General features: G+C 40.8%; 2 protein-coding genes across 5 annotated transcripts; one reads left to right on the forward strand and one right to left on the reverse strand.

Moving 5' to 3' along the window:
• Positions 1–5,131: 5,131 nt before the first annotated feature.
• On the reverse strand, positions 5,132–20,998 carry ANGEL2 (angel homolog 2). Of its 3 annotated transcripts, none has more exons than XM_075204235.1 (9): positions 20,925–20,998; positions 13,243–13,692; positions 11,750–11,964; positions 11,257–11,326; positions 10,097–10,515; positions 9,013–9,133; positions 6,831–6,891; positions 6,580–6,743; positions 5,132–5,567 (listed from the first exon to the last, which is right to left on the reverse strand). In XM_075204235.1, exons 1-9 carry the CDS (start codon positions 20,944–20,946, stop codon positions 5,425–5,427), a joined length of 1,665 nt encoding a protein of 554 aa, XP_075060336.1. In that variant the 5' UTR covers positions 20,947–20,998; the 3' UTR covers positions 5,132–5,424. The 3 variants fall into 3 exon arrangements, with proteins under 3 accessions (XP_075060336.1, XP_075060337.1, XP_075060335.1); XM_075204236.1 differs by lacking the exon at positions 20,925–20,998 and adding an exon at positions 15,746–15,854; XM_075204234.1 differs by lacking the exon at positions 20,925–20,998 and adding an exon at positions 15,671–15,740.
• A 1,670-nt stretch (positions 20,999–22,668) lies between these two features.
• On the forward strand, positions 22,669–117,053 carry RPS6KC1 (ribosomal protein S6 kinase C1). Of its 2 annotated transcripts, XM_075204237.1 has the most exons (16): positions 22,670–23,322; positions 30,578–30,613; positions 31,766–31,886; positions 41,303–41,418; positions 47,069–47,159; positions 55,316–55,375; positions 55,851–56,213; positions 65,518–65,630; positions 68,991–69,083; positions 82,649–82,696; positions 85,357–85,489; positions 93,854–95,374; positions 95,648–95,737; positions 107,928–108,010; positions 111,448–111,543; positions 116,457–117,053. In XM_075204237.1, the coding sequence occupies exons 1-16, from the start codon at positions 23,221–23,223 to the stop codon at positions 116,565–116,567; spliced, it is 3,177 nt and encodes a 1,058-aa protein (XP_075060338.1). In that variant the 5' UTR covers positions 22,670–23,220; the 3' UTR covers positions 116,568–117,053. The 2 variants fall into 2 exon arrangements, with proteins under 2 accessions (XP_075060339.1, XP_075060338.1); XM_075204238.1 differs by lacking the exons at positions 55,316–55,375; positions 55,851–56,213 and having other exon boundaries at positions 22,669–23,322.
• Positions 117,054–144,179: the final 27,126 nt, after the last annotated feature.

The raw sequence follows: 144,179 nt of genomic DNA on the forward strand, positions 1-144,179 counted from the left end.
TGGAAGATTAGGTGTACTACTGCCATCTGGCAGCTGAAACTGTAACCACAGCGTAGACTTTATTAACCTGTTAATAGGATATCTTAATCCTTATGTGAGTCACGAAATCTACCACATGTCGACTTTCTACATTCCCCTGCTGTGTGGAAGAGTGTAGTGATCTACTGCCACCTAGTGACGGAGACAGAAACCTCAACACCGACATTATCTTTCTATTTCTAAGACAACACTGTCTCCAAGCAATTACAGTCAATATGTAATCACTTAAAGTCTGTAGTGTGGCCGTCTGACACCACATGGCTGCCTAAGCACTTATTTGGGGGAATGTGACCAGTGGCAAAGCTCGTTTATGTGACCACATATATGTAACTTGGAGACAGACTCTCATCCTTTCTACTCTACTTGTTTACATGCAGCCCAATGGGTAAAGGTTGGATAGCTTCAAAGAGGGACCCAGGAGGACTAGGGGAGACCTCTCAGTGCTCTGACCCGCGACAATTTCTTAAGATCTCGACTGCCTCTTCCACAGGTGAAGACACTCCAGTATCTTCACCCTCCCATATGTCATCCTCCAGTAGGCTCTCAACTGTCTAATCCCACCTCTCGAGAGAATCAAGATATTGGCCCTGTTCGGCAACTTCTTAAGTCTCTTCAAACCTGAATTACCGACAAGATAGGACTTTGAAAGGTTAGAAGTAAAAATACAAAAAACTGTACAGAAAGAGGTAGGAAGCCTACAAGCAGATTTTGCTAAACTTGTCTCCTGGAAGAGCACAAGGAAGAATCCAAGGAACATCACCTACTTATGAAATCCTCTTTGATGACAACACGCGAGGGAACTAGTTTTTGCGAACCAGAGACAATGATTCAGCTAACGGGTCTCAGGAACAATCTGCGCGTTAGAGACATTCCGGAGGATATTCCCACAAAAGGGCTCATCAATTTTGTTTTTAAAATAGTCAGTGAGATTCTTGACCAATACCCCAATGAACTCATAACCATCGGGAGCCCTACAACCCCAGGGCCTCTCAACCGACAGCCCCAGGGATGTGATCTGTCGCTTACATTATTACTACATACAGAAAGAGGAGATTCTTAAAAATACGAGACGCCTGGACAGCATTGACTTTGTTGGCAACAGAATTCAAATATACCAATACCTTTATTGGCACACTCTACTACAGCGTAGGATGCTTAGACCACTTATGGAGATTCTCCGTAAAAGCAACATCAAATATTGTTGGGGCTTCCGTTTCAATCTCTAGGTCACCCAAAACAGGGAATCAATTACCCTAAATATGCTTTTGGACGTGGATGGATTCTGTTCTAACCTAAATATCCAGAAGGTAGACCTTCCTGAATGGCAGGAATATCCCGTCTGGTCTGCCCCAAGATGATGGAGCTTGGCAAACAGCTAGATCTTCCAAAAATCCAATGAAGAAATGACAATACTCTTCAGCAGAGATATTTGACAGTCATTCTAGACGCACAATCATTTATTTATTTACGCGTACAAGTTCCTCCATCAGCTCTTGTGCTGATCTACAGATTCTTCTTAGACTGCTGATTGCATTGTTGCATTTTTGTGCCTTCTCCCCCCACCGCCCCATTTTTTTCTTCTATACCTATGGAGTCTGCGGGTTTAAAATCATCAATGAGACTTCATAATGTTATTTAGAGAAATATGTCAGGAAAGTCTGTCTTTCCCTTTTGTAAAGTGGCCCTTTAGCTTCTTCACCCAAGAATTTTTGGCCATTATTGATTTGTCACTACCCAAGTGTTCCTAGTGTACTACGCAGACATTTATAGTTGTCATAGCTCCTAAATACACCTTGTTTTGACCATATTAATCATATATACATTTTATGCTTTAAGGCTTACTACATAGCCCAATCCCCTCTTTATGGTTAGGTTTATCACCTGGTCTGTCACAATGTAGTTTGTTCTCCAAGTATCCTTGAATTATGATTGTTCTATTTCTCACAATTACTCTCTGGTTTTATTTTCTACTGTGGTTGACGTGTTTTGCAGAAGTTTTCGTTTACTCCACTAGACATCGCTGTCACTGATCACAGTAACCCCCTCACCACTTACTTTTTTTTATTCTGCGACTGGGTTTGATAGATTTCTTCCATTTTCAGGTGCGGTTTTCTTGATAATTAACTGTTCACATTCTAGTTAAGCATTTGTTGTATTGTTATCTACTCTCTTCCAGCCTTCTGCCCGGTCTCTTTCCAGCCTTCATCTTCACTACCATTCCCATCACCCTCAGATCCAGGTGTCACCCCAGCTATTGGGTGGCTTCAATTTGATACTTCTAACAAAGCATCGCACCAATGACCCACCATGACCACCAAACTTAGTTCTCTCAGTTGGCGGTTCCTCACCCCTCCTGTACCGCTAGAATGGTTCACTAGGATAGAGAACTATCGAAGTATAGATGCCATTATCCTCTCCTCAGGCAATAAATTGTAAACATATTGTGTTTCATGGTGCAGCTGGCTAGAATTTACTGACTCAGCTATGTATAAGCCCATACAATCCACCTCATCCTGAATCACTTGACATTGGTCCATGTCCACCAAGGCAAAGTCCCTTGATCGGTTGGCTTGATGAGACCCTGGATCCCAAATTTCCCCTCCTTCCTCGTTGTTTTTATCCCGGTTTGTGTATGTCCGTTTTCTGTCCTCATTATTAGCCATACCGTGACCGATTTCAATGTACATTTGTACCTGATTGCTTAGGCTGTCTCCAATAGTTTTAAGATGTCATGGTGTTGAGGACAAGTAACCCACTTCAACCTTAAGCCTAATATATACTGTAGAATGCCGCCAATGTATTCTGTATCTCTGAAACTAAGTGTTACGTGTACGGCTCTCAGTAAAAAATTATTTTTCAAAATAAAAATATGACATATATTACGTGTATCCTCCCCCACTCTTCCTTTTGAAATGTTGTAATCCAAGGACAAACTACTTTAGAGCGCTACCCCTTGTTTAACCCCCCAATCTAATCAATCATTATATATTCTAAAACCTTTTTCAGAAGATTTGGGAATGGTTACAACAAAGCCCAAACCAGCTGCATGGTAAACCTTGCCCTAATAAATGGGCAACATCGCAACCTATAGGCTCCAAATACCCAGCATTTCTGATCATATATTTTCAGCACAAAATTAAATGAAAACACTTTAAAGAGGAGCCGTCCCTATACACAGGGGGTGCTGCCATTAGTGGGCTAAATCAATATTCAGCTTATGAGTTACTAGAAGTAAGAGCCAGCATGAAGTAAAATCACAATGACCTATGTAATATTATGGCAGCGCCAAGCAGATGGTGTTTCACCCAACGGGCGCTGGCAGTCGCAGCCCGGTGAGTGTAATCGCTACATGCCGGAAGTATTTCCTTGTACTACACAGGTCATTGGGCTATGCGACCAAGCAGCCTGCATGGTCAAGTACTAATGAGCGGATGGTTAAGAGGTCGGGTGTGATCGTATGTTTCTATGCACCTTGTTTTACTATAGAAACGATATCAAGGGGTGAGACATTTCCCCTGAACCTTTAGGGCTGCACATAAGTTTTGGCATCAGATATTCGGCTACAACAGTGTTTCTCAACTCCAGTCCTCAGGACCTCCTAGCAGTACATGTTTTCCATATCTCCTTGCTGGAGCACAGGTGTATTCATTACTGACTGACACAGTGTAGCAGGTGGTATAATTATTTCACTGGTCATCTGGCAATCCTGCACTGTTAGTGGGTCCCGAGGACTGGAGTTGAGAACCACTGGGCTAGAAGGACTGAATGTAGGTGATTTTATAATCCATCCAGGACATGCGGAGTGCGCCAGCATAAGGATTTCATATCACCTGATGCTGCAGCCGTGAGAACAGACAGCTGTCAACATTTCATCGCTGTACAGAGAACTCACATCAGTTCCTGCCCCATTGGAGCTTACAGTCTAAATTCCCTAACACACACACAGACACACAGAGACTAAGGTCAGTTTAATTAAACACGGGGAGAACATACAAACTTCACACACAAAGTCCTTATAGCTCATTGGTGGTGTAGGAGAATGGCGATGAATGTGGTCATTCGGTGCCGTCCTGTACAAGTACACGCTCTTTGAAAGGACATTAACAAAATACACTGACACCACAAATACAGCTACAAGCATTATTTTATATAACCACTCCCACCTAAAATAATATTTTACACAAGGGAATGCCTCTCTTTAAATGCTTACACATTTCAAGAGAGGAACATTGATTGACAGTACTTGTAGTGCCCTACGGAACACCAACAGAACACCTCACAAGTATACACGTACAAGTATCTAGACAGCAGTGAGGAATTTACTGTGCAGTTTAGCTATATTTCTCCGGTTTATGAAAAATGCATTTCAATAGGTCACTACTACTATAAAACAGGAAGTCTGCACACATGGAAGTTCCCCCATCATAGAAATTTTATCTAAAATAATATTTTTTTTCTGAATGTTAACTATAGTGGTCATACAGGAAATCATATAGTAATATAAGGGGCCCTAAGCCATTAATCCTATACAAAATTACACCCCCACCCCCTGTACTAGAGCTACACTATCATCTAGTAAGAGGTGCTAAGTGCAGGGACTCCCCTCATGTAGCAGGAAACCCAGCTCCTAACGGCAACAGTTGTTACCGGGGCTCCACAATATAGAACTAGGAAATTAATTTAGCTAAACATCTTTAAATGGCAGTGGGAGGAGGAAGGGGTGGGCGACAAGCAGGAGAACCAATCACAAGCGTAATCCCTTGGTTGCAGCTCGTGATTGGTTCTCTTGCGTGCTCCTTTCTGATGCAACCACTCATGAAAACTGTACAAGGTGTAAGTGAAACAGAGGAGCTCTGAGGGGAGTGAAGCCCCTGCACTATAAAGTGCGCCCCCCCCCCCAGGCACCATATAGCAATTGCAATTTCTTTTCTTTTTTTTCTTTAAAGAAAAAAACAAGTCTCCTATCCTGTCTAGGTTAGACAGTGTACATCAGGTTTCCAATGTCCCAGCTTGGACAAATGTTATTAATATATGCAATTTGTAGGTAGTCCAGAAGAGTTTGTGAAACGGATTTTAACTTGAGCGACACGAGTTTGCAAGAAATTTATTTTTATTTGGATTTTATTGTTTTTCTTTAGAAAATAATTTACTTATTCTGCCCTGCCATTGGGCACTTTACAAATGGCACAAACCTTAATACAAAGATACAATATTTTTTTAAACCAGTAAAAAATAAAAAATATAAAAGGCAATCATAAAAACTGTAATAAATAAAACAGCTGTAGTCTTGACTCCTGGCTTTATTCTATTCAGATGTCGAAGTAAAAATAAGAGTAAAAGAAAAAAAAACACGTCAATAACGAAAGCCGAGGGACGTGGAGGGGGTCATACCTCCAGCCTGAACCTGGCTAGTAATGATAGGTGATCGGAGGAGTTGGTCTCGTTGGGGAGGCCGTTGGCGCTCCATAGGTCTTGCTCGGTGAGAAGTAACAGCCTCCCGAGAAGTTGCAGCCCACTGCACGGAGCACCTGGGAAGAGAAGAGACGAGACAGAGTCTGAGAGGTTGGTCAGTCACGTTTGGCTTCACCACAAGGGCTCTGTTGAGAGTGGGTTCTGCTCTAGGCTTTGTGAGTCACTATGTTGTGAATTAGTAATTGCCCTTCCCACAATATTATATCCCTCTTTCCAAAATAATTAGCGGCTGGCGAGAACCAAGCGGGGTATGGGAGATAAATGCAAAAAAAAACCAACCAAAAAACACCAGAGTATTCACTAGAAAGCCGTAGGTGCCTATCCAGTACGGCTCCCCCTCCTGCAGTTACAATATAGTCCTTGGGCCGCTTTGGGGTCCCCTGGGCTGGGTATGGCGCGCTGTTGGTGAGTAATACCTGTCTGTTATTTAATTGCTTATTTAATAGTTTGGTTTAGTTCTTTCTAGCCATGTTCCATGTATACTTATTAGCAATATCGTTAATAGTATTTGTGCCTTTCTACCACCCTCCCACCCCTTCCCCTCCCCCTTTACCCCATTGATATAATGTATAAAACATAGAGACACCTTATATATTAATACTTTTATGTTCAATATGTTGTTTGTTTTTTCCCCCAGTTATTTCCGCTTTAAATAAAGAGTTTAAAAAAAATAAAAAAAAACACCAGAGAGCAAAAACAATTTCTGCCCTAGACACACCCATGGTTTTCTTATAATACAGCACTGACCACAGGCATGGAATAACAAGCAAGACTTAACATGTCTGATCTCATCATAGCAATAACTAAAAGGTTTCAAGTCATTAGTTTCAGCATTAAAAAAAGTTGTATAGTTTTATATTAGTTTCGTTAGGGACATGATTTTTCTTTTTTATGTTGCAGCCGATAGAACGTTTCTTCCCACACTCCAAAGACATACCGGTAAGTTAAGACTAACGTGTGTGCGTTTGTGTGGTAAGCAATATAGATTGTAAGCTCCGCTGGGGCAGTGACCGGTGTGAATGATTACACATTCTCTAGTAAGCGCTAGAAAGAATAGTGAATAAACACCTGGTTGAGTGAATACGCCATTCCTTGCTGCGGAGTAGAAGATATAGTCCACAGTGACGGCAGACTTGGAGTGGCAGGTGGTGATCTCTGGCAAACCAGTGTCAGGGAAGAAGTGGGAATACACAGAGGACAGGTTGAAGTGGTGCTGTAAGCTGGAGCCCATCCTGTACGGGGATTGAGAGATATAAACATTAAAGACACAGCTGCAAACTAGGAGTTAGATTTACCAATATGTAAAAATGAAAACCAACCTTTTACCGGATTCCTCCGTCTTCTCAGCGTTCGGAACGGTTTCTTCTTTTAAACTCTCTTCTGAAAGATGGAATAAGCCTTTCATGTGTCATTGTACATATCCAGCTATTTATACCAACGGTTATGTCAACAGTTTACAGTTTTAGATGGAATATAGTGAATTCTAGAATATAAAAAAAACCAATTACAGACTCTCCAATGTTACAGTCAGTCAGGTGGAGAGGACAATGGAGATGAAGTTCAAGAATATTAGGAAAGTTACAAGAAAAATATAAAGGCCATTGTCTGAACAAGTCCATACTGTGCGGCCGACCTGTTGTGCAGCTCAGACAGACTCTACACTTAGCGCTACACCAGTGCTGGGCAACAAGCGGCCCCCTTCAAGCTTTCACCAGCTCCTTCCGGCTTTGTCGGTGGTTTTTTTTGTTATAGCTTGTAACACTTATATAAAATGCCTGCTGATCGGTTATTACAAATAGGTGTCTCTTTAATTAGATGTAGTGGTTTAACTGATTACTGAGTCTGTTTATTTTATTAATGTCTATATATTAGAATGCATATGACAGACATAGTTTTGGAGTTATGTATTTGTGCAGGCTGTGTGAAAAATTGGGGGAACTGCCCCCGCCCCATGTACTTGCCCTCTATACATCATCATCATCATCAATTTATATATATAGCGCCACTGATTCCGCAGCGCTGTACAGAGAACTCATTCACATTAGTCCCTGCCCCATTGGAGCTTACAGTCTAAATTCCCTAATATACACACAGACAAAGACACAGACAGACTAAGGTCAATTTTTAATAGCAGCCAATTAACCTATTAGTATGTTTTTGTATGGGAGGAAACCTGAGCACCCGGAGGAAACCCACGCAAACACGGGGAGAACATACAAACTCCTCACAGATAAGGCCATGGTCGGTAAAATGAACTCATGACCCCCGCGCTGTCAGGCAGAAGTGCTAACCACTTAGTCACCGTGCGTGCTACTTGGAGTCATCAAGCTACTGTATAACCGTAAGACTATATACAGACATTTAAAATATAGAGTTATAAAGTGCCTTTACAGGCCATTGTTTACTGTAAAAATAACTAATACATATTGGAAAAAGGTTAATTAACTGAAGAAAGTAAATAGTTTTAGTTATTACAGTATGGTCACAAATAAAGATACTAGGTGTAATACATCTCAGTAGGTGTTTAAATCAAACTAATACTGGAAGTTAATTTTAAGTACAAGCTATTTAAAGCCACAATAAGGGGGGGGGGTCCGGTCCTACTTCAGAAAGGCAGATAGAGGGCAGCTCAGTATGCCAAGACCACACTGTACAGTACTCTATACCTCCCCGCCATCCACTTGGTCCAGGCCATTCTCAATATTGTACTCTGATGTAGAGCTAGGGGCAATGGTGGCTGTAATTAGCATATTAGCCGGGTATGTTCAGCATACTAAACAGCATACCTATTGCCCAAGCTATGGAGCCTATGTCCAGCATCAAATCCTGTAGTTAACAAAAGTGATCCATTCAGAGGCGACAGGTCCTTTTTAAAAACACAGATCTTAAACAAGGGACATTTTCAGATTAGCTGATGGATCAGCAACAGTCTAAGATTTATATATAATAATAAAAAAAAAAAAAAAAGACTAAACAGAGCAGGCTAAATAGAAAGATTCTGGTCTTTAGTGAAAAGTTGAAACGTTGCAGTGTTCAAGCTAGTTGCTAAATGTTCTATTGCCACGTAAAAATTTGGCACAATTTTAGGGATTTAACCAGGGCCGTCACTAGGGCTGTGCGACAGGGGTGACCGCCCAGGGCGCAATGCTGAAAGGGGGTGCAATTTAGGAATATATGTCAATATAGTCACATGACCGCCTCATCACATGATCTCCACTGCGCAGTGCAGGGAAGTCATGCAGCATATCCGAAGGAGCGAGTTCACGGTGCAGCCCCTTTGAAAGCTGGAGGGAAGAACATTCGACTCTACACCCATTGTTGTCCATCACCGATATAAATGTTTTAGAGAAACATACAGGAGGACAGTAATATAAAGTAATGTATTAACCAACAGTTGCAGAGTGGTCTGAAAATGCAGGAATTTATTTTTTTCAACCCTCATTTAACAAACTGTACCCTAGAAAATATATTAGAGCAAAGTTCTTTAAGGCAATGTCGTACCTGTCTTATCTCCATCCTTAGGGGCGTTATACACACATTTCTGGTTGATGCCCAATGTTTCAGGCCAAATTGGAATAGATAAAATCCTTTGCCCTCTGGGGTACCATTCTTGGCCCGAGACCTGCAGAAACCCATCCAGGCATTAGGAGTGTTAAGATATTATAAAAAATTCTTACTAGATAATTGTCACTTTTCTGCCTTTTGTGCGATTCAGACATTAGATTCAATGCAAACTACCCAATATTGACCTATTCAAGATGGGCCTCCGTAACCCTGACCTACATTTAAAGAGACAGCCTCACAAATACAATTCATACTTTGGACTATCCTCAAAATACCTGTATTCTTGTTTTAGATATTTGGCTTCATACATGAATATTTTGATTTTCCTTAGATGCAGTGTCTTCAGATTTTTATAATAATTAAGTGCAATAGGATGCCAGACACTTATTATATTGACCTCTTCCAGGTTTTATATTATCCTACAATTCCCAAGAAGAGGACGATCACCAAAATATGATCAAGTCGGATACCTGGGCAGCTGCTGTAACATCAGATTTGCCAAGACAGTAGAATCCACATTAACGCATTGCTGTTCTTTTTCTATAAAGCTAAATTCAGCTTAAACAAGAAGGCAAAATTATATCTATACAACAGTAGAAATTATTTTTGACTAGAGCTCAGCTTTCACTTAATATACTCAATTGAAAAGGATATATCGATCTACAGAAAGTCATAGCTATGGCTACAAAAAAAAACAGGGTTCCTTCAATACAGAAAGTCTAGACACTGAAGCATTGCATAAAAATAATGCGTCTCTTGCTTCTGTGAGGTGTACCAATATGTCCCCCACAAATGTGGGGTGCTCTAGATGCTGTATTACCGTTTGTGGTTAATAGGTTACAGTATAGAGACAATCAGCATTAGACACTTGTACAGAGTTGTAAGCTATTTTGGGACAATTTTAGATATAAACTGAATTTACTAGTTTTGCTATTCCGAGTTGTAACATGAGCCTCTTTGTCTGAGACGTTATTAGGGTGTGCGTTTCCCTGCCTTAATGCCACATAAAACGGATCAGTACCTTCCCAATGGTCAAGCCCTTATAATCGAGGGCTCCTTCCTTAATAAACCGGTGCAGGGGTGACCCAGGTACGGAGTTAAAATCCCCACATAGGACAATGGGGCAGAAGGTCCCATCCTGCATCCGGGCGACCTCTGTGATCTCCGCCAGGAGAATGGCCAGCTGGGTGAGCTTTATATCCCCGCGTCGGGGATTGTACAGCAGGTGGGTATTTGCCACGCAGACCGCCGGAGCGGCTCCTCCCGTGCTGGGCTGCAGCATCAGTACCAGGCCGATGTTGTCCCGGTCTAGTAGAGCTATGTTGTGTCTGAAGTATTCCACCGGTTTCACCAACAGCAAATTGAATTTATCAGATTTGAAGCAGATGGCGCAGCCGTCGGGTTTACTTCCGGTACGAGCTTTGTACTCGCAGCAGTACCCTGAAACACAGACAAACAACCTTCAGCCAGCGTCGGTCTGTTAGAGTTATACAGGAGACAAAGGTGAGTTAGTGCTTTCAACTGTGTATGCTCATATACTTTGATAGCTGGATACTGCAGCATAGAGTCATGGGTTATGTATATGGACGCAAGATATATTCAATTGCCAAACATTTAACATGCATTCATGTATTGCTGCTAATGGAATAAAAATTAAATACTAATTATTTTAAAAAGAGTTGACTTTTATGGTTATACTTTATTATCTGGGTTTGTGAATATTATATTATGTGGTTTTATAGAGGTATTTTAGTGAAGTCCTAACCACCCCAATCACAGCTGGGATTTAATGGATTAAAGTACGTGGGGAAGTGTTGGGATCCAGAACACTATTTAATGGATGACAGAGGTCGTTCTAGCTTTGTAAACAAAACGAGTCAGCAGTTGAAATAGACCGCATGCAGCACGATGGCTCAGTGGGTTTCCTCCGGGTGCTCCGGTTTCCTCCCACACTCCAAAAACATACTGATAGGTTAATTGGCTGCTATCAAAATTGACCTTAGTCTGTGTATATTAGGGAATTTAGACTGTAAGCCCCAATGGAGCAGGGACTGATGTGAGCGAGTTCTCTGTACAGCGCTGCGGAATTAGTGGCGCTATATAAATAGATAGTGATGATGAAATACATAATAAAATAAAAACATGAAACTTGGGGCGATTTAATCAGAACACGCTGCATACCTAAGGCTTCCAAATTGGGTTTGATCTGTTCTCTGTAGTGATTTTCTTGTACTTCTTGTAAACAAAGAATCTGCAACAATAGTAAGATCTTTACAAACACATGGAAAAGCTCAAGATTTCCACCATCTTTTAAAATGCCACCCTTGTTATGACACCAATTTTGATAATATGATGTCAAAGGTCATAAGCACTACAAAAAAAAACCAAAAAAAAACATATTTGTGAAATATTAGAGACGAATATAGTTTAAATCCATTTTTTTTTTCTTCAAAGAAGGTTAATTAATAATTCTCAGGTATTCTATTATAGAACGATGCAATCCACAATAAATTAGGGTCATTCTATTTTGTTTCCTCAGATTTAGTTTCTAGCAAAGAGAATCTTTGACAATATATCTAGCCTGCAAGAGGCAAGAAAGCAGAATTTCAGAATAACCAAAGCTTAAACGGATTTTGGCTTGAGCGTTAAAAGGTGAAATACAGGTCAAACTCACGTCAGCATTCATTTCCTGCAGCTCATGTAAAATATTTGGGAGCCGGTAATTCCAGAACAGGTACGGCCTCCGACAATGGCTGTACAGACTACAGTTGTCCTCCAGCAGGTCCTGGGAAAGGATGTTATAGGACATCACGGTGAAGTCAAACTTTCTTTCTCTAGGTCTCTCACGGTAAAGGTGGCCGAAATCCTCCCACCTCCTCTTAGCTCCCGCTGTTGAGAAAGCAATTCAATTTATTTGTATCATTATGTATAGTGTACTTAAGTTATACAGTACATACAAAAATCAAGGCATTTTTCACATCATGACATCAAAATGGATTTATTCAGGAATTCTAACCGATAATCAAAGCAATCAGATTCTAGCTATCGTTTATCTTGTACATTCTTAAAAATAAAAAAAAATAACAAAAAGCTGGAATCTGATTGGCTGCTATGGGCAACACCTCCATTTTTTTTTATTTTTAGAAGGTTTGATAAATCTACCCCGGTAACTGCCAGCGTTTCCAAAGGTCTCTTGGTGACCTCCCTCTAACGTGTTTTTCTCACACAGATGCTCAGGCGGAGAATGGTATGTTCTAGACAAAGTACAGTTATTCTCTTCATATCTAGATAATGACTTTGTAGTAACCTGGGGAGGGTTAGAATGTGTTTCAAAACTTCCAATATCCTCCCCCTGACTAATGAAAACTGCCATCTTTTTCTTGGATTTGGTTTGAATGTTCTTTAACCTTCCTGACCAAAGACTCCCAGGTGTAATTGCAGCTACAGTTACTTCTACAGGTGGAAAAAATAAAAACTTTCAAACTTTTTTTTTATTATTTGTAATTAAGAAAATGCTTTAGTTTTTATATGTATTTTGTATTGATCACTAGTAAATATTCCCCAATAAATCCATTTGGATACCATAATGCAAGGATTTAAAATTAGCAAAATGCCAGACAGGGAATAAGTTTTATTGTTACCACTGATCAGTATAATTTGGCCACTGATGGCAGATATCCGTTACATTTAATCACTGCTGAGAATGGCATTGTGGCTCACACTTATGTTAACGAGCGTGAATTAGGGGAAGAGTTTATCCAATGTTTTTCTGGACATTTTTAGAAACAGGAATCTGTACTTGATAAGCACCAGTCTCTGACGCACAATGGAGACAGTTTGTGATCTCAACAAATTTTCAGGAGAATGCAGCGAATAAATATATTAGGGATCAGTGAGGTACTTTATAATCTGTATACATTTGACGCATAGTGTACTAGACTGCATTCTATTGAATGTTGGTTCAGTAAACAAAGGCGAGTTCCTCGGTGATGTCACGGTTCCCTACTGCAGTCCCTTATGTATTTGTGCAGCCCACAAAGTGTGTGAAGACAACATATGCTATTCAAGCAGGTTTTATTTTCTCTACCACCACAGGGTTAAACACAAGTAACAGGCTCGCACCCTTGCCGAGACCCACCTAGTGAGCTCTGAAGCTACGGTCCTTACCTTTGACTTCCGTTTGTGGGCTGGACACCTCCGATGTCCCATGCATCGGTGGAACTCTTAAATCACTGGCCGGAGGATAGGGTCGTTTTGGCCACGGTCTATGTCCCTGTTCTTCGTCCTCTGCACTTTTCCTACGTTTTCGAACGGATTCATCGTCTTTGGAGCTCATATTGCAATAAGGAATCTGAAGCCACGGTGACCGAGGGGGAAACCAGGAAAAGTGATGGGCTGCTTGGAAGGCAGTTCTTTGAGGGACTAACACGTTGTAGGGTCTTAAATGTTGATAAGGATGATGGCTGATCACGGATGGGTAAGGAGGCCGGGGATGATGTCCAGTCCACCATGGGCATCGAAACCAGCTTCCACTCATAAATGGAGACCGTGGGGGACTAACACGGCCAACACATCTACTGCCCACGCTCTGCAGATGATGAGGGAACATCGGACACCCTGAAAAGAAAAGGCCCATTAAGCAAAAAATGTTAGGACAAAGTATTAAACATTATAACATACACACAAACCAAGTTCATCTTATGGACAATGGACCCGCGGGGCGTGAAGACCATTCAAGCCACTGTCGGAGATCAGTCAGCTTAAATGGAGGAGGGGTGATATTCAAGAGGAACCATTCCCAAAAATCTTAACCACAATAGGAAATTAAAGTTCACTGGATGCACTTTCCCCATTTGACAACGGTTAGAAAATGTTCAACAATGGACCAGCTTTCTGTTTAGTTTGACAAACACTAAAATTATGTCACAATAAGTATTTTCTATGAACCAATAGTACAGTCAGTGACTAAAGCGAGGCTTCTGGTAACTAAAGTATTCTAGATCTAGTGACCCATCACACAGAAGAATCTTTGTTACTATAGATAGGAATGTTTAGTGACAACTGCAGTGTGTTTGTGATTGAGAAAAACAAAGCAAACTATCAAAATGTGAGCCAAAGTATTAAAGAACAATTAAAGCTTCTATCTGCCATTGAATCACATGCATGAAAATAACTAAACTAGTTACACACAAATAAATCTATCCACCATGGTCCCTCTCACTCCCCTGCAGCACAGTGTCACATTAAGAGGGAGGGGATTTTGACTGACAACTAGGCACGCTTGCTTTACAGAAATACAGTCTGAGTTGGTTGATTAATACAGTGACAGGCCCAGTATATAGTCACAGCAACTTAGTCTTTTGAGCTGAATCAGATCCCATCAGGACACTGTGCTAGGGATGTGGAAAGAGGGTCAATAATGGAGTGGAAAGGTAAAGCTTTTTAAACAGAGATACAGGTTAAAGTTAAACAATGGAATTTACCATCATTTAAGTTTTGTGGCCCTTTAAATGTGACTGTCACACCATTTAACTGCACATAGCATGCAACATAAAATAAGATCCTGGAATGCTAGTTTCAAGATGCTCGTTACATGATTCAGGCAACATTTGTGGAGTTTACTAGCATGTAGGGGACTGGACAATTGTGGTGAGGAAAAGCAGCATTGTCAGACACACAGCAGAGGGCGACCACTGTTACCCTCCATCTTTTATTCACACGGAGTAAAAGTGTTCTTTTTATTGAAAGCCCTCGCACGATGCTTTTGTGGTGAAAATTTCAGTCCTTCTCCAAGGAGAAAGGGCCCCCCTAAAACCCAAACAGGTAAATTAGGGGGCAAGGGTTTTCAGACCTCCTTTTTCGCAAGGTTAGGGGGGGGCACTTTAACCTGGGATCCATCGGAGCTTCACCCAGGGTTCAAAACTCTCCCAGCCCCAGAAGGGAGAGCATCGGAGGGGTTCAGGGAAGTTGGAACCTCAGGGCCATGCCAACCCCTCCTAGATCTTCCAGGCTACGGCGCCCATAAGACCGTACCCACACCCCAAAGAACCAGTGAAACGAAAAACATAAAAGTGACAGACAGAAGGTGAAATAAATACGTGCCGAGTGGTTGCGGCCCCAGCCTAATGGCTGGGCTATTATAAGGAAGCTATTAAAAGGAAGTTGTGTGTAAATGAGAGGTATAAATGTGCTAGGTGCCAATGACATCACATGCCAAGGTGCAGCACGATTTATGGCACCCCCAGGACTCCACTCCAGGGGCACATTTAGTGCAGGGCTTTCAATGTTACCTCCCGGACCAATCATAGTGCTGCACTCGATCAAAGTCAAAATGACAGTAGGAGTTATCCTAATAAAGATAGATAGAGATTATTATATATATATATATATATATATATATATATATATATATATATATATATATATATATATATATATATATATACACATATATATATATACATACATACACACACACACACACACTTTCAGGGAAACATTATTCTTGGTAGAGACCTTCTTATATTGCTGAATCTCCAGCATTTACAGCAGTAAACAACCAGCAGAGTTATTGCTCTGTTCCCTGACTACATACCCTGCCCATTCCACATATCAGCTTTAGCAGCGTCCTGAAGCTCCAGGTGGTAAATAGGACTCATGTGATACTGACCTGACCGTCACTGTCCTCCGGCTGCTACAAGAGCTGGGAACCAGTCACCATTACCCGGCTCCATGACCGTGCAAGGCATGATGGGAGCAGAATGGAACACTGTACTAGATTGGTCTGCCGGCTCCGGCCGCTGATTGGCCAGAGCGCTGTGAACTGATACATTGTAACAGTCTGCTGATCACATGACGAGTAACACGCTGGAAAGCAGTAGAATAATGTAACACTGCCTTTAAAGATAAAACAATAATGGACGTGTATAACCTGTTTATACTGGGTTTTAGAGAAATATGTGGTACATTAAGGTTTTTGTAATATCTTGACAAATACAATGAAGGATGATGGTTACAATGCAGGTCAATTAATTTTAATTACTTTCTCTCCTCCAGCTTTGTACTAAATACTGAAGCATGTGTGTGTTTAACAAAGCCTTTATATTATCTAGACCCTTGGAAAACTGCTCTGTAGATACAACTTTTTTTTTTATAAAGAGGATTTAAGCAACAAGGATCTTTGTAATGCATGCATTTACATAATTAATGGCAAGAAACAACCAGAGCTGGATTAAGGCTTCGGGGGGCCCGGGGCACTTAAGACAGGGGGGCCCCTAAAATCTAAAATTAAGGGCATAGTGACACATCCTGCATTACATCACCTACAGCCCACAGTATGACACTTACAGCTCTCCCAGAGGGCTCGCTTAGGTTGTCTGCATAAGAAAAATCATTGCTTCCACAAACTAAAATACTGTACATTAAAACAATCATCAAAACACCACATTAAAATGGGTATTGACACCACACATTAAAACTAGCAATGATATCACACATTAAAAATAAAATTTATAATGCACATTAAAACTAGCAATGATACCGCCACCCTCCTACAGACAAAAAAACGGCATTGTTGTGTACACCATTGGACAGTCACGAAAAATTGGGATTGTCCCACTAGAATCACAAAATTTCATAGACTTTGCTGCTCTCTCCTACCTGTTCTTCTCACTTTCACCACCTGTGCTGCAGGTTTCTTTAGTTGCGGCTTGTCTGGATCCTGGAATGTTAGGGGCCCTATTTGGGGAAAAAAAATGGATACATTTAGAAAATTACAGCCACCCCCGGCGTTAAATCAGTACCACCCATGATTAATAATTAGGCCTTTCGCCAGCCCCAACATTAAAATAATAGTATTCACATTTAATAAATAAACCTATTTCCCTCCCTACAAACAGCCCCAGCAATAAATTAATAGTATTTACATTTCAGAAATATACCTATTTCCCGCAACCGTCACTGCCATTAAATAATTCATAGGCACATTTAATAAAGGGACCTCATTCTCCCCAAACCACCCCATCTTAAATTAATTGTCCCCGCTATTGTGTCTCTCCCCCCCCCTTTTTCCTCATGCTGTGCCTCTCACCCTTTTTTCCTATACTGTGCCTTTCTCCCCCCTTTTTTCGCATGCTGTGCCTCTCCCCCTTTTTCCTTACTGTGCCTCTCTTCTCCCCCTTTTTCCTCCATACTGTGCCTCTCTTCTCCCCCTTTTACCTCCATACTGTGCCTCTCTTCTCCCCCTTTTACCTCCATACTGTGCCTCTCTTCTCCCCCTTTTACCTCCATACTGTGCCTCTCTTCTCCCCCTTTTACCTCCATACTGTCCCTCTCTTCTCCCCCTTTTTCCTCCATACTGTCCCTCTCTTCTCCCCCTTTTTCCTCCATACTGTCCCTCTCTTGTCCCCCTTTTTCCTCCATACTGTGCCTCTCTTCTCCCCCTTTTTCCTCCATACTGTCCCTCTCTTCTCCCCGTTTCCTCCATACTGTGCCTCTCTTCTCCCCCTTTTTTCTCCATACTGTCCCTCTCTTCTCCCCCTGTTTCCTCCATACTGTGCCTTTCTGCGTTATTCCCTTTTTTTTTTAACTTACCTTTCTTTTAGCTTCTTTCTTCTCTTCTGTCTTCTGGTTTCTTTCTTGGTCCTCTCCGCGCTGATACTCACTGAATGACAGGCGTGACTTGATGACGTCACGCCTGTCATTCAGTGTTGACAGTGCAGAGAGGAGGGAGGAGGAAGGACGCCAGCGCCGCGGTGAGGTAAGTAGTGTATCTTTTTTTTTTTTTTACTACCTGGCTCCCCCCACCAACGAAGGGAGCCCCCCGCCCCCCGCCGACGCCGACGCCGCCGCTGCCGGCACCATTAAAAAAAAAAAGAAGAAAAATAAAATCAGTAGAAGTTATGCGCGCGGCGGCGGGGGGCCCTCGGAGAGAGGGGGGCCCGGGGCACGTGCCCCCTGTGCCCCCCCCTTAATCCGGCTGTGGAAACAACAAATATAAAGATTTCACAATTTTCTCTTCATTGACAATGATTTCTGATCTTTAAAAGTGACTATGTACATTATTAAACATTATTTAAAGCAAAGCAGTTTTTTTTATTTTTGGCTTATTAAATAAAACCACAGTCTACAATTTGTACCCAATATTCTTCAAAGGCTCTACACCAATAGTACCAGATTTTCAATATTTGACCCTAAAAAATTTTGTGTCTATTTTTCAGCATTGAACAAATGCACAGTAAAATTCCTCTGCATTTTATATTAAAAAGTCTTACCATAGTTTCATTTTCTGGTCTTTGAAAGTTATACCTAAATAACGGTGACTTAGTGGTTAGCATTTCTTCTTCACAGCACTGGGATCATGAGTTCAATTCCTGACCAAGGCCTTATCAGTGTGGAGTTTGTATGTTCTCCCCGTGTTTGCATAGGTTTCTTCCCACACTCCAAAAAAAACATACTTGTAGGTTAATTGGTTGCTATTAAATTGACCTTAGTCTCTCTCTCTGTGGAGCAGGGACTGATGCGAGTTCTCTGTACAGCGCTGAAGAATTAGCAGCACTATATAAATAGCTGATGATGGCGTATTCAAAATTAAAATCTAAATTATAATAACATTTTGTAAACATGACATGTTGGGGATTGTAGTACAGTGCATGATGTGCTTAGAACCACCTGGTCAGCAGCAAAGTGAGCAGGGAAATTATTTTAAAATATTGACAATAGGTCACAGCACCCAGCAGGGTTACTGCTCAGTAAGTGGAATCACCAGTGCAGACAAAATATCATTCATTTGTTGCACATTGCATGGTCAGACTATAGCTTGGGCCGGAGACAAGTACATTTTTAGAGATCTTCACATGATCTGCTATGTTTCAGTGGTGTAACAGAGTATAGAGTGGAACAGGAGATTATCCAGTAATCATGTGTTTTGTGTACCTTTTGTTGCTATAAAAAAACAACAAAAAAAAACACACACACACACACACACACGACACCTGTTGGTGTGAGGCCTAATATTACCAGATCAATGGATTAATCAGGGCAGTGGCGCACGCAGGGGAGGTTTCTGGTTCTCCAGAAACCCCTCCCCTCCGCGAAGAACAGTGTCCCTACATAGCGGCACTGTACTATACAGCATCCGCGGCGCTGTCAAAGAAGCTTCCGCGGCGGTGCTTCTTTGACAGCGCCACGGCTGCTGTTCATTGCCGCCAAAATGGATCTGCTGCGCATGCGCGGCTGCATGCGCAGCAGCTCTCTCTATGTTTTTTTTTTTTGGGGGGGGGGTAACCCCCTCCTCAAAAATCCTGCGTGCGCCCCTGCAGGGCCACCTATACAATATGCCTGTAATTGCTAACTTACCAGAGCCAGAAAAAAAACATAGTGCCTGTAATCAGGGGGCCATCAGACATTGTGGGGCCCAGTACACATAAAAAGTCTGGGCCTCCATACCCCTTCACCTCAACCCTCCCCCCAGTTGGCCATAGAGGGGATGCAGTAGTTAACCATGGAGTCCAGAACATCCACATGCCCCTCAGACCACTATATACACATATCAGACCCCTCCACATGTCCCCTTAGAAATTTAGACTCCTCGAGACTCTTCGGCACTGTCACTGATGAGAATAAGATCTGATTCAATGCAGACGGAGATTGACTTTACCAATGTGGCCAGAGCACTCGTCGTCTTTCAGCAGTGGGAAGAGGAGTGTGACATCAATTCACACCATCACTTAACTGCAACTGTCACGCACTGTGGTGTGGACAGGCAACTGTCACTGGTGTGGGAGGAGCAGAGAAACTCACTGCCGCCTGATCATTGGTGGGCTTTGTGGGGATTACGGGCCTCTTACATTGGCACTCCGAGTACCACCCCCCCTGAAGGCAGCCCTGCCTGTAATTACCTTCCCAGAACCAGGAATTAGTGTGTGCATGTGATTACCAACTGTCTATAGCCAGAAACTAACAATGTACTTGCAATTAACAACTACCAGCAACTGATACTCTGCCTCTGATTATCAGCTGCCCGTTGCTAGGAACTAGCACAGTACCCATCTTCACCAACTGCCTGGAGCCAGGAACTAGCACAGGGACTGTATCCATGAATATCTATCTCCACCGTCACCCATCATTTTTATGATGTTACCTTACGTATAAAGTGTTTACCCCACCTCTTAGATTTTAAGCCGGTTTAGGCAGGGTCATAGTTACCTTTAGTTTAATTTCATATAGGTTTGTATCACAATTCCCTCAATGTAGAGGGCCAAGTACTATTTTGTGAGCTATATAAATAAAATATACTAAATATGCATCAGTTGCATTGATTGCAATCTCTTTTAAAATTACATGGTACATGTTTTTTTTTTTTTTTAATGTTTCCCCAATTAATCAGCTGATTTGGTAAGCTTTTTGCACAGCAGAAGACATGCATTGAGCCTTTTAAAATAAATGGTCACCTGACCATCAGTAACTAATACCTGTACAAATGAAGTTGGCATAAAAGGCTTTACAAACAGCCTTATTCCCCCTCTGCTATTTAGTCATCACAAGGTAAAGACTAAAAATGACAACAGGGGGTAAATATTATGTTCTTATCTCAACCTCAAATCTGTAACTAGCCATTGGAAAATATACAAATAAATTATATACAACTAGTTCCTTTCAGCATTAGCCAAAGAAAAATGGCTAATGTATTTTTCCTATTTTTAATTGAAAAGGTAAATGCAAACATAGAGTTACCATACCTGATCCCAGTTACTATACCTTTGAAGGAACAAAGCTACTGGGTATTCTTAAAAAGTAACAATCTCAACCATTACTTGTCAGTTAAAAAATAAATAAAAAAAAATCACTACCTCGTCTTTTGTTAGTCAGCATGTCCGTTTGTATTTCCACAAATAACCCCCCAAACAAGTTCACTGCTAACAACTTGGGGCAACTGCTTTATTCTCTGAACTAGGAAGTGTGCGATCAGATTAATCCTTTAAACCCACAACTAGGCCCTTTAAACATGATTCATTTCATCTGGTACAAAATACTTTGCTTCTGATTCCCCACTTATTTTCCTATAGTAGGAACCTGGGTTTAATGAATTAATGAATTAATTGAATGATGATTGTGAAAGGTGTTTTTTTTTTTTACATCAACTCAGACAATTACCATATGTAACGCACTGCAAGTAAAATATTGCAGTATATGTATGACTGATCCCAGATTATGCATGAATCAGCTGTGGAACAGCACAGACATGATTTTCCAGTGTGTTGGTGTGACCTCTGGTTACATGTGAACAGCAGACTGTGCAAGCACAGAGATCATTAAAGCAAAAAGAAAACAAGCACAACCTGCTAATGCAGCATTTCAAGCAGGGACGTTAACACTAAATTTTCAGGCCCCATAATGAAGTTTTGGGGTGTAGCGTGGTGATGTTGATTCATCCAAGTTTGGCTTCTGGAACTGAAAGCCAAAATGTGCCAGCCCTTATGTATGCTGAAAAGAACAGAACAGGGGCCTCAGTTGCTAATGGACCATCATTGTTGCAGCTGTGTCCCCACCCCTCTCTCCCACTGCCTGCATGTCTCATGTGTGCAGCAGGAAGACTCAAGACAGCAATAGATGAAGAGGGTAAGCCTGTGTTGGCTGACCTGTGACACTCCAGGTCTTGTGAAACTACAAATCCCAGCATACCCTTAGATTGTACGCGCCTTAGAGCAGGGTCATCTTTCCTCCTGTCTTCACCACTTTTAACTCTGCTCTCCAGCTACCTAGCCCTCCTCCTCGAGTACCCTCTCCCCCCTGGGGGTCTCCCTGTCATCCGCACCCTCCCTCTTTGGCTCCGTTGTATGCAGACCTTCCCCTCTCCCCTCCCCCACCCCTCTAGCTGTGCTTACGGTTTACTGTACTGTGCTGTCTCACCTCATATTGTAATTTCGTTTGTCCCTGTACGGCGCTACGGACACCTAGTGGCACCCTATAAATAAAAATTATTAATAATAATAATACCCTTCCAGCAATAAGCTACTAAGGAGTGTCACAGGTTAGCCAACACTGGGGTAAGCCAGGCAAAGTCTAAAATCATAGCCACACCCCACGCATGCTGTTCGCGCACACTGGCGGCGTGGCGTGGCGTGGCGTGGAAACCTATCTCTACAAATCCTGCGTTTGCCCCTGAGCCACAGTATTTCAGCCACTCTCAGTGTATACAGCACAGTACTGCCCGCTATGGGGCACCATCATGACAGAATCCAGCCAGCAAAGTGCCAGTGTAATCTAGTATATATTATACTTATTTATATGGCTCTTATGAAGAGCTACAAAGTATTCATTCTACAGGATGTTGTGATTGTTATCTCCTATAAAGCATAATAAACCTACTGTACCTAAATGAGACATGTTGTATAACAATACTCAGTCTCAGCCAATAAGAGCGCCTGACACAAACCATGTCTCTGAGATTATTGATGCTCAGTCACCACCAATCAGGAGAGAGAGATGTTTCAGCTAATCAGAGCGCCTGACACAAACCCTGTCTCCGAGATTATTGATGCTCAGTCCCCACCAATCAGGAGAGAGAGATGTTTCAGCTAATCAGAGCGCCTGACACAAACCCTGTCTACGAGGCGCGCGCTGCTCGCTGTCTGCGAGGTTATGTGGCTCGTCTACCCGCCAATCAGGAGAGAGGGATATCTCGGCCAATCGGAGCGGCCGACGCAAAGCCGGCGAGCGCCGCTCACTGTTGCGGAGGTTGAGGCTCCGTCACCTCTGAGCCGGAAGTTGTGATTGAGGCGTGGTGTCGTGACAGTGGGTGATAGTGACAGTGCTGTCTGTGTGTGTGACAGTGGGTGATAGTGATAGTGGCAGCGCTGTCTGTGTGTGTGACAGTGGGTGATAGTGACAGTGCTGTCTGTGACATCATGCCATTGTATTAGTGTGATATAGGGACCCCCATCCCCCTGTGTGTTCCCAGTAATGGGTGCATGGACATTGACATACTCAGGTGGTGATGTGTGTTGTGGTCATGGGGGTCATTAAGTGACTTTTCTGCTGATTTGGTTTAGTAGCTGGGTCTCCCTGCAGAGGGGAGAGGTGTAAATGGCAGCTCACAGGGGTGCTGGTCATCTGAAGAGCTCTCTCTGGCATTAACTGCACAGTATGATCTCCCAAAGAGACAGAGGGGATCTGGCCCGGTTCTACACAGTCACTGATCCCAGGAGACACCAGAAAGGTTTTACCATCTACAAAGTCACTGCCAGGGTAAGTGCTGAATTTTGACCTGCCATTGAGGGTCAAGAGTGAGAGAAGGATTGCAAAGGGTCTTATGTGGCAATAATGTTCATTTATTTCTGCATCATTTTTGTTTATGGTTTAAATCTGCACTGCCAGCTAGTAAAACAATTTACTGATGTGCTAACACCCCCAGTCAGAGCCCTAGGGGCTGCTCTGTGCAGCCTTTTGTCCTAGGGCTCTTCTGTTCCCCTTACTGTTGGCTAAAAATCTGGGGTAGTGATGGGAGGTAGGAGCAATAAGAATATTGTGGCTTCTGATTGGTTCTCCTGCTCTTAAGCCACCCCCCCCCCTCCATCGTCATTTAACGATGAGATCTATTGATTTTACGGTTTTGTGTTATAGAATCAATAGAGTCTGGGAAAACCGGTTGCATGTAATATCAACTGGGGCTTTGGGTAAAGCATAGGGGGCACATTAGTAAAATATTTTCCTAGGTGCTAGACTTAGTGAGGTATATGGGAATAGTGTTCTATAAAAGTCTACATTTGTGCAGTTTACTTGTTGGAATAAGTGCTCATTGTACACACTAACATTCAGTCGTTCAACTCAATTGCTGAACAGTCTCATTGTAAATGTCATTAGTTTGATTATACTGCCTGACGTGGCAAAAAAAATAAAAAAATGTACCCAAATAGCCCAATATTTTTTTTTATATTTTATTTTGCAAGAAAGTGAAACAAGAGGTTTTTTTTCCCCTCCCTAACTCAACCAATAAATACTTTGGGGTTCTTGGTTTGACATAAAAAACCTTTCCAAAAACGGCAGAAAGCAAGATTCAACACAGGTATTTATAATAAAATCTGCACTTGAAAATTATAATACATTTATTAGTTTGCACTGTCTTTAGTGAAATGTGTATAAATAATAAAGGTAGCCCATTTTTAAAAAGAGAGCCTACTGCATAAAATGAGGTTATTGCGCTTACTCGGGGAGATCAGGACATTATACCCCCTCCATCGCCGTACTCCTTATTGATTTCTGTAATGTAGGGAGTAATTGTCTGGTGACCACCAAACAACAGCTTCTCACAGGCCAAATTTTTGGAAAGATGAGACTCCCGTCTTTGAAACGAGGTTGCCCCTGAGTGTGTAGGTCAAGTAGATTGGACACTTTTTGCATAGTCCACCCCCCCTCATCCCTTGCATACAGTTTTTTTTGTTCTGTAGTGCTGCAGCTGAGCACCGTATGTGTGTTAAAGATGAGTGAGACTAGTTCTCACAAGCATAGTCTTCTAATTCAGAGAAAATAAGGCTTCCTTTTCTATAGTTAATGCCAGAGGATTTTTTTTTTTTTTTTTTTTTTTTTATAAAGGAACACAGCCCGTTGGTGATGAGAGCGCCATTCTAATATAGCCTCTGAAGATACACTATATGGACAAAAGTATTCGGACGGTTGACCATTACACCAACAGGGACTGTAATGAGATTGTATTCAAATACATATACTTTACTATGGAGTTGGTCCCCCTTTTGCAGCGATAACAGCTTTTTGTTTCTGTGGTAATTTGTGCCCATTCATTCTGTAGAGCATTTATGAGGTCAGACACTGATGTTGGAGGAGAAGGCCTGGCTCGCAATCTCCGTTCCAGTTCATCCCAAAGGTGTTCGATGGGGTTGAGGTCAGGGCTCTGTGCGGGTCAGTCAAGTTCTTCCACACCGAACTCATCAAACCATGTCTTTGTAGTTCTTGCTTTGTGTACTGGGGCACAGTCATGTTGGAATAGAAAATGGCCTTCCCCAAACTGTTGGCACAAAGTTGGAAGCATAGCATTGTCCTCATAAATCCCAATGCTTGCCAAAATATTTTTTCTTTCTCTCTTTTCATGGCATTATCTTTAGAACTATATCATCCCTCACCCATCCTTCAACACACACCTGTGTCCACACTGTTCCTTCATTACTTCACTCACTTCTAGTTAACACTCATAAACTCTTTTCCTATAAAAATTCAATAACTTTAACAGCCTCAGCCTGTCGCCAGAAACTAAAAGGACACACATCTTACAATCATCTTTCCTACCTTTCTTCCTCCCTGCTTCTATTTAGCTGGTGATATATGACCAAATCCAGGTCCTCTTCACTTCTCCCACACGCATATATCTGAACACTACAGAAATCCAGCAAACCTCAAACGCAGCACCTGTCTCCCCTATCTTCCAAAGTCCTTTAAATGTGCCCTTTGGAATGCACGCTCTGTTTGTAACAAACTTGCCTCTGTACACGATCTCTTCCTCTCAAACAATTTAAACCTTCTAGCAATAACAGAAACATGGCTCATGTAATCAGACACTGCCTCACCTGCAGCCCTTTCACATGGTGGTCTCCATTTCATCCACACCCCCAGACCAGGAGGCAGACAAGGAAGGGGGGGGGGGGGGTTGGACTAGTTCTCTCCCCACATTGCACATTCACAGTTCTCCCAAATGTCCCATCATGTTCACATCTTTTGAACTACATGCTGTTAGGATTTTTAACCCGTTCTCTATGCATGTTGCTGTCATCTATTGCCCCCCCCCCCTGGACCACACCAACAATTTCTTGAAGACTTCTCTGCGTGGCTCCCTCACTTCTTATCCTCTGACATCCCCACCATCATCATGGGTGATTTCAACATCCTTATTTCTAATCCACGTTCCAATGCTGCTTCCAAACTACTCTCTCTAACATCCTCACTTGACCTCTCTCAGTGGATTGAATCTGCTACCCATCAGGATGGCCACTGTCTTGATCTTGTTTTCTTTAGACTATGCTCAGTTTCTGATTTCCTTAACACTTTTCCCCCTCTAGGGTCATCACCTTATAAGCTACTCGCTCACCCCCAGTTCTTTACCCTCCCAGGTGTCAAACTCTTCCAAGCCTCCTCACAACCGCAGGAATATCAACTCTATTGATCTTCAACAGTTTGCTACCTTTCACCAACACTTTCTCGCCCCAATTTCTACATTGTCCTCTGATCGGACAGTACCCCATTTTCTCCAAACCCTAGCAAAGTTGATCAAGTGGCTCCAGCGACACTACATACTCCGCATAGACTTCGTTGCCATCTGTGGCACACTAAAGTAACACGAACTCTTCAAAAACTTTTTCGTAAAGCAGAACGTCACTGGTGTAAATCTTGTACCTCTAATGATTTCATCACATATACTGGTATCTACCACTCCTATAGAAATTCTTTGGACACTGCAAAACAAACATAATTCCAATCGCTCATCTATGCTCAGGCTTCTAACCCCAAATGCCTTTTTAACATATTTAAATCTCTTCTTAATCCTCCCACCCTAAATCATCAGACTACCATCAGTGCTCAGGATCTTGCTTCCTATTTCAAGGACAAAATAGATAAGATCAGACTTGAAATGGTATCCTCTCCCTCGCCAAGCAATCCGCTCAATTCCTTGCTAGCACCCTCTGACACTCTCTCTTCATTTGATCCCACAAATGAAGAGGAAGTTTCTGCTCTCTTCTCATCTTCCTACTCTACCTCCTGTCCTCTTGACCCCATTCCCTCACAAATTAGTAGGTCCTTGTCTCCTGTGCTCATTCCCCCTCTAACTAAAATCTGTAATCTATCTCTCTGTACTGGTATTTTCCATCACTATTCTAATCGCTCATTCAATGTTAATTTCTCTGGATCCACCTCTGCTCCACTTCCTTTATCAGTTGGAGTACCACAAGGCTCAGTCTTAGGTCCTCTACCATTCTCTATCTACACCAATTCTCTTGGAAAACTAATAAGCCCCTTTTGGATTTCAGTATTATCTCTATGCGGATGATACACAAATCTATCTATCCTCTCCTGATCTTTCACCATCTGTGTCTCGCGTTACTGACTGTCTTACTGCCATTTCATCTTTGATGTCTTCTCGCCAACTCAAACTCAATCTCTCAAAAACTGAATTAATAATATTCCCACCCAAAAACAGAAGCTTCCTGCCTGACATTTCTATTTCTGTTGATAACATGACCATAAAGCCCACCCCGCAAGCTCGCTGCCTAGCTGTAATCCTTGACTCACAACTGTCATTTATTCCCCACATCGACTGTATATCTAAATTATGTTACATACGTCTAAAGAACATTTCCAGAATGCGCACAACTTAATTCATGCACTTATCATCTCCCGCATCGACTATTGCAATTCCCTCCTTAATGGTCTTCCCAAAGTCAGACTTGAACCCCTACAATCTATTTTGCATACAGCGGCTAGATTGATTTTCCTTGCAAGCCCTTCTTCCTCTGCTGAGCCACTCTGTCAGTCTCTACATTGGCTGCCTGTAGTTTAACGAATCCAATATAAAATTCTTCTACTAACATACAAGGCCGTCAATAAAATTACACCGACATACATCTCCTCACTTGTCTCAAAATATCTCCCAACTCGACACCTCCGTTCTGCACAAGATCTGCGTCTCTCTTCCACTCTCATCACATGCTCCCATTCCCGATTACAGGACTTTTTTTGAGCTGCACCCACTTTGTGGCATTCCCTTCATTACACAGTAAGACTTTCCTCTAGTCTCCAAACCTTCAAGCGTTCACTGAAAACCCACCTCTTCAGACAAGCTTATGATATTCCTCAACCAGCATCTTAATTTTCCTAGGTTACCCTATTACCACCCTCTACACAAGTAACACAAGACAACAACCCTCTGACCAACATTGGTACACACACAGCCCACTCAGTACTTTTACCTTTGCATTCTAGCTGGTCCAATGTGCAATATGATGTAACACATGCCCTTGTGTTTCTAACTCCCATTGTCCCATAGATTGTAAGCTTGCGAGCAGGGTTCTCTTACCTCTCTGTCTGTATTACCCAGTATTGTTTGATGACTGTGTTTGTTCCTGCTTGTAAAGCGCTACAGAATTTGTTGGTGCTTTATGTATAAATATTAATAATGAAAAGACAGGTTTATTCTCTGTGTTCCTGCCGCTTACACACAGTGGAGTTGGCCATATTGTGGAATGAACCAAAGTGGCCTATGACTCAGAATATTCAGGATAATTCACTAGGAAGTAGTCACATCACTATCAGCCCGAAAGAGAACCGTCTCCCTTTTCTCCATTTTTGTCTACTCTGAGCTGCTCTGTTCTAGTCATACAATATACAGTGAATTGTTGGCTGTTACTTGATGCACCCACAATCCCTCTGCGTTGGTTCTGTCTTGTCTGTTTGGCTCTGTCCTGCTGTGTTGCCTCCGGAGGCTGCTTCCTTGCAGCAATCTAATAACCTCACTGGACGTGACACCCTGCTTGGGTTAAGCAGCCATTTCATGTGAATAGCAATGTAGAGTAGGTTGCCTGTGCGTGATAGAATAGGGAAGTACATGGTAAAGGGGCATATTTAAGAAAGCACGATAGTGCTTTTAACGGGTCATTAAGGTGCCTCCTGTCCTCCGCAAATTTATTAAGGGTGCATCGCAGCAGATATCATGGACATCTGCTGCTTTGCATTCCTCTTCGTTTTTGGGAGCAGTCACCATACAACAGAATGGTGACTGCTCCTGGCCGCAATCTAACAAGTACCGAAAAAACATTTTTTTCGGGAACTTGTCATGTTAATGTACGCTGCTGGAGCTGGCGTACATCATCGGAATGGAAGAAATCTAATGCTGTCAGCTCTGCTCCGGAGAGCAGAGCTGGACAGCGCATGTGTGGAGGGATCACATGATCCCTCCCTGTCACTCAGCGCGCTCTCTCTGCAACTATCGTTGCAGAGACAGAGAGGGGATCTGTGTGCGCATGTCCAGTGCTTGGAACTGGACATGCGCAATTGAAGAGTGAAGAGAAGACCCGGAGACAGCGCTTCCGAAGAGGGGGGTAAGTATGATTTTTTGCATCGCAGAAACAGCAGTTTTTCGGAACTGCTGTTTCTGTGCAGGGCTGTACATAAATGTGAGAAATAGTTCAATCCTTATTATTGCGATAAGGATTGAAAACTACTTTTCACTTTATGTGAATATTGATAAATGTGCCCCATAGATACTGTGGTAGGTGGAATAATGCTACTAGCAGGGATTCGTTATGTCTGAAGGTGTCTCCACATATTGCATCTTTTTCAAGCTCAAATAGCAATACAATTATTAGGTTTTAACAAACGTAAACAAGATCGTCTTATAATCAAAACATCTGTCAAGTACAATGTCCTTAGATACCGGTTGTGTTGTCTTTTGTTGAGTTATCTCTGAGGATCAGGCTTTAAAGACAAATGTTTTCTTTCATTCTGTAATGATGAATGTAGGTGTAAACCTATGTGATTAACCCCTTCAGTGTCAGCGGGTTTCAGTGTACATTGTTGCTCTGCATCTGTTTTATTGTTTTTATGTGAAATGATAATAAACACTAGCGAATATACCGTTTATTCAGCATTCATACTGTATATGATTTAAGATGACTTTCCTAAACACCAATAGTGATTTGTGACGTCTCCAGGCATGATACACATGTCTGTTTATTCACAAAATAGGTATTGGGTATTATTTATATAGTTTGTGCATATTACATTGTGCTTTCCAGAGAATATTGAATCTTTCACATCAGGCATCCGTAGTATTTATGTATGCCTAAATGCAGAAAAGGTGGTAAATCATAGCTTTATGCTCGGATGAGTAGAGTTTTTTTTCAGTCAACCAAATTGGCCATAAATTGCTGTACCTGCTGGTCCTTAATTAGGACAAATCCCCCCCCCCCCCCCTAACATCTGATCAGTGCTGGACTGACTTCCAATCTACCCATGAGCACAATTAGCTGGTGGTCATAGGTAGATTGCAGATATAATATTAGAAGGACTGCAAAATACGGTATCCTGGAGATGTGGATTGCCTAGTAAACAAGGCTACCTGATGCCTCCAGGGACTTGTTCATGTTTATCTCTTCATTCTGGTTCAGATCTAAAGCTCGGCTAGAAAGTGCTGTGTCTTTGTTTAGACATCTTAACCCCTAATGTTAGTCCGGATGTGTTTAATATGTGGCTTTGTCTTGCAGATGATATCCCTGCATTCCATTTCATGTCATTGAGGGTTATTTGCAACAATTGTTCAAATGTTTTAAAGCTACCAATCAGTAATGAGCATTTTTACCTTTCTTGGAGGTTTATGCTGAAGGTGGGGATCATGTAATACACAAAGAGGTTGTATAGTAAAACGAGGGATCGTGTCCTAAATAAACCAGGTTTTGCAGGTGTTCAGGTCATTGGAACTTTCTAACTGATGTTTCTCTTTCAGATTGTGTCCAGGAAGAACCCAGAGGATGTTCAGGAGGTAAATATGTGATCTGTTGCTTAATGGATTTGCTGTTTTTCTCCCCGGCATTTTCAGCTTTATGTCTTCTCTGTTTTAGCATTAGTGGCTCCCAGGCTAATGAGCTGTATTTGCCACTAAATACTTCCTGGCACACGAGCTTTGATGCGCTATGAATGCTGTTTTTCAACATTTCTAGTGTTCCAAAGGGTGGAGATTCATGGGTCATTTTATCACTTGTGTGTCATTAACGTTAGGGGGACAGGTAGTTCATGTATGGTAAATGTAGTTGGAGGTTTTCCATCTACGATAGCAGTGACAGTGATCCAGTCAGAACAGGGCGACTGTTAGCACTAATGGGCCCTCGTTTTATCGGGAAGGAATTCAGACGTTGCTCAGTGTTCCGAAAAGTTAGTGAACCAGTTGCTTGGTACTTGGGCCACTTTGCAAAGTCATCCTGTGTATGGCCAGCATTAAAGAAAGTCTGTACAAATGATGGTTCTGGAGGAGAGGGAGAGGCTTATTTTCAAGGAGCAGTGTGCTCCCCTGCACCTATTTCCCGGGTGCTCCACTCTTTTACTTGCCCTCTGTCTCTTGGAGCCCAACAGAGACATATTACAATATAATAAACCATATGTGAGCACTACAGCCAGGGTGATTTAGTCCCCGCCCCCTTTTTGACAGCTAAGACTGCCTACGGCTGCACACTATGTGCAGGTCTGTTCGGCAGGGAGTTTGCTGCCTGGCTGCTCTGATTGTTTTAATTAGAGCAGGCGGGCAGCACACTTCCTGCCTGTCTATGCTGAACGGACCTGCACATAGTATGGAGCCGCCGGCAGCAAGCCCCTGCTGGGTAGAGGTTTCCCCGATTTGCCCAACCCCCCCCCCCCCCCCCACCCCTGGATCCGCCACTGGATCCAGTGCCCGATTCAGTGTTGGGTATGTCTTCTGTAACACAACCCTGTCTACGTTACACTGCAGCAAGTAACCAACAAATGTTTTACCTGACCAGTAGTTTGTAGATAAGTGAGGGGGTGGGTGGCTACATCCCCCCCCCCCCCCCCCCCCACCAATAAACAATTGTTGAGATCATTATAAATAAACTGGTTCTGTGTTGGTTTGATGTAAGTGTAACACTCTTCTCCTTGTTTTTTTTTTCTCCTTTTCCCTTAGATAGTTACTTGGAAAAGATACAGCGACTTCAAGAAATTACACCGAGATCTTTGGCAGATACATAAAAACCTTTTCCGACAAACCGATCTGTTCCCACCGTTTGCAAAAGCCAAACTGTTCGGTAAGCGTCTTTCTGCCGTGACATGTTACTACTGGGAATATAGAGGCGTTCATAGCATGAGATTGGGAAATACACTCCTAAACCATCCAGGTCATAACACGTGTTCAGGGCGTCTGTCATGTTGTGCGTTGTAAAACAGATGATACACTCTCATGTCACAGCATGTTACAGTGTAGCTGAATAATATTGTTAATCACTTCAGTGTATTTATTGTTATTATGATGCGGAGTGTAAATCTGACCGGTATCCGTTTCCTGTTACTGCGGATAGAAGATCGGCCGCTAGCACAGGCTGATAATCTTCCATTTTGTGCTGATTGGCTGATATTGTACATGTGCCCTGCATTAGGCTAGCGAGTTCTCTGACATCTAGGCTGCATTTTGGGTAAAGTACATAAACACTTAAGGCGAGCGGTGTTGGGCCTAGTTTGCATTCTACCTCATCCTTTACACAATATACCGTACATTATGTACGAGCTATGTGCAGGTTACAGACAGGTAATATAATAATTAAGGATTATTAGATCTACCAACACAGGAAATACTATAAAGTAAAACATCTTTTCTTCATGATTAGAAATGGCATTGTTAAACTAATTCAATTAATAACAAAAAACGAACCCTGGTGGCACAAAACATGATTTTGATAAAAAAAAAAATCTGGGTAAATAACACTGCAGATAAACTTTGACTTCATAGAGTATTTGTTACCTGTATACAGGCTGAGTGTGTAGAATACATACATAGGAATGAGTAGAGTATCTCTACATTATGTACAGCCATGGTATCTCTTTTCTGGTATCCCATGATCCTGAAAAATACGGACACAATAGAAACTGAAATAAATATATATATATCAGTGGTTGAAGTGGGAATTTAGAAGTGCTGACATGAAAAATTGGGAGTTAATAGCTCCAAAGCAGCTGCTGGTGAGGACCACCACAAAGGAGGCTACAGGTGCTCTTAGGCCCAAGATATCTAAACCTCAAAATAACACCTTAAGACGCTATGATAAGAGTCCCGGAATGCATCAAAAGCACTTATAAAATAGCCTTTCAATTGACCATAGTTGATTGAAACAACTGATACATCATCAGCAGTAGTAGCAGCTATTTATATAGCACCACTAATTCCACAGCGCTGTACAGAGAACTCGCATCAGTCCCTGCCCCATTGGAGCTTACAGCCTAAGTTCCCTAACGCACACGCACACGCACACGCAGCCAGTTAACCTACCAGTATGTTTTTGGAGTGTGGAAGGAAACCGGAGCACCTGGAGGAAACCCATGCAAACACAGGGAGAACATACAAACTCCTCACAGATAAGGCCATTGTCAGGAATTGAACTCATGACCCCAGTGCTGTGAGGCAGAAGTGCTGATGCGTGAAATGTTTCACACTCCGAGAATATTACGTTGCTTCCACAAAAAGAGGATACTGGTACCCTACAACTCCGAAAGCATTCATATGTGAAGGAAGTACCCGAACTGTCAAGTATAATGAAATTTACATGTAAGACACCACTTAAAGGGACACATCTAATTTATTAAAATGATTCCATATATATAAAATATAATACATTCAACTTTATTGATATCAATCTTAAGGTCTTAAAAACAATGTACACAAACATCACTTGAATGAATCAGGAGACTTCATTAATTGTAAAAAAAACAGCAACCTAATCACAAGGCTGATTGCAGCCGGCTATGTTTCTAAGTATAATACTCAGTATAGTCGCACTGGTAGCTTTCACAGTTCAATTGTAGAAAGTGTCTATATTTTGTAACCCGAAAGTAGCAACAGTGTTGTAATGGCTAGTGATTTACTGAGCCTCTCATACAGCAGATGGTGAACTGTTCAAAAGTTTGATAAACTGACACAAAGTAGCAACAGAAGTAAACCGCCTCCATTCATAAATTACTGTCTTGCGTGTGCGGTCTCCTCCGAAGCAGACAGGCAGTGCTTGGTTCAGTGTCACAGTGCAGTCTGTATATTATCCTGTTCCTCCTCTGGCTGAGCCTTAGCAGACAGTTTCTGCACAAAACAAATCATAATCCCGGCCGTTCTTTTAGCAGACAACGTCTGCAAACACTAATGATATCCCAGCCTGTTCCACAATATTCCACAGCTGCCTGTCATGATGCGTGGACTTAAAACCACCAAAACAGTCTGACCGCTCTGGTAAATGTATCTATAGGGCACCAGTGGGGTAATGGTTCCTTTGGACTGTGGTGGTGGGCACTTAGGTCTAGAGCTCTTGAGAACCCTGTCATGTTCATTCATATTTACAGCAGACTTAGTTGTGAGCCAGGACCGCTATTTGAATCTATAGGTTTTACTGAATGACTATGGCACATACCGTCCTGTGTAGTGTGTGTGTGTTTCCGTCTACGGAGCATTCATTGCTCCTCTATAAGGAGACACCGTAATTACATACAGTGATAAGCAGGTTGGGATGTACCAGCTGAATAATCTGATCATGTGATTGACTTGCATCATAAACAGGTTTTGTGATATCACTGAGCTGTGATATAAAACTCACTGCTTGGTATAGAGCAGATAGTTATCAGTGTGAGCTTTATACACATATACACACATTTTATTGCGGGCACCGTGTCTACTGATATAACAGGATAAACTTATTGTAACCTAGATGTTATCTCAGAATAATGTTAAAATTAGTTTTGGTCCCAGATTTCTGACATATACGAACGTTTTTAGTTTGACACCTTCCTCCTAAATGGGAAAACTCACAAATCATTAGGCTCTAATAGCTGTGATTCTCCTTCACCATTAACAGTGCTCAGCGGCATTCCATGAAAGTGGCCAGAAATAATTTGTAAATTCCCTGCTGCTCAGACAGACATTGTACAGCACTTACTTGAGAACCAACAATAGGAGGAACCTCCATACCCTGATGTACATACACACGCAAACAATGGATGTTAAGTAGAAATTTAAAGCAAAATAATTTCTTTGTTATTACAATGTAAAGAATTGGTCACTGGCTAATTGTACTCCAGCAGCATTATTTTTGCACCTTTTTGATATTCAACAAATTGCAGGGGAAAATACTATATAGTGTGAAATCTGCAAATATTAAAATAAATTCCATTGTGTAAATCAGTTGATTTCATCAACCACTTATCAATATTTTTTAATATTACAACATTTTGGAGAAGGTGCAGTACTTCTATTCAATAAAGTGAGTAATTGTATCTATATTTTTCAAGAAAAATGCCCTTCGTAGTATCATTGGTGTTAAAGTGAGTCTTTAATCCACATTTCCAGATGAGAAGTCAGTCTTTGTAATGATACCATATGCTCGTATTACATCATCATCATCATCACCATTTATTTATATAGCGCCACTAATTCCGCAGCGCTGTACAGAGAACTCATTCACATCAGTCCCTGCCCCATTGGGGCTTACAGTCTAAATTTCCTAACATATACACACACAGACAGAGAGAGAGAGACTAGGGTCAATTTTGAAAGCAGCCAATTAACCTACCAGTATGTTTTTGGAATGTGGGAGGAAACCGGAGCACCCGGAGGAAACCCACGCAAACACGGGGAGAACATACAAACTCCACACAGATAAGGCCATAGTCAGGAATTGAACTCATGACCCCAGCGCTGTGAGGCAGAAGTGCTAACCACTAGGCCACCGTGCTGCCCATTACAGTCAGATGTTCCGGTACTCTCTTACTAGGGCAGAATTTTCCGACCAATGTGTTACCTATAACTATTTTACCAGCAACTGAAAAAAACAAATAAATTCCTGATCAGCATGCGTTCGAAGTGTTGATGATCAATGTGTCCTGCAATTCACACTAATTACACTGAACACGTTTTACGTCGGATCTGTGCTCTTCATCTGTCATAACCATCAAGCTGAAAAGATGGTGACTCTGCACCCTCCATAGAGATCTATAGACACCGCTGGTGCTGAGTACGTACACACTGCAGGATCGGAACGACATTGTTCTATTGATGAATGATCTTTTTAGTCCGGTTTAACAGTCAAATGAAATAATACGATGAGCTTTGGAACGGTAATCGTTATCATTGCAGCGTACACACAAATACGATATCGGGCCGGACGGTCGTTTATCGTGTGAGTGACCCAATAGTCAGCTGAAAAATCTGTAGAGTGTACCCAGCCTTATATACTGTGTTTAAGTAAGATTTAATGCAGTTGTTCATGTAAGCAAAAGGTTGATTACTTGTGGTATAGTTACACAGTATAGAGCACATTCCTGCAATGAGTGAGCACTCTAAAGACACACTAGCCCAATTTATAAGCAATCAATCCCATACGGTTTAGGGAATTTATTTTTATAAAGAACTACATTAATATAAACATTTATCATTTATGCAGCAAAGCACTCTGTACATTCTGCTACAAGTTCCGTTAAACAGCATATTTGAAGCTTCCACCCGTGTTCTTAAACAAATACAAAGTAAGATGCGCCCGGGGAACAAACCACAATAATAGTTGAATAATGTAAAAAATATTATGTGTGTGTGTGTATATATATATATATATATATATATATATATATATATATATATAAATATAATCATATTTATTTGTTTTATTCATAATAATATTTGTATAACTTTTTTTTTTAGTATTGGTCAAAATAAAGATTTTTTTTTTGTACGAGTTCCGCCATCTTTCTTTTATCTATATATTCAATTATTATTGTGGTTTGCTCCCCTGGTGCACCTTACTTTTTTGTATTTGTTATCTTTTCACAAGGGGTGGTGCCCTTGAGTAGGTTTGCGACAGGGATCATTTAGTTTATATTACACATATCTCCATTTGGGTTTTGAGCGCTCAGGATTGTTATTGAACTACCAGTGTTCTTGTTGTCTTCCCAGATGATACTCATTGAGTATTACTGTGCTGTGTTATTTTGAATGCTTCTTGTACCACCACAGTGCGTCTAATGCATGTCCACACAATTGAAAAATATAGTCCTCTCTAAATGCATAGCAAATGCTTAAACTGCATCGCATTTATGTACTTGGCTTGATAAGTGTTGTTTAATGTGCTTTAAGACATGCAGACCTTGTTTGTACAATGAAAGAAATAAAAATGCATTACAGACCACAGAAATACATAAATACAGTGATGACTTATAGCGTGCCATACATCCTGGTTGGTAAGACCTCACAATTTGGTGCCAGGAGTCCTGGTAGTTGGTGCTTTTGTCTGATGCAGCATCGTGAGCCCTCTAGTGGTGGAAGAAAATAATCTGTTTAATTCAGAACACCTTTGCAGACAAGCAGATTCAAACCTGTCACACATCATTTTTTATTTATTTTTTTCATTTTTTTTAAAAATCTTTTTTAAAACTATTCTGCATTAACCTATTAGACCAATTGTTAGTAATACTACTTTGTGTGCAGTTTCATAACATTTTATATTTAATTTTCAACAATAGTTTTTATTATGGGTTTTCAGATGTAGGGTACAGAACACAACATTTATATTTTAATTTTAAAAAATATATACTTAAAAGAAGCAGTAAAGCCACTATTTGATATAGATTATATAACAAGGGTGCAGTTTTATGCAGTTGAATAATGCTTGAAATAACTATAAAGTGTTTTTATACTTGAATAAATATGTCCACCAGCCTCTCCTGTGCAGCAGCTCTCTGTGTTTGGAGGGAGGTGCTTATAACTGAGCAGGCAGAGTTGTAGTAACCGCTTTGCAAACTTGTTGCTCAGAAATACTCTTGGTGGATTGGTGGATTCGTACATTTTGATGCGCTGAGCAGAGCCTGAATGGAGTCCTGCTGAAAATCTGAAAACTCCATGGACCCTGTGTTATGCCCAGTTCAAAATCGGAACATCCCAGGCTTCAACAACTTATGAATGAATGCAGGGACAGGCTGGACTTCATTTCTGGATGTTTTATCACCCATACCCCTGGCTTTCAGGTACAGCTGCTGGCTCCAGTTTTCCTGGCCATGCAGGTGACTGGGCTGCATGAGAATAAGCACCGATTCAAAAGTGTCAGCGCGTTCCATTAAACAACGTGCTGTAAATCAATAACAAAGTTTAATGACTAAGAATCACTCAGTCTTAGGGGGGGGGAGGGGTTCGGTTGCCGGCAACATGGCGCGCTGCACACATAGGCAGTAATTACAGTAGAGATCTCTGCTCTATGGGGTGCAAGGAAGAATGAGAGGTGGTTCCAGCTAGAACTTCAGCACGAGGTGTCTTCGTGGACATTTCGGGGACACCAGGCGCCTAATTGAATCTCCCCCCTAAAATTCAGGAAAAAAAACCAGGTGTTAAACAGTTGCTGTTTTTAATGCTGAGACGGACATTATATTTATGGTGTATAAATGCCTTTTAGATGTAGTATTCTGTTCCTTTTGGCATAAAGTATGATAAACAGACAGTATGATAAACTGGTCCCTGGTGTTACATCTCTGATGACTGCAGAACAGCGAGAGCTATGATCAGTTCAGTTCAAGGCACTCTTAGGGGTGAGACCCTAAGCCAAAATAATTACCAAGTAGTCCCCTGCCTTGCTTACCACTGGCCCTGGCTGAGGCACCCCAGGGAGCTGCCACTGCTATAGTCCTTCCTTTTACACATTCTTGCAGGTTCTATTAATCAGCCGCTGGACTATGTTTGTAGTGAGACCCCTTTTGCACCATCCCGGGGGGGTTCTATGCTGAAAAGGAGCCCTCAAAAGCAGGGTTTTTTTCTACTGTAATAAATACATTAGCAGCTCAAATATAACGTCCTGAGGCTGCAGTGACCAGTATTTTCTGAGACATGTGAAAACGATAAAATTAATTAAATGAGTGTTCCTAAAGGGAAGCAGGACTCTGAAGCTACGTTTGTTCCTTTAGAACGGATAATTCCAAATCTGTTCAAAAGTTATTGCGTGATAAAACAAAGCATGTATTCTGCAGTAATAATAGAAAAATCTATTTTCCACTGGAGGAATACTATGGCCGCTCCATTGATGAATGGAAACATTTTATATTCGTTCATAGGATTAGCCCTCAAATAAGGCCCTGCCTATATTTAGGAATATTTCTGGGCAGCATGCTGGCTTAGTGGTTAGCACATCTGCCTCTTGGCACTGGGGTCATGAGTTCAATTCCCGACCATGGCCTTATCTGTGAGGAGTTTGTATGTTCTCTCCGTGTTTGCGTGGGTTTCCTCCTGGTGCTCCGGTTTCCTCCCACACTCCAAAAACATACTAGTAGGTTAATTGGCTGCTATCAAATTGACCCTAGTCTGTGTTCCTGTCGTCTGTGTATGTATGTTAGGGAATTTAGATTGTAAGCTCCAATGGGGCAGGGACTGATGTTGGTGAGTTCTCTGTACAGCGCTGCGAAATTAGTGGCGCAATATAAATAAATGATGATCAAAATAACCTTTCTACTCGTAAATTATTTGTCTTGTTCTGTCATGCAGTTTGGTACAATCTAACATTATCACAACAGCCTAGTAAAAGTCTAATTGCAATGTAAAGTTGTGAACGCTCTTGCCAATTTTCATAAAAAATGTGTTCTGAAATTCTCCTCCCTCGGTCTCTTATACCACCATCAGGGGAGCATTTACATTTATCTGTAGGTGTGGGCTGTCCTGTGGGTAAAAGATATGTGATCAGAGCTCATGTGTCAGTACATGGGATGTCTGATATTTATATTTGCTAGAAGACTTCATCTAAACATAGGTGAATGATGAAGAACCTGTATCTGTCATACACTGTACATGCTTCTACATCACGTTTGTTTGCTTGTACATATCTATTTATGTGTCTCTGTAGGTGAATGGTCCACTTTAATCTCTGATCATGGGCCTTGATTATCCACCAGTGCGATGCAAAACTGGGATTTTCAAGGAGCTGTATAAATAGATGGGGTCCAGTCAGTGTCAGTCTTCTGGGATCTCCCACGTCGTTTGATTTCCCAGAGACACACATAGGAAGAAGCTCACAGCTACAAGGGACAGAATCCTCCACACGTATTGTCTGCTGAACCTCCCGGGTGTTTGCTTAATGTGTTCTGTTCTCACACTCTTTGAAAACATGAGGTCAGAGTATAAATGCAGATCAGTGTGATCAGATCCCAGTAAGGAGCCCCTTGGGAAAGTGTCCTGTTGTTATTCTTCCGTGGCCTGCAGGAAATAAACACAGGGCTCCTAGTTTGTGGAGTTGTGATAACCAATCCTTTCCCTCTTATCGGTTCCATTCAGTTCCAACCTGGTCTCTATGGCCAGTCACAGGGGAAAGATAACATCTGCTTGTTACGGTTATAAATCAAGCTTGAACACCTATGTAGTAACATGCACAATGTTGTTCTGTTTGCTTATCCATACTTGCAGTGTTCCCAGAGCAATTTATTTCCCAGAGAATCCCCTCTTATCTCATGTGTCACTGCAGGCCCAGCTTCCCAGTGTTCGCAGCCCAAATTGCTCTGAGTTGTCTACTTGCTGGGGGTGGAGAGGAAAGAAAAACAATGAGGATGATTATTTATGCACATCGCACAAAGGTGCAAATGTACACTACACAATAGCAACCAATCGGACCTTTGTTTTCATATTCTAGCTTGCATTGGAGTGTTAAAAACTAATTGCTGATTGGATGCTATAAATTCAGTGCAGTTTTGCACCATCGAGCAATGTTGGTAAACACAAGTCCAATCATAGGTATAATAGTGACAAATGGTATATTTACATCTACACTGAATCTTTTTAACAGGCGGTTGACCTAATGATGCCTCGCAAAGTTCATTGTACTGTGAGCACCCGCATTTCTATAATGCAGATCTTTTGCTCTGATTGTTGATACCTGTTGTCAATAAAGATTGCTTTATTTTCTATGATGATTTGCCCATTTGGGTTAGACTGCACTCAGTGGTAGATTCAAATATAGTAGGCCTGACCAATCTGTAGTTCTCCTGGTGTGAAACTACAAGTCCCAGCATACCTTGCCAGTTATTGGCTGGCTATCTGCTGGCAAAGCATGCTGGTGCTTGTAGTTTCACTACACCTGGAGAGCCACAGATTGTTCAGGGCTGTTCTATAAATGGGATGTGTATTAGTTGGAGAGAAAGTGGTCCTTTACAATTTGGTGCCATTTTAATATATACCTATTGTTATAACAGATCAAATGCCTGATGACTTCTTTAGTTAATCATTTTGGATACATAATCTATATTCCTGTTATGAAGAAATGTATTGTAACATTGGATCAAGCGTGATCTTTGTTTCATTTGATGAAGCTTCCATCACTCTGAAGGTGTTGCCACACGTCCCTGTGTGTCATCTGCTAAGTTACAATACTATGTGGCTAATGTTGTGAATGATGCAAGCTTTGTATCAGACTCGCTGCACCTTCTCTGCTTTCTAATGACTCCTGTATTCCAGGGAGGTTTGACGAGTGTGTGATAGAGGAGAGACGGCAGTGTGCGGAGGATTTGCTTCAGTTCTCGGCCAACATCCCAGCTCTCTATAACAGTGCACAATTGGAGGACTTTTTTAAGGTAAATCGCAGCTATCATGTTATCCTTTTAGTACCTAGGCTTGTTAAAGTTTATTTTGTATTTAATGCATACATAGTGTTAAAAAATAAAAAGTTTTGTGTCCTACCCTTTTAAATATAGGGTGTATAGGAAGTCCTTTTAGGTTAAAAAAAAAAAAAAAAGACTAGTTAATGCTTTTCTTTCTATAGTATTGGCTTGGAGTCACTATCCTTGCAGGTCTACTTGTGCCACTACAGGAGCCTTGTACAGCTGCTCTGGCTTTGGTGAAGTCTGTTAAACTGGAAATGAAGAACTGATTCTGTTGCTCTAGCTGAGTGGTCAGATAACCTGGGAGCCTGTAAGACATATTAGCAGATGACCGAGCACAGGCTGACCATGATCATCGGCCAGTTAGATTCCGCCTTTGCTCTCCTGTAGCGGTAACGCTGTGATGTTAGGACAATTTGGAGATATGGCAGCTTGTGTGGCCACCTGAAAGCGGCAAGATGGGATGTTAGTCAAAAATTAAAAGCAGATCTAAATCGTTATACTCTCAATAAAGCTAATTTAAGGATGGTTTCCTTTAAGCGGCCCCCAGTTCTAGAGAGCCCCTTTCATTTTTTTCTTTTACTTTCGTATATTTTTGCCCGTTGCTAACAAACTCCCTGTAATGGAATGTAAAGCTGGCCACACAGAGCAATCCTACCACTGGCCCTGTCCCTTTGGGATCGGCCTGTTCAGCGCTCAGGGTCAAGAGAGCGGATGACTTCTAGACCCCACTGGTCATGTGATCAGTAGATGATTGTACACGCAGGGGGCACACACACAACGCTCATCTCTCCACCGCATTATGGGCATGTCCCATAAGAACCCATAATAATCACCATTATGATAGCAATGTCTATTGTTTGTTATTTAATACTGGAGGGACGAGATAAACATGTTTAAAGTCATATTTTACCCTTTTGTTTTATTATGTTTAATATAATTAGCAGTTGATTGTGAGCTTGCGAGCAGGGCCCTCTTACCTCTCTGTATGTATTACCCAGTATTGTTTTATTACTGTTTGTTCCCAATTGTAAAGTATTACGGAATTTGCTGGCGCTATGTAAATAAATGTGGATGATTATAGCAGAACACTGAAGTTTGTTCAGACTATTGACTTTCAGTGTATTGAAATGTTACAAATTTTTGTTTGTCCTATATACCAAAATGAAATTGAGGGGTAGCAGTACAAAGAACTATTATATCACTTTAAGTCTAGATTTGCTTGCAGTTTCCTAGGTAACAAAACTGTTCTACACAGATCTCTGGATTGACATTTTTGGGGAATGCTTTCCATCTCTTTAGATGGTTAGTCACTGACTTTACGCACCTGCTTGCAATGTAGAAAGTGAAATGAATGTCTGTTTTGGTTTTTTTTTGTTTGTTATTTTATTTTGACTGTCCGCGTTGAGGCTCGTTTAGCATGCTTTAAGAACGCAAGTTAAGCTTCCGATGGTAACGTCTTTGTGTGTTAACACTCGGTCACAAATGCGTTGTGCAAAATGTTAGCGATATTAAATATCTGCAATAAAATTCCTTCATCAAAACCACACTGAGAAGGGTGAATTAATGAACTTGTTATAGTAAACAGAGTGCGGTGTCTCACTCTCAGAACGGAGATAAAACCTGATTTGAAGTGTGCGGCATTCATTGAAAACGTGAAGATTCCGATCTGTTACGTTAGATAACTGACTCCTGGAGGTTTCACTAACGCAGAGATAAGACACTGGCGCGTTACACTGCGCACATGCTCAAAGCGGTTTCACAATACCACAAATCCGAGAAACAAGAAATGGCAGAAGGCTGGAACTCTCGCCCAAAACAACACAATCTAAATTTACATAATGCATAAAAAAGTCTCTAAATAATCCTCTGGAGACGCTGTTTGGTTCCCTCTCCATTTATGGATATACTCATGGAAAGTGAGAAGATAACAGGCAGCTGATTCAAACGTCTTGAAATGGAAACATATTACTTTCCAATAAGGGAGATCGAGTAGAAGCTTTTCACATATATGGCAGCATCTGTTATATCCTCACCGAAGAAATGGAAGAGGGAGAAGCATAACTTGGTGTGACTGGTTGGGTACGAGATACCGAAGACCTAAATGCCAATAATAGTTTCAACGATATTGTAAAAGCGACAGATGTAAATTCCGACATGAGTAAACTTAGACGTTTTTTAAATAGTGACATACCAGAAGTCACGCAAACGGATATCCCAAGTTGGAGATGAACATCGCTTGTAAGGGCTGATGCTATTGAGGGACCAATGAGGACCTGGCGGCTGTATAATTTAGAACCTTTCCTAAAATGCATTATACAGCTGCCGTGTCCTCGCATTGCCCCCTTAATAGCAGCAGCCCTTAGAAGTGACGTCAATCTCACACTCGGGATGTCTGTCTGTCTAAATTCTGGTATGTCACTATTTAAAAACGTCTAATTTTACTCATGTCGGAAATCACATCTGTCGCTTTTAAAATATCGTTGAAACTGTTGTCGACATTTAGGTCTTCGGTCTAATGACCACCACCGGGTGTGACGCCGCTAATCGGAAAGTGTCAAATACAAACTAAAAACTTCAATGATTGTACTCATTAAATGAAAAAAATGCAGATCTAAAAGTGTATACATCCGAGAAATCATTTTATCACAATAAACCACCCTGCACGTGGTCTCAGTGTGGATATGGGATTCAAGCATAGTGGTGTATCAAATTTTCAGGATGGTGTGTGGTCATTGTTCCTCTTGGATTCGGAGCCTCCTTTCTATTTAGTTGCTACTATCACATGTATTATAACCGAATCTCGGACATTTCAACGCCAAAAAACAACCCTCATCTCCTAAGTCAGCAACGTTTGTGAGTCAATGAAGAAGAAAGGCTGTAGCATGACGTTTTATTAAGCACAGATATGTGTCCTACAATGACGCTTGCATACGAACATGAATAAAAACAACCGCGTGTAAGGTGGAATCAAAAGTGACCAATCTGACTTCTACCAGATGGTAGTGTTGAAGCCCTCGTACATAATGGAAAGTCGGTAGTCCTAGAGGTTCACAATACCACACCACGGTATATTCCACTCCCCTGTTACTCCACCAATGCGTCTCAACTCATAAGTCGTTTTCAAGGTGATTCCTGGAGGTTCCACGCTGGGTATGATCATACATGATTGTATGTTTTTGTAATGCAACGCTTGACTCCCTGTTGGTGCGATTTTGCTAAACAATAGCCCTAAAGAGTTTTTCTCACTTAAAGCATTAAAGAACATGTCCGCTTGATTTTTCTTTGTCTTATTTCAAATCCTCCAAGTGACATGTTTTGAAAATACCTTTTTTATTTATTTTTTGTGCATAAGAAATGTATAATGATGCAGCACCAAAGGCTTTGCAGAGAGCAGCATCAATGTGTCAGGAGTCCTGGCTACCTGACCAGTCTTCTATCAGTGAGTAGGGAAGGGAGGGGCTGTGCGAGCTCAGACTTCTGACAGCTCTGACTGTATTCATTCACGTCGGCTGAATTCTCCCACTCACAAGTAGAAACAGCTCTGCATATACGGTTATATCTCTACCAGTCGGCAGTAGAGCTGTTGATAGCAGTAATTGGCAAATCATCGTTTTATCATTTTAGGGCAGTGGTTCCCAAACTTTTTCAGTTCGCGGCACCCTTAGAATCTCCATAATTTTTTTAAGGCACCCCTCCAAAATAATTACTGAGCAGTCCCTTTTTATAAGTAGTTGGGTCAAAATGACGTAATAAGTATTTAGGGCAGGACAGAAATACTTTGTTGTTTAAATAACATACATACATACATACATACATACATACATACATACATACATACATACATACATACAATAATATACATACATACATACATACACACATACATACATACATACATACATACATACATACATACATACATACACACATACAATAATATACATAAAAAGAAAAGAATATTTTTATATATTTGTTTTCAATTTTATTTCTGTCAAAGAATAATTTACAGCTAATATTAAGAGGAATAAGATCAAATAAAATAACATGTACAAAATTCATCTCACTGTGCCCCTCCATCCACACACACTGTGCCCCTCCATCCACACACACTGTGCCCCTTCATCCACACACACTGTGCCCCTTCATCCACACACACTGTGCCCCTCCATCCACACACACTGTGCCCCTTCATCCACACACACTGTGCCCCTCCATCCACACACACTGTGCCCCTTCATCCACACACACTGTGCCCCTTCATCCATACACACTGTGCCCCTCCATCCACACACACTGTGCCCCTTCATCCACACACACTGTGCCCCTTCATCCACACACACTGTGCCCCTTCATCCACACACACTGTGCCCCTTCATCCACACACACTGTGCCCCTTCATCCACACACACTGTGCCCCTTCATCCACACACACTGTGCCCCTCCATCCACACACACTGTGCCCCTCCATCCACACACACTGTGCCCCTTCATCCACACACACTGTGCCCCTTCATCCACACACACTGTGCCCCTTCATCCACACACACTGTGCCCCTCGCCATCCACTCACGCTGTCTGCCCCTCGCCATCCACTCACGCTGTCTGCCCCTCTCCATCCTTTTACCCCATCATTGCTGTATCCTTTCCCTTCACCTCCGTTTCTTTACTTAACATATTTTGCTTTCTTCTATTTCTTCTGTTTTCTCTTCTATCTTCTTACCAATGCGGCGGCGCCAGGGACCCAGCATCCTCCTCTCTCCCGCCGCTTCTCACTGAATATGTCGGGCATGATGACGTCGCGCCTGATATTCAGTGAGAAGGGAGAAGGATGTTGGGTCCCTGGCGCCGCTGGATTGGTAATTTTTTTTTTTTTTTTTTTTTCTTTTGTCCCCTGGCCGTGACACTACTGCGCACACTTTGGGAACCGCTGATTTAGGGGCTTTGAATTTTCACAAAAATGGGCGGAAATGTTCCCTTTTATAATGTTTTTTCCATCTTGTGTAGGGAATACATTCCCTCTAGTAGTCTGCTGTCTGACATATAGAAACTTAAAAATCAAAGACAAGTCTCCTCCTTTAAAAGTCAAAACGTCTGATGGAAATATATTGGATTAGTTACGTTATGTTCCTTATTAGAAGCACATGGACCATAATAGTTTGTGTATCAAAGTCTTAAGCAGAGTACAGCAGGAATACAGAAGCAGTGATGACAAGTTGGTCTAAAGCTCTCGTCCAGGTACAGAACAGATGAAAAGATGTAAAAATGAACATATTCCACTTATGGGAGTTGTTATAAGTGGACGTTTAAAAACTGCTAATTATAAGGATCATTGCTACATTATAAAGGCCAATTCATAAGTTACAGCTGCATAAATAATACAAGATGACGCATTTTTAACAATTTCTTTTTGCTCAGAAAACCTCTGGAAGAAGCTAATCTACAGAGGAAAGTGGTCTGTCTTGAACTTAACAAGATATTCTACAAGGCCTCTGGTTGTATCAGCCATTGTAGGTCCATGATCTTCTATTCTCCATTCTAATGTCTGAGTGTAAATTGAAGGACTAAATTAAATCTGTGTATTCCGATCTCTGTAATACCGGACTGTACGTTCTTCTTGCAGGGTGGAGAAGTGCATGATGGGTCTGATCTGATTGGCCCAGCAGAACCATTTGGAGATTTTCCTGATAGTCTGTCTGACTGTAGCTCTGAAGGTGAGTTGTCTTTCAAATTCGCTCTATGGGTGCGGACGTTTTCCTCTCCTGCTTTTCACATGTATGTATAGTGGTAATGCCGTTTCATCCATACTGCAGAACATTCGTAAGTTGTTTTTTATTTTTTTTTTGTTCAGCTACTTCAGACTCTTTTTTTTTTTTTTAAGGATATTATTTGTAAGGGCAAATCTGGATTTTTTTTAAAATTTTTTTTATACCTGTTCCCGTTGTTTTTAATCAGAAAACAGAGGAGTTGGGCCTCACAGTGGCTTAGTGGTTAGCACTTTTGCCTCACAGCACTGGGGTCATGAGTTCAATTCCTGACCATGGCCTTATCTGTGAGGAGTCTGTATGTTCTCCCTGTGTTTGCGTGGGTCTCCTCCAGGTGCTCCGGTTTCCTACCACACTCTAAAAACATACTGGTAGGTTAATTGGTTGTTATCAAATTGACTTTAGTCTCTCTCTGTCTGTGTCTGTCTGTGTGTGTATATTAGGGAATTTAGACTGTAAGTGCCAATGGGGCAGGGACTGATGTGAGTGAGTTCTCTGTGGAATTAGTAGCCCTATATATATAGCTGATGATGCTGATCTCTGATAGTGCACACAGGGACATTAGAGGTGGATGTTCTACTTATGGGTTACCCCTGCTCTGTCAGTGGCCTTGTTATCTGCTGTGTGCGCTGTTCCTGCTTCTCTACATACAGATGTAAAATCTCTGTTCCTCTAGTCAGCTGCCGGAACAGAAGAGAACCAGAGTCCCTCTGTACGGACTGATATATATTTTTTTAATTTTTTTTTTTTTTAATGGTCTTAACAAATGTATGTATTACCTATAATATGTGTATAGAAATGGATAGACATATAGAGCCTGATTCAACTTCGCAATGTGTACGTAAAAATAATGAAAAGAAAAGAGAACGCATGTAACTTGTACTTTCTTGCGCATCTATTCAAATACAAGCGTATCTCCAGATATGTTTCCATTTGAATCCGGTTGTAAATATGCTCTGGCTGTATGTTGCTGGCTGTATGTAGACAGACAGAACACACTATATTGCAGAAATGTATGTGCGTATCTTACAATGTCCCATCAGAACGCATACAAAATAAAAAATATTTTCTAAAACAAATGAACAACTTTTAATACGATGATCATTCATTTTAATATGTTTAAAAAAATATATAATATAAGTGTGTGTGTCTGTGTGTGTGTATGTATGTATGTATGTGTATATATATATATATATATATATATATATATATATATATATATATATATATATATATATATGTGTGTATATATATATATATATATATATATATATATATATATATGAGAGAGATATAATGTTCTTGATGTGTACTGTACATAAAATGCAATGTTCTAGTTTCTCTTACTTGCTGCACATACATACATGTCAGACAGCGATCAGTCAGCGTTTACACCTGCCCGGTAACTGGTGCAAATGATCCGGCTATAAAACACCTACTTAGATCTATCCCGACCATGATTTGGCAGTATTTGCGTTAGCACGTCCTTACTGTACATTGCCTGCGTCCATTTGCCCCTTCACAAATCAAATCATAGGCAGTTGTGTCATTTTTGTTTTGACATGAATTGTATGCAATTGTTTTCATTAGTGTAAGGTCTGTTTCTGAGCAGAGCTATTTCACGCAAGATACGGCACACAAAGGGGGGAATTCAATTGGCCGCGTTACTTGAAAAAGTAAAGTGGCCTGCGCACTATTACCGTTATTATGGTGATAGTGCACGTAAATACTGGGTTAATATTACCGTAATAATGGTAATACGTTTTACACTGCGGTACTTTGTGTATTTTGAATTCCCCCCAAAACGGCTTACTTCCGAACATGATTCAAGCCCATAATGTGTGTATAGGGATGGATGGACGGACATATAGTGTGTGTGTATATAGAGATGGATGGACGGGTGGAAGGACAATATAACGTCCGCCCGTCATCTCTATGCGCACAATTTAACGTGCGCCTAGAGAGGGACAGGCGGACAATATAACGTGCGCATAGAGAAGGGCGAATGGACAATATAACTTGCGTTTAGAGAGGAACGGACAATATAACGTGCGTATAGAGAGCGATGGGTGGACGGACATATAATGTGTGTATGTTTAGAGAGGGGTGGATGCAATATATAATGTGTGTATGTTTCCACCAGTGACTGCTTCAGGTGGGTTCAGTAATGTTTTAAGGCCTGTTTTTCCGTCATGGTTTGGGTGCAGTTATTTCCTTAGTAGACAAGATCACGGTTAATCACTACTTAATGGTAATGTGTGATCATCTTCACCCAAAGTTGCTTGTATGGTTGTCCGATGATTTGATGGGCATGACACCGATGTTATCTAAAGGTCATAGTCTTGTCGGTCACCAGAACTGAGGCCAGTCCAGAATTTGTGTCATGTTTTAGTTTGGGTGACGTTATAGTGTATAGGGTGCTTCATCCCTCATGCACACGGCGTGTATGTGTGTAATGTAAGTTTGGCCTTATGTTTGGGATCATTGACCTTCTTTTGAAAGATGAACTTTTGCTCAAGCTTCAGTTATTTAGCAGACTGAAACAGACTCTATTACAGTATATTCCACTATCTTCCTTTAACAAGATACCCAGTCCCTGTTGGGAAACGCGTAATGCTGCCATCGCCATACGTCACATGATGGTTATTGAGCTGTGGGCAGTGTTAGATTTGCCCCACACACTCAGTTTTGACCGTTAACTAAAAAGCTGCATCTTGGTCTCCTCTGAGCACAAAATCTTTTCCCACTTGACAACTCCGGACGTGATTTTACATGGTTCTTCTATGCCACCCTCCCATACAGGCCAACCCTTCTCTATCCCACCATCCTGTCCTCTAACCTTCAAAGTTCTATGTTGTCCCTGAGTGTTCAGCTGTGCACAATACATCCCTGCAGTGCTTTATGTCTACGGCTAGGTACTCACTGAATTCTCTGAGCAACGTGTTATCTCAAACGATTGTACCTACGACTGAAGTTCTGATCAGTGGTGATTCATGCATACACACTGACACTATTTACCTTCAGATCTGTGCTCTTCATCTGGTCCTTTAGTTTTTGGAGAGTGAAAGAAACCAGTTGTATATCTGGCCCAGTCAATACTTCTAAATACTCCCCGGTCTAGAATATCTATACATATACATGTCCTTTGAAATTTCTCCCGGTAATTTGCCGTGAATACAGTGACTAGACAGACTGCATTTTAGGGGTCTCTGGAAGAGATCTGTTTTAAGTTGTGATATAAAGTGAAAATTCTATGTAATTATCACAATTGAGTTCCTAAATTTTTTATGGCTTTACCTTCTTGATCACAATCGTACATGTGTATTATTGATTTCCATCAGAAATCTGTAAGGCTGTGGAGCAATTACTCGGCTCGGACATTCTATTACTTGACCTCTTGGTGGCAGTGTTGCTATGTTTTGTCCTCTCTCAGATAGACATGGGGCCGCTCTGATCACAGGCTTAATACATAAATGTTTGGAATATAGTCTAGTGTCAGAATCTGGGAAACATCTGTGCTTGAGAGATGCAAATTTGAATTGTTAACCGTATTCAAACCGGCCTTCAAAACACTTGAAAATGAATATTTGGTTGTTTTTTTTGTTATTTTTCTGTTTCATTTTATTTATTTTTTTTCCTTAAGTGACAGTGCCAATTAAGTGTTGTGGCACTCAGCGACAAATGATTGCACATAATACAGCTGTCAGTGGCGACCCACAATAATCTGCAGGATCTGAATTAATCAACTGCTAATTTTGCAGGGCAAGTAAATGGCATTTTTATGACGGGTGTTAAGAACGCTGTTTAATGTTGTACATCTAGAAGACACACAAAACACATATATAGAGAGCTTTTTGCTGTCAACACAGACGCACACTTATTATTATTTTTTTTTATCACACTTATCTATTTAAATGTATCATTGTAATTATGGACTGATTAGATCATGTTTTACATTTATGTTGAGTCGAATTGTATAAATTAATTTTGTTACTTGAAAGGTTCTTTACATAAAGGTTAGAATCCTGTTCCAGACATAGACATACTACCGGAATCCTATTGCACACTACTGCAAACACTTTTGCATCCACAAGATTCCACCACGCTGCCTGATGCTTAGATACTGGATCACTACACCCTGTTCTACTCAATACTTCTAGAAGAAAAATTGTGTGAATACTAGGGTATATTCTCTTTAAAGTGGACGTGTTGTTCCCAACGACGGCTACATGCCGAAGCGAAACGCCCCCGTCTTGTCGCTGGTTCAAATAAAAGCCTGTCCCCCCTGTGCGTAAGGGAAGTTGCAAGTGTTAGACATTAACGAGGGATTTATTTAGTTGACTTTGACCGGTTTCAAAAATGTAGTAGAACGCCTGTTTAATTTGACCTCTCCTTGTCCTCGTCGGTGACATTAGGTGAAGAGGAGTTAAATTGGTAAAAACGCAAATAACATAAATGAAAGGGATTCAAACACACTGATAAATAATCCGCGTTGTCTTCACAAACTCACTATATATAAACGAGCATTCTTCCTTCTTGCTATAGAAAAGGCTGCTGGGCAAGAGGTTATTTTTTTTTTTTCATTTGGGTCAATGGTTCTCTTTGATATTATGTTTATTGCAACTTTTCTCTGGCTATCTTCAAGCATAAAATAAACATATTATTAATATTTTGGTAAAAGTATTTCATCCTTTTAATGTTTTCATTTTTTCTAATTAAAAATATGAATACGTTATTTTTCTAAATACTTAAAGTATATTGTAGTGCAGCACTGACAGCTTACAGACTTATGTGGCCGTATACTTGTTACAGAACGTCACAGTTCCTTCTTCTTAGAATATGCTTCAGTGTGATGATCACTGGGGCTGAGTAGAGGTGTGGGCAGCACCGTAGCAGAAGGAAGTGGGGTGTCACGCCCATCGCCTTGTGCTTCCTCCTGCAGTCACTGTATTAGCAGCATCAAGACAAGAAGAATCCTCTATTCCCTTCACCTTTCTACTCCCACCCTCAGATCTTACACTACTAGGCACCGGTGATTGGTGTCACACTACCAGTTCTCCTGCAGGAGAGCAGTGTCTGAGGGCAAACAGGAGCAGGCTGTGGTCCAGCGGGTGAGAAACTCCTCTCTTGTGCCTCCTGAGTGGAGGTCCTGGCCTCTTCTCATGGGATTATGGTCATATCCAGCTCTTAGTAAGACACTTCTTACACTCGTGGCTCTTTCTACTCAAGACTGTATTTTTTTTTTCCTAGTTCCTGGGCCAGAGACAGGGATGTCTCTGCACCTTTTGGCTGTAGTTATCCTTCACTTTCATAGAAGGTGCAGATAGTATAACTAACTTAGAAATGAAGAGAGGGCTGGTTACCAGGAGTGGAGATCACTTCCATTATTTGTTGTTGCAGCATTCCACATCCCCTGGAGGTTCATCTTACCTGGCCTCTTAGAATATGCTTTAGTGTGAAGATTCGATGTGCCAAGTATGTCAGGGAGACTGGGAGCTCCATGAGCTACTGTAATAGATAGCTATATGGTATACACATGGGCGGCTGTCCGTCTTTACGCACCAGGATGAGAACCGCACGGTCCCTATTGACTTCTGATGCTAGATGGGCCCTGGATGTAGTAGCTTAGTACCCGTGAGTGTTAACATTGCAGTATTGATACTTATCCAGTTGACCACTATTTTGAGGACCAGCGGTCTTCCCGGTGGACTGAAAGTATGGAGCACACTATGGCCACCTGAGATAGGGAGCCCTAAACTTGAGAGCCAGGACAGCCTGCCGTGGTCAGAGCTGGAACATAGTTGTGTAGTGGGAGGGTGAAGTGGTAAATGTATATCTTTTAGGCATTAAAGAAAACTTTTTAAACAAAGGTAATGTTTAAGGATGTAGTGACCCTTCACATCCTCTGTCTCTATATAAGAAACCTGCAAATCCAAATCCCCATCTTCGTACTTTGATGCCATGTGACGCTTATATTAGTAATGTTGATTAGACGATCAGATGACAGACAGGAGGGTATTCAATTGTCAGGGAGTTTTTTTTTTTGTTTTTTTTTACCGTATTAAAATGACTTGGCGCTGATTTTTATAATTTTCGAGAGGGTTAACTACTCGTGATTCAATTTCATTTTTAATGCTCATTTTTTTTTCATGAAACAGTCCTCTCGCGCTCCAGTGAAAGGCCTATTGAAAGTATAGGGTGTGCGAGAGGCAGCCGCGTTAAAAGCTGTTAAATTGTTTTTTTAACGCTGCGCGTTAAACAGGCAGATATGCTGTTTTATCTCGCACCTCTTTGGGGTGTGTTTTCTTGTGAAAAAATAATGAAATAAAATAAACCTAAAAAAAATAATTAAAAAATAAAATCACTTAATTATACTTATGTACGTTTTTGGTACAAATATGAATGTAGTAATGTGTTTTGACATGGTATAGATGATTCTATGGTAAAAATTTTAAAAATATGTTAAAGAAAGTAATGTAGGTATAATCAATGTGTAATGCAATCTAATGTATGAAAATGTATGCAAAACCTTTTGTTTGTGTTATAAATGACCGCGTTAAAACTCCCCTTCACTCCCCTAAAAACTCACAAACACAATGTTTAACGCGCGGGGGCAGCGGTCCCACTTTTTCAATTGAATTGCACGTGTTTTCACACTGCGCTAACAAAAAACGGTCACTATTGCAGTTAAAAATCCACGGGAGATTTTTTTTTTTTTTTTTTTTTTTTACGCTGCAGGAAAAGAAACAACTCGTGGACAATTGAATTCCCCCCACAGTTCTAATCGATAAAGACAAGTATAGCTTATAGTTCTTTTGAGTTGAAATGAATTTGGGTGCCTGATTAAGTGAAGATTACGTATATTTATTTCTACAAAATGTTTTCCATAGTTTAATTTTAAGTTCTTCACTTATCAGTTATTTTATTTTTGAGAGTTCCTGTTTAAACAGTTAAATAAAAGCAGCTTCCAGGACCTCCAGATTGTTGGGCTCAGCAGGAGGGGGTTGTGCAGTGGTTAAGATGTACCATTTACAATCTGTTTTTCTCATGGATGCGTCTCCGTTTCTCCCAGCGCCTTTTGCTTACTCACCTGTAACACAATAATAATTGTTAGCTTCTTCTGTGTCTGTGTTGGAAGCGGAGCAGGGGGAACGCGGTGCCAGGAACTGGCGCCAGGAATGTGCAGCACATCTGAAGGGTAGCTCTGCTGCACTCACCACGTGAGAAGGGTTTTCTATAATCATGTAAGATGCCCGCGACACAGTCTCTTCTTCTGACAGAGGTCGACAATGATGCATAGTCATATTTCCTGCGCCCGCATTCAAACCGCTTGACAAGCGTTTACAAGCGGAATGTCACATTCGTATTACGACACCTCGTCTCTTTACCCCTGGTATATGGATTTATTTTTTCATTCTAGAAAAACATGCAGCACATTTTTTTTTTTTTTTTTTCTTCTTATATATTTCTTGAAACGTGTTGATTTTGAACCCAAAGATTTAAATATGTCAAAAATGGGTCTTCGTATGCAAAACAAAACCTATTTAATAAAAAAATAACTACGTTTATAAACCAGCCTGTTTTTGTTAAGTGTTCGATAGAACATACAAGTATTATCCTGCACAAAGAATCGTATGTGTTTTGGATATTTGAGTTTGTTTTAACAAAGAACTTTTAAAGAAAAATATGGCCTTTGGGTCTTGGTGGACACTGTGATAATGTGAGTTAATCTGGCCCGTGGAAGCCAAATAATAAGTTACTATTGAGCGCAAGGTGATGCGATGCGTCTACGGAACGGTCTGCGGAGACTTGTCTGAGTTTTTACAGAGATTTGCACTCCTTTTCCCTCGTGTCCCATAGAGGTGCGCAGAAAAGTGAGCGGAGACTTCTTACCGTAACGGCCGGCAATATGCGCATATGAACATTGATACGATGTTCTGTGGCACCTCGCACCAAGTTGAATCTGCCACTATAAATGGTAGTTGTGCTAAAAAAATAAATGAATAAAAATGAACAATCTCAGATCCTGAATTAGAAATGTTAGAATGTAGTTGTGTGTGTACACTCTACATGTGTTAATGTGGACCCTGTGTGTGTTCTCCTAGTGAGGAAAGATTCCTGTGGCCTAGATGACGTGACATTCACCAGCCAGTCCGAATGTGGAGGTGAGTTACTACTCGATTAACTCAACAATTGTGAACCCTAATTTGTGGTCTCGTGTTTTGTCTGCTTGTCAGTATGCACCACTAAACAGGCCCCGCCCACTACTAAGTCAACATTCAGTTTCAATGTGATCTTTATTGGCGTTCATAAAATAGCCAGTGAGGGCAAAATATACCTCGATATGAGGATCGTTTTAAACCACGATGTTATTGTTTGTTATTAATCTTTTTATTTATTACACTTTGTAGAGCGAGTTCTCTCTCTGTTCATTTGTACATGGGGATGTTCTTTTCTTTTTAAAATGTATGTACTACACAGGGCTTGGTGCAAAAGACTCACCGGAAATTAACATTATCAAAACTGTAGTTTGTTTATACGTTTTTGTCACTGAACTTTGATGCTGCAACACTTACTACTATACATTTTTATAGGCAGTTACTATACTTTTGCATTTCGCTCTCTTCCACTTTTCTCCAGGACTCTCCAGTGACAGCGACCTGATCTCTTTGACCGTGGACGTAGACTCTCTGTCCGGAACAGATGATGGAATGGCATCTAACCAGATTTCACCAAGTAAACCATTCTGTGCGCCTCCGTCCCCTGGATCGGTAGCACAAAACTACTCGGCCTCCGGTTACGAAGGGGTTAAAGCCGAAGCGGAGACAGAGGGCCGCAGCCTGTTTGCTGCCAAACTAAAGCAGAAGCTTGGCAAAGCTGACTACCTGGCGAAGGCTGGCGAGCTAATCACCTTGGCCGTGAAGAAGGAGACAGAGCAGGACTACGAAGCGGCGTTCGGATTTTACAGGAAAGGCGTCGATCTCCTCTTGGAGGGTGTACAAGGTGACTTTCTCGGCAATATGTTCTTATACTTTTACTTTGTAAAGTTGCAGGTCTTTTGTTTTTACATTTCCGTTTCCTCTAAAATTGCTCACGGGAGCTGTTGCCACCTCTTGTGACTCTTTCCCATCCTGCGCACATCTCAGTTTACCATAATTCTTTCTAATTGCTCTAAAATGTTTCCCACTTATACTGTTTTGCCCGTTGTCTGTATCCTGACTCCTGAATTAAAAGGAAACTCTTTATATATATATATATATATATATATATATATATATATATATATATATATATAGGTTAGGGTCCCTTGAGAGGTTAGTGCACTTTATCCGTTCACTATATAGCATTATGCCTCTGTGATGTCACTAGCCCCTAATCTGATGTCACTTTATTCCTCAGTGATGTCACTGGCATCTAGTGAATATATTGACTGTGATATCATAAATGTCTGCATCTGACCACAGAACGGCTGGGACCATTGTGTGCAGGCAACACATAAGGAAAACATAATTTATTTTCTACATAGAGTTTATTTAACCACTTGACAACTACAACATTTTTGTATGTTGCCTATTAATGACAGTCACCACTGTCTGGTCTGTCTCTGACTAACGAAGAGTCTGGTGAAGAACTGAAAGATTCGGTCCCTACGTCCGGTGCACTGCCTTCCACACAAACGCGTGAGTAGCCTGTGGTGAGGGGCGCAGTAGCAATATGAGGGGGGATCCATATCTTTCCTGCCACAAAATCTATTAAACCCAATGCGACCTGGATCTAATTGCAGGTTTCATGAACACTGCTATTAGGGCCAGATAGCACCAGGTATAATAATTTTAGTGTTTAATGTATGAAAATACATTACTGAAAAGTTTGTCAAAACAGTATAAAAAGAACCCTCTCTTCTCCCACATCGTGCCTTTAGTGTGACACTTATGCCTTCAATGCGAGCGTTGTACACCTGCTGAAGAATGCATAAATGTTACTGCAAAACTCTCTAAATTACACCTGCCATCCAGATTAGCAATAATGCCCCTTGGTACATGGCATAGACGTATGATCGTAGCCTGTCACTTGGCAATAGAAAACTTAATAATAAGGTCTGAGATGTAACAGGTTTAAGAATCAAAGAAGTACGCATTTGTTTTAAGTACCATTTTTTGGTATTACTATACTTAAATGTTGGTGTAAATATGTGGGGGTTGCATTAACTAAGTGGTGAAGTGTTTAATTATTTTTATGCAATATTATGGCATTTAATTAGTCATTCATGCATTCATGCATTTTGTTTTAGGCAGTTCAGGGCAGGAAATGCTATTTTGATCTCTGTAATGTGATTTCAGCGATTAGCTGCATTGCTAATTAATTGCCTGAGATTAGTCTGGATGGAGATTAGTGTCCTCATTCACCACGCGTTTCGCTTACACTATAGAATACAACTTATAAACGTAGCCCCGTTTCCGGGAATATGCAGGGAGTATATTACACTACCTCAGATTCTGGCACTTACCCCTGCTGGCGCCTGGAGGGGTCTGGGGAGGTCAGGAACGTTCTAACGTTGACCAAGTACAGAAAAGGCATTATAATACAAATGACCTGTATATACACCCGTTAGGGGCCGTATCTTTAGCACCTACAGAATAAGTTACGTCAACCTTGCAGCCAACTCTGCATCAGCCCCTATTTCGGCAGCGGGAAGAATCGTATGACTAGTGTTCCAAACTTGTGCGCTCCTCTTATCAAAGGAGGGCTACAAGCTCCTGGTATACACTCCTGCTGTATTATGGCTCATATTATAAGGACTCCAATAAATTACACGTTTCATTGCTTTTTCCATACATCACTCCCATGTGTTTGTCCAACCTCTTACAAAATTGAACCCCGCTTGTTTCTTGCCCTGAAGCACTAAGTGTGGAATGTTCCCTCGCAGTTGATTGCCATTGCTCTATTCCTGTCTCACCCCAGTAACTCGCAGTCTGTATCCGAACATGGGACTCTTCTGATATTATGAATTCTTAATTAAATCCCAGAACAGACAACTCATTGACCCCTTTAACAACCCTCAAGCAGACTTTACTCCTTCCTACTGGAGCAGAGAGACAATCTAGCCACATTCAACACTTTGTTAGCAGCTTGAGGAGTAAACCTGCATTTTTCTGTCTTCTTACTTAATTTAATCTTTGATTTTTACATAAATCTGCTCCCTCTTGTGCCATTTCTCTTATATATTATTAGGAAATGAGGCTGGATAGATCCAACAAACACTTAGATATCGAAGTATTATTATATTAAGGGTACTTCGATAAACATCAAACATTATGTTGGCATTGTCCTGGGACAAGTTCCTTTTTGCATATATGGTGGTCTTGTTTCCCCTCATTCAGTCCTTTTAGACAGAGACCCCACTTTTCTTCCCATACTGAAGCATCTGCTCACATTCCTGTTTAGTGCTCCCCCTAAATATTGGTATACAGGGAGATTCTGGTTTACAAATGTAAAGCGTCTTTGTCTAATCAGCTAGTTGACCTCCACGTTCGCTGAGACCGCCCGCTTGTTTCGGAATCGTTAAATGTGTGTAACGTGATTTAGCGATCTATAGAAAACCACTTACTCCTTCCTCTCTCTGTCCTTACCTGTCTTATACTAGCAATACTCTTATTTTAGTTGTTTATGGCCTTTTGCATATCTATATGTTATTTTATTATTGTACATTTAGATTTTTGACATATACTTAACAGTATAGAACTGGAAGGAAAGAAAGAAGAGAACACTAGAACAGTAAGTAGCAATATGGATTGACTTTCCTCTGGGCAGGTTACAGTATTCACAGAAGCCCATGTCATGCTGTAAAACCCCAGTGGGTGAATCCTTAACCCACAGTGCCATATAAATGGTATTTCCCACACATGCCTTGTACATTTGGAAAGATGTATTTCTAATTAAGGTTACATTAAAACTTCTTAGTTTTATTAATGAAATTTCATGGATAGTGCGCGCATGTTTTTTTTTTTTTTTGTTTAGCTATTTTGCTGGCATATCGACCTGTTTTTTAATTTATTCTTTGTTGTTTCTTATTTTTAGTGGTAGCAGTCGTGTTAATCCATTCATAGACAGCTATTGACTTATTACAAAAAAACAAGTCTCTAAACAGGGTACAGTGCGTAGGATACCATTTGGACAAATGTTTAGTTCAAGAACCGCTCTAAAAGCCTTTTGTTTACAAAAGAATAAATTGCACATTAAAATGCCCTTTTCTTTCTAATTTCACAATAATGTAAGAAAAGATCATTATCCTCACCATTTATTTATATAGCGCCACTGATTCCGCAGCGCTGTACAGAGAACTCGCTCACATCAGTCCCTGCCCCATTGGAGCTTACAGTCTAAATTCCCTAACACACACACCAATTTTGATAGCAGCCAATTAACCTTACCAGTATGTTTTTGGAGTGTGGGAGGAAACCGGAGCACCCGGAGGAAACCCACACAAACACAGGGAGAACATACAATCTCCACACAGATAAGGCCATGGTCAGGAATTGAACTCATGATCTCAGCACTGTGAGGCAGAAGTGCTAATCACTAAGCCACCGTACTGGTGGCTAAATGGTTATAAGATGGTTATTAGATGTCTCCTTTTCTCATTGCGTTTAATAGTATAGGAATGCAATAGGTGCCCATTGTCACTTCAACGAATGGTCAGATATTGTCAGATTTTGCCACACAGTATCGTAGCCGAATCTGTCACCTAACTGTCAGTTTACCGATTATGCCAACTTTCCACAAGGACCTTCCTTGGTCTGGTTGGTCAGTGACATCATTTCGATAATTTTGACCATATACTTTACAGTGTCGCTCTAATTTTTGAATTTGAAATAAGACAACATTTACACCTCTATACCCACCTTCGATCCTTGAAACCCATCAGAGAATCCTCTCTTACCTTATCTTAGTTCTGAGCTAAAGCCCGATATTGCCGCTTGTTGGTATGGTATTCTACGGCCTACTTTGTCTCATTTAAATTATTTACTTAGTGTTAAAACTGTTATTTGCTTATGAATCGTTTGTATAGGTTGCAATGTGCACAATTAATGTGTGTCCTCAGGCAGAGAGGGGAGAAGCAGCAAGGCGTGTTATTGGTACGTCTCGCAGCAAAGGACCCATTTCTCGTCTGCCTGCAAATGTGCGTTAAGTTTTGTTTTACAGGTAATTAAGTAGCTTTTTGAGTTTATGTTCTGTTTGCACTACCAGTAACAAGGCATCCAAAATAAGCACTTGCACAGTGCAGCCGGCAACACCATCATTTGCTTAAAAAGAGTTATAATTACAGTTGACGAAGCATGGACACCATAAAAATGCATTAGTTAGGCTTGACATGTTAATTACCTGTTTTTGCAGATGTTTTTATGTATTGTTATGCGAACAGTTTACAAAATAATTGCAGGAAAGTCAAATGGAAAATAAACCGAGGGGGGAGGCAGGTTTTTTTTTTTTTTTTTCTAGCTGAAATATTTTCATTCATGCGGATCTGGATTAGACGCAGCTGCTGATCTCCCGGTGAAAACAGGGAATCTCGAAGGGTTTATATTGAGGGTCTTTATCTCCGTGCTGCATTATTATACAAACAGCTCATCAGCCATCGCTACCTGTACTAACATTATACTGTGACCTTTACAGATCGTAAAACGGGGGCTCTTTAAATTGGTAAAACTGAGGCAAAAAAAAAAGCCATCCTAACCAAGTTTCAATTCACTCCACGCTTTACAAAAATAGCTTATTTTAAAGGGTTTTCAAACCAAGTCCTCCCGAGGGCTCCAATGATGGAAGGGATTGTGTAAAACCCTTTCAATAGTGTGTAGGTGTCCAACTGTTAACCCCGTCCGCTCGGGGGGGCTCAGGTTTATGTTGTCCTCATCATCATTTATATATCGCCACTAATTCTGCAGCGCTGTACAGAGAACTCGCTCACGTCTGTCCCTGCCCCAATTGTGCTCACAGAGAGACTTAGGTCTATTTGATAGCAACCAATGAACCTATATGTTTTTGGAGTCTAGAAGGAAACCCACAGAAAAGGCCATGGTCGGGAATCGAACTCGTGACCCTAGGCAGAAGTGCTAACCCCTGAGCCACTGTGCTGTCCAATGGGGGGGGGGAGAGTTATTGGAACAGCGGTGGAACTGGGGATCAAACCTTCTGATTCTATTACAGGCTTCTGCAACAGTAAATAATTGGACATATACATATATACATGTATTTGTTTGCTACTCTATTATGTCATCTGGCAAAATTCCCAAGGTATGGAAAATGGTTAGAGCTGTTCCGATCTACTAAAGTGTTGATAGAAACTTTATTTCAAACCATAAACCACTTTTTTTTTTTTTTTTTTACTCCCTCCGTTATCCAAAGTCGTGGAAAAATATGTTCGTTCCTAAATCGGTAACTTTGAAAAAACAAAAACAAAAACCCAACAAATTTCCTAATTCAGTTTCCATCTGACTTTTGACCCAACCATTCAAAGGTATCGGCCCTATTAAAAATCTGTAATGGAATTGTGTGTGGAATGGGACATAGACAGTTGAGTGGTGCATTGTGTGTGTATAATGGATCATGTGTAAGTATACTCGGTGGAAACTTGACTGTCTGTATGGACATTGCGGCTGAAACTTCTCCCTTTATGAAGGGCAGTGCAGTTTTGTTTGCATAAGAAAACCGGTCATGGAAGCCAGCAACATATTTCAAACAGGATATGTAGTTATCCCTGATATCCTACAGGATAACTATATGTCTCTTTTGTGATCTATAACATCAGTAGTAGGGTGAGTCGTCCAGTGAATGAATTCTGTTGGTTAAGTGGATGGTGTATGTGGAAGATACAACATAAAAACTATTTTTAGGCATGTACCATCATTACTATGTCTACTTTTAAAATAATTTCATGGTATAAAGATTGAAGTAATAGATACAATTGTACAACCAGAAAACAGGAGAGATGCTGAAATTCCCAGTGTATGAACACACAAGTCCAGTGAATAAATAATGTGGCATCCTTTAATAAAATAAAGGCAACATTGTGGAGTAAGGTAAAGATGTGAGTACTGCGTCCAAAAGTGGACACCCCCTTTTACTCGTTGACCCTCTCATCTCTATGAAATACGAGGGAAAATGAACGTACAGTTTAGTAAAAACTCCCGACGTGATGTGTGTCACTTCCCCCTGTAGAGTACAAATGGAGAATAGACTTAGGGTGTCTTTAAAGTTCTATTTGCAAATGTCCAATTTTGCCACAAATCCTGACATTAAAATTTGTTTATGATCAAATACTTAATTATTTTTATGAACCACCTGTACGTATACAATATTTGCCTGACAAAGGAACATAAAAGCTCTTAAAGTTTGCACTTATTTTACAGGTCACCTTGAAAACAGTGATGTAAATGTTTTTCATTTTAAATATATATATATATATATATATATATATATATATATATATATATATATATATATATATATATATATATATATATATATATATATATATATATATATTTTATAACAGTTTTTTGCTTCCAATCCATTGGATAACACAGTACAGTGCATTTTTCATTTTCCTAATGTAAGAAGTTTGGTGCCGTCCGTCTCTCTGTTTTCCGCCGGCCTGTTAGAGGTAGAGAACCTTCCAATGTTAGTTGGAACTCTCTGTCCTGGCCGTGAACTGGTAAGTGATGGATGGATTCATGCACTGCTCGGTCAGCATCTGGTTATCAGATAGTTCCCAAAAGCTGCCATTATCCATCTGCCCTGTAAAGCTGCCTGCTGCCATGCTGCATCCAAGATCTTGGGAACTGCCGATTACACAGTCCATGTGCGCTTCTTGGACTCTGCGTTTGTGCGTCCCTTGTGAGAAGCCCACAGCCGAGACCTTCAAAATCTGTGTTCTGAGCCATAGTCTTCACTAAATCCTTCTTTTTTGTTTGGGGGGGGGGATTGTTGTTCACTTCAAAGACACATCTTCCCTTTCAGAAGTTTGAGAACCTAGCGAATCAGAGTGTTGGATTCCCTTCTTTTGTAAATATTTTAATAAGCAGTCTTTATTCCACTGTAGATACGTTGTCGCCATTATTTTTATCAATGCAACCTCTGTGTTTGAGTGTAGTGATGGTGGAACCTGATTGGAAAGGCGTCCTGTACACCAGTAAGACTTTACCTGCACCTCCAGATCCTGCATTACTGGGAGCTAATATATGTCGCCCGACTTAGTTCTACGCAGGGCTTGCTAGTGTGCGCTCTTTAGGACGGTAGAGGTCCAAATATAGTATTTTCTCACTACACTCACATTGTTGCAAACGAGCCATCTTTTGAGGGGACACACAGGTGCCAACGGAAATAACTCGAAATGCATTAGCCTTAGAACTATCTTTAAACTTCCCATAGAGAGAGAAATTAGATACAATTATAGTGAAGAGTTGTAATGGAATTATGAAGCTACATAGTAACTAAACATGGAAAGAGAACTGTACATATAACTTATTCTTTCATTCCTGTACCTGACATAAAAGCAAGGATTAACAGGACAACATAGTCTCCCTCGGCCGAGATCTCTGCTGCTGTATTAAAGTGATTTTTAGTCTATTGGAGGTTTCAGTAGTTTGTGCAGTGTAAGGTACAATTATAAGGACTGACGTGCGTTGGGTATGAGAAGTGCTTTTTGATGCGACCTAATTTTTCATTAGTCCATTTGCTTTTTCTAAGTGATTCATTGGCCATCAGAGGGCGCTGCTGCCGTAGCAAGTGTTACTTCTACAATGTTAAACTCTGCATTAATAATAATAATAATAATAATAATGATGTCTAAGTATAGTGAACAATACCTCACGACACCACAATAGCTTCCCCATGTGATGTCTCACTGATTTTGTTTTTAAAAAGGTAAAATATTGAACCACTTCTCGTACTCGCTCGTCACAATTGCCGGATGTTGGACTCTAATGATTCTTCTCACAGAAACTCCTTTCTCTGTGTATTTCCATCTATTTCCTGCTGTTCTGCCTCTGTGGCCAATGTACAGTCCTACAAGAGGCCAGCTACTAATCCATATGACCTCTCTTGGCCAAGGGAGTCCTGTTGTTTTATTCCCCAAGAAGGGAGTGTCGACCTTTTCCTTTTTCTGTAGTGTCTCTCTATCATTTGTTTGCATTTACCTTTCTGCTAATACTTGCTGTTCACATTTTGTGTGTTAAATGACCAGTTCCTGCTTAAATACAAATTAATGCGTTGTAAAGGCTGAAATGGTTAAAGGTTATTTAGCAAATTGTTACCAAACCTAAAATCCAAAATTATTTTATATATCACCACTATGTATATAACGAAAGCCAAGTATATAATTATTATCTTTATTAGGAGCCACAAGGTTTCTGCAGCGCGGTACATAGGGGGTGAGAACATGCAACCAAATTACATAGGTACATTCAGATAAGAGCAATGGGTAGAGATGAGCAGAATTATAAATACAGGGATGAAATTAACGGAACAAATCACATGGTATGCATGAACAATTCAGCATAAGACGGGGATGAGGATGGAGAGTGAGGGCACGAGACAGGGTATGGGCACCAGAGACAGCGGGTACAGGCACGAAACATAGGATACAGGTAAGAGACAGGGTACACTGCCTGTGAGAGTTACATTCTAAAGGGAGGGGACAATGAGAGATGAGGAGCAAATGAGAACAATAGGCATAGTGGGGTTTACTATAGTACAGTGGTCGGCCAGTTACGGAGGCCTAGATGGTACAGAGTCCATCTGGTTTATGTTACATCTTACACACAAAATTCTTGGTGGACTACAGAAAGGAGCAGCATCCAGCCTATGGCCAACCATTTAGACCGCTCTGTTTTATATAAAGGAGTTACTAATGTCACAAATATGATTGTAACCTTCCCAGAGCCTGAGATGATATGAAACATTATGTTTACATTCGCTGTGCAGCAGAGTTCAGTCCATTATTCTCTAACAACGGTATTCTCCAATAATCTTTCTGTTTACTTCATCAGAAATATCTTAATTTCTGAAGAGATCCAAAAAATAGGGAACATTGATCCCTATAGAGAATGTAAGGCTGATGCAGCGTGTTCTCTTTGATCCCCGTCCTGAGTATCTTGTCAACATGTGTGCGCTTGTACAGTACCGGTAATTGTTATTCCAGTTTGAGATTCGCAATCTGGACTTGTGTACTCAACAGTAAAATCATAAAATGACCACTATATATAAAATGACCATCTGTCCTAAGTGTTCTTTTGTTCCGTCATCACAGGCGAAGCTAGTCCAACACGGCGGGAAGCGGTGAAGAAGAAGACGGCGGAATATCTAATGCGCGCCGAAACCATTTCCAGTTTATATCTTAAACCCTCGTCAGAAGACAGCATGGTCAGTATTGGGACTTACGTCTGTGTTTCAATAGCGCATGCAGATTGGGAATGTAATAATTCATTGTGTGATAGCGGACCACAGACTTACATGGTTCTTTGGTTTAGGTTCACCGATCATTATTGACCTAGCGCTTGTTAGAGGTTGCTGATTCTGCACCATTCACGCAACGGAACTCACATAAACTATTTTATAGTGCAACCACTCATGTACTTGTGTCCCCAGAATGGAGCAGGTCTGGCCGCTCTGTGCTCAGGCTGAATCACTTTGGGCCCTGTCAGCAGGTGACCATACACAGTCGGATAATGGCCATCAGAAATGTAATGGTAAAGGGAATATTCTGTGTAATTTGAAATATGTGCTTACCGTTACTGCAGCAAAAAAAATATTTTAACATTTTAGAGTTTTATTACATCATATTTGTATAGCAATATTTTATGCAGCCAAAAAGAGGGTGACTTTGTCTTACGGTGGAACATCCTACAACTTCTGCTACTAGCATCCTTTCACATCGGCTATTATAATGATATGCTCAATGCAGTAGATGCGCCACCTGGTGGCCGCATCACCAAACACATAACACCAGTATAATTCTATGAAGAATTACAAACGTTTAGAAAGCAAACACAGTTATGAAACATTATTTTGTTCAAATATTAAATTTAGCTGGACCCCTGATTCTTTATTTATAAGTGTTTATACTCTGACTATGAACAGAACAAATAGCATCTTGTAAATAATCTTGACACATGGTGTGTAAGTGCTGTGCGGTTTCATGATGTTCCGTCAGCTGAAGACATGTTAAAGGGGGGTCACTTCTAATTGCAAGGGGGGGGGTCACTTCTAATTGCAAGGGGGAAGGGGTTGTAGCTGTCACTTGTTGTAGCAAGGAATGTTTTTCAGGCTCCAAATAAGCGTGTATACTGTATGGGTATCACATTTTGTTCCTTTACAGGGTGCTTGCAATCCACACTGCTCCTACATATATTAACAGGTACAACCCCCTCTTGTGCATTCTTTCACACCCATACACAATGGCTCACCTCACACTCCTGTACTTTATTGGAAATCACCTAATCCAAAAGGACAATTGACTACATTTCTTTGTGTTTGTGTCCTCACAAGCCCATGTGATATGCTACAAAATCAGTGTCTAGGACACTACCATGTAATTAATATTACCCAGAGGTCTCCCTTTTGGAGAAGCTTTTTTGCATATTATCATTAAGAGGTGTAGCCTCTAGCTCTTCTCATTGTTTTAGTGAAGCTACTTACTAATTCACTAGATATATATCGTTTGACCTGTTTAGTCCATTTTCCCAAGTTTCCTTTGTGTGCTCCGATCCTCTGTCCTGGTTTTATATCCTCACTTGGGAACAAGTTGTTAATCGCTTGTTCTGACATTTATTTTCCTTTACTACCGCACCTGTGCTCTATTCCGCCTTATGTTCCGTTATAATATGCCCAGTTAACGCTTATTATGGACCAAGACAACCGCTGTTATACGGTTTTGTGATTCCTCACTGTGACCTATTTTAACATTTTAATGCTCACAGTGCTACCTAGTATCTTAGAAGTGTAATTCGAAAAGATAAACTTCTTAGCTAGTGCTGGTGTCTTAACAAATGTTTACAGCACTAGACAACAAAAAGTGGTCTTATTTATGGGTATACCACTGCGCTTATTAACTCCTAACAGCATGGGTTCTGCATTTCTGTTCTATTGCTTTATAATCATAATCTACAGTAGTTTTTGACCAACAGTTCCCAGCAGGCTTTATGGTGATACTTTCATTATTAAACAGATTAAGACCGGTGGCACGTTAGCACTTTTCCAGCTTGAGAAGAACCCCTGACTGCAAGAGTCTACTGTGCATTTATTTGTTCAATAATATAAATACTGCAGTTTCCAGGCAGAGCCAACAAACTCTACTTCAAATTTTAGATTTGGCAGCTATAAAATGTGAGAAATAGGCCCCAATGTCCTACAATGCTGGATAGGAGGAGACGCCAGTCCGAGCAAATCTGATTGGTTGCCGTGGGTCACTTTGCATTTACACTTTTGCATCTTGTTAATTTTCACCTTCATGGGGACTCAATTATTATTGTTTATAAAACATAATTACGACCCATGACATTGTTATTAGACCATGCAAATGTTAAATACTGCCTCTGGTAAACAGTGAGCAATAATACACCATTGTTACAATGCAGAATTCAACAAAGGCCAATTCCCCCTTTTCAGAAATGTTAATATAACATCACGCTCCCCCCCCCCCCCCCCATGCCAAATAACTTTTTCGCTAATATAATCCCCTAACATAACTGCGCACTCAAGTTACAAGAACCATACATACATGTACCGGATTAAGCTTTTTTTAAAAATATCTCGTTAATTGTCCCATTTATTCAAGACCGCCAGGGCCCTCCAATGACATCAGGGGATCCAACCTCACCCCTCTACTCACTTACCTGATGTTCAGCAATAGAAACTTCCATTTTCTACACAGATTCTCGCAGACCATTTAAATAAGTTGGCACCGTGTACTTATTTTAGAATTTTTAAAATGTTAGGTTGTTACAGGTACCTGTAATCCGCAATGATGGGCAACAGTCAGCCCTCCGAACCTTTCCCTGCAACCCCCAGCTCCTTACTGCTTTGTCATATTTGTTTGTTATGTAACACTTGTTTAGAATGCTGCTGATATGTTATTACAGATAGGTGTCTCTTTCTTAGTGTTCTGTTCTACATTATTACTGGGTGGAAGTGTATCAGGCTGCCCATCCCTGTGCCAGTGTCTATAAATTGAAAAGTCTAGTGGTTTGGTGGTGAGGGATTCTATTAGCAAAACTGTTATATTAGGGGACATGTTATATCAACATTTAACAGAAGTGTTAATGGTTAAGTATCTACACATATGCAGCACTGTGTAATATTAAAAATAGAACAGATATTAAACATTTTACGCTGAACACCTGGTAAAAGGTTCCTGATTAACAAGCGCTGACATTAAAAAAAAAAATAATAATCTCAGTGGATCTTTCCTTCTGCCCATATTCTGTATCCACTCTATTCCCAAAAACATTTTGATAAAGAAGCATTAAAAACGCAGCATCAGACCTTCTTGATTTCTCTTAAAAACCTTACAGATGCCTGTTTCGTTATTCTAATGTCTCTCCATCCTCTTAATTTATTTACTCTTCACTTAATAATTAGGGACCGACATAAAACGTCATCTTTCATCTTGGCCCTGTGATTTATGATAAGTTTAGTTTCCTTGGGCCTGGCATTTGCTCCAGCAGGCGGCCTTCCTTCAAGTGCCACACTGATTGATGTCTTATCTTTGATATGTTCCATTAGCCTCCAGGAGCAGAGAGTTCAAGGCCCTCTTGGAACCTGAGGAGTCCCGCCGAGGAACTGAAGGCCTTCAGAGTCCTTGGGGTGATTGACAAGGTAATTCTTCAGCATCTCTTCAAGAGTTCACTCATAAATCGACCGCATGCTGACACGGTGTCTTTGAAGCCGATGATCTTAAGGATATGAAACAAAAGGGGAAAATGACTCAAATGCATCTGCACTTTTAAATAACAAAAGCAATGGAAGGAGAATTAAAGGCTCAGCTTTATGTAAGCAACTCGTGTAAGCTCGCGCAAAATATATTTGCGATAGAGGGCAGAGTACCTTTTCCTTGTTCAACAACCTGGCGGGGGCTACAAAGGATGGAGGATGATGTGTAAAGTAAAGACTCTGTTTCTGTTTAATTGGAGGTCAGGCGTGGGGTTAAGAAGAACTGGTAATGTTTTACTTGCTGGTAAACGCAGTGATCGTGTGTTACATGAAAACTTATAACCAAATGGTTCTGGTCTGCAGCTAGTGTGTCCGTGTATGAGATTGTTTAAAAATATTAGGTTAAAGCAAAATTGTTGAAGGGCATTTGCTTTCTTTCAATGATATCCAATACTAATCCTGAAATTTAAGGGGCGCTCCGGTCTCTAATTGTTAGTCCTCTCGTTCTCTTATGAACCACCATCCAATCCTTATAATGAGTATTGGTTTTGTTGATTTTCTTTGTTTTTTTATGTTTTGTTTCGATTTTTATGTTAATGTTTTTGTTTTTTTATGTTTTGTTTTTGTTTTTAAGTCACTTATCTAGTCCAGTGGTGCTCAACCTTTGTTTTAGCTGAGGCACCATGGGTCAGTGTGCCATTATCTTTAGGCCAAAAAGCATCCATGGTTCTGTGACCCCCGAGGGTTAGTGTACTTTGTTCTCAGCAGGGGCAGTAGGCTGTGGTTTCAGGGCCCCCAAAGAGGTGGATACTAATTGACTGTATTGCATATCTAATAATTGGGGCTGACGAAAACAAATTCTGAGGTTCCGACCCACAAGTTGCAGACCTCAGATTTAGCTGCCAATTCCAGCAGCGATCATGGTAGGTGAAGACCTGCTCCCTAGATGCTAGTTGGTGGGTTTGCAGACCCCCGTCACCATGGGGCTCCTGCAGCTTTCCTGCTTCCCTCTAATATGTGATTGGGAGCCTGATATGGAGGAGCCCAGCACTAGCATATTGTGCGTATGTGTAAATAATGTTTATCGTTGCTTAGACATTTTCCGTAATATGCAGATGAGTCAGTGAATCATGTTTCTGCAGTTTTGTAAAAACTTCACTTACCAGGAAGTGTTTTCTGATGGTTCTTTTCAGTCTGTGATTGGTTCATATCTTCAAAGAGTCTCTGTCTGAGTTGTTATACAAGTTGTACAATATTTGGGAAATTAGATCACATGACTTGCCATATACTGGAATAATAGTGATAGCAATAATAATCTTAATGCTCAGTGGACCCTATACTCTGTGCAAGCATCCAACTTGTGGACTGAACCAGTATGTTGCCACTAGTTCCGCAACCAAATATCTGAAACTTGGGGATTCTCCATAACTTTTACATGAAACCACTGGAGTGAAGATGGCGCTTTGCATAATCCTGTTTAGAATAAGCCCCAACCTTGCAGGTGTATTAAATCAGTTGTCGACAACGTTTATCCTTATTATTGCAGATCTGTAAGTATCTAGCACAATGAAAGTAAGAGGTATTCGTTCTTATTTGAGCAAAACATTTAAGCTCACAACCCATTGTTGAGGGTCCTTATTTCTGCGAGTCCTAGACTAACATTATTTTTCAAACAATACTGGAAGCAGTTGAAATCAAATCCACCCACTTCTCCGTTATGGAGGCTGACTACTCCCAAATAACCTTTAATAGGCTGCATGGACAACAGCTAAGGCAATATTTGGATACAAAATAGAAAATGTGTGCAACCAAAAATATAAAAAGGGACCTTAACTTTTAGGTCTCTAAGGATGTTTTGTTGAATGTGGACCTGTCTATAGTTTCAAATTTGTTTCAATCCGGTGAAATCTTCAAAATTATATAGCAGTTTAGGCATAATAGCATGTTTACAAACATTGCCGTTTCCACCATATCCCTGGATTTTAGCCATACTTTGTTCATTATATCCGACTCAAATGGATCCTGTAATCGAACGTTGTTCACTTTCTCCTAACTCTCTAAATTTGCATTGTAATATCATAGAGTTGAAAAACATCTGGGATGACTGCCTGCCCCAATTTATTTGTAACCCGGATTAATTCCCAGAGGCCGATGCCATATTCATACCCTTAGTAAAGCTGTGTCCAGCAGGTAGAGCGATGTGTCAATCATAAGTACGTCCACTGACTGGTTTAAAGACCACTGTCCTACTGTCCATGATATTATATTCCACATGATAAATACTCCTTATATTTGCTGTCATTTGTTTTAGGTAGGATGCCTGGTTGTGGTGAATGATTATATAAAACACATTCGCTAACGTTAAAATATTAACAACATCCCTATATCGTCCTCCCCATAAAACAAAACAAAAGGTTACATAAAGTGTGTCTCGTTGTTTAGTACATATATTGCCTATAAAGATCCACTAAACAAGATGCCTTTCTTAGATACATTTTTATTTTCCTTTTTATGTGAGACATATGGCTGCACCCCTCTGGCTGGTTGTACCAGGCTTTACGTCCGACAGACTGTAACTCATTCACCATGTATGCTGGTGGGTACGCCAACTGGAGCCAATGAGCATTTATATTCAAAGTGGATCTACAAGTTGGGGCCAGGACATCAGTTTAGCAAATTTTAATCAATCAGAAATTCTATGTAATGTATATTCAAGGTGGTCTCTTTTACCAATCTGCGTTGAAGTATGTAAAGATATAACCTGAATATGATCTGAGGAGAGCCAGAGAAATAGGAGTCTTGTTAGAGTATCAGTTTAATGGATTCTCCAAACATCACACAAACCCTGTTCATATAGTAACTTCCCGAATTGTGTGTGGTTATTCTGAACTTGCGTGTGGGCATCCTGCTGCGCGGGTTCCGTGTGGGCATCCTGCTGCGCGGGTTCCGTGTGGGCATCCTGCTGCGCGGCTTCCGTGTGGGCATCCTGCTGCGCGGGTTCCGTCTGGGCATCCTGCTGCGCGGGTTCCGTCTGGGCATCCTGCTGCGCGGGTTCCGTCTGGGCATCCTGCTTTTCACAGATCGTAGTATATGATGGGTTAGAACAAAATAATAGGAAATTCTGTAGAGAAAAAAAAATTATAGGGGAACTTCAGGTAGAGCAAAAAACATGCGAGAATTCAACATGAGGACAAATTCCACCAAAGAACTGTGGAAAATTCTGCTCCCAAAGTCACAGTGAAGACAATATTCAACTCAACGGTTTTGAAAATTGTTCTCCTCTCTAGTTAGGACAGTCTATCCAATCCAATCAGATACTTTCTAGATAGAACAGCTTGCGTCTAATCAGAGCATCTCTGGATGCACCAGCCTGCGTCCAATCAGAGCATCTCTGGACGCACCAGCCTGCGTCCAATCAGAGCATCTCTGGACGCACCAGCCTGCGTCCAATCAGAGCATCTCTGGACGCACCAGCCTGCGTCCAATCAGAATATCGGAATTTTCACAGCAGCACAGAAATATTGTAGAAGACTAGTACTGATCTTCTGGGAGGCAGTGACCTGTATCGTGATGCGATTATGTTCGTGAGGAAGCATGGCCCCTTACAGAGTGATGGTGGAACCAGTAGGGATTCCTGTCAAATTGATGGGTGAATATTGTGGTCTCAAATACACTCACGTGGAACAAGGTTCCTACAGCTAACCTATTCAGTGATGTCATGGTCCTTGATTTGACCTGATGCTCCAGACTTTCCCCAAAGTGCATTGCTATTTATAGCAATGCACTTTGGGGAAAGTCTAGGAGCACCAGACCATGACATCACTGAATGAATTAGCTGTAGTAACCTTGTTCCACGTGGGTGTATTTGAGAAAATGGGAAATTTGTGAAAATATGGCAGCGTTCGCAGAAGAACAGATTTGCGCTGACAGGAGGAGTTGTTGGAGTCAGGCGTTCCATATGGGCTGTTGTGCACAACCAAAGCAATTTCCTGTGCGCTTCGTAAGTAGGGTTCTAATTCCGTCCATATATGTTGTATCACAGAATAAAAACAATACAGTGTAATGCCAGCACATACAAATGAAAGTATTCTTTTAATAAGCTGGAGAAGGGAAAACACATATACTCCTAGAATAACTAGACCCAATTACTCTGATTGTCATCTGTCCTTTCAGACATTGTTGATTTAGGATGCCAGATCAGGTGCACAGGGTTTTTGTAGTACTAGGTTTCTTTCCCTTTATATCCTGGCACTATAGTTAGCTTAGTATAGGTAGTTTTCTTTTAAATCCATTAACCGCTATTACCAGAGCCAGAGTTGCAGCATGTTTTGTTTCTAATCCGTGCTGCCCGGTGACCTTGGCCGTTGTTTGCTAAGGTGACAAATGGCTGGCTGTGCTCCCTTGTTGTGCGGGCTCGCCTGTTGCCTGCCTCCGTGTCTGCGCCCTCCCCTTCTGCTGACTTGTGCAGAATTCCTTCCATCTCATGTCTCAGGGCTTTGATACATATGTTCTGAAGGTGGCCACACTGACTTTGGTTGGGAGCAGATGGTAAACCTTCAGGCTGCCACCGGCTATACTGGTGTTAAGTTGGAAAGTTAACGTTTGATGATGGTTCAGCAGTGCATATGAAAGGATTTGACAACAGAAAATATATTTAATTAAAAAAATTAGCATAGTAAACATTATTTTTTTTTAATTCGTATGCAACGAAAATATCTGGAATTGAACTTTATCACAAAAAAAGCCAGAGGGCATTTTCATTTTATATAGCTGGCAATGTATTAATCGTACAGGGTTTAGAAATGATTTCATATTTTGAGTTGTAACTTGATAATCTGTGGAAAAGATCTGGGGGTAAATTTACCATGCAGAATCGCCGGATATTAGCGGTTTGCAAAAATGGCTATTTGATACATTTACCCCTGATGTTACATCTTTGTATATTAAGTTACCCCTCTCTCGCTAATTTTTAAGGGATAGATTTGCAAAATAGACTTTATATGGGGAAGATTTTTCAAACCTTCTAAATCAGGGGTGTCCAACCTTTTAGCTTCCCTGGGCCACATTGGAAGACGAGGAGTTGGTTTTGGGCCGCACATAAAATACACTAACACTAATGATAGCTGATCATCCAAAAAAACATAGAAAACATAGTTAACATATTAAACTTACTTGGAAATGAAGTTAGTAAGAGTTAGGAAACATGTTGCAGAATCATGATTAAAGCAGTAGTCCCATTACCAGCTGCAATTTAACTTACCTGCATCTGTCCCTTAGTTGGGTTCGGGGAATTAAATGCCAAACTTTTTTTTCCTCTCTTTCTGCACCCATGAATCATTTTTTTTATTGACCAGTTTGAAATGGTCACCGATATAGGTAGCATCAGGAGGACTAATAGAAATCTACAGAGATTTAAAGATAGGGTGGCGGGAAAAATGGCTCATGGAGCAGCCTCCGATGAGGGTAACAGTGGGTGATTATTTCACCCTACTCAGCACTGCACATTTAAAATGGTTTAAAATATTAAAAATACAATTATCTCTTAATATTAATATTAGATACATACAGAGAACACAGCTAGTTCATAATTGCATGGTGCAGAAAGTCCAAATTCAGAGCAACAACAATAAGATACTGGATAATCTTTCACTGCTGCTGATAGTTCGCGCAGGTGACTCCTCTGGGCTGCGCTACGCAATGGATGTCGGGTGTGATGACGTCACCCCCAACATTCACTGCGAGCACCGCACGGAGGAGGAGACCAGGGAGGGAAGCGGAGCGCCAGCTGACGTGACCGCAAGGTAAGTATTTTCTTCTTTTTTTTTTTTTGCAGGATATTTTTTTTCATTAACAGCACTGCCCCCTTTCCACAACCACTGGGCCACATTTGCATTCGGGCTGGGCCGCGGGTTGGACAACTAAAGGGTAAAAGTGGAGGTGTGGCCCTTAGTGACCAATCACATTCTAGTTATCCATTTCTAGAATGTATTCGATAAATGATAGCTAGAATCTGATTGGTTGCTATGGGCAATGCCTCAACTTTTCTTTTTAGAACGTTTGATAAATCTACCTCTAATGCTCTATTTTACAAATATAACTCTAGATTTATTGCACCTTACCTTACCTAAAGCTCCTCCCATCTTCCGGAGGTGGCTGCTCAATTGATCTTAATTGCACACATTTTTGCTCTACTATGTTCAAAGCCAAAGACATCTGTAAAATAACACTGTAGAGTTGGCCGGCTGTAGACAGGAGACTCCTGGCCGGCTCACCTTCAGGGGAGGTAATGTTGTTGGGCTTGTTTTCCTGGCATGGGTTTGGTGCAGTTATTCCCTTGGAAGCCTAGGTCAATTGTATGCGCTACTTAATTATACTGAGGGATCATCTTCACCCCATGTTGCAGAATTTCTTTCATGATGGAGGAGAGTCTTCCAGGATGACAATGCCCCCATCTGCCAAGCGCCCTCTGGTTTTGATGAGCATGGCACTGATGATATCCATATATTGTGGCCTTCTCGGCCACTTGATCTGCCCTCCATCGACCATTTATAGGATATTCTGGAACGATAACTGAGGCAGCATTCTACATAAACATCGACCGGTCATCAGTTGAGTGATCTTGTTGTAGAAGAATGATATGGCATCACGTCTGCACAATTCCAAACGTTGTTAGACTCAACGCCAAGGCGCATACGAGACCGTAGGTTACGACCTAACGCTCTATTGACATAATATTTATTTTTACATATATATATATATTTTTTTTTTGTCTACCCCCTCTATATAGTGAGCACATGACTACATTTGGGCCACAGGAGAGGTAACGGGTAAGTACTGTATTGAGTTCATATGGATCTCTGAAAGCTGCAGTCAACTAATGGCTCATTAAATATAGTGTATTTCTGGTAATTTCACAAAAATATTATGCCATAGAAGCCCATGATATGAGTCCCGAGTCCTCACTAGTAGTAATATTCATGTCTTTAGGAGGTAGGAGAAAACAAATTAAAACAACAGTATCTTTAATAACATATAATTGACACCGCCTATGAGAGGTAACACTTGTCTGTGTTGGCGTATCATTGTGACGGGAATGCTACTATTCAGCTTATTGTGTGCCGGGGTATTATACGGCAGATGAGACCCTCTCAGAAGGAGCAGGTTATAGAAGGGACCATTCTGTGTTACACTATAGCTCTTGCTAGCGTTTATGTCCCCCTATTGTACTCTATGCAAATGTGCACCACTAAACTGCCGAGGAATCGGGAAAGAGGAATATATTAATTGCATTCACACAGGAAGGTGTTCTATCGAAAGTAATTATTTCCTAATCGTTATTTGTTATCCTGCAGTATGTTTTATCACAAAACACAAGATCGTTTTAATAAGAGCCTTTCACACGGAGGACAATGAGGCCAAATTAGAGCAAAATTAGATTTTTGTCTTTCTATATTGTTGAACAAACCAGAGAGCTGTTGTATCTGGGTTTATTTTTTTCCTCCCCGTCTCTGAATATTGCTGTGCCGTGAGCAGTTCCTATCTGAGAGGTTATCTGAGCTCGCTCGCTCTCTCTCTCTCTCCGTCCTTTATGTCGACAGCTTCATTAGAAATTGGACTAGTGTCAGGATAGCATAAAACAGGCAAAGCAGTACTTGGCGTCCTGTGATCTTTAGTGAATGGAGCCATCATATTAATACACAGCCGCAGAATTGTTCATTAAGGAACGACTTGCACTAAGAGTGATGCATGTTAAATGCAAACTTCTCCAGATGGTGGAAGCGAGAGTTTCCTTTTTATAAAGCTATATTGCTGTTCTCTTTTTGCAGTTCTCGTCTGCTGCACAGCTAACTTAGAGGACCACGCAGCCAAAAGTACAGGTTGGCTTATATATAAAAGTGTAACGCAAACAAAAGAAAACATTATTCCTCTACTGGTGCTATCATTATGTAGAACCAGTCTCTAAACCTAACTGGGGATAAGCTGATGGCACAAAAGTATCAGCTTAAAACTAAAATAATGAATACACCTTAATCTATGTGTGTGTGTGTCTGTGTATTATATGGTGGGTGTTTTTTTTGAAGTTCCGGGGGACGTTGATAGTGTGAATTACATTTTTGAATTTTTAAAACTATGTAATATAAACATGAAATCATACACTTAAAGGTATTTTATAGATCTATATTCCATTAGTCAGCCCTAGTCATGTGCCTACCAACCTTTCTCATTAATAGAGCATTACAAAAAAAATATTTTTGTAATAAACATCCCTTTTTTGTTATTGGACTTAAGGAATATACAGTATATATTGCATAGTGAATATACAGTATATATTGCATTTAGAGTAGCAAATTGGTGGTGTCCGTTGGGGGTCACTGTTTTATTGGACTTGGGCACCCACCCAGCCAGAAAGTCGTCCTTGGCACCTGGTGTCCGTCTCCAACAGGGCACTTTGGGTTATTTTCAGAACAAGATGCTCAATGACAGGGGAGGTGATCGTGTTTAAAGGATCTTTTTCTTAGTTCTGTCATTGAAGGGAATTGTCAGAAAGTGACATATTTCCTTTAAGGAATTGACCAAAAACACTTTAAATGTATGTAAATGTTGTAAGTGTTTTAATTTGTATTTTAAACTATTGTGTTTTTTTTTTCCCTCTTGAAAACACAAAACATAGCCTCCTTAACTTGTTTTAATCCCCATCCCAAAATATGTTTGTGAATTAGCGCAGGGACCTATTTTATTAAAAACTTTTCTGTTAAGGCATTTTGTTTAATAATAATAATAATAATTCATCATCTATTTATATAGCACCGCTAATTCCGCAGCGCTGTACAGAGAACTCACATCAGTCCCTGCCCCATTGGAGCTTTCTCTGAATCCACACACACACACACACACACACACACACCTACCAGTATGTTTTTGGAGTGTGGGAGGAAACCGGAGCACCCGGAGCTAACCCATGCAAACACAGGAAAGACATAGGCAGGAATTGTGCTCAGAATGCTAATGAGTGAACATACAAACTCCACACAGATCAGGCCATAGTCAGGAAAATCAAACTCATGACCCCAGTGCTGTGAGGCAGACGTGCTAACCACTGAGCCACCGTGCTCATAATTGCTGTTGTCTGCAAAGAGGGTGTTTGACCAAGATCACCCAGGAGAGACAGGGGCAGGAATTGTGCTCAGAATGTTAATTGTACCCACTGCTCTCTTGTGCTGACGTAGAGCGTGGGTGGCACTGGTAGTCAGTATGCTAGTCGGGCTGTATAGCAGGCCAATCACCCTACATTCTAGATCCTCTCCCAGGTAAACTGGGAGGAGGGAAGTTATTTTTATTACTGTTTTTTTTTTGCTATAAGGCAAGTGGCAGATCCTACATAAGGAGTAGTATTAATACGGAATGAGTGACTTGTACTAAAGCAGAATATTAAAACTGGCATATTAGTATAATTACTAATATAGATTTGTAAGGAGAGAAGGTATGGGGAACCCAGGGACCCATCTTAAAGGTTTTGCCATCTTTTGTTTTTGGTTCCAGTCCTGTCTGTTAAGAATACCTCTTCTATAGGTTCAGTATCTGGCTATGCATGATAAATACATATGGGCAGGTCGGCCAAGAACAATAGTGGTTAGATACACTCTGCTAGAGAATGTATCATACATCGCCTGTATTTGAAGACTCTTCTGTTCAGTCGGTGGGGGGGGGGGGTTATATGTCTTCTGCATAGGTCCCATTCCCAGTTCTGAGTCGTGACCAATATCGGAAGGTTTAATGCATCCAGGACAAAATCGGTTCTGACCCGTGTTTCAAACCCTCCGACGTGGAGAAGATGCTGCAGAGGATGACATATAGTAAGAGACTGATTATCCTTTACCGCAGTTATCTCGTCTCCGGCAGAGTAGCGGTTAATGGCCCTGCCATTCACTGCATGTGTCAGAGAGCTGCAAGTTGAAGGTGCTTCTCTTAAAGACTATTGTTAACTAAACATTATTGCCAAACAGATGGGAAACGCTCACCAGCCTGATGTTTTCAGGCCTAATTACATTATCACCGGTCCTGTACGGCTCAGTTGAAGAGGTGTATCCAGGGGCCAATTTATAATCATTTAAGCAACACCTGTTTGGGAAAAACTGACAGTCAAAGGGCACATTTAAAAAAAATCACATATGTTCTTGTATTTATTAGTGGAATGTGGATTGTATCCAGCTGCAGGGAAACCGGGGAGTGTGTAATGTGCCCACAATACGCCCCACTGCCGGGAAAGTGTCTGATTAAGGTTTAAATGTCATTGATTTAAAACGGGCACATACTGAGAGACATTTAGGAGGAACTCTCTTTATTTTCTATCTAGAACAGTACATACACAAGGAAAAGTGCAAGTAAAGGAAGTACTGGACAAATGAGGGAGTTATGTGGAGGTTGGCGCATACACACGACTTGAACAAGATCGGTGGGTTGTTATTTTGAGTTCGCTTTGGGGATAGGTTTAGAGTTTGGGCAGGAGTTTTAGCTGGTCAGGTTTAGAGTTAGGGCGAGCAGTATTCTTGGGATAGAGAAAAGTAATTAGACTGTACCTTCACGTTTACAGGCTTAGAAAGAACTTCCCTAAAACGCTCTTGTGCTTTTCATTTACTAAGCAGGTCTGAATGTGTGAAAAAGTGCTAAATAATATAAAAAGATCTACCGGTATATTTCAGGTTTTCACCAGGACACTATAATTTCAGGAATTGTTGTGAGCTGCACCATTGAAAGTAATTAGCATTAGTTTTTATTGAAATTAAAAGCGCTTAGATGTAGGCAAGCTGAAATCTATACCAAGGTGACAAAGCATAGGAATTAGATCTAGGGAAGCCATGTAATATATTTTAATTTAAATCTTGATCTTTGAGAGATGGCTCAGTGGTTAGCACTTCTGCCTTACAGTACTGGGGTCATGAGTTTGATTCCAGACCATTGTCTTCTCTATGTGGAGTTTGTATGTTCTCCCTGTGTTTGCATGGGTTTCCTCCGGGTGCTCCGGTTTCCTCCCACACCACAAAAACATACTGGTAGGTTAATTGGCTGCTATTAAATTGACTTTAGTCTGTGTGTGTGTGTGTATATGTTAGAGAATTTAGACACTAAGCTCCAATGAGACAGGGACTGATGTGAGTGAGTTCTCTGTACAGCGCTACGGAATTAGTGGTGCTATATAAATAAATGATGATGATAAGTAAAATAAAACCAGTGATCACTTTTTGGATTAAAGACATGGGATGATAAATGGGTGGAGACACTACTCCATTCTCCAATACAGACCCCACCCCATGTCACCCTGTGCAAAAGCCATTTTTGCCTGTTTAATAATGAATAATATTTCTTCATTCTTTGTAACACTTCTTATTATCAGTATTGAGCGGAGTTCTGTGCTGTAATCTATGGACACGCTCTGTAAAAGGTTGTACGGTGAAGTTATACATTGTTGTTGTTGTTTTTGTATTGTGCGGCTCCTGCACAATAAATTCTCGCCCTTCTGTTTTGTTAACAAATGAGCATTCGGTGGCCCGGCTCGTTGTGAAGCATTTGCATCCCTACCAGGATTTAGTTGTGTGAAAGTCACCAGTCTTACTGGGCAGCGTGTTCTGCCGGCACTTGTAATTAGTCTGCAGATTGCCTGCTCCTTCAGACTGAAGATGACCCTTCTGGATACCAGCGTAAGACAACAGCTGGCATGCTCCCCGGTGGCCCGTTTGTCCTTTGGTTTGTAACCAGCAGAGTCGCAGCTCCATCCCAAGATCCACAGCAGGACGCCCGTGGCCTCCAACACTGGACAGCAGACGAGGCACTAATAAATATGATTACAAAATGTGGGATCTGTATCAAGAAATCCTCTGTGCTAATGCAGAAAATGACATCCTGTGCCATGGCGAGATTTAAAGACACATTGCCGCTCTAGTTGCCGGATCGGCCAGCAGCACCTTGTAGACGGGTAGCTCTATTCAGTGTTGTTACAGCTGAATGGTATCAAGAGCAACATAAATTTCATAAAAGAGCAAAAGAACAAAAACAACCATTTACTTTTATGTTGATAATCTATTGGTCATTTAATATTCTTAGATTTTATTTTTGCCTCTGGTTAATAGCTGAGGGACACTATGAAATGACTGAATCCTGTTTGTTACGCTTTTAGCGACATCGTTACATTGTTACATTTTTAGACACTCATGTAGATAGGTCTGGTTAGTTTGTACAATATTATTTAGTTGCTGGGCTATATGGACTTGGTCACAAACAGCCTTTTTTACTACAGTGTTTGAACTAGGGTATCTCTCTTTTTTATTTTTTTTTTGTTCAGAGGAAAATCATTATATAATAATGCTTCAAGCTGTACTCTGTATTAATAACCAGGATTGTTCTGCATATTACAATGCATGTGAAGCTGACTGATTCACGTCAAGTCTTCCATTTATTGCTATATGTGAACATGATTGATCTGATCTTTTAACATGTTCATTGCTCGATGCTTTTTATCTTGAGGATTATTTACACACAGCTTTTAAAGGCAAGTACTCCCCAAGCAATAACAGCCAAGGGACTTACCTGACACACGGTGGGCAGAGAGGGGAACTGCAATAAGGGTTTGGTCACAAAATTCTTTACTCTTTACCATTGGCTTAGAGAGACGCTATTAATGTGCTGTATACACTAAGGGTAAGCACAAATATTATGGTCATATTTTATTTAACCAATTTTCATATTCTAGGTAAGTCTGCTATAACATACATAGCTGCCAATAGCACAGTTTAACTTTCAAAGTTAGTTATTAGTGTGGGATTGACTTTCACGGTATTATGGCAGCATCTAGTGGATTTTAAAATACTTATCTAATTAAACAAAAACAGTTCTTCAAAGAAGTTTAATAATTCCATTTAAACCCGTATACAGTAGTGAACTTTGTCCTCTGATCTGTTATTGACTTTCTGTTCTACAGAGCGGTCTTCCACTCTTCGATAAGGTATTCTCTTTCAATAGTGACCGTTACCAAGTGCCGTCCGTGGTTACAGGAGAGGGAGTTCCAGCGCATCATGACCCCCCCCATAGCATTCTGTGCTATAGACAGAGGTGTGCAATTACCGTGTCACCTGATTAAATTACCTTCTGGTCCTGGCCAGCAATATGTTGCTTTAATTACACACCTTTATGGCTGTCGTACGGAGAAACAATATATATATATATATATAGGCATCTATGGTGAATGTCTAAATGTGAGACCAAAAAATGTATACACTTGGATATATGATCATCATAAACATCCGCTATTTATATAGCGCCACTAATTCCGCAGCACCCTATAGAGAACTCGTGCACATCAGTCTGATCATAACATAGATGCTATACTTGCCAGCATTTAGCAGCTTGCTGTCCACCCTTTATAATGAATTAGGTCACACATTGCTCATTAACTTGGAAATAGGCGAGTATTTATTTTTGAATGGTGAATGAAATAATTAATGTTCGTTTCTTTGTAGGTTCTGCTTGTTCTGGACACAAGAACTCAGGAAACCTTTATTTTAAAAGTAAGTAATTCTCTAAATTCATTTGAAAAAAACCCCAAAACAACCCATTAACCACTGCATGTATGTATCCAGCTGTAAAGATGTTTCAAATGATTCATTTACCCAGTGAAATACTAATGTATTGTGAGGTGTTGGCTGGCGTTAAAATACTTATAGTAGCTGGTGTCCTTTCATCTAGTAAAATTAATAAACTAGACAAAGAACAACAATAACCTTTAGTGGACTTATCATTCATTAATATGCAGATCCAGTAAATTGAATAATTTCCCCCTTTACCTGATGACATGAGCTGGTTCACAGGAAATAATGCTGTTATTGTTTTGTACAAACTTTGTACAGTCCAGCGCTGAGAGATGTGGCGTTTGCCCCCTTTGGATAATGGGCTACATGGGAACCATCATTGTTGAACGGGAGTGGCATATTTAATTAAAGGGCTTTATTAATGTTGGAGTTGTCCTTTAAAACAATGGATAAAAGGTCACGAAGGTTTCTGTGTGTTGTGTGCAGGGAAATAAATATGAAATTATGGACCTTTTTATGTTGGTTCTTTTGGATAAAGTAATTTCTGTCCGAGTTTATTTGCACACTGCTGGTAGCCATGAGGGCTCCTCAGTGGTCCCTTCGTTGCAGACCGTGATGGGGGGAGGAGGGGGTAGAGAATGTTTACCACACACCTATAGAAGGTTCTATCTGAGAAGGCAACTGGAGTAATAGTGGTGCTTCCAGTGGGATGTCAGTGCTGTCTGTAGTAGATATGTCACCAAAGGTGCTGAAACCTCTCTGTACAGATTGTTTGTAACTCCATGTGATAAATAAGTAGTATGGGACAGATTTAAACATTCGATCTGTGCCATTACATATTGCACAATTTATGAAGAGACATTATAAAAAATAAATACTTTCAAGAATAATATAGATCATTTTGTAGAGGGTTTTATGCCTTATTTAACAAAAGGGAGGAAGAGCTAAAAAAAATTAGTCTTCCTCAAATCAGTTAATTAGAGTTCTGTTTGCTGAACGGACTGACAGACACTTTGATCAGTAACAATGGCTAGCACATTCTACCATGTTTCCTGCAGTCTAGCCACTAGGGGCACCTTCGCCTCATTTAATCAGGAGCTGCGTGGAAGGGAACCTGTGGCTCCAACTTTTATCTTTAAATCCCAGCAACATAATCTGATTCCACCCTGGTCACTCACACGGATCACCACATCGGACAGATCTGACCGTTCAGCACTCGTTATATGGCTGTTTTCAATGCCATGATATTGCTGACAGCACCAATATCTATCTACAAAGATACTACATTTCCAGAGTTATATTATGTTTACACTGAACATTTACTGAAATACACAGTCAGATACACCCGATTTACAAATAAAGTACATTTTCCCTTTAAAGATTATTTTTAAAAAAAATGGTTTTGTCCACTGTATCATGTCAGGGCAACAGGAAATTGATCAGATATAATCGAAAAAATAGACAAACATATCCGTACAGACTACTCAACAGCTTTTCCAGGAAAATATTCTGGTACACTGTGTATTTGTCACATTTGCAATTCACCGGGTATATGGTGCTATTGTTATATAATACTGTTACAATATACACAGACTCCCACAGTTACCTAATTGTCAACTTTGAATGCAGGAAGGTAATAACTCTTTTATCCCATTGTCTTGCATAACACGCTGGTCTGGTCTACATAGTCACGATCAGAGGGGTCTACTTGTCCTATTTGAACGCCTCCTGTTAGCCACTACCGAAATCTGTCTGGGGTAACAGCCTGGTTCCTTAGCCTCTGTAGCTGTCTCAGCAATGTGAGCAGTGCGCAGAGCTTTTTACATAGTGGTGCGGAGTGCCGTCACCACGCAGCGCTGATCTAGCATTGCGGCGATAGTTGATGCGGGAAGTGGTAGGGTTTGGAGGACATAGGGGTAGATTAGAGAACTGTGGACAGTCCATAAGGAGAGACATCAGGGATGCAAGTAAGGGGCTGACATAAGGCATTTGAAAGGCAAGGATGGCGAATAATATGTGGAGGTAGATAGGAGACATGGAGGTAGATGTGGCAGTCAAGTGTGGTTGTGAGGACACAGCTCAGATTTTAACTGTGTCAAGGGACTGCAGGTATGCCACTGACCCCGGTCCTTGCCGTGTTATTACATTGCACATTTCTGATGCTATTGCAGTATTGTGCATCCTGTTACAGCTCAGGGAATATATAGAGAAACTGTATAAGAAAAAGTAGCCCTGTATATGAAAAAGACGTACAGTGATATAATTGACAGCTCATGACATTGTGTTTAAAGCCACATCCAATCTTGCAATGTGTGCAGAGAAAACAACAACACAGAGAGAGGTCACCAGCAACGTACACAATGTGTCACTCTGATGACTTAGTTTGAGAGTGAGATTCTAATAAAAACATTGACCCGTGTAATTGATTTTAATGGTAGCTTTGTGCCATCTTCTGTTCTCTGGATACCTGCCAGATGCCATCAGCTGAGCCTCAGGGGAGCGAAGGACATGGAGGAGCAGATGAGCGGCTTCTCTAAAGCCCGGAGTAGCTGGGATAGATTAGTTTGGTTGATAAACATAAAGCGCAGCAGGTTCCAAAGGAAGCTCAGGGTACAATTGACCTTTCTGTTCTCTGTCAGGGTCTGAGGAAAAGCAGCGAGGAGTCTGGGAGCAGAAAGACTGTCATTCCCCGCTGTGTGCCCAACATGGTCTGCCTGCACAAGTACATCATCTCGGAGGAGTCTGTATTTCTCGTTCTACAGCACGCCGAAGGTCGGTCACGGTATCAAAGACGTGCAAATACAGCACTTAGCTAGGACTCAAAGGTCACCCATATTTCCTCTGTTCTTCAGCGAGTCAGCTGGTTATCACCTGAGCTTAGACATGAATCCAGCCACTAAAATCTTGTAGAATACACTATTTATAGGAGAAGGCCACTAAGTACATTTTAATATAAAATCCCTAATAATATAAACACTGAACACTAAGAATAACGTCACTTGCACTGCTCTAAGGTTACAGCGCTCTCCAACCTTCATAAAGCAGGATTCTGTGCTGCAGAGAGTTATTATGGAAATAGAATATAGGGTAGAGAGGGGGCATTTTTAAGGGCATATCTGGCTATTTCCACACACACGCAATTGTCACTTGTAATAAAGACAGGGATTTAATTAATAATGAGAGTGAAGGGACATCCAAATAGAAGAAGAGTTTGGACTTTGATGAGAAGTTGACAGTTTTGCGCAATGTGCCCCTTGAGAGTTTTCTGCCTCTCCACACACCTAAGAGAATCCTGGTTTGTGCCAGTATCTACTGAGAGCGGAGAGTAGCCATGTAACGTCCACTGGACGGGCCATCCGTTCGCAGTGGTGCAAACCCAAGTGTGCCCTGTAGCTGTTAGTCGCTGACATTTACAACATTTATAGAGAAGGCCGCCATGAAAACATTATAGTAAGACGAGTCATTAATACTGTACACTGTTTTTATTTTACTTTATTTATTTTGGACTTAAAAAATTTACTTAAGTATTTATTAGTGGGTGTATCATTTAAATCCCATTGTTTTAATTATTTTCTTTGTAAGTATGCATTGTCTTGGTGTGTCTGGGCCTGATTCATTAAGGGACTTAGGCAAGAAATTTCTTACATAAGTCCTCTGGACATAACCATGTTAAAATGCAAGGGGTGAAAATTAGTTTTCTATTTTGCACATAACTTAAATACTGGATATTTTGTCATGTAGCACACAAATACTTGAAAGCTTATTTGTACACTGAAAATTAAAATTGATATTTGTGTGCTACATGAATAAATAGACAGTATTTAACTTATGTGCAAAATAGAAAACTAATTTTCACCCCTTGCATTTTAACATGGTTTTGTCCAGGGGACTTGAGTAAAAAAAATTCTTGCCTAAGTTCCTTAATGAATCAGTCCCTCAATGTTTTATGTTGCAGAGAAATATTATGCATCTGGTATTACATTGTTGTCAGGGTTGTTTCACGTTGCAGATGCACAAGAGTCTGAACAACTTGTGGGTCAGCTGGCGTGCGTTGATTTGTATGCTTACAAGTATCCTTAAAGTCCACGCGGGAACAGACAAGGCAGATGCGGACAGGGGGAGGGAATTGTCAGGGTGTGGGTGGGGCCTGTCCTAGAGCCCCATGATAAGTTGCAAATGAAATTGTAACACCAAGGGAAGCGAGTTATTTTATTAGTCTTAAAGTTTATGGCTTAATATTTTATAAAGAGAGAAGGTGAAGCGTAACAAGTTTTTAAAGTGTACCTGTCGCCTACAGACGGTAAAGGCTATGTTGTAGGGTGAACCAGTATTTGAGTATAGCCTATCAATTCACACGGTACCAGTGAGCAGACGGAGGCAACAACATGACAGCCTCCACAGTCTGTAGGTAACATTTCTTTCATTAAAAATATTACCACTCGTCATATAATGTATAGACATTTATATGAAGAAGTCATCATCATCATCATTTATTTATATAGCACCACTGATTCCGCAGCGCTGTACAGAGAACTCATTCACGTCTGTCCCTGCCCCATTGGGGCTTACAGTTTAAATTCCCTAACACATACACACCGACAGAGAGAGAGAGACTAGGGTCAATTTTTGATAGCAGCCAATTAACCTACCTATGTTTTTGGAGTGTGGGAGGAAACCGGAGCACCTGGAGGAAACCCACGCAAGCACAGGGAGAACATACAAACTCCACACATGGTTGTCTTTGTGAGCTTGTAAACCAGGTAGTGTAGGGTAAATACACCCCAAATAGGGAATTTAAGGGGAGTAACAGGCCCGATGGGTATTTACTGGTGATTATTTTTTTGCTGAAAAGACACCAAAACATCACTGTGGAAAGAATTGTGTTCCTAGTAGTGGATAACTTATAACCATGATCTTTAGTAATATATCTAGACACTGGGAAATATCCATCTTTTTCCACAGGACATTCGCTGGCAACAGCGAGGATACAAACATGATGCACCTTCAGCTAAATCTTTTTTTTTTTTTTTTAAATATACATTCCCTCTGCCGTCTATTTTGCAGTCTTTGCCAAGTCCCCCTTCATATTAAGAGTTCCACTGCTAGAATGAATAAAATAAATAAATATATACCAAATTCCCGCTAGACTTCATTAGCATGTCTTCTCCTTTTTAACAAAAGGAGTTTGTGCTCAACATTTTAACATTCAACATTAATCCTGAAATATTACTGCTAACAATACAGCCACTGGCGACACATATGGACACAAAGCAGAAATAGAATGGTGCACACAGTAAAACTCCTTGTGATGTCCCTTTTTGTGTTCCGATTCCTCTCCACGTGTGCGGAGCAGGTGGCAAATGAAATGTAATTGTCACACCTGGATGGCAATGACTCACTTAGTATGGCTGTGACTGTCTTCACCCTGTCAATGCTGATTTGCTTGGAGATTCTTTGTGTGTGTATATATGTATGTACGTACGTATGTGTGTATGTGTCTCTTTCTCTCTTTCTTTCTCGCTCTCTCTTTCTCGCTCGCTCTCTCGCTCTCTCTTTCTCGCTCGCTCTCTCGCTCTCTCTTTCTCGCTCGCTCTCTCGCTCTCTCTTTCTCGCTCGCTCTCTCGCTCTCTCTTTCTCGCTCGCTCTCTCGCTCTCTCTTTCTCGCTCGCTCTCTTTCTCGCTCGCTCTCTCGCTCTCTTTCTCGCTCGCTCTCTCGCTCTCTTTCTCGCTCGCTCGCTCGCTCTCTTTCTCGCTCGCTCTCTTTCTCGCTCGCTCTCTCGCTCTCTTTCTCGCTCGCTCTCTCGCTCTCTCGCTCGCTCTCTCTTTCTCGCTCTCTCTTTCTCGCTCTCTGTCGCTCGCTCTCTCGCTCGCTCTCTGTCGCTCGCTCTCTGTCGCTCGCTCTCTCTGTCGCTCGCTCGCTCTCTGTCGCTCGCTCGCTCTCTCTGTCGCTCGCTCGCTCTCTCTGTCGCTCGCTCGCTCTCTCTGTCGCTCGCTCGCTCTCTCTGTCGCTCGCTCGCTCTCTCTGTCGCTCGCTCGCTCTCTCTGTCGCTCGCTCGCTCTCTCTGTCGCTCGCTCGCTCTCTCTGTCGCTCGCTCGCTCTCTCTGTCGCTCGCTCGCTCTCTTGTTTGTTCCTCATTAGTTGGGGTAAAGTGAAAAACTCCAAGTTTAAGGACCTGGTATAAATTGACCAAAACAATAAAATAAAAATATTAAGGTCTCTATAGCTGATGTAATGTCCTTGAGTGGCCCAGTCAGAGACCTGACCTTCAATCTCTCTTTTTTTTTTTTTTGTACATGCACACACAAGGGAGCACTATAACATTGGCCACCACTCAGTCTTCCGCGATCTAAACACGCACCGTGGCACTCCAAGCAGACAAAACTGCCCCAGCACTGCTAGCTGCCACTCATCCTATAGCTGACTTCCTCCATTTCAAATTGTCTTTCAGATGTGCACTCTCTTACTTAGTCTTCAACCCTACTCGCCTCTTTGCCATTATCATTTCAATTTAATCTTGCACCCGTCATCACACCCTTCTCCAAGCTGTCTTCTGTGCTGCTCCACATCTATGGGACATACTCCCTCGTCCAACCAGACTTCAGCAGCCTTCAAAGCTTTACACGCTCCTTAAATACCCACCTGTTAATCAAAACCTACCAGTCTTCCTCATAACTCAATACTGTACCCACCTTCTAACTCTGTTACCCTATCTTTTCTCACTTCACCTCTGCCCATTGGATTGTAAGCTCTCCCCCAGCAGGGTAATTGTTTCCTTTTGTCCTCTTGTTTGCCCCCCCCCCCCCCCCCTTGTCCATCTCTGCGTCCTTAGACCTTACCTCCTGCATGTTCTTTACGACTATACCCTTCCTATTACGTCTTATGCACAGTATTATACTTCCTGTATGACCAGTATTTTGCCTGTTGGGTCTTTGTTATATGTTCTACTCCCCCAGCCTACAGCAGTGCAGACTTTTGTGGCACCTATAAATAAATGATGATAATAACACTATTGCCTTATTTTATATGTTAACTTGTATTGCAGGTTTAATGGTATTTAAATGGCAAGTAAACGTGAAGTACAGTCCAATAATATTATATATATATATATATATATATATATATATATATATTTAGCATTTAATAAACATTGACACTGTCAGCGGTTCATTGTTACATACAAGCAGCATTGCAGAGTCCCCATGAACTTACTGTGTCCTTGCTGCACTGATTTAATCTGGATGTGTAATTTGGTCCTGCAGGAAACCATAATTCACCTGTGCCAGCAGCATAAGACTATTATTGACAGAATTACAGTAAAAAAATCCCCAAAAAAACAGGTTTGCTGTAAAACATCTTACTGTTCGGAAGCTCTTTTCCTCCTTTCCTATATCTATTACAAAATCCATCTATTCAAATATAGCACCAATAAGATTCCTGGCATTCGCTGGTGTTGTATTTGGAATTGATTGCAGCTTGGCAGACGTAGCCCTGCTTTGTGCGTAATTAATGCCAAACTGTGATTATGGGCACAGGCACATAACACCAGTTTAAAGATACTGTTAGATGTTCCAGTTCATTGATGATTTTATTTTTTTTCCACCCTTAACGTTGTTCTTATCCAGTGACAATGGGTATTTTTAATGTTAATTGATGAGCAAAAGAGAAGCCTGTGAATCTTTTTTGCTTTTTATTTTCTTGGGCCTGGCAGAATTTACTGGTCCAAAACATTTGTTTCGTTCAGGTAAAAACACTTTTACTACGATATGAACTGAGTGGCTATTTTGAGGCAGGTGCAGCATTCATTCTCTGCATAGACGTGACTGCTAAATGTCTCCTGTGGAGCGGACAATCTGCAGAGCTTCAACATCTTTAAACACTGAATGTTAGATTGTAAAACAATGACTGCATAGATATAACTGTAAAGGAACGTTATATATATTCTAAGACGTGTTTATAGAGTCTCCTGGATGAATGAAGTAAGATATTTATAGCTGTATTAAATACTGAATAAATTATCAGTGCTAGTTATTGTAAATAAAATATCTCCATGATATTAGTTGTCTAACGAAACATAGTGCAATAACGATTCCTTTGGATTTAATCCAGAAACTGAATGTGTAAAAAGAAAAAGCGAGGGCCAGTATACTCAGGTGTGCCGGTTGTAGTAATCGTTCTAATGGTTCACCTTAGGTATACACTGAAGTGTGAGGCTGTACGCTGAAATGCGAGACTGTACACTGTCGGCTGTACGCTGAAATGCGAGACTGTACACTGTCGGCTGTACGCTGAAATGCGAGACTGTACGCTGTCGGCTGAAATGCGAGACTGTACACTGTCGGCTGTACGCTGACATGCGAGACTGTACACTGTCGGCTGTACGCCGACATGCGAGACTGTACACTGTCGGCTGTACGCTGACATGCGAGACTGTACACTGTCGGCTGTACGCTGACATGCGAGACTGTACACTGTAACAGCTGTGGCCATTTACGTAAGTGCTGTGCAGGTTTTTGGAAATACTAAATTATACAATAGATTATAAAAACTCAACATTTCTAGAATTAATGCTCTTGTCACTTTCTTGAGAGTAGTCAACTAGTCAAAATATTTTAATCCATTTTCATTTTGTTATTTATTAAAGCCCTGTACAGCACCCTGTTATATAATAGATGAGTAGGATTAAATTCAGATCTCGGAGGTTGAAGATCGTATGGTCAAACTTACCAGTATTTAAAGGCCACAGACATTACTTAGTACATTGAGAGTATTCTAATTGAGAATTATTTTTTTTTATAGTATAATTGATATACTTCATTATATTGTTAGTAAAAGAGTTTTTTTTGTTCTACTCCTTAAGAAGTATTGCTACCCCTATAACACACATTTATGTTTATTAATGTCTTGCTTTGCCTTGTTAGTACAGCTTGATGTTTTAATGTAACATTATGTGCATCGCTTTTCACAAGTTATTAAACGTTTGAAAAGTGCCTAAGAAATAACTTTGAAGAAGAGCCAATGTTGTCGTTCCCACCGTTGCTTTATAAACTGTTAATGCCACATTTACAATTATGACAGCATGACCTATTTCTCATGTGTTAGCACACACTACCGTTATAATAGATCGTATTGGCAAAAGCAAATGGAAAAGTGTGTTAAAAATGCATCATCTAAAGCACACTAGATTTGATGTGTTCTATGGAATTTCCCAGCACAAGCTGGGAAATTCCATAAAACGCTCTGAATGTTAGTGTTAGCCTGGGTGTTCATGGCTGTGGCCAGGAGCTAGCATAATCTGCTCCTGGCCAAGTAATAGCTGATCAACTGCATTATGGGCTTGGTTCAAGTCCGAACGCAACTTGCAAATGCAAGTTGCACTTTAAAAAAAAAAGATGAAACTTAAGCATAGTTCTGACCGTGTCCAAATCCATCTGTGTCTCTAGATATGTTTCCGTTGGAATCTGGGTGACCGTATATTCCACCTGAGCAGTACTAGCCTTACGTAGACAGAAAGATCACACTGCAGTATACACACAAGCGTATGTGCAATATAAGGTCAGAACGCTTAAAAAAAAAAAAAAGTATATTATGAAATAAATGAACAACTCTTAAGCATTAATAATAATTTGGATTTAACATTTTTCTTTTTAACATTAGATTTATAAATAAAGATGCTTTTAATGCGTCTACTATACATACATTGCCATTTTATAGACCATCTTACTTGCATACACATGTTCTGTGATAGTGGCACGTGTACATGTGCTTTTTAAAACACAGACTATGCGTTATGGGTTATCACTTACACCTGCTCCGTTGTGGATGTCAATGATACGGCAGAAACCGAGCGTGCTTACTATAAATCTAGGACTTGGAATAGGCCACATCTGCGTCAGAACGCCCTCGGCATCCCCCTTACTGTACGTGGCTTACTGTAGTCCTCCCCTGTTCCTCCTCTCAAGTCGTGGGCAGTCATAAGTTTTTAAATTGCGTACAGGAATGAATGGCTTGCAGTTGCATTCATTGGCGTAATATCTGTATCGGAGCAGGCACAAAGATAATTTGCGCAAGATACGCAATGCAAATGGACATACGTCCGCATGTGGTCCAGACCCGATGTGTTTAACTTCCATCACTGTTTGTATATGGTACCAGAATTTCCATGAGAAATATCAAAGCAGACAGCTATACAGAAAGGACGTTTTATAGAGCCTTGTGTTTATCTAATATGTTAAATGGAATAAAAGGCTTCGCACTACAACACTAATTGATCTTGTGTAAACTCTGTCTTCTTGTTCCATCAGTCAGGTTCTGTTAAATCCAGTTTCACTGAATCTATTAGTGATAGGGGAGATGTATCAGAAACTTCTTTATTTTCATACAAGAAAAAAAGTCTAAGATTTGTCCAACTCTGGCCTAATTTGGTAGTGAGAGACATTAGTAAGCTGCTATCATTTAGGCCAGTTACAGTAACGATGGCAACACTAGTAAATATATCTATCTTTATCTATCCTATATTTTTTGATATTGGAACGAAACCTCAACAAATATTTTGTTTTTAAAACGAGGAGGATGAACTCCTCTTCCTGCCTTCCTTTCAATATCTGAGCAACGTGGCATTTTAACTTAAAGGACAGCTAAACACAACTGTGAAACATCAGAAGATGATTCTTGGGTTAGGAAGGAGAATCAGTGTTTCCCCAGCCGAGGTGCATAATTATGGGAGTTTTGGGATAGGGATATATTAATCTATGTTCTTGATTTTGTTGTTCTTTAATTTAAAGGCATATCATTACACTGTTTGTTTTTTTTGTTTACCTTTCATATGCGTTATCAGTAGCAACGGTCATTTGATGTTTAGTAACATTTTCTGTTGACCTAGGTCTTAGTTTTTTGTGTTGCATTATATTTTCTACTTTTGTTTTGGTTTTCATATCTGATATAAGCTCATTTAAAAAATGTAATCTCAGGTTAACATGTTTACTAAATGAAGCAACCATACTGGTAAATGAGGTACTAAGTGGATGTGTGCAATGATCGTTTTCATTACGGTACTAGCAATAAGGCATATGTGAAATCTCTGCTATTTGCATATGAGCAATCAGATTTAATTTCAGTGTTTTTGTCTTTTATTGCAGGTGGGAAATTATGGTCCTATTTAAGTAAGTTTTTAAGCAGGAGCACAGAAGGAAGCTTTGATGTCCCACTGGCTAAAAGCTCCCACTCAATTGAAGATCTGAAAAGCCTAGCTCCGTGTCCAAGAAATAGTATAGAGTCTAGGGAAAGCAAAAGCGGGAACAGGCTTTCGGTACAACCAATGCACAGTAGCCTTACCCTAAGCTCTCAAGATGACAGCAGCACCCAAGATGACGAAGGGCGAGAAAGTCCTCTGAAATGGGCTGACTCCGCCTCCAGTTCGGAAGAGGAATGTACCACGAGCTATTTAACCCTGTGCAAAGAATATGGGCAGGAAAAAATCGAGCCTGAAACCCTGGGTGATGACCCATTGCTTAAACTAGGAGATGGGAACAGTGTCAAAGATTTAGATCTAATGCAAAAGCCACTTCCAGGCACATTCAACAACTTCAGTTCTCAGCTCAAATTCAAGGATTTGAAATTACTGAAAGAACCAGGTCAGGAGACAATTGGACAAACGGAGATATCGGACACATTGAGCAGTAGCAGGAGCAGCCCAATGGAATTTTTTAGGATCGATAGTAAGGAAAGTGCCAGTGACTTCCTTGGTAGCGATTTTGTCGATAAAGAGTATAGCCTAAAGTCTGAGACATTCAAACCATTTGACGAAGATGATGTCGAAACTCAAAGGCTAGTTATTGACAAACCAAGTGTAGGCCATCATGACACAATGAGCCGAGGATCTAATGACTCTGTCCCAGTTATATCTCTAAAAGATGCTGCTGTTGATGAAGATAGTAGTATCGACGAAGGAAGACCGGATCTACTGGTGAACCTGCCTGGAGCAGAACTAGTGGACGTAGAGCAAAGTTCGAAGAATGTTTACCTAGAAAGTGATATCATGGACTCCAAGCTGCTGGAAACTCCTGATGTCTTACAAATAAAAAGTAGTTTAGATCAAATTATTGTACAGCCGGAGAACCTAAATTTGGTTGGAGAATATTCACATCCGTCCCAATGCATAACGTTATGTCCAATCACTGTTGAAAATATTAAGGAATTATCTCCTGATCCTAGTGGCTCTGATTTAGAACCCATTGAACCGGTCTTTGTTAAATCATCATCTTCCTCTATATCTTATAATTCATCTATTTTAGAGACCTCACAGACACAAAGCAAACAATTTTCAGATGGCGGCGAGCGTTCTGTTCTTCATGATACTCAACCACCGTCCACCGCTGGACTTCATAAAGAGCTCTCAGCCAACCTGATGCAACTTCAGATCAAAATTGAGGACATGGATGAAGTTTTTGAGGGGCGGACAGACCTCCGGGAAGACGGGGAGATACATAAAATATTTCAGCAGCTGGATGCGAAATTGTCTGAAGCCTCACACTTCTTCATTCCCGAGTCCTGCATCCGGAGATGGGCTGCCGAAATGGTCGTAGCCCTCGACGCTATACACCGAGAAGGAATTGTGTGTCGCGATTTGAACCCAAACAACATCTTATTGAATGATAGAGGTCAGGAACTTTTGCAAATGCATTTCTTTTTATTCCGATGTTGCTTCCAATTAACTGAGTAGGCGTTTTATCTTGTAATTAGTATCTTCATTTCCTGTCTCCAGCTTCATTATCAGTGCAGCAAATTCACCCACTGTAATAGCTTCTAGTACTTAATGATGCCATTATTCTTAATGATACTGTTTTTAGCTAGAAAGGAGAGTAATTACAGTTCACTTGTACAGAAAATGGAAGGGAAACATGTTTTGATTTCTCCTGTCATTCTGTTTTTAGGACACATTCAGCTAACGTATTTTAGCAGGTGGACGGAGGTTGAAGATTCGTGTGACAGCGATGCGGTGGAAAGAATGTTCTGTGCCCCAGGTTAGATCAATCACCTCAAACGTTTCACTTTGAAAAGTAGATTAGCAGGCTTTTTATTTCTGTCCGCTGCTCGTGTAACATACTTTTATTGGATGTGTAAACGAATGCGTCGGCCTGATATTCACACTAATTCTGGTCCTGTCATGTCATATTGTAGATATGGCTTAATAATTGAGGCTTTCTTGAATGGTAAATAGTCTTCTGTGCGTGGCTTCGTGACGTTCCGTTATTAAAATAAACTCATGACTGACGACGGTTTAATTTATGGAATGTAAAGGGTTAAATAAATTGATTAAAAAGGAGCTGCTAGTATTTTGTATCGCTCCTATCTTTATTCCTCTTATTGATTCATCCTTCTGCACTTTGACGTCTCCAGTTTAAAATGTCTCGGAGCATTTCAAGTTTTTGTTTGTGTTTTAGAAGAATGGCTGGAAAATAGAAACCTAGAATTTGATAGCTGATAAGAACCTCTTGGCCAATCTAGTCTGCCCATTTTTTAACCTATGCAAGCCTCAAACCCTATTTGATCCTTTGTTCTTTGTGAGGATATCCTTATGTCTATCCCAAGCATTAAATTGCTCTAGTGTATTAGCCTTGACTACCTCTGATGGGAGGCTATTCCACTTATCCACTACCCTTTCTGTAAAGTCATTTTTCTTTAAATTTCCTCTGACCCTACTTCTCTCCAGTGCCAGTACATGTCCTCGTGTTCTAATACTTCTCTTCCCTCCAGTGTCAGTGCATGTCCTCGTGTTCTAATACTTCTCGTCCCTCCAGTGCCAGTACATGTCCTCGTGTTCTAATACTTCTCTTCCCTCCAGTGTCAGTACATGTCCTCGTGTTCTAATACTTCTCTTCCCCCCAGTGTCAGTGCATGTCCTTGTGTTCTAATACTTCTCCCCCCCCCAGTGTCAGTACATGTCCTCGTGTTCTAATACTTCTCTTCCCCCCCAGTGTCAGTGCATGTCCTCGTGTTCTAATACTTCTCTTCCCTCCAGTGTCAGTACATGTCCTCGTGTTCTAATACTTCTCTTCCCTCCAGTGTCAGTACATGTCCTCGTGTTCTAATACTTCTCTTCCCCCCAGTGTCAGTACATGTCCTCGTGTTCTAATACTTCTCTCCCCCCCCCCCAGTGTCAGTACATGTCCTCGTGTTCTAATACTTCTCTTCCCCCCAGTGTCAGTACATGTCCTCGTGTTCTAATACTTCTCTCCCCCCCCAGTGTCAGTACATGTCCTCGTGTTCTAATACTTCTCTTCCCCCCAGTGTCAGTGCATGTCCTCGTGTTCTAGTACTTCTCTTCCCCCCAGTGTCAGTACATGTCTTCGTGTTCTAATACTTCTCTTCCCCCCAGTGTCAGTACATGTCCTCGTGTTCTAATACTTCTCTTCCCCCCAGTGTCAGTACATGTCCTCGTGTTCTAATACTTCTCTTCCTTTGTAGAATGTTTCTCTTCTGTACCTTGTTAAAACCCTTGACATATTTGAATCTTTCTATCATGTCCCCCTGTTCCCTTCTCTGCTCCAAACTATACATATTAACATCTTTTCCTCTTTCCAGGTAAGTTTTTTGTGCTGTAGGCCAAAAATAGTTTGCACTTGCGATATTCGTATTCTGGAAGTATTACAACCACACAAAAAAGGAGGTATAAAAAGAAATAAGTGGGGCACTCACTTGTGTCATTTGACTAATTGTTTATGGGATTAATATACAACGATCAGGGCAAAAAAAACCTACATACGAGGATTTTAAAACTTGTTTTTTAACTTTTTAAAATGCGTCGGTAGACTGATTGGATTGTCGTAACCTGGCAAATAGCATGTTGCTGGTGAAATCACTTATCTAAACAGGTGTTTCGATCTAGAGTGCCGCCCCCTGTTTTGCTAGTCAGGGTTAAAGGAACTAATTTTAGGAAAGAACGCTAGCTCACCTTTAGCTTGTTTGAATGCTGACAGGTTGTCAGGCATGTGGTTAAAGAGGTTAACTGCAGAAGAAACATTCTTAATCCTCCCCTGTATAGTAATTAGTGGGATCCACTGAGGGCACCTGATTTAGAGAGCGGGCTCTGTCCATACACAGAGGAGAACTCAATGCTTGCAGCTTACTCAAAGTGGTAGTCATCTCTTTGTAACATTCATTACAGGGTACAGTCACATACTAGTTTATACATGATAAAGGAAGATCTTTATATTAATGTAATTCCCCATAAAGGGAATACTGACTCTAAGGGGAATATTAGGTTTTCAGTCCGCGGTAATGCACCGGAACGGGCCGTGACGGCAATCCACGGTACCGCAATAGCATGGATTTTCGTGCGCACCTTGTAGGGTTGCAAAGGAAAATCTGTGTTATTGCGGTACCATATTACCGTCAATACTGCGCACTTTTCACGGTAACGCGCATTACCACGGACCAGAAACCTAATTGAATACCCACCTAATTGTCTCGTGTCTGAGCTCTAGCACCTGTTCTGTCTTCACTACTGCAAGTGTTGAAATCACTGTACACAATCATTGTGTATAACGGCCTCTTTGGCTGATTACCGGGCAGCACTGCCAGTGCAGTCACATAGCAGAGGGCATCTTATGTGATGGTTATATGCAGCTATAGATAGACTCAAGTTTGCCTTGATAGTTTGTAGATTTACTGGTGTGCTTAAGATCATTGTCTTATTGCATGATCCAAATTTACACACGCTTCAGATGGCTTCATGTTGTCCTCTGGAATAGCCTAGTATAGGAAGGAGATCATGGTGGACTCGGTGATTGTGAGCCATCCAAGGCACTCCAACATAATCCCAAATCATTACCCCTCCAAGACTATGCTTGACAGTTGGTATGATGTTCCTGTGATAAGAGGCCGTGTTTGGTTGTGCAGTAAGACCAAACAACTGCTCTTTGGTGTCTATTGTCTGGAGGACATTGTACCAGAAGTTTTTGTTTCTCTGAACTTACTGGAGTGGTTTTGAGACATAGAAGATGCTTTCCCCTGTCTATCCTTCCATGAAAGGCATACCTGTTCAGTCTTTATCTGATGGCAGAGCCATGAACTTTAATACTTTCTTGACGGAGGCCAGTAGCTCCCTGGATGTAGCTTTGGGTTCTTTGCAATTTGCTGTTTGGGTAAATTTGTGAGGGCACCCATTCCTGGGAAGATTGGCAACAATCACTCTGAAGAAATAATGGACTTCAAATTGGAGATGGCCTTATACCCCTGTTAAGACTGATGAGCAACCACAATCACTGCTCAGAGATGCCTTTTCTTCTTGACGCGGTGTTAACACAAATCTGAATGAAGCAAAGCATCTGCTGTTATATAGAGGTTGTCAAAGGTATTTTTCGATAAAAGCCAATATATTAGCATGAAATATAGATGCATTGTTTTATCTTATTGTAGTTTTATTACTTTATTTGATGTATTTTTGATGCCAATTATATTTGTTCATGTGAGCTGAGGAGAGGGATGTGAGCACGAGTGGAAGAGTTCATCCTAAGAACAGATGTTTCTAATCAATATCGGTTGACAAAAACATCCCAAACTTTTTTACTCTCCCATCGGAATTTTGGGAGTCCAATGGACTATATAGAATGTCTATATACTACTTCAACCAATTGTAATATGACATTTGAATGTGTAACAGCCTACTGTTCAGCGTTTATAAAAAGGGACTGCTTTGTTTCCAGAAAACAGAATTTCAGATTTAAAATTTGATGATATTATCACAGCGCAAGCTTTTATTTTATTAATAAACTTTTTATACTTTTTCTTAAAGTTTGTTCATATAGAAAGTTAATTATTGCTGTATGAAGGTGGTAGTGCTTCCCAATGATCAAGTAATGAGGCGCACTTGGCTGTGATTACTTTCTATTAATATGGAAACAGAAAGGGTGCACTTACTTTCCCACACATGGCTTCTTCCTTTTGGCTTATTTGTTGAATAACGTGCCCATAGTTTATTTCGTCATTATTTAGATTTCTTGAATTTTAGGGCTTGATGAGGACTAGATGGTTAATTATGTCCTGATATGTAAAAACACAGATTTCAAAGAGGGTGTACATTGACTCCTTCTCATGTAACACACAGTTTTACATTTGTTTCAGAATTCTATTTTCAAGTGAAAACAAACTTAACAGGTATATCCCCAATGAGCCCTTATGACTATTCCAGTTTCTGTCCTGCTGATTTTTGTCCAGTAAGACCTCTATCCTCTCCAGTTCTGTGTTTCGTTCATAGGTTGGGGGCTCCTATCTCTCGCTCCCCCCACCTTATTCCTATACCCACCCTCTCCATGTTATTGCTTGCACAGAAATAAGATACAAGTAGGGTTAACGCTCTCCACAGCCACCTTCCAACCCCCGACTTCGGGGCAGAGAGCTCGCTCACATCAGTCCCTGCTCCATTGGAGCTTACAGTCTAAATTCCCTAATACACACACAAGACACACACACAAGACACACACACAAGACACACACACAAGACACACACACAAGACACACACACACACAGACTAGGGTCAATTTGTTAGCAGCCAATTAACCTACCAATATGTTTTTGGCGTGTGGGAGGAAACCCACACAAACACGGGGAGAACATAAAAACTCCACACAGATAAGGTCATGGTCGGGAATCGAACTCATGACCCCAGTGCTGTGAGGCAGAAGTGCTAACCACTTAGCCACCGTGCTGCCCAACTTATAAATATATATTGCTACAGATTGTGGTACATTATATGTGTTTATATATATTTTTCCAGCCAGGTGGCATTAAGAAGCAGCCGGGTGGGGGTAGTTGTAATACTTTACAGTAATATTCAAAAATGTTGGAGGTTATTGCCCACACCTGCCAGGACTGGTCAGACTGGTGGTCAGTGGTGTAACACACTGCTGGATGTAGTGCTCACATAGTGCCTGTTCTAATAGGAGAAACAATGGTTTATTATATTATAATAGGACTCTGTTGGGCTCTAACAGCAGGTGGTAAGTACAAGCAGCCGTGTGGTGCACCCGGGAATAGGTGCTGGAGAGAGAGAACACTGATATATTGTTAGTGTCCTATGTTGGGATATGAGGCAATGAGATTTCAGTGTTATTGATTACATCAGTACTCAGAGGCATCTTAGGACACAAGATGTGAGACAATCATGGTAAATATTTAATGGTACATGGAGGGGGAGTGTAGGGATCTTCACTTTACACTATTAATGATTAGAAAAGCCGCATTGTGAAATATCTGGCTGTAAATATGTTACATATACATGGCAATTTAACCCTTGAATGGGCTTTTTAGGCAAATTAGTATGCATGTATGTATGTATGTATGTATGTATGTATGGAAGACGATGCTCTGACAGAGTAGAATTTACAGTGTTCTCAGACCCACCTACGTTATATTTACATTTAGTAACTTACCGGGCTTCTTCCAATGTGCTATTTAAAAACAAGGATCACCAATAACGCTCTTCCTCTCTGTCCATATGTGCTAGAAAATAAACGGCTGGTGCCATCTTATTATCACACACACTCCGCTGAATATTTTACAGTTAGCGAGTTTAAAACACCTATAAGTCATCGCATATGAACAAGCTTATATAATCACTGTGAAGAGCACTGCTAAGCATGTTATTGAGGAAAGCTCCAGTAACATCTATCTAGCATGTAGCAAGCAGATATTCTGATTATAATACATCGTACAATGTACCACCTACTGTAATTGACAAGGTTTAACCAGTCATCTAGAGTTATGTGCCAATATAAAGACGCATGTCTGCAAGAACGGAAATCTGAAAATGACTTCATATATCCTTATTTATGTAGTGCCAATCTTATTACACAGCGCAATACAAAGGATATGTAGTCATTCATATAATTACCTGTCCCATTGGAGCTTACAGTCTAAATTCCCTATCCCACACATACTTGAGCCGTGTGTAAAAGACCAGAGTATTCGAGGAAACCCACGCAAACACGGGAAGAACATGGAAGCTCTACAGAAGGCCCTGGTTGGTCATAGTCATGACCCCTTTGCTGTGAGGCTGCAATGGTAGGTTAATTAGCTTCTAATAAAGTGTGTGTGTTAGGGAGTTAAAATATAAGCTCCAAGGGGGCAACGACTAATTACATGTCCTCTATACAGTGCTGCGTAAAATGTGCAAAAAATAAACATTAATAATAATTCTAATCAGACATTAATTTTGCTTTAACTAGAAATACATTTTTTTTTTTTTAAAAAGAAAAGTTCTGAGATTTTAATTATTTTTGTGAAGTACTAAATGCTCTAGCTCAATATTACACATATGGGGGTAAATGTATCATAGTCCGGTTTTTGCATCCCGCGCAAGATGACAGCTAAAATTTTAAAGCGGCACTGCCTGGTAAAGGCAAGTTTACAAGCCAGCGCCGCTTTAAATTTTAGCTGTCATCTCGCCGATCTCGCGCGGGATGCAAAAACCGGACTATGATACATTTACCCCATGGTGTTGGTAATTCAGGACACTGGAGTTTGTTGGCTAAGTATAAGTCCAAGTGGCTGTCTTGTTGGGTGACAGGCAGCTGTCTAATATGACCAGCAGGTGGCAGTCTGTTACTAACTTTTCGCCCCATCTTTTTTACACATTGATAAAAAAGAAGTTTCACTTTCTAATAAGAACTACAGACAGTGCAGTTATCACTGGAAGTTTCTCCTCTCCATTACATCCCATACAAAGGGCTTGAAGTCCTGTGTTATTCTCTGGTGTGTTCCAGGCGAGTCTCATCCTGAAATATATAGCCACTCATGTAACCAAACAGTTTTCCCCGGCACTTTAAAGTCTTGCCTGAGACTTACTTTGATGAATATCCAAACCAAATCATCCTGCCCGGCCATGATAAGTTACATTTTTGTTCCCAAACTCACATGGGAAACGGGGACTTATAAATCATTCAATGTCCGTAAAATTGGTGACACGACTTGAAAGGATGGCTTTGTATTTTTTGCCAGAAATATTGCCTTACATTTTAAACGTAAAAAAAAAAGGCACAAACAGGAGCGTTGTGATGTGACATCGCTTTTGTTGCAGTCAAACCATTGACAGCCTCAGTGTTTGGTAAATAAATGAAGAGTTTAAACGGTTTGATGTTGGGGTTGGGGGGGGGGGGCATTAGTTCAGGGCGGGCTGGAGTAAAGTTTATCAGTGAGTTAGGATGAAAATGATTCACTTCTGAATAAATAGTCCTTTGCTCCCCTCTGGGACCTCTTATCTCACATTTGTCTCCAAAACATCATCCACCTGCCCTCTACTTTCTAATGATTGCCATATATCTTTTATCTGCTGCTCACATGCCGTGGTGTTGGGGGTTAGTTAGAAAAAAAACAACAACTCCAGAAACAGTCACTATGCACAGACAGAAAATTCCGTAGGAGGATTCAAACCGTTCTATAAATAAGTGACCATTTTCCATAACCCCATAAAACATGATGTCTTGTTACAACGAAGGGGAATTACATTGGTGACCATGTCATTACTTAAAGGGGCACTTTTATTAACATTGTGCAATTTAAATGTATGTTTAATCAGAACTGTTAGCCACAAACTAGAACTGTCAGCGTTCTGCTTCTAAAAATTAATTGTTGGTGTTGCAGCTCTTGTGGTAATTAGAAGCTAGTGTGGGCTATTTTCTAAGCCAGCGATGGACAACAGGCGGCCCCAGGGCCACAGGCGGCCCTCTAAGCCCTCACCTGAGGCCCCAGCTCCTTCCTTTTATTGTCAGATTTGTTTGCTTTAGCTTGTAACACTTGTTTAATATTCCTGCTGGTATGTTATACAGATAGAAGTCTTTCTTTGATTACGTGTTGTTTTCACTTATTACTGAGATTGAGTAATGTGCAGCCTGTTGAAGGTTAGAGGGCCGCACCAAGTGGTCCCTGAAGTGTTGCCCAACAGTGGTCTAGGTAGACTCTGCTATGTAGCTTAACGCAAAACAAATAGTATTGTTTTACTTGTCATGATTGTGCTCTTTAACCAATGCAGAGCTTAGAGTTTTACTTGACAGCTAGGACCGGGGGGACAATCGCTGCCTTCTTAGAAGTACTAAGGGATCATGTAATCACTATTGGAAATGATAGAGAAAGTAGAAGTGACTGAGCAGTCCTGAAACCACATAAAAAGAAAAGAAACATTTAATAGGTCAAAATACACCTAATATGTTTGGTGTTCTCCGTAAAATACTGAACATCTACCAACTTGGAATAGATATAGGTGGATTGGTAAGACATACAGTACTATTAATATAAATTGAAACAAGTGTAACAATGTATTCACACAGAGATAGCAGATTTATCTAGATGTATTGCAAATTAATGTTTTTATTTAATTCATAATGAGCAGTATTGGTATTACATGCAAATGGCTATATTTTGGGTGAAATATCTTTTTGTAACACCCGATTGGTTGCTCTGCCAGCTAGAGGAAAGTTAATTAATATTTTTAGATTTTAGTGGAACATATAAAAAATGGTTGAACGTTGAGTGTTCCAGGCGTGACGTTTTGGACAAAACACTTAAAATTGCAATCCCATGAAAATGATTTATGATTCCAGATTTTTGGACTACCACGATGATCATAGTCAAATGACACATAATATAGTGAGCAGAGAGGCACTGGAAGTTCCCTCTGAGCTCTGTCTGCACTGTGACATCCTCCTCCCCCTCCCCCCCCCCCCCCTCTGCCATCACATGACATGCTGAGAGCTGTGAGCCTGTGTCTGTGCAGCAGACTGACCGTGGCTATGTCCAGCAGACACTTGATTGACAACCAGAGAACGTTTGGAAAGGAGATAACAGTTTATAAGAGGACAGTTGAGAAAAATGACAGGTGCATGCTTAAAAGGTATTTAACTGGCTATTTAAAGAAAAAAAAGTCTTATGTGGGATTGCTGGTTTTATTCATATAGGAATACACTGGTGCTACTCATCAAAAGTGTGTTCTTTAAATTTGATGTCACGTATGTGTCTTTTAATGCATATAAAGCGTATTTCTTTACACATTTGTATTGCTTGTGTAGATTTTAGGTGCCTGCTGCCTTCTACATAAAAGTGGGAACATAGTATATGTTTTAATTATACCCCTTATGGGGATCACTGATTCCTCTAGCTACAAGTTTCCCCAGTATGATGGTTTCAGCATTATTTTATGGAACTGTTCTTCAGCTACAATCTAAAATGTCGATCAAAACTACTTTGATGTTCTAATTTCACCTCCGTCACTTCCTACTTTCTGGAGGGGCTGTTTCAGTTTGTTGTATTGTGATTTATTTTCATTTAAGGACGCTCAGTTTATGGTATTGTCTGTTTATTTGGCTCTAAAACCCCTTTCCCATTTTTCACAATAAATGATTTTAGTCTGAAATCTCCTAAAGTGCATTAAAATAGCAAAGATTAAAGGTAAAATCTGAAATATTCAGTTTCTTTTAAACACGATAGAGGTCATTTACAGCCTATTAAAATGTGCACATGCAGTGTATTTCCTTTTGCTTCTATGCCCCTGTTTATCTGCGCATACATCACACTCCGTTCGCTCTGACTAGTTTTGCTTATTACGTGATGGGGTTACTGTGCATTTAAACATTTTTTGTTTGTTTGTTTGTTTACGTGGTAGAAATGCCCCTGTAAATATACTTACCCATATAAAATGTATCTGGAAGGTGCCAAAAATGTCCTATTAAAAATATAGGCCAAGGTTTGATCACCACCAACGACATTTCAAAAGCAGCAATTTTTCTAGCAGGGGTAAAAGGCTCGACGGCCCCACTAAACATGGCACACTTCTGTCTGTGCTTCCTCTCCACCCCTTGGGTCTCCTCTAAATATCCTGCTTTGGATATGGGCCTAAAATGAGGTTCATTTGCTTATGAGTGCTCAGAGAGCTCCTCCCTCACAATGCTGCCCCTCCAAACACCAGCAATATACCTACAGTATATGTCACACTTCTGCCAACATTGCTGACCGCAGAAACGAAACATTGTAGTCCATGCCCGAATCCCGTCACACAAGCCCGATTAGCCTATTTTTTTGCAATACCATACCCTGTGGTCGGGTAAGTAATGCACTTTTCTCCTGCCAGACCAGAGGGTAAATGTATCAAGGTGCGATTTCATGCAAAATCGCCAGAGTAGTGCTTCTGTCAAAATCGCTATTTGTAAAATTGATAGAGATCAAATTCCCGACTGTTTGCCACTCTAACTATACAAGTCTCAAATGTATGAAGCTGCGATTAAGCAAACTCAGGAGAGTTTGCTTTCAAACACGCCAGATACAACACGCTGCTTGCTTCTCACTTCCGTGGGAATGTGCAGGAGTCGGTGTGTCCAGCGTATTTCTGTTATTTATACAATGGTCAGGAGTCGGTGTCCAGCGTATTTCATTCATTTATACAATGGGCAGGAGTCGGTGTGTCCAGCGTATTTCTGTTATTTATACAATGGTCAGGAGTCGGTGTGTCCAACGTATTTCTGTTATTTATACAATGGTCAGGAGTTGGTGTCCAGCGTATTTCTGTTATTTATACAATGGTCAGGAGTCCATGTGTCCAGCGTATTTCATTCATTTATACAATGGGCAAGAGTCGGTGTGTCCAGCGTATTTCTGTTATTTATACAATGGTCAGGAGTCGGTGTGTCCAGCGTATTTCTGTTATTTATACAATGGTCAGGAGTTGGTGTCCAGCGTATTTCTGTTATTTATACAATGGTCAGGAGTCGGTGTGTCCAGCGTATTTCTGTTATTTATACAATGGTCAGGAGTTGGTGTCCAGCGTATTTCTGTTATTTATACAATGGTCAGGAGTCGGTGTGTCCAGCGTATTTCTGTTATTTATACAATGGGCAGGAGTCCATGTGTCCAGCGTATTTCTGTTATTTATACAATGGTCAGGAGTCGGTGTGTCCAGCGTATTTCTGTTATTTATACAATGGGCAGGAATCCATGTGTCCAGCGTATTTCTGTTATTTATACAATGGGCAGGAGTCCATGTGTCCAGCGTATTTCTGTTATTTATACAATGGGCAGGAGTCGGTGTGTCCAGCGTATTTCTGTTATTTATACAATGGGCAGGAGTCCATGTGTCCAGCGTATTACTGTTATTTATACAATGGGCAGGAGTCCATGTGTCCAGCGTATTACTGTTATTTATACAATGGGCAGGAGTCGGTGTCCAGCGTATTACTGTTATTTATACAATGGGCAGGAGTCGGTGTGTCCAGCGTATTACTGTTATTTATACAATGGGCAGGAGTCCATGTGTCCAGCGTATTACTGTTATTTATACAATGGGCAGGAGTCCATGTGTCCAGCGTATTACTGTTATTTATACAATGGGCAGGAGTCGGTGTCCAGTGTATTACTGTTATTTATACAATGGGCAGGAGTCGGTGTGTCCAGCGTATTACCGTTATTTATACAATGGTCAGGAGTCGGTGTGTCCAGCGTATTTCTGTTATTTATACAATGGGCAGGAGTCGGTGTGTCCAGCGTATTACCGTTATTTATACAATGGTCAGGAGTCGGTGTGTCCAGCGTATTACTGTTATTTATACAATGGGCAGGAGTCGGTGTGTCCAGCGTATTACTGTTATTTATACAATGGTCAGGAGTCGGTGTGTCCAGCGTATTACCGTTATTTATACAATGGGCAGGAGTCGGTGTGTCCAGCGTATTACCGTTATTTATACAATGGTCAGGAGTCGGTGTCCAGCGTATTTCTGTTATTTATACAATGGGCAGGAGTCGGTGTGTCCAGCGTATTACCGTTATTTATACAATGGTCAGGAGTCGGTGTGTCCAGTGGATCTGCCAACTTAGGTTAACCTGGAAGTTGGTAAATGTCATGTTGGTATTTTGGTCAGGTGACACATGCGTAATGTCACTCAATACTGGAGAAAATGACACGTTAATAGGAAGAGACTATGGGTATTTAAACATTGACTTTAACTTCTCTCTGTGTGGGTGTTCGTGAAATGTATATTTAGGTAAAGTATGAGAGCACTATTGTTAATGGTTAATTATAAGGTATGTGGGCACTATTGTTAATGATTTATGTGGGCACTGTTGTTAATAGTTAATTATAATATATGTGGGCTCTATTAAAAAGTGTATTAATAACACTATAAGTATAGTTTTGTTACTGATGATAATGTGAGTGAATCTCTTGTTTCCAGAGATTGGCAGTATTGCGGAGGAGACGGAAGCCTGTGACTGGTGGAGCCTCGGGGCCCTTCTCTTTGAACTGCTCACCAGGAAGGTAGGTCTCTGAATCTCCTGGTGCAACCTGGTTTTGCCCAATTTTGTAACTGCATGTTCATAGCGGAGACAATCTTCTTGGATCTTTCCTTATATATAGACTATAATAATCTCAGTGATACTACAGACATATTTACCTCTTATCCAGGCATGTTTTGCTTCCAATATATCTCCAACATTACACTATACTTCTGATTGTTAGATAACCAATACATTCTTTTGGGGTCCCAGAACAATAGCACACTGGAACTTGGGGTACCTGAACAATGGCATAATGACACTTGTGAAACGATGTCCAGCTCCATTGTTCCAGAACAGAAATGTCATGTACGAGGACGTAGTGTCTTTTTTGGGTACCTATAGATACAGTGGGGTAGGTGATCACTGGCGGGTTCTTGCATTTCCCCAGGTGGCATTGTGCACGGACCCTCCTCCTCACTTATGATCCTCAGATAATCCATCCATAACTCTGCTTAGACTGACAACAGCCGTTTCCTTGTAAGATACAGAGAACAGATTTGTGTTTATCAGACACCGGCAGCCTCCCGGCTAAATGTACAAGTCTCTGATATCAGTAAGGCGATTGTTTTTATTCATTCATACTGAGCAGAAGAAATGTTTGTAGTGCAATAAGTCAGTATTAGAGGGGGAGTATCTTCAGGTCAGTGAAAGGATGCCATGGTGTTTTCTCATAGATCTTTGTAAGGCAGATAATATGCTGCTTCATTGATATCTGAATTACTGAGTAGTAATAAGTAGAGGGGCTGTGTGCATAGAGAAGATAAACACCTTTATTATATCAATGGCAAAACAAATGGTCTGTTCAGGCAGCAAATTGTTCCAGGGTTTCCCTGTTGAAGTCATAACATCCATGACTGGATGGCGTCAGGGAGACCCAGGAAGTGTCATTTGTTCTGTACCAAGACACTGATTTAAAAAAATGTATTTGTATGTTTTATACTTCAGTTAGCGCAGTATGGAGGTGATTGCTGTGCTTCAGTGTAACTTTACATACTCTGGTTCAGTCCATTAACCAAGAATAGGTATAAACGAACAGGCCACGTCTTGGATAATCTCTGAAAATATAACGTATGGAGTTATTTTCTAATTAAACAAAATATAACTGCATTGCGCTAGAAGACAGCTGATAAGGGCCAAATTGTAACACCTCAATCATGTTCAAGATGTAGCAATACTGGTATTTCTCTGATTCAGGATTCCCCAGTACAGAGGGTTTGCATATTACACATTCTCTCATCCAAGTGATCTGACACAGAGGACCCTCAAGGATCCACTTTGAGGCTTCAACTTCTAGGCCTAGGTCAGGATGAATAGACAGAGTTAGAATTCGTTCAGACGATCCCACTTTGCTGAATTTAACACCATGGGATAGATTTAATAAAACTTCTAAAAGGAAACGTGGAGGGTGTTGCCCATAGCAACCAAGCAGATTCTAGTTCTCTACTACATTCTATAAAATGACAGCTAGAATGAATGCTATGGGCAACACTTGGGCGTTTAATTTTTAGAGGGTTTAGTAAATCTTACCCCTAGGTTTGGCTCCCTGATCTTGGTTCCCGCAAACACTTTTTGTCTGAAGAGCAGCAGGTCATTGTGAAAGACCAAAAAATCGCTCAGTCGTGAATTTCAAGAGCCTTGCGACAGCCCCGCGATTTGCACAGCTGCTCGGATGAGACCCGAGTCCTGAACATCCTTCAGATCGCCTTAAATGTGTCCTGCTCCATCCAGAACCTGAATAGGAGCAAATACAGCGAGAATGTTTCGTTTGGAAGGGTCCTGTAAAAAGGTTTATAAAGGGGTAAGAAAAAAGCTATAGGAAACGTTTACACTAGCGCTTTCTCCTTTTACTGTTTGCGTCCTGAAAAGAACATATATGTAAATGAGTCTATAATCTATATGGCTCATTTTGTCAGAAGCCCATTAACTATACCAGTATGTTTGTGGAGTGTGGGAAGAAACTAAGTACCCAGAGGAAACCCACACAAACACGGGGAGAACATACAAACACACACTTTGTGGAAGTTGATGAAGTGTATGAATTATTTACCCTCTGGTAAAATATAGTTTAATATGATTATGTATAATAAGATCATTATGACAACTGCGCAGCACCACACAGTTAAATAATATTGCTTTGAAAGCAGTTACAATACTGCATAGGGAGTATCTTACATTACACTTTTTTAGATTTCGGCTGCACAAGCAGGTTCCCTGCTATTTCTGGGCTGTCTCTGATATATAGGGACAGAAGATGAAAGTTAAGGTTACCAGATTTATCATGCTTGCAGCTCATATTTCTATTTTTGCAGCCATTTGTCCTAATCTGTCATGAAACGCTCTGCATCAACATGTATGTGGGCACGTGTCCATGTGCTGGTATCATGTACATGTAAAGAGAAGTACATATAGTGAAGTGTTTTGCATAATTTATAGTATCTTGTACTGTGATGTTACAGCACAAAAATGGCTTTATAAAAACTTTTCAGTTATTCAGCGTTTTTAGATACCTATTTATTTCCTTATAGCTGCTTCTGTTTCACAAAGATACAACAAGCATTACCTGGTAATACACTGCAGCTAAATCACTTCTGTCTCTTGTCCTTTGTCTGCTGCATAAGATTTCCATTCTTAGAGCTGGTCGTGCTTTGTACTTTGATGGCTCAACTTGATCGCCGAGCGATCGGATCTGTGAGCAATTTCAATACACAAATTGGGTCCAAATTCCAGAGATTATGAAAGAGGATTTAACAAAACAATTATCCCACTATCTGAACGGATAGTCCTAGAGGTTCACATAGTTTTTCAGGCAAAGAAATTTAATGTTGGATCAGGTAGATCAATAAATGAAGGAAAGAGTGTATCCCTTTTGGGTTGTTTGGTGTATTGTATCGATCTGTATGTCCGAAGAATATTTGAACACATTTAAGGTCACATTTATGCAGAAATTCAGAACATTCTAAAGGGTTCACAAACTTTCCTAGCACCACTCTATGTGCACGCTGATTAGAGAATGTCAATGGTAATTATGTACCTAGGGTATTTTTGGACTTCATGTTAAACCATCTTACAGCCCTTATTGCAATCCCAGTGTGGTGTTTTTATTCGCCATCGCTTGTTTTTTCACCTGTTTTATGATCTTTGCTCTGAGTTCATGGTTATATAAAAGATGGGCCTGGCTTAAATGGTGCTCTACTGCTGTATATACTGATAGTGTAACCGTAGTGTCAGAGCTACTTCAGCAGTAAGTCTACTGCCTAGTGAAAAAGAGCCTTCAGTAGTGTATCTGATTATTTGTCTACACAGTCACGTTGCTATTTGAAAGAATTGTTGATAAAAGAAAAAAAACTTTATTTAATAATTTAATAAATCTAACCTTAACAAAGTGTGGGTGGCTAACTTGGCTCTTCGTCCCTTCAGGCTCTGGTGGATTGTCACCCAGCAGGAATAAGCACCCACACGTCCCTCAACATGCCGGAATATGTATCTAAAGAAGCGCGGTCTCTCATCCAGCAGGTACAGACCTTCATTACCTTTATACACCAATCTTTCTGATTTATCTTATTATTTTTATTACCTCTGTCTTTCCTGTCTGTTTATATTATTACATTGCCACCCTCCTCTCTCCACATGTAGATTATCTATGTTAAATTAACTGATTTATAATGTATAAATAATACTGGTAACTGCCAACAAAACTGACAGTTAAAAACACCATGGGGTAGATTTAGCCTTAGCAACCAATCAGATTCTAGCTATCGTGTTTTAGAATGACAAAACATAAGTCTTTGGACCATTTAGGCTCTCTACCCACTGGCATAAATTTTGTGCAATCGTTTTGACCCTAAGGCAACTCAAGAAAACCGTTCTTAAAATGAAAACCACGGTTTCCAATGGCCCCATACCCACTTGCGCTTGGGAGCGTTGTGTTGTTTAATCCATTTAACGTACATTAAACACATTGTCAGCTGAGTGACCTCCAAAGTATTCCTTGCCTGCAAAATCTCATTGGTGGTGGTATTGGTTCTACGGGCCTTAATAATTCAGGAGGCCTGCAGCTAGTGACCCTCTTCAACACTAGAATATGGAATTGAAGTGGGGGGGGGGGGGGGGGAGATAAAAGTGTGTTTTTGTTTTGTTTTTTTTTGTTTTTTTACTGTTTTTTCCATTTAAAATCTAAAGAATTTTATTTAGTTAGTCTTGTTTATGATCTAGGTTGTTTATTTCTTTCTCTGGATAAGAACCAGGTTTTTCCACAGCCTTCAAATCTTTAGATGCTCTCAAAAAAGAAAACCATCTATTTTTTTTAGAACTTACCTTATCCCGGATGATACTGCGCACAGTAATGCAGCCTCACCTCTGTCCCAATCCCCACTCTTAGCCACACTCGCTCCTCTGGCCCTCCCTACCCTTTTGTTTTCATGTCTGCGTTTATTTTGTCTACCATGAAAACGGCGCCTGTAAAAGTTGGTTGAGTTAGACACATGCCATGCGTTTCTTGTACCTTGTATCTGTGGATACTTCATAGACTATTGGACTTGGGAACAAATCTTAAAACTCTCCTTAAGTTGTCCCACTTTGAGGAGGCGTCCTCCGAATGCTGATCCGCATTATCCGCCGGATCATTATTCTGCGCAGGTTGTTGTTTATTTAGAATTCTGCATCAAATGAACAATTGATGTTGGTGAATAAAATAAATGGATTTGATCGTTTCTCCGGCTTTGCTTATTTTTCGGAACAGCTGGTTTGGAGATACCTCCCGCCCCCAGTGAAATGCGGCTTCTCACAGATGAAATATTTAAAAAAGCAAATGTTGTCAAGCGCCTCGCCTGTTTGACATTGAACTTCTGAAGACACTGCCTCCGTTTCAGGTGCCTTTACCGGAGTCAGCATTCTGCCCCTGATCTTGGCTCATTCGTTCCCACATCTTGACAGGGCTGGCATTGGAAAGAGAGGGAAGAGAAGAGAATTCCCTCTTCTGCTTTTCTCTTCTGTGGTGCCTAGAGCAGGTTTTTGGCTTTCATAGATGTGCAGGGGGGCTGGGGGAGGGGGGGGGGGGGATTCTTGATGATCTGTGTTCGTTCCCCTATTAGAAATGGGATCATTTCAGACATCTGTGTTATACAAATTCTCTCTGATGGCAGCCTTGTCTCATTTTGTCTGCTTCGCACTTGTCAAAATACATCCTCCTCTTCCCACATCACATCTGAGACCCCGGCGATCTGTTCTAAGGGAGATCCAAGGACAGCGGTTCCCCCGAGATTTCTGTGTAGGAGGTAGCGCAGCACTTTCTACTAGAAGGGCAATTATGTAAGGTGCTTTTTTTGACTTTTACAGAAATTAAACTTCAAAAGCAATGAGCGTTGTGTTTTTATTAAGGGAGCATCTCGTCTCTGCAGCTTATTAGCTGTGTAATAGTAGTTTTTAGAACATGACGTTTATGGTTATCGCATAACAATGTCTGTTTGCATTGCTTGGCGGTTCTATTAGTACAAATGTATATTATGTTATATAATGCCAGTGTAGATCTTCCAAAAGGTAAAAATACATAAACATATTTGATTCATTTCTGTCTAAAGAGATTTGCAAATTCAGAATATTTAGTGGTAAAATATCTGCTATTGCAGTGACTGTAAGTCAGCCTGGAGTATAATGTCTGTTTATCGCGCTTTGTTTCTGGAAATCAGACAAACCAGCCCGTCTTATATCATTTATACTGCAAATAAATATCTCAAATGGGTTGTTATCCTGCCCCCATGTTTATAAATAGAGGAGGGTCCCTCTTTTCCTTAGCTCCAGAACATTAATTGCTCATTGTCCTGAGAACAGGAATGATTGTAACACCCTGGCGTGAGCTGGTTGGTTCTCTGCTCCCAGGGGATAGGGAACCCGATTTGCTACATGGGTATGGGGGCTGGATATCTTAAGTGTGGTTGTCCAAATATGGACACTCAGATTGCATGAAGCTATATCAAAGATGCTAATTTAAGTGTAATATATTATAGGTATTGCTCCTCTTAAACGTTTAGACAATGTCAGATAAAGCAGATTCTTTTCCTTTCTTTCTTTTCCCACAACTGGCAGACGGTGGGAGCTGTTGGCATTCCCGCAATACCAATTTTTGCTTAAAGGGTGATAGTCATTTATTTTGGAGAATTCTGATTTCTGCATAGGAGCACAGACAATCTTCTGAGAGGGTATAACCCTCACCATCCAACTAGAAGATTGGGACAGTTACCCTTTATAGGGATTCTTCCAAACATTATGGTCAGTGCCAGAGCATTTAGAAAAGGATCGGTTGGGTTTGGGCAGGGAGGGTGTTCATGTTAAGGAAAAACTCCTAAATGTTACATACATTTCCCATTGTGATCAACATATATTTATTTATGTTTTGTCTGTTCTTTCTCTTCAACTATAATCCATTGTACCACGGTGCATATAGTGCTTCATCTGTAGTTATATTTGGAGGAGACAGAGGTCAAGCCATAGCTTGCTGCTACATGCCCCCAGCCTTTTGTCTGGGGCTCCTAGCTTTCCGTGTACACCACTGGCCTGGGAGGTCAACACTGGTACAATTTGTCTGCTGAGAATCCTTGAGAGCCACCTGCGCTGGTGAACCAGAAGTAATAAACACGGGGAAGGCAGTCTCTCAAATTAACCTCCGGACCTCCCGTGACCCAGCAAGTTCATTAGACCTCATAACACCCTGGCAAGTGCCCACTGGAGAGATGCAGATTTGTCGCCTGTTGTTTATCCGAGGAAGCCAGCAGTGAGTGTTTTCAGGAAGTCTTTAGCAGGAAAAGGAAGGGGTCTAGTAGCGTTGGTAGCAGCTTGTCTGTTTTTTCCTTTCCTTTTCCACTTAGAAATATCACAGACGTGTCCAGGGGGAGAGTCTGGTTAGGCAGTCGGGAGATTTATGCCAGTACTTGCCCTACACACGGGGCCTTTGACTTTATTTTCATGGTCTTCAAAGTTTCCTTTGCTTTGTGGTGGCAGATGAAGACGAATGTTTGACAGGAGTGACTGCGTTGTATTATTTCTCAGTGTTTTATATGTGTAATAAATTATATAAATATATATATATCTTTTATATGCAATGCAGCTTACAATATATGTGTTTAACCACCACCTTTATTGCCTAACACTAATGTTAAAATTCATGTGCTTTATCTATCAGGTGATCAATAAATAGAATGATCTATGGATCCCTGTCTGTGGGGCCAAACTAGTTCTCCAACACACATTAGTCATGCTCAGGCAAACAATTTAAATCCCTGGGAAACCCTTGATTTCTATTTTTCGTCACTAATTTCTCCTCTTTAAAGAGGTTGTCCACTTTTGGACACCCCCTACATTTTAGACATACTCTCCCTTTAACACCACCTGGCACGTCGCATGTGACAGTTAGAAAAGAGTGGGCATCCTGAGTATGTTTATTCACTTGTCTATGCGGTTTCAAAAAATTTTTTTTTTAAAAAAAAAGAAAAGAGTGGGCATCATATGAGCAGCTGATTGGCTGAGGCTCCTGTCCAATCAGCTGCCACATACAGTACATACCCACCAACTCACGCTGATGGCTCTCTTCCTACACGTTGCTGGGGTGAAAGCCTAAAAGGAGGAACTCTTGGTTTTAAGATAAAGTGGAGGGGAGGTTACATATATAGGAATGTGCATAAGTGGCACGACCTCTCAAAAAACTTTTAGCCTAAAGTACAACTTGCCTTATGTAAAGATCTACTTATTCACAAACGTGTTTTGTCAAAGTTACTATTTATTGACACAGCTGGAGATACATTCTTTGGCGTTGTATTGATAAGTGCAATGCAAAAGGACAGCCAGCATAACGGCCCCATGGTCAGAATATACAGCCTAAGCATGGCATCACAACCGTTCCTGCCGTCCTATAACCTCATATTGCCACCATATAACCATCGCAGGCTTAGCCATTTCACCATATGTCTCGTTTGCCTCTCTATAGCTGCTGTATACCTTACAATGCCACAAAGTACTTCATATACCTGACATACCACCATACAACTTCATAATACTGCCCCAACCCATGCCAGAGAGTACTCTCTCCATGCTTGATGCTGCCACCTCTTGGCTGTATTACTACACAAGTAAAGTACAGCCTAGGCCCTGTGATTGGTTTAAACATTAAGGCTGCACTTCAAAGAATGAATTCTAACCAATTGGTATTGTGAAACTAATCACAGCACTGAGGTTGTACTTCCTATCGGGTTCTATAATATACATTATTGCAGTCTACCCGCTCCAAGATTCAATTCTTCCTTTAAAGATTTTGCTTTAGATATTTACCGCTTCCATAACAATTCTTGTTCTATATTGTTTGTTAAATAGAAATATTTGTATTCAGTTTTTGGAGAAAATGTTCTATTATTAAAATACTGCTTTAAATTTTGTTCCAGCTTTTGCAGTTTAACCCCTTGGAGCGTCTGGGAGCTGGGGTTGCCGGTGTTGAGGACATCAAATCTCATCCTTTCTTTACTGGTGTTGACTGGGAAGAGTTTACAAGATGAAGTTGGATCTATCAAGACCTTGGTAGAAGTGGCTGCTTATATTTTACTTATCACACAGACAGAACTATGAGGTTTCATGGAGAGACATTTGCGTGATACATAACTGATAACGTCTAACTCTGACATATTGGCCCTGTTTACGAACTTCTAACGCTGACGTCTCCGCCATTGACAAGTCATGGAGGGCAATACCAACCTTACAATTTTATCAATGTGGTCTACAACCAATGGATCGAGTCGTCTTCCTACAGATAAAGTTGCATCCAAATAAATTCCCAAACTAATAACCGAAATAAAACTAATGGTAATGATAGAATGCTTTGCACGTTGTCTGAAGAGTTATGAATGTGTATGAATGTACAAGCATAAAACAATAACGTTAATGGACAGTATCATGTATTCAGTGAAGGGTTTTACTTAAAACCAAGAGGATTCCAAAGTATAATATTGAAATCGCTACACAATAAAGGCATCTTCTGGGAATAACGCGAGTTCTGCTGCTTGTGGCCTCCATATTCTCTTGGTTCATTCAATCCCATCGACCATTTTTTGCTTGGAAACCTTTGGATGAACCACTCGTTTACTCCTCTGTGTACGACAGATTGAGCACCAGAGTTTTAAGCTTTTAATTTTCACTTTGTGTATACTTAATCTGCTTGTAGCCACTAGAATTTGGATGGTTGTATGGAATCGTATTCTGCCACCATTAACAAGTACATTACAATTCATTTGCAGGTTGAGCATGTCCAGAAATATAACGATTTGTTAAGGGAAATGACTTGGCTTGGATCACCGAAATGTCATTGTCTTTATTTGTGCAGAGCAATATTATTTTTAAAACACCAGGTAGGTAATTGTTATTGGGTTATCTTTTTTTTTTTGCTTAAAAACAAAACAATAAGTTGCTGAGTTTCCTCTGAAAAATAATAATCCTACTTATGTAGTGGGGGAATGCTGCATTTACAGTTTGCACGTGGTCTATGTCCTGCATCGTCTGTGTCGATATTCTATGTGCACAGCATGAGAGTAGTTTTGTGCCTCGGGGTTCATTAGATATTCCTACAATCTGTGGTCGCCCTAGGAGATCCTCAGAGAGAGCTGGAGAATACTGGTGACCGAGGCAAGAACTGACACCCCCTCCTGAATTTCCATAAGATTGGCATAAATCATCATGCAGAGTACTCTATATTTACTTTATAAGTTTTTTTATTTTGGCTGATTAAAACATTGGGTAATGTGCTCCTTTTTTTATGTCTATAATGTTTTATACAATACTTGTCACTTTAAAGTGGCGGTAAACAGTGAAATGAAAACTTTTATTTAGTAAGTTATTAAAAAAATGTTGATTTTTATATTCGCTTACATCAGTTCTACGTTGCTGGATGATCTCTTAGGTAGTATACAAAATATTAAGCCATACAAACCCTGACCGCGTGCTAGGTAGGTGCTACCAGCCTCCTAGTGCACGATAAGAAAAGATTTCACATCGAGAGCTTCCAAGAGATAATCCACACACAGGAACGATCCCCCGTTATTAAATGAAAGTTTTTCATGTTAAAATAAAAAACAAAAATTTTAAAATCAGGCAGCATCCTGGCACGTTGTGGAATATTTTGCCATGTTTGCTTTACGGTATTATTTTTGGTCTTCTCTGGAGTTCCTGGCCTGCATATTATGTCATAATAAGATGACCTGCAAAGCCTTACTGGTATGTTTTCTTTTGTTCACAGTGAAGCATATCATCATCACCATTTATTCATATAGCGCCACTAATTCTGCATTGCTGTACAGAGAACTCACTCACATCAGTCGCTGCCCCATTGGAGCTTACAGTCTAAATTCCCTAACACACAGACAGACAGAGAGAGAGAGAGAGAGAGAGAGACTAGGGTCAAATTTTTTTTGATGGCAGCCAATTAACCCATCAGTATGTTTTTGGAGTGTGGGAGGAAATCGGAGCACCCGGAGGAAACCCACGCAAACACGGGGAGAACATACAAACTCCACACAGATAAGGCCATGATCGGGAATTGAACTCATGACCCCAGCGCTGTGAAGCAGAAGTGCTAACCACTGAGCTACCGTGCTCCCCAATATGTTTCCTTTTGTTCACAGTGAAGCATATATATCGGCAACAGTAGATGTGACCATTTTCTAACTAATTCTAAGATTGTTGGTTCATTTTAAGTATAGGTAGAGGTTTAAAATAGAATGCCTCCAGTCAAATAACTGGATAGGTGCAGCACACGGTTCAACTAGCAGTTTCATGTGGAATCTGTGTCCCTAGTATTGAACGTGCTGTAAAGCTGGGTACACACCTATGCAATTATTGTGCAGATCACACTACTCACAACCATTTGGTTAGATATTGGAAGAGTGTGTACACTCCCACGATCATGGTTTTTTTTTTTTAGTTAAAGTATTTTTATGTCTAAATACAAACATACAAAAAAACCCATAGAAAAATACATAAAAGAGAACAATCACAAGTATAACTCAAACAGAGTCAGGAGAGTCACCTATGTAAGTACATCGCAAACTTACATCATATGTGCTAACCTAGTTTTGGAGCAGGAACCAAATATGCCCGCACACAAGTATTTATTCCAATACAGAAAAAACAAAACAAAAGGGCCTGCATAATTTACTCCTGGGCCATAGTGGCACAGCTAGACAATACATGCATATATCATTATGTTTTGGAGTTCCTTTTAGAGCTCTGTTTTATTGAAGAATATAATCAAGAGGTACTTTGCCCTATTCAGGTTCTTGAGCATCTAGCGCCAAAAGGTATCCTACTTCTATCCTATTTCAAGTATTTCTGGGAAGTGGGGGGTCTTCAGTACACTTTTGGGCAGTTTTTTGATAACGTAAGCACTTATCCCTATAACCTCTTGTACTTTGATTATGACATTGAACATTTGACATACAACTGGGAGGGGGGGGGGGAATCCTTAGATTTAAGTATTTGAGACTCACTGTCTCGGGGGAGCAAATGTGTATGGAGACTCCAGCCACCTAGACAGGGCCGGTGCTAGGGTCCTTGGCACCCTAGGCACATTTTCAAAATCGGCACCCCCCCCCCCGGTCTTTTCTTACCTTAACTTGCCTCCTCTCTGCTCCCCTCCACTCACTGACACTGTCGGGCCGTGATGATGATGTCACGGCCCGACAGTCAGTGAGTGGAGGGGAGGAGACGGAGCAGAGAGGCGGCGGTGGTGATGATGAGCAATAGACCCTCCCCCCCCCCCTCCCTGTGGATGTACGTGAAGCTGTGCAGCGGCCGTGACAGGTATGGTCAGCAGTCGCCGCACAGTTTTAAAGAAATTTTTAATCTGGAGCCCTCCAGGCGCCCTCAGAGCCCGGCGCCCTAGGCAAGTGCCTAACCTTGCCTAATGGGAGCGCCGGGCCTGCACCTAGACTATATAGCTCACCCACGTTCATATTTTATCGTACCACATCACATATGTTGATTTGGTTTTATAAACTTCCTAAAAATCACAATCACCGATGGAACCATGTCGGGCAATTGTGGAAGTGTGTGCGCACTCCCCACCAGCAGTGTAGGCAGATATCTGTAGAGTATACAGAGTCGCAATCTTTTCAGCAGATGGTTATGAGAGATGAAGATCACAGATCTGAAGGTAGATTGCGTAGGTGTGTACACATGAATCTGCCAGCTCATTGGGGCATTCAGATGCAATTTATGAAACTATTTCACCCATTGAAGTAAGATTGCATAGTTGTGTACCCAGCTTAATGCTGTCGGGATCATCACCAACCGATACGCTGATGTAACTTACTAGTTAGTGGCTTTATGTTGGCCACACATGCACTGATCCTGCCACGTAGGTTAAGTGACATGTCCAATGTGGCCACGCATGTAGTTGGCTAATTAGACAAGATGAAGGCACTCTGGTCAGTTGTCTGGATCTCGTCTGCATTAACAGTGATCAGTTGGTAGTATCGAAAGCGTGTACAGCGTCCAGGAGCAGAAACCTGACTGCATTTACCAACATACGACGATTGTGATTCCGATTATCATCAGGCTCATCTTCGTGCCACAAGCTGCGATACCGGGTTGAGATTGCTGCCGATTTGACTGTTCCGTGGCCATCTTCAGATGCTTGCTCATGGGTCGGTGAATGGCTGACGTTCTCGAGCTAGAGATGAGCAAGCTGTTTGGGACAATGGAGAATCTTGTACAAATGTCTGCGCTGTTTTGTAGAGTGTAGTATAGATAGTTGAAACACAAAAGAATAGTAATTTATCACATTGTCCCTTTTTATAATGAGCATAGTATAAAGTCAATGATCGATAGTTACCTTTATTCACCACTTGTGAATCGAAATCTCTGTCCCTGAGGTAGACTGTTTCCTAAACATTACAAGGGAAATGAAACGGTCTTGGCTGAAAGGGAAACCTGATCACATTTTTTCCTTTTGCAAAAAAAAATCCCATTGCTCTTCTCTTCCTCTTTGTTCTCACGTGTTCTGTGACAAGCGTACGTCTGCAATAACACACTGCACTATAACAGGTCATTGGTATCATTGAACAGAGTGCTGTCTTAGATGACATCACTGTACGCCAGCCTCCTGCTCATCGGTCTCATAACAGGATGTCCCTCAGGTAAGGCACAGGAACAGCGTCCTGACTGGGACTTGTAGGAAATATCTGGTGTAATAAAGCTTCCTTCCACCTTTTCTCTGACTGTCACTCTGAAGTCAGGTAGAGTTTTAAGTTCAATTTTGTGAAGTTTTAGAAGAAACTCCAAAACAGAATCAAAGGGATCTGTCCGCATGTCTGTCAGCCATAGAGCTTCTTTACACGTTGTACGGACAGACATATTTGAAAGAGAACTTTACATGCTTTTAACTATTGCAAGGGACTTGTTGAAAATTTAGTTTGTGCATTGTTTTATATTATTTCATGTAAGAGAATTCTGGTGGTAGGAACGCCCTATCCAGCAATAATTACAGATAGATGATACTGGAAATGAAACGAATACAATTGCAGAAATTAATATTTCAACAGATTGGAATGTTCTACGAATGGGCAAACCAGTGTTTAACATTACAGTAATGTATTTTGAAGCCTGTGTGCTAGTGAGCTGAATAATACACATGAAATAACGAGTGTTTATACTTCACTAAATATGTTCTTTGTGCACCATGGCACTTCACTGAAACAGGTTGTTATGTTAGGGGGGGAGGTGCTTCTCGCTAAACAGAGAGTGACTGACAAACTTGCATACTTGCTCTTTAGAAATAGACTGGATTGGTAGAATCGTGCACAGGGGTGGGACAAATGATGTCACAGCTCCAATGACTAAATTCTCAGCTTTTTCAGCTGCATCAGATCCCATTCATACGTTGTTCTAAAATAATAGGTGCAGCTGTCTGCAATGGATAGGGGATGGCATATCAAAGCAACTTCCTCCACCCCAGGTCCCTGGGCTGGGGTGAGTAGCTTTGAGAGGTATGATAGATGCAGAAATAATCACAGCATGTCTTTTACAATCTCATGAGGAGGGGACTGACTGGAGACATTTTTAAATGCAGGTTTTTTTTGGCATTCTGCTCCTTATCACATAAGAGACCCTTATCCAGAAATCCCAAAATTTCAAGTATTCTGGATAATAGATCCTGTATCTCTAGTACTCCCCTTGTAATATGGGGTCTGTAAGGAACAGCAGCCGGGAATAATACAAACAGTTGGAGATTTTGATGTTAGAAACAGAATGTCTTGTTTCATTGTTTGGTTTAGATTTGTACAGAATGGTTGGAATGGATCAACGCAACTGAAGTATGTACCATGAATATTACATGGCATAGCGCAGTGGGGAAAGGAAGATATCTTTAGGCAGTACAGATAAGTGTGTGACACAGTCTAATGTGTTAATTGCAGTGATTAGATGTTTCTGTTTAGGGATTCATGGACACGGTAATATATGGGGTTTATTGAAATCTCTTCTGAAGTGCATTCTGACGATCTGATTGGCTGCAGGTTGTTCTATCCCAGCCCACTTCAAAACTGAGGTCACATGAACATTCAGAAGTATATCTAACAAAAAGGTGTTCTGATAATAGTCAAGCACACGTGAATAATACATGACATAAATGTACAACCACTAAAGCCTAGCCTGCTAGCGTGTATGGAACTTGGGCTTCATAGAAGCTTTGCGTTGCTCAGCCAAGCATCTGGATCTGCTCTTGGATTTGCTGTATATCTCTCTGGTAAACCGTAATCTTTGTTAATGGTGGATGGAGAACGTCCAGCCCTCTCTAATGCAGAAGATCTCAAAGTACCACAACATTCACTCTTCAAACAACAGTCTTAGATTTACTAATGCTTTTAAAAAGGAAAAGTGGAGGTGTTGCTCATAGCAACCAATCAAATTCTAGCTATCCTTTATCTAGTACATTCTAGAAAATGACAGCTAGATTCTGATTGGTTGCTATGGGCAACACCTCCTCTTTTGCTTTTTGGGAGATTTGCTTAATCTACCAGTAGTGTTTAGCTGTATAATACTTCATATTTAAAATAAATTATACATATTTGGTATCATTATCCCGAGGAGATCTAGTTAATTACATTTATAGGTAATAATGGGTTTACTCTAACTATTGACTACATTAGGTAAAAACAATGTTGACAATGTGTTTTTTCCCCCCAAATTTTGCCTATTTTCCCCTATGCAACATACTTAAAAACTATCCCATAACCCATAAAACCATAAAATATGCCTTGGTAAATAAGCTTAAAACCGTCCACTCAGGAAGTGGTTAAACAAACCTGATTTGCATCTAAGCATTTTTTCCTCTTCTGTTTTCTATGGACTTTAATTTGTTTAAAAATAAAGTTGCGTTCTCTATTTACAGCCTCTGAACGAGTCCTTTGTATCGCTGAAATCACACTGTGTCTGTTCAGCTGGAAAAAAATATTTTGAAGAAAATTAAACTAGAGTATTACTTACTGGCATTTGGGGCATTATTTTCGACAGGCGTTTTAATGACTTCATTTGCATATGTAAATACAGACAAAATAACAGCTGTGCAAACAACGTCTGAGACCATACGGGCTTGTAGCGGCAAAATATTGACTACTAGGTCTGTGTCTGGATATGGGTATGATAAATATAGTGACAAGCCTGCACTGTGCATCTGTTGTGGCTCATCGGTACGTACACACCAGTCATTTCAGTTGTGTAATGTGTTGCTTGAGAGGATTTGCAACGGGAATGATAAAGTGTCTGTAGCGTCATAAAATGCTAGCATGTATGTAAAGTTAGTATTTAAATGCGACATGAGATCCAATACTGTAAAGTGACTTGCCACTTTTCAATAGGACAAATATATACTAACTTTCTGTATATGACCTCTGTTCTTGATAATCGGATCGGTTACTTATGCAGATGAAGTAGATGGAGTTGGCTCCCAACATTCAGTATCCTGAAAGCAGGACAAAATAAGTCCCACCTCACCCTGCTCCAAACTCCACCCAATTAGCCCAAACCCCACCCTCAACTGACCATATTTTATGAAACACACCCACTTTCCCATTAAGCCCCACATTGTTGTGGCCCACTGTCCCTATTTTGGCTATTTCTAGCCAAAATAGGGACAGTTGAAAGGTATGTTTGAGCTTCCAATTTAGGTAAACTATTCCTGCTTAAAAACTATGGTAAAATTAGAAATGAGTATTGTGAGGAAAAGACTTAGGGCTATATTTACTAAACTGTGGGTTTGAAAAAGTGGAGATGTTGCCTATAGCAACCAATCAGATTCTATTTTATTTATTTAGTACATTCTACAAAATGACAGCTAGAATCTGATTGGTTGCTGTAGGCATCATCTTCACTTTTTCAAACCCGCAGTTTAGTAAATATACCCCTTAAGGTGGAATAAAACAGGGGCTGCCCTAGGACAGCCAAGATACATGGGAGCCCTGTACATGGAGTTCAAACATAACCCTGGCAGAATAGCGATCACGGATTCCTCTGTGAGTATGCAAGAATCTATCTTATGGGTATCTTTGGAAACAGATCACAATAAATCAAAATGTCAATGGGATTTTCTTTATTTTTCTTTTGTGTGTACCATTTTGGTGCATAGCTTTTATATAAGCCTATATGAAAGGATAAAATGGTTGAAGTACATATTTAGAATTGATGGTATGGAAAATGAAATGAATGAAAAAGTGAATAGAATTCTATAGTTTTGCAATCAAAGGATTAGGAGAAGTGGCGGTATGGTATATCACTGTATATCAGCCCACTTATACCTTTGAATGGGTCACATATTCAATACAATATCGCTCTGTGTATATGAAATGTTATTCAAACATATAATGTGTGTGTGTATATATATATATATATATATATATATATTATAATCAAGTTGTAGTTGAATTAAGTGTTTAGTTTGGCAGCATCAAGCAAGAATTACAGGAGATAAGTATTGGTGACCAATACTGTAAAAATCCCCTAATATTACAGGAGTTAGTTCTCTAAAGTTGTCTAAGGTGCATACATTGTATTTACTTAATTGACCGCATTATAAGCTTAAAGGGTCGAGGTGTCGGTTAATAAGTAAATAAAATACGTAATGCCATGGCAATAAGACATGGAGAAAACGGGAAGTAGCACTTGGCAGCTTTTTCTGAAAGTGATTTCATGTTGTATCCCAAGGACAATATATATAGGAAGTTAAACTAGCAGAGACTTCCTCTTGGCAGGATTTATGAGGTGAGAATAATCAAGTTCATAAAACAAAGTGCAGTGTACATTGTCTCTAAGATTCCATTATAACTGGGGAATTACCTCTGCAAAGGGGACACACATGACATTGTTAAATGTGCAGCAACTGGTCTGAGATGGATTGTTTTATTGAGATAGAGTGGAATTTACCCAGAAATCTAGAGTGGATCCATTCAAGTGAGTTACGTAAAACATTGCCTTACTGCTGAGCCTTAGACATTACATAGCATCAGCATACACTGTAGCACTGTGCATCTTGTCTGTAATAATGTAGAACATTATACTTTTATAAAGTGGAAGCAGGGCTGGTGCTACCATTAGGCGAACCTAGGCGGTTACTATGGTCACGGTGGTTAGGGGGCACCTAAATGACATAATATCACTCATCCAGTGTTTTTAATGCCCCTGACATGAAGGAGAAGCAGTCAGCGGTTTCTTACATGTGAAGCTGCTGCTCCTCTGTCATTGATATGCTGAGTGTGGCGCTTTGTTACGATGTCACAACCCTGCGCCACACTCCCAGTCTCAGGAGGAGAGGATGCCGCCCACACCTCCCATTTGCTAAGGTAAGCAGTGGAAGTGGGGGGTTCAGCCTAAGATGTCCCCGGGGTTTGCGGGTTAAATGCTATTAATAATTTGCATTGACTTCTGAGGAACAGTGTCAGTGGGCAAGGGCCTCCAGAGCAGATGCTCCACACATTGCCAGGAACCATGAGGGCCACCCCTTCCTACCCTCTCCCCCCATTCCCTTTCTCTAGCCTCATTTCTCTTCCCCCACCTCCACTATCTCTCAGCCCATCTTCCCATTTGCCTCTCTCTCATACTGGGGAGAAGAGAGTAAATTAATGACTACGCCTGAAGTTGGAGAGCAGTGGCCATCATTTTGTAGTCCACTTCCCGACAAATAAAATAAACAGGTGTACTGCAAGAAAATGGCCGTCACTCTCTATAGCAAATGTAGTTATAACAAATTCTCCCCAATGTTTGGCTCCTCCCACGACTTCCTGTCGCCCCACCAGATTCAGGGAGTTTGCTAGACTCTCCCAGGAGTCCAGGAGATCATTTATTATTTCAGGAGTCTCCTGGACATTTCGGGAGAGTTGGCAAGTACACCTCTACCCCTTGTACCATTACCTAGGATGTTTGGATACAAGGCCAGTAGCCGACTGATAAACAGAGAGTTCAAGTGACACATGTTAGGTAGTTGCAAAATATCCTTGTTTTTAATTCATGGGCAAAAGTTTTGAGAATGACACAAATATTATTATTCACAAAGTCTGCTGTATCAGTGTTTATGATGACAATTTGCATATTCTCCAGAATGTTATGACGAGTGATCAGATGAATTGCAATTAGTGTCAAAGTCCCTCTTTGCCATGACAATGAACTTTATCCCAAAAACAACATTTTTACTGCATTTCAGCTCACAAAAGGATCATCTGACACCAGGTCAGTGATTCTCTCATTAACACAGATGAGAGCATTGACGAGGACAAGGCTGGAGATCACTCTGTCATGCTGATTGAGTTAAAATAGCAGACTGGAAGCTTTAAAAGGAGGGTGGTGCTTGAAATCATTGTTTTTCCTCTGTTACCAAGGAAACATGTGCAGTCATCATTGCTATGCATCAAAAAAGCTTCACAGTCAAGGATATTGCTGCTAGTAGGATTGCACCTAAATCAACCATTTATTGGATCATCAAGAACTTCAAGGAGAGAGGTTCAATAGTTGAAGGCTTCAGGGCGCCCAAGAACGTCCAGCAACGTCTCCTAAAGTTGATTCAGCTGCGGGATCGGGGCACCACCAGTACAGAGCTTGCTCGGGAATGGCAGCAGGCAGGTGTGAGTGCATCTGCATGCACAGTGAGGCGAAGACTTTTGGAGGATGGCCTTGGTGTCAAGAAGGCCAGCAAAAAAGCCACTTCTCTCCAGGAAAAACGTCAGGGACAGACTGATGTTCTGCAAAAGGTACAGGGATTGGACTGCTGAGGACTGAGGTAAAGTCATTTTCTCTAATGAATCCTCTTTCAGATTGTTTTGGGCATCTGGAAAAACGCTTGTACGGAGAAGGAAAGGTGAGCGCTACCATCAGTCCTGTGTCATGCCAATAGTAAAGCATCCTGAAATCATTCATGTGTGGGGTTGCTTCTCAGCCAAGGGAGTGGGCTCACTCACTATTTTGCATGAGAACACAGCCATGAATAAAGTATGGTACCAAAACATCCTCCAAGAGCAACTTCTCCCAACCATCCAAGAACAGTTTGGTGACAAATAATGCCTTTTCCAGCATGATGGAGCATTCTGCCATAAGGCAAAAGTGATAACTAAGTGACTCAGGGATTAAAACATTGAAATTTTGGGTCCATGGTCAGGAATCTCCCCAGACTTTAATAATCCCATTGAGAACTTGTGGTTCATCCTCAAGAGGTGGGAGGACAAACAAAAACCCACAAATTCTGACAACCTCCAAGCATTGATTAGGCAAGAATGGGCAGCCATCAGTCAGTATGTGGCCCAGAAGTTGATTGACAGCATGCCAGGGCGAATTGTAGAGGTCTTCAAAAAGAAGGGTCAACACTACAAATATTGACTCTTTGCATAAACTTAATGTAATTGTCAATAAAACCCTTTGACACTAATGAAATGCTTGTAATTTTACTTCAGTATACCATAGCAACATCTGCCAAAAAGGTCTAAAAACACTGAAGCAGCAAACTTTGTAAAAAACAATACTTGTGTCATTCTCAAAACTTTTGGCCATGACTGATGATAAATAACGTGAGTGGATAATTTATTTCCTTATATGAGGGTATCTGGGTGAAACTTATTCTGACTCAACTTCTATCTACCATTTTTCTAGCACAGTTTCTCTTTGTTACGGGTTTCAATAGTTTTTGCACTGTTCCCGATACACCAGTTTTCATAAATGTCTTCCCTTGTATCCTCCATTTAATACATCATTGAATAGGTTTAATTCATATGTGTCCCCTCGCTAGTATCACAAGGGTGGGTGTTTGTGCTGTGGCTTATTAAACTTTGTGTTTATATATTCTCCTGCACCCAGCAGGCAGTGTTAATGCCAAGTTCCTGTCACAAGTAAAATAAATATTACTGGCAGACAGCACTGTTTGGACTAAGAATCACTAATAATAATCACTAATAATTTAGTGGCAGTTGCTTTTATATCTATTTCAACAAAAGCTTGTCACTGTGACGGTGGAGCAGTCATCTTTGATTCATGAGGTAAATTAGTGGAAACTACAACTGTTTCATATTTTGTTATACAACATTTACAGATTTTCTCACATACTGTATATAATCTGCAGTACTATGTCACACATGCACAGAGGCTCCCTGGTAAGAGTGCCAATCAGTATCAAGCGATCTAAGCATCAAGCAAAATTTTCTACATAAATCGGGTTAAAATCAGATTTTCTATTGCTGGAACAAACATCGATAGATAATCTAAGTTATCACCCCTGGATAAAAAATACTCCCCTTAATCTCAGAATGATTTCAGATAAAAAAAATGATTTGTTATAGGATAACTTTAACACACTACAATATTTTACAGTCTGTTGATAGTGATTTTCCACTGAATGATTTCGTATGCTGTATATCTATGTTTATTTTCTCTGCAGCTAAAGTGGACAGAGATAAACCCAGAACCCTAAACCTAAGTTAAAGAATTCCTGTCATCTACACACAATGGAGGCAGCCATTTTGTACTGTGAACCAATATTCTGCCTAATAATTTATTTGGAGCAAGTTCCATGATGGAGGAATGAGGCAATACATGCTTCATCTCTCAGTGATGTTGATAGTTCATGGTGAATTAATAGGTTGCAGTCACAACAGTATGGACTTGGCCCACTTCCGACATTTGGGTAGGCAGCATTGGGGTGTGGTCATGCCCCCATGGGGGTGAGGTGTGCACTTTTAAGGGGATCGGCTGCCCCGCTCTCCCACCCCTTTCTTCCCCTCATTATCCAGCAGCAGTGAACGGAATACATCCCAACTTTCCCACCAATAGGGAAAAACCTGTCCCAATTGAGGTGGCAGTACCAAGCCCTCAAATCAGGACTGTCCTTCCTAATTTGGAACAATTGGGAGGTATGGTTATACTTTAAAGAAGAGCTGTATTTATGTATGTGCTATCCCATTAAAAATGGAAACAGTCAGTCATGGATTTATCCTTCTCATTGGACCGCCAACTTTAACTTATGGTCACCACTTGAGCCATTGTCTAAGGAAGCTATGGCAGAAGATGAATATATTTTCATGGAGTTTTCCTTTTAGATATTTAACATTGTATGTTACCTATCTATGTTATCACCCCAATTTTTAGTTCTAAAGGGCTCTGCTCAATCTCCTAAAATTGGCTAATAGGATTCCTATAGGAAGCTTCCCCATGAGAAAAGCTGTCAAGTAACGTTAAACATCCACAACTGTTAACACTAGAGATGCTCAGGCTCGGTTCCTCGAGAACCGAACACACCTGAACTTAGGGGATCCAAATACCGAGCCGGCTCGGTACTTTCGCGCGCCCTGGGAATCGAAAATGAGGCAAAACATCATTGTTACGTCGTCGGATCTCGGATATGGCGATTTGTGAAATCCTTTTTAAGATCAATCATAACGGTGGGAGGGAGGGCCCAAGGACAATTCCATCTTGCACCATTTTTCTTTTCTGCCACTGCTGTGTGCCAATGTGTCCTAGATGTGCTAGGAACTGCCGTGTGTTTGAGTCATTTCTCTGTCGCTTACCATCCAGCCCGGTCGCTGCAGTATTTGTCCGAAAGTTTATGAAAATAATATTGTGATCTGTGAGGTGGTCAAAATTGACTGCAAATGACTTGAAATTAGTGTTATTGAAGTTATAAGAACAGAGGGCTATATATAAGCTTGAGGGATATAAAAACCTAAGGCTGTATTGAACTGTATTGGTACTCTGGGGGTTAATTTAGGTGGTCTGCTCATGACGTCCGGATGAGTTATGGGTAGGAGTTACGGAGGTTATATATGGAATGGGCGGAGAAGAATCACTCTCTTAGACTGCTGGACATTGCCCACCCTCCCTTCCTATGGATCGACAAAGATGGTCATCTGCAGTGATCCTGTACCGGTACAATTTTGGTGGTGGTGGCTATCTTGGAGTAGCAGTGGCCGGAAATCGCAGTACAGTCGACGGCCAGTGGTAAGGGCACATGATGGTATCGGGCACACTGAAACCCACCTGTTTTCAAATGGAATAGGCTATTAGTCTCGGTCCAGGTACTTCCCGACCGGGTTGACTTGTGGTTGCTTCTATTAGCCTAGAAAAGGGGAGGGTTCTGTAGTGCCCGGGGCGGTAGCCCCGTTGAGGTAGATATGTGCGCCTTGGGGTGTGTTGTTGTCCCCCGTTTGCGGATGCCCCCTGGAAGGCTGGGGGCATCCTGGTTGGCCTGGCGGATGTCGACTCGGACTGCTCTTTCTCCACCACCATACCTGGCAATAAGTCCTGTGTTACTTTCCCCACATTTAAGTTGTCGTGTCTTTATTATGGTTATGGATAAAACGATAAGAGTATAATGTAAGGAAAGGTTATCAGCCGTTAAGCATTTTAATAATAATGTAGGAATAAAAAAAGAGCAAAATTATGTGATTTTAGCATATTTTAGGATTTTTTCTAAAAAATCCAAAACCAAAACACACGAGGGCGGTTTTGCCAAAACCAAAACACGAAGCTAATTCAGATCCAAAACCAAAACCAGTTTATGGGGGTCAGTGAGCATCTCTAGTTAACACACAGTTTGTGAATAATTTTAGTACCTCTTATATCTGAATATTAGCGTTCATCTTCCTTAAAATACTTAGAACTTCCCCAACTTCTACATTAAGATTAATGTCTGCCCTCAAAATATAAATATGTTGTAGGTGCTGAGTGTGTATTCACATCTGTTACGTTAAATGCAGATTCTAAAGCATCATGGTGGTTTGTATATAATCCAGCAAAGTGTTAGCTGTCAATAAAAGTGCAAGTTTTGGTGCAATGAAACATATCGCCATGAGCACTGGCCACTGACCTGCATTCAGGTGCAGCTACCTATGAGCTGTAAGCACTAAACTGAGGCAGTGTCTGGTTTGGGGACGGACAGATGTGAAAGTTGTGTGTGTCCCCTCTATCAACGTACAAATCACAATGAGACAATTGTAATAATATTGCTGTATAATAATCTACCGCAACAAGTGTCATTCAGATGGTACCTACACTGATAATTAATTTCTATAACAGGGTACATAGCTCTCTCTGTTGCATCTGCTATGGAAGTCCCTTTACAAATATACATAGGTAAGGTATATTTTGTGTACAATAAATAAGTTATTATCCTGGTTTATTTATAAGGCGCCACAGATTCCACAGTGCCAGAGAGTAGGCATTAAAAGGGGCAACGAGGTAGACATACATGGAATATGGCATAGAAAGGACCCTGCCCATAAGAGCTTACAATCTAGAGATAGAATGTAAGCTCCCATGGGCTCTGCATCTTGCATTATCATCTTACCCCAGCACTAAGCAGTCAGGGCTGGTTTCCGTTACAACAAGTGACCACAAGTCCATGTGATAAGCTTTGTCCATTCACATCAGTATATCCGCCCGGAGCAAGTTGATTGCTATGGATGATAGCGCTTTTCTTGCCAAACAGTAGTGTTCCAACACCACCGTAAGTGCTGTTTTTCAACCATTAGGCACCAGAAAACTGTATAACCTTGAATGGACATTACTGTTAGCAAGTGCTGTTATAATACAGAGATTTATTATTGTGTTTTTTAAGTTTCAAAATGAGTTTCTGAATGCAGATGAAAAAGATGGAATAACAGGTGACGGGTCACTGCTTGGAAGGGTCATTGGTTTTAAAAGCCGAGGAAGGAAGAGACAGTAACTGTGCAGGAAGAGGAGAATAAAGAAGATAACTGACAGGAGTCAAGGTTCTGAATAATTGTCTACTTAACAATGAAAGGAACAAGTGGATGAAGGAAGCACAGGAGAAAGTGTGAGGAAAATAGGGAGGAAGAGAAGAGAGTCAAGTTCAAACACATTATGTAATAAGTTGACCTGAAAAGGAAAAGTACTGAGGAACTAAAGCAATTGGTTTAAGTGTTGTGTATCCAGATATCACTCACATGTCTACCGCATGATAGACAATAGTGGCTATTTACAAGCAGCGATAACTCAGAACGTTTCTATTTGTCCAGCTAGTAGGGTATGTCTACATCCTGGTCACTTTATAACTGCCCCAGAAATTCAAACTGCCCCTACTTTTGTTGATTTGTGTATCTGACTGTAACTGTATACGAGGTATATCTATTAAATAACGAGACTAATTAAATAACTCACCTTTATTTATTGGTATTACAAATTTAATGTTTGTCCCCTTCAATATACTCCCCATTTGCACTAATAATCGCTGTAGTCTTGTTTTCCACTGGTTGAAGGCACGAAGCAAATCAATTTCTGGCACTTGTTTCAACATATCTGCCGTTTTTTCTTCTTTACAGCATCAACTGACTCAATGTCTCCCTTTAAGCACTGATTTAAATTTTGGGAAAAGATAAAAATCGCAAGGTGCTAAATCGGACCAAAATAAAGGATGTTCAAGTGTAGTAATGTGTTTGTCGGTGAAAAACTGCTTCACAGAAAGTGCTGTGTGAGCAGCCGCATTGTCCTGGTGAAGAAAGAAACCATTTTTCCCACAGTTGCGGCCGTTTCTTTCTGACTCTTTCAGCTTTTTCAGAAGTTTCTTATAATAATGCTCATTAACTGTTGTGCCTTCTGGAACCCATTCTTCCAAAATTACACCCTTGTTATCGAAAAAAACCAATGATCATTGCTTTCGATTTTGACTTGCTTTGACAAGCTTTTTTCATTCTTGGTGATGCAGGTTTTTTTCCAGTGCATTGACTGTCTTTTGGTTTCAGGATCGTACTGGAAGATCCAGGTCTCATCACAAGTGATTACTTTATGAAACAGGTTTGGATCTGTGTCATTCTGTTGATGTTTTGTGCAATTTTACTAAAAATTTCAAATTGACAAGTTGTTAAATTTTTAAACGTATAATTTTTTTGGCACTCTACAGAAAACACAACAAAACTAAATGGCGACTCACAATCAACTGAACGTCATAGAGTGTTGCAGCTTGTCATGCAGGTTCAGACAGGTTCAAGGTTAGTACGTATACAGTTATAACCGGTTCTGATTGCTTTGTTTACAAGGTGGAATCACAGTCTCGTTATTTAACAGACATACCTCGTATGAGCATGGTGGAAATGGGACAATGGAACTATATTTTATGTTACTTTTCTGTGTTAAAACATGTTTATTACATTGTAAGAAATATTCTGCTCTTCTTACTGTACACCTCTTCTCTTAGTGAACTAATTTTCTCATTGGACACTTAGTACTATTTCTAAGCTGACAACACCCAAATCTACCTCTCTCCTTCTCAATTATCACGTGGGACCGACTGTCTCTCTACTATTTCCACATGGATGTCTCACTGCTGCCTTAAGCTCATCATCTTCCCTCCTGCCAGTCACAACCTCTCTTCAAATCTCCCTCACTGCTAACCACACCACACCACACTCTCCAAGCCCATTGCCTTATTCTGGATACACACTACAGGGTTTTCCCATGATTATTGGGTCAATCAAACGATAAACGACCGTTCGTCCCCATTATCGCATTAGTGTGTACACTGCAATGATAAATGATTATTGTTCCAAAGCTCATCATATCGTTTCATTTCTATTTTTAACCCAAACTAAAAATCTCGTTCAACAATGGAACGAATGTCGTTCCATTTCTGCAGTGTGTTTGCACTCACGGCTAGTAGTGTTGACAAATCACCATAGAGTTTAGAGTCACGATCTTTTCAGCCGATGGTTATGACAGATGAAGATCACAGATCTGAAGGTAAATTGTGTAAAACGTGTATAGTGTGTACCGATGAATCGGCTGCTGATCGGGACTTTTTTAAAAAAAAATTAATCGTTGGTAAAATCGTTAAGGATATCGCAACTGGATACATTTTGTATAGTGTGTACCCAGCCTTAGTGTGTCTTCACTGTAGATACAGTAAGTCAATTTAATTAGCTAAATAATTTGCTTCTCTTTTGGATACACACCAACTAGTCAAAGAATACTAATGTCTGTTTGTACAGTAGACATTTGTAGAGATGTACTAAACATTAGCTCTTTATCAAACCCCATACCTCCCAATAGTCCGATTGTTGTTGCGACAGTCCTAATTTTTGGAATCCAAAATGCGTATGGCCTATCGGGGTCTCTTCAGCCAAACGGAGCTGTGTTGGAGTTGATCTTGCGCAAAGCTTGTTGGATTTGTGGGCGGAACTAGGATCAGGGGTGGGGCTTACTTTTTACAAATGTTGGAAAAAATGGTATTCTCACACAAACAAATATAAAACAACCCTCAACACACACAGACAAACAAAATAATAATAGTAAAAATGGAGCTGCGCTGTGATAAATTTTTAGTACATTCCTTAACAACTTCAAAACTAAAACACTGATTCAAAAGCTAATACCTTGAACAATGTGTATAAAAAATATTTTTTAATCTGAGTCTGTGTAGCTGTAATTTAATTTTTTAGATAGAATATTTTTTATTTCATTTTTTGCTTTGCTTTTATTTTTTTATGTAAAAATAGTTACCTAAAACCCTGTTATGGACATTGCTTATTGCAATGGCTAAACCCCCTGAATGTAGATGAAAATGTGAATGCAACACGCAAACACTTCTGCCTCACAGCGTTGGGGTCATGAGTTCAATTCCCGACCATGGCCTTATCTGTGTGGAGTTTGTATGTTCTCCCCATGTTTGTGTAGGTTTCCTTCGGGTGCTCCGGTTTCCTCCCACACTCCAAAAACATACAGGTAGGTTAAGTGTCTGCTATCAAAATTGACCCTAGTCTCTCTCTCTCTCTCTCTCTCTCTCTCTGTGTATGTTAGGAAATTTAGACTGTAAGCTCCAATGGGGCAGGGATTGATGTGAGTGAGTTCTCTGTACAGCGCTGCGGAATTAGTGGCGCTATATAAATAAATGGTAATAATAAACACATATTTTGTCCTCTTTTTGATGGATACCATTTCACAATTTTTTTTTTTTTTTAAAGTTAATCACCATAATATGGGCTAGAAAAATTTGTTAGAGTAGAATTCCACAATCCTAATTTGGATTAAGTCCATGTGGAAGGTACAATCTTACACCTTGGCAAAAGCATGTTGAGCAGCAGTGGGGGAGGCGAGGAAGCAAATTTGAAATGTGCAAACATATTAAGAAGTGGGAGGGGGGCGAGTACCAGCCCAAATCGCAGTGTAAAAATAAAGCTGCCCAGCCAAACGCAAAATCAGCCAGCAATTTCCCTGCAAGTATAAAAAAAAAAAGCATTTGCCACATCGGTGGTATAGTGCAAATCGGAACCATTAACTGGATTTGCTCCTAACTGTATTGGGGGCACAAAATTTAATTTAGTTTTGGTTGGAGTTCACCAAGATATGATAAAATGGACAATTAAATTACTTGCCATGCAGGTTCCTACGATGCTGGGGGGGAGGAGGGGGGGGGGACTATGGCAGTGAGGCTGCCATAGTCCAGCGTCGCTGTTCTCTGTAATATTCCTGCGAACCTCCCATTCATGTGGACTTCCCCAGGGGAGTGGAACTGACGCCTTCTCACATGGGGATTTTGCTAAATCTCACTACTTCTATTGTATTCCGACCTGTTTCCACCACATGGGGCCAATGCCATCTTACCAACATTATAGGCCCCCGGGCAAAGCAGTGCACTTGGGGCCCCTACCTACACAACCACAGAATATTTCCCACAGGGGAACAGGGAGGGAGCCGGATCACCACCTGACCTGACCACTTGACTGCAAAAGGTAAATTTTTGTTTTTTTTCAGGATTATTTAATCTAATTAAGAAAGAGCCTTGCCTATGGGGCCCCCTTGCCCGGTGGGCCCGCGGGCACTTGCCCATTGGAAAAGATGGCCCTGCATCTCTATATTTGTGACTTGGGGTAGAATCTATATGTAGCCCTCTGAGTGAGAGCCTATAATATAGTTTCAAGCCTTCCAATTGTCCTACAGCTGGTGTGTCAGTGCCGACAGTGTTAGTGGTAAATGCAAAAGTCTGATTACCCTATTCGTACACAATATAATAATATAATGAAGTGATATACACGAGACATAATATCGTTATTAAATTGTGAACGTTGCATTTTCAATATAAGATTTCATTAAATAAAAACACAAATTTATATTCAATTAACAATTTAAGATATGTTGTTTTCCCCTATAAAAAAATCAAAGGGGAATCTTCTTTCCTGCACTAGTCCAAATGGAATTGTCATTTAAGTAATGCAAATAGACAGGGGCACGTTTATATAATATAGCTGTTAATGATATAAGTACTATCAGATGGAGGGCTCAATATGCAATTAGCCAATCACAAGCGGCTGGAGAGCGCAGCTGATAGTCATCATCATAATTGTGTAGCGTTACACCAATCCTCCAGACACGCAAAAGATACGTCTCATAAAAGGTGTATCTGTGAATGCGCCCATGCCTAGTTATACCGCAGTTATATGGCTATGCCCTTACTGTTCTTGACTTATTCTTGAACAGCCCCTGTCTGAGCCCATTTTGCCCAAATCTGGTGCAAGGAGACCATGTCATCTATACGTAAGAAATAAAATAAAAATGGACATATGTGCAGTACAGAAATGTCTATCTTACACAAAGAACACAGACATATGCCTTTATATTACCCCCAGATATCTATTTAAGCATAATTCCTTAGGCAACAACATCATTTCTTACAGAAACAAATACATCTGTTATAATCACATATACACATTCTGTTTCATCTTCATTGGTTTCCCTTCTAGGACATTTTTGTAAAGCAGAAATTCTTTCAATTATTAATGCCTACTTCCAGTCCTAAGACTTACCTCTCTGCATGTATTACCCAGTATTGTTTTATTAATGTTTGTTCCCAATTGTAAAGCGCTACGGTATTTGCTGGCGCTATATAAATAAATGATGATGATGATGACTGCAAAACCTTCTATGTGTGCTCGCATACCTGCTGTTATATATACCTGTTACTGTACAGTACATATTGTGTAATAAGTGTTTTATTTTTTAGAATGATCCTAAAATTAAATGTCCTTCCAACAAACACTGGTTTCATTTGTACATTTCAGTATTTGTAAACTGTTACAGACGCTTTATCTATCTCCTTTTTTTTCCCGCGGCGAAAGCCTAATTCTTTCCTCCGTCTCTAAATTCAGCCCTCTATACCACAATCACTTGCAGCACAGTACAGCCGCTCCGTGAATCTGATATTTGCCTGTTGCTACACTCCCAATTCTTCATGTCATTCCACGGCTTTCAGGAAAGTGTGTCACCTTTATAGAGAGAGCCCTTATCACGAGCTGCCTATGCCAAACACATGGCCTACGATGAGAGGATTGCATCTCAATATTTGTAGTGATTGTGTGGTCGCTCTCTGAGAGCTCTGTGCCTTAAGGGCCCCGACAGCCCAAGAACTCGTACTTATGCCAGATACGACGGCATGGAACATGAAACAAGAATATGTTTTTTTTAACAAGGAAGCTGCTGGCTTAACGCAGAGATTTCTTTCCTAGCCAAGACTGGATTGGTTTCCATATTCAGGCGCTAGATCTATGTGTTAGCTTGTAACTGTTAAGTCAAGTACTGCTTATATCCAGCGTTTTACTTGTCGAGATAATCTTTGAAAGATTTGTTTCTTTGTGTGTGTTGTGTTTACCAGCTAAGAACGTTGGACATTATTACTAGAAATGAGTGATCTATATATATATTTATAAACATTTGGGCGATTATAGTTTACAAATTAATTATTCTTGCATTTCCATCATAGAAAGAACTGAGAACTGGTTATGGAAGAGAATACAGTGTATTACTTCTTGCAAGGATAACGCCATCCAAAGCATAAAATTTAAAAGATAGGATAAAGTACAACATATAACGTAATAGGCGCCAGCAGAAGGGGTGGGTACAAGCTGTGTCAAGCCGCATGTCTACGCTACCTCTATGCTACCTGTTACACCTGACATACACCTGGTGCGAATGGGCAGCACGGTGGCGAAGTGGTTAGCACATCTGCCTTACAGCACTGGGGTCATGAGTTACTGTTTCTGAACAAGACACAAGATGAGTCTGAACATACAGAGCGCACGTTAATACGCTTTTTTTTCCCCACAAGCTTCTTTTCCTACATACATGCCAAGTGTATATGTGCCCACCTCTCGATGGACCCCGTGATCTTGTGGAGGAAACAATAGAATATGCCTCATTGTTCAAGATGGTTAAGTTTTGACCCCTGATATATAGGAAAATTATCAGAAGGAAATTACATAGTTATAATTGCAGGAAACTGCATTGCAAATAAAAAAAAACTTGATGTTAAAGATATTTTTTTATATATATACATATATATATATATATATATATATATATATATATATATAAATAATAAATGTAATTTAATTCTTCCCTGGTTCACTTAATTGTGAAATCATTGAGAAGATAATGGGAGCAGAGTATTGCATCCCAGGGAAACTGGTAATATTGAGAGGCTCCTACCGCATTTAGACATGTGTTACTGAAATAGACCAGGGATTTGAACCAGAAAATTTGGATAGGAACAATGAATGAGGTGCGAGCAAGGAAGAGCTTATACTTTTACCGTACTACCGGTAAAAATTCGCAGACAACATTGCGGCTACATGAATCTCCCCCTAAGTTTCTTTTAATGTTGGACAGTTATATATTGTATGCTTTTTCATCATGACATATGATGTCTCTACTTCTTGTCTAAGTATGGCAGCTCCCAACAAATAATTAACGTGGATAAACCCTGTGTATATTTGAAGCTAGACTGGTACGATTTGCCATAGCCAGTAAATCAATGCTTAACTTTATATATCTGGTTAGCAAGACATGCTAGGACTTGTAGTTCCCCAACAGCTGGGGAGCCACAGGTTGTCAGTGCCTGCACTGTACCCATATGGAAATTTTTTGTACTAATTCTCTTAATGTATTTATGTAACTAATCACAAGTTAGAATAATCTTTGTAACAGGAAATAATAGGCTTCTGTTTCCAGCGTTCTGGTAATGGATCAGCTGACAGAACTCTCGTGATCAATTAAGAGATGGAATATTACTTTTGAGCGCTCCTCCCCTCTACTATGTGTTGTGGCCGTGTATGTATGTTTTACTTGGCTGCTCGTGCTGATTCAGTCTTGCTGCTGAACGTGACGATCAGGTTAAGTTAGGTGATGATTTCACTGGACCTGCTGTTTCCGGGGCAGACCCCCGATGCCTATATGTCATCCTCTCACATTCTTGGCACAAGATTTGGAAACATGAGATCCAAAACCCAGGCCCTCTTTCCTCTAATGGAAAGTTGCACTTAACCTTTACAATCTGAAAGGGATAGGGCGGCGGCGGCAGAGGAATTTATCTAAACATTTTAAAGCATGATGACCCCTATCACATGCACACACAAATAATTAAATACTATGCTCCATTCATCTGCTGGGGCTGATAAACAGAGTCTTACTACAGAGCTCTAGGTAATGCCATACACACTTATATAACTTATATAACTGTTTCTACAGAGATTATGCCACAGCAAGAAGTTAGAATCTTTGTTTTAGCGTTGTTCCATGTTAAATGCAAAAAAATATATAGGCAATCTATAGATTGCCAGGTCTGGTTTTAGAATTGGCTTCTCAGTTGGATATCAAACTGTTTGATCCAGTCCAAAATTCCATCTAACTGGGCCAGTTTGACAACTGTGGTTCACTCGTAAACTAAAGCCTTCACCGCCAGCCAATCACCAGCAGCCAATGTGGGCAATTGCTTGTGATTGGCTGCCGATGGAGGGGATCCCTGGGAAACTCTGTAGTTTGATCATTTAGCGGCCAATGTATGCGTGGGTTATTTTTTATGTACATTTTTTTTTCCCATTTGGACTATGAAGGATCAAGAGAGAAGATTTTATTTTGTTTTTAATAAAAGGGGGAACGAGGCTAACTCTAACACATAGGCCAACTGCATTCAAAGAACACTCCTGCGCAGGCCTTAACAAATGTGTCCAAAATCTAGGAGCCAGTTACAAAAATTAGGAGCCAATGTATATCGCACCATATATAGTGTCAAATATTATGCTGTATAATGTCTGGTGCGTTGTATAATATACTGGAACATATCGGCTGCCAAGTATAGAAAATTGAGCCATATGTGGTGCCAACAATACAAAATTCAGGCATATCTGGTGTCAGGCATACACAGTGACATAACTAAGTGCTAATGTCTCTGGTGCAAAATGTAAGCCGGGTCACTCCTTAGCTCCTTATAACATACTGGTAATTATATGTACAGCGCATATATACCTGTAGTCACATGATACCTCACTCCTTCTGTCACTGTCAGTGTACACGCTCAGTGTCTCACACAGATGGGCACTACGAGATGCCAGGGACAGGGCCGTCTTTCTGACTGGGCACGATGGGCAGGTGCCCGGGGGCCCAGCGGACAAGGGGGCCCGAGGCAGGACTCCTGTAAAAAAACAAAACAAAACTAAAAAACTTACCATTTGCAGTCACCTGACCGTTAAGGTCAGGTGGCGATCCGGCTCCCTCCCTGGTCCCCTCTTCCGTGAGGGAACCATGTCGGGTGAGACGTCCTCACGCCCGACATTCACTACGAGCACAGCACAGAGGAGCACAGGACAGCGACAAAGAAGAGAAGGGGATCGGATTTGGTGAACAAGAATGATTGAAAGGTAAGTTATGGGGGATTTGAAAAATAAGTGATATATATATATATATATATGGTGCAGCAGGTGGAGCTGTTCGGGATACAAAAGGGCTGAATCATCCCCCCATGTGATCCACAGATACAGATCGTAGAGAGGCATAAAGTGTTTCGTCCCGTTTCTTTCCAAAAAACCTTAGGGTCCCCATTAATTACTCAAATTTCAGATTGCCGACCCTGTTTTCGGCATATAGTTTAATTACAGTATACTTAACTACTGTGAACACAAAGGGCCTGAGTTGGTCGCAATTTGCATGGAATTCGCAAACGTAAATTTTGTCCAAATAAAAGAGGCATTCACTTCTGTATGCAGACTCAACACAGGGGCAAACACAGGATTTTTAAGGGGGGGGTTTCCAAATAGTTGAATTCTGAATAAAGCAAAAATGCAACTTAAAAAATAAAGTGCCACAATAAGATAATAGCATTGATAACATTAAAACTAGCAATGATAAATTCTGTGAAATTCATCCCTGCAATCTGTGTTTAAAGTATGTTCATCCATGCTGCTACTACTACTCTGATCATTATTCTGTGAAATTCATCCCTGCAATCTGTGTTTAAAAGTATGTTATAGGAAACTGTTATCTGTTTAAACTTAGGTTGGCACAGTCTTTTATTGCTGCCTAATTTATGATAGGTATCTGGCCTCCTCTATCCTTTCCCACAAATGTTTTCTTTTCCTTTGATTAGCTGACCAATTAGCACATCTGTAGTGTATTCCTAAATTAGACTGACTACATCTTAGCTTCATTCTATGGGGAGACGTATGTGGGGTTAGACGTGTGTGATTTCTACACTAAGTGGGATTTTCTCACAAAGTGGCCGAAAATGCACAGTTAGACAACACAGCTGGCCAAACATTGGACTACATTTGACTTGATTTTACTCCCAGCAATAAGCTGCATCTGCCACAGCCTATTTCTGCACTACTTGTCTATTTATATGGAAGACTGCTAAGAGGTAATTCTTAAAATACCCTTGCTTTTTGCTTTTACCCCTTTTATCACAATGTTTCACAAATTGCTTTTCTTAGTCTCATTTCATGGCATGATCTTTAGGACTGTGTCATCTTTTACCCCTCCACCAACACACAAATTTGTTCATATTGCACCTGCATTACTCCACTCACCTCTATTTAACACCCATGAACTGTTATCCTATTTATTATCTCTAACAAGTACAGCCTCCACCTGTCGCCAGAAGATAAAAGGCCACACATCTTACAATCCCCTTGCCTATCTTTCGCTCACTCTGCTTCTATTAGCTGGTGATATATCACCTAATCCAGGTCCCCCACACTCCTCACACACACATACATCAGAACACTACCGTTCTATAGCAAACCTCAAACACATCACCTGTCTCCCCTCTCTTCCCAAGTCCTTTAAATGTGCCCTTTGGAATGCACGCTCTGTTTGTAACAAACTTACCTCCGTTCATGATCTCTTCCTCTCAAAAAACCTCAACCTTCTGGCAATAACAGAAACATGGCTCATGCAATCAGACACTGCCTCACCTGCAGCACTTTCACATGGTGGCCTCCATCTCACCCACACCTCCAGACCTGAAGGCAGACAAGGAGGTGGGGTTGGACTACTTCTCTCCCCACAGTGCGCATACACAGTTCTACCAAATGTCCCATCACTCACGTTCACATCTTTTGAAGTACATGCTATTCGCATTTTTAATCCATTCTCCCTACGTGTTGCGGTGATCTATCGTCCCCCTGGAGCACACCAACAATTTATTGAGGATTTCTCTGCATGGCTCCCTCACTTCTTATCTTCACACATCCCCACCATCATCATGGGTGACTTCAACATCCCCATTGATAACCCACCTTCCAAAGCTGCTTCCAAACTACTCTCTCTAACATCCTTACTTGACCTCTCCCAGTGGATTGAATCATCTACTCATAAGGATGGCCACTGCCTTGATCTTGTTTTCTCTAGACTATGCTCAGTTTCTAATTTTATTAATACACCCTTCCCCCTCTCGGATCATCACCTTATCAGCTACACTCTCACCCCCACTGCTCTAACCTCTCTACTGTCTAACTCAACCAAGCCTCCTCATACTCGTAGAAATCTTAATTCTATTAATCTTCAACAATTTTCCACCTCTCTCCAACACCTTCTCTCCCCTATCTCTACATTCTCATCCCCTGAGATGGCAGTACCTCATTTTCACCTAACCTTAGCAACGGCCCTTGATCAAGTGGCTCCAGCGACACTTCATACTACACGTCAACTTCGATGTCAACCGTGGCACACCAAAGCAACACGAAATCTTCAAAAACTGTCCCGTAAAGCAGAACGTCACTGGCGTAAATCTCGAAGCTCTAATGACTTCTTCACATATACTTCTGTCTACCACTCCTATCGAAATGCTCTGGACACTGCAAAACAAACATACTTTCAATCTCTTATCTATGCTCAGGCTTCTAACCCCAAACGCCTTTTCAATACATTTAATCATCTTCTCAATCCTCCCACCCCGAACCCTCCATCTACTATCAGTGCTCAGGATCTTGCTTCCTACTTCAAGGACAAGATTGACAAGATCAGACTAGAAATGGTATCCTCTTCCTCAACAAGCCATCAGCTCATTTCCTTCCCACTACCCTCTGACACCCTTTCTTCATTTGACCCCACAAATGAAGAGGAAATTTCTACGCTCTTCTTATCTTCCTACTCTACCTCCTGTCCTCTTGATCCTATTCCCTCGCAAATTGGTAGATCCCTGTCTTCTGTGCTCATTTCACCTCTAACTCAAATCTGTAATCTCTCACTCTCTACTGGCATCTTTCCATCACTATACAAGCATGCAGTGATTACTCCTATTCTAAAAAAACAAAACTCCGACCCAAACTCTCTCTCAAATTACCGTCCCATCTCTCAGCTCCCTTGCCCCTCCAAGCTTC

The sequence above is a fragment of the Mixophyes fleayi genome, chromosome 3, assembly GCF_038048845.1.
Source record: "Mixophyes fleayi isolate aMixFle1 chromosome 3, aMixFle1.hap1, whole genome shotgun sequence".
Classification (NCBI taxonomy): domain Eukaryota; kingdom Metazoa; phylum Chordata; class Amphibia; order Anura; family Limnodynastidae; genus Mixophyes; species Mixophyes fleayi.

Bases quoted from the DNA above. Each gene is read 5' to 3' on its own strand.
- ANGEL2 (XM_075204234.1), bottom strand. From the start codon at position 15,734: ATGAGTCCTATTTACCACCTGGAGCTTCAGGACGCTGCTAAAGCTGAT. The intron at 13,693-15,670 runs GTATGTAGTCAG...TTTTCTTTTCAG, and splicing joins TGATATGTGGAATGGGCAGG to GGTGTCCGATGTTCCCTCAT. The intron at 6,744-6,830 runs GTTGGTTTTCAT...ATCCCCGTACAG, and splicing joins ACGGAGGAATCCGGTAAAAG to GATGGGCTCCAGCTTACAGC.
- RPS6KC1 (XM_075204237.1), top strand. From the start codon at position 23,221: ATGATCTCCCAAAGAGACAGAGGGGATCTGGCCCGGTTCTACACAGTC. The intron at 23,323-30,577 runs GTAAGTGCTGAA...TTTCTCTTTCAG, and splicing joins TCTACAAAGTCACTGCCAGG to ATTGTGTCCAGGAAGAACCC. The intron at 55,376-55,850 runs GTGAGTTACTAC...ACTTTTCTCCAG, and splicing joins CAGCCAGTCCGAATGTGGAG to GACTCTCCAGTGACAGCGAC.